Genomic DNA, 144179 nt, shown 5'->3' on the forward strand with positions numbered 1-144179 from the left:
GTTATGTTCGGTATTTGGACTTTATATTTCCCAAAATCTAATTTAGTTTCCAAACCTAAAACTTCCTACTGAACTGGAACAGTTAAGCAATTACTCCAGGCTAAATTAGATTTTTTAACTCTTCTCAATAGAACAAGAATACAAATGATGTCTTAGAAATGTGTGCAGAGTCCAGCAGATACCCTAACATAATTTAAAAATAAAAGGTTTCCAAATTCATTAACATTTGTTTACACATAAAATGGTAAAATAATTTTAATGTTTAAATTAACACATTGCTTAATTTTTTTTTTTTTTTTTTTTTTTTTTTTAATATATTGAGACATTCAGATTTGGGGAAAAAAAACACAACAAACATTGCATTTTGTAACCTTTCTGTTGATTTTTCCAGCTTCTAGCAGAATTGCTTCTTTTCAAATGTTCACCCTATTATTTCAACATCTGTGTGATAACTGATTTAACAGCCAGAGCACCAGCTTCTGAAGTGCCCTGAATGCACAGATTATACAATTTAGGATTGTACTTTTGGGGGAAAACTCACTTAAACAATCGTTTTAAACAGTGGACTCAGCCACGAGAGTGTGAGAAGCCAATAGGACTGATACAAGCTGTTGTTGGTTAACTTGGCTTATTTTGTGCTAAGAGCCTTGTCTACATAGTGTTTTGTTTCATTCTGTCTGACATTTTGACCTGTGTTGATAAAACCAATTTGGAAGCAGATTTTCTGGAATGGAGAAATGAGATACATTAAAGCAAAATGATGTGGGTTGAATTTCCAGGCTGAAATAACCATTCTGTATCCAGCATTCTTTTCTCTGTTGCACTATTGACTGACTACACTAATAAGTCCATGAGTGTATTTGTGTATCTCAACTACATTAGTACCATCTAGACAACTCTTTCTATACCCATTAATCATAATCAAGTGTCATGCTTTGCAATAGCCCAAGGCAAGTTCACATAGTTGAGCTCAAAACATGATTATTCAGCAGATACACCTCATGTTCTGTGTGGCTCATGCTGACATCTTAGATTTTAATGCATCACAGACCTTGAAGAGAGTCCAGGCTCATCTGGAGAGCGCTCTAATGCACTAGCATCAGTAAGGACAAATGAAGGGAAAGGGGACACGGAGCACTGATTTGGCACCACAGCATGGAAGAGAGGTTGAGCTGAGTTATGCCAATGCTAGGAAAGATAAAGTTAACAGCAGATACAACCTTGCCTGAGGCTTGAATGGCATTTTTGGCAGAGATATGACCACTGAACTATATCCTGTAAAAGTCATGCAGCAGTTCTTGCAAATTGTTACATACAGGGGTAGAAAACCCACAGCACCTTTCAAGAATAGACATGCTTTAAGAGTTAATCTAAATTATTCTCATCAGTGTGGGGTCTCTCAGATTTGAGCATGTGTATAAATTTAAAAATCTGCTTTTCTACTGTGTTTGATTTGTCTATATCCAAGAGATATCCTTTGACAGAAACAAACTGCCATAGATGGACATGAAATAATCATCCTTATTAAACATAAGTTAATATGCTGTGTATATATATATATAGGATGAATAGCATATGTGTATTTTTTGAAATAAGATCATGGTAAAGAACAGTTCTGTGGAAATCATGCAGCTTTTTCTCCCAATTATCAGTCCAGCTCCCAGGAGCTGTGATGTTTTCAGACTGGTGCAGGATTCCTGAGTTTTCTTAAAGCTCTTGCAGGTGAGTACAATGCCTGAAGGTCTTGGGCACCACAACTTCTCTAAGTTACCAAGCTATGTAATAAACTGTGTAATAGGAAGGGCCGGCAAGGGCCCGAGAAATTCTGTTTTTAAGAGTCCAGGGGAATTTTTTTTCTACATCAAAATCTGTAAAATCTTTCTGATGGAAATATGTTTACTTCAGGAGTGTGAAAACAGTCCATGGCTAAGCAGTCCTTCCCAGTAACAGGTCATCCAAGTATCCTTTTCTCTACAAAGAGAGTCAGAAATGCTTCAGTTATGAGTATGAGATGCTCCTAATGTACCTTAGAGTCTAAAAAAAACCCCAAGCAGACAAAAAACCTCTAGGTTATTAACGTAAGGATTCAATAGCAATAAACTTTGAGGATGTCAAAAGAGAATAGTCCAACTTACTGAAAGCGAAGTGGAAAGAAATACCTCTTATAAAAAACACAAGACAAATATTCAATCTATAAAACATTATGCAAGATGAGACATAAATGGGTGGCTAGTAAATAAGAATAATTAGTCTCTACACTACATTTCCTGAAACTGTGGCGTTATTTTCCATTGCAGCTTTATAGGCCATCTATAAAAATAAGTCCCTTTTATCATTAATTTAAAAAACCCCAAGCATATCCTTTCAGTTCTAATTTATATTGATTTCCATACAAGAAGAGAACAATATTTTAGCTCATATTTTTTATATAAAATTCATATGGGGTGTCTTATGCTCTCAATACTCAATCTGGTATTTATTATTATCCCCATGCTGACTGGTGAATCTCTTTTTTAGCTGTAAAGGTGGCAATGAAGATTTTCACTCTTAAACTCTGAAGAACTCATTAAGAGCATAACATTTTTGAATTAAAAATTTTGCCATTTGTTACTGAAATTTATTTCAGAAAGAGGTCAGGCTAAAGACTGCAAAAAAAGAAAGAGGAATTTTTTAAATTTCATTTTAAATAATAAATGCACAGCTCTAAGGAAAATCAGGGTATGGAACAAGCTTCTAGAAAGTTTATAGTTACTCAAGATAGACTAACATCTGTGCAAAGGACATCTGTGCAAACTCATCTGTTTGATCTAATCTTAATAGTCTCTTTCTCATACAACAATTATAAAATGTTAAAGACAGTTGACAAGTTCCTCCAGTATTTTTTACTGCAACATGGATTTATTTCTTATTGTTACGGAAAAGAAGGAGATATGGAGAGGACTAAAAATATCTATAGCTGATGGCAGGCATCAAACCTAACAGCCCAGGTTAGTTTTGGGGACTGCCTCCCTGTCCAGTCCCCTGCCCCCTCCAGAATGCCAAATCAAAACAAAACACAAAGCCACAAAAACAAATAAAAAAACAAACCAAAAAAACCCCACCAAAAAACTTGCAAAACAAAAAAAGCCCACCCAAACCAACCACCCCAAAAAACCCCCAAAATCCAAAACTAAACCAGGCCAACAGCAAAACCTCCAACAACTTGAAAGAGACAGAAAGGAAAATGTTCTGCAATGTCCCACTGGAAAGACACGTACTATGATTGCCACAGAAGCATGGGTTTTTTCTGGGGATCCTCTTAATATTTTGTGAATTTTATCGGTCTCCCTACTGGCTGCTCTTGCTCATTATGTGGATGGCATTGATTGAAAAATGCTTTGAGAGGGTGCAGAGATTGCAAATTCTCACGGGATACTAAGCTTTGTGTGTAAATTTTATGTGAACAATTCTTACTGGCTATTTAATCTTACTGGCTGTTTAAATTATTAGCAATTGCTACTGTTATCTACTAAGCTTTATGCGAGTCCAGGGATATGAGGGCATGAGCACTTTTGATATAGGCATGCAACACTGCAACAGGAGACAAAGAGAGGGAGGGTATAGGTTTACAAAATAGAAGTGAAAAGCCTGCTGCAGTATTACAAGTGGTGGGGTACGGAGATGCACATGGAAGGAGGGGAACCTTTGCCTTGCAAAGGTTAACACCACGTTCTTTACACAGATGTCTTACAGATGTAGTCATTAATATTTCCGAAGTACTCTTTAGTCCTTGGCAATCTTGCCCTAAAGATTAGGAATTGTAGGTAAAGAATGCTGATGTTACTTGAGCTCCATTAAAATAAAATGTAAAGGTCTATCTTGACATAAAAATCTATCCTGTAAGTGGGTTAAACAACTCCTTTAAAAGGTACTCTGAAGTGCGTAGACAGGGAATGACAGAATATTCCCAGCTGGAAGAGACCCACAAGGATCATCAAGTCCAGCTCTTAAATGAATGGCCCATATGGGGATTGAACCCTGACCTTGGTGTTATTAGCACCATACCCTAACCAACTGAGCTTATCTCAGGCTTAAGAATTAGCTGAGGTTTTTTACACTAGGAATTTCTCCATTGAGTTTGTTTATTTCTTTCTCTTACTTGTTTCAATATATATAATTCATGACTCGTCATACTTGCATCTTCACCTTTTTACCCTTGTGTTTCTGAGAAACACAGACAGATTAAATTTGGGGGCAACCTTTGGAAGCCAAGGCAGTGACAGCTTCAAGTTTGGTTCCAGCTACAGAGACAAATGAGGTTGTTCAGTGCCTTATACTGCTGAGTTTTCTGTACCTCCAAGGGTGAAGATTCCATATCCCATCTGGACAGCCCATTCCAGTATTTGGCTGGCACCATCATAAAGATTAATTTCTTTATTTTCAAATAGAATTTCCCTTACTGCATCTTTTCTTTGCCTCCAAGTCTTTTACTGTGAACCTCTGAAAAAACTTTTATCAGTGTTTTCTATGAGCATTCATTATGTAGTAAAAGGAAACAAGTAGATATCCCCTTAGCTCATGCTTCTTCAGGCTGACTAAACCCAGTTCTCTCAGATTTCCTGATATGCCATGTGCTCCAACCCCCCTAGCTGAAGCAGTAAATGTGCTGTTGCTTATAAGGATTCATTGTGAGACCCTGTAAAGCCCCATCAAGTTCCCTATGCATTTTTCCAGATCTTCATATGAAACAGTGTCTTTCAAGGCTGGTTGCTTCTTGGTTTTTCTAATTCTGACACGCTGTAGAGTTTGCTTTTATCCAGAGATGTAATGGTGCCTTGCCATTTCTTAGGAAGACCATGGAAGATTTCACTGTAATGTTTGTATATACCTTGAATTATATATGCTATGGTTTACCTATCTTCCAGATCTCCTTTGTGTGTGTCTTTTTTTCTTTTTGTTTATTTGTTTGTTTAAATCTAGCTAGGGGTTTAGCTAGAAAGACATTTTTATTTATGTCTGTGTCCTAGGTGGCCTAGGCCAAAAATATGTATTCCGTATTTTTTCTACATCATCCAGCCTGTTTTACTGTCCCTTAAAGACTCAGGGCCAGAAGCAGAACTGGAGCACTTTACCCTGGTTCACGTGAAGGAGGGGGTGTGGCGTCTCTTTAAAAATAGGGAATGAACATGTGGCAAGCTCTTTTTTCTTTCTGGGCTCCCGAGGGTGTTGCTTTGGGCAGGTCTCCGAGTCACAACTTGAGAAGCTGAGGTGGCACAAGCTCTTCTGTTCTCCCCAGGCTTCGGAGAATTTTGCAATGCCTTCACTGCTGCTGCCACCTGGCATTTGTTGGGGGTGTGAGGAGGAACCCACTTCACCAGTTCCAGCTGCTGCTCACAGCCTCTGCACCACACTGGGAACTTGGACCCTCTCTCTGCAAGTTCCAGCTACTGAGAGGTGTCGGTGCTGCAGCATCTGGGAAGTTTCTTCCAGAGTCCTGGCAGCATCGACTCATTCTGGACAAAAAGTAATTTGTCCATGTTTTTGTTTTGTCCCTGTTCCACATTGGTTGTTGTTTGAGAGAGGAGGGAGTTCTGGAACCTCAGAGGCTCAGTTGCTGTGCTGTTTTCCTTTGTTGTCTCTCTCAGCCACATGGTCCAGAGTACGGGGCTTCTCTGCTATCCTGTGTTTGTCCTCTGGGCCACATAGGCTACTATGTCGGCCACTATCTTTGGAGTAGGGAGGAGACTTCCCTGCCATCTTTTGGCATCTTTTTGTTTTCTTTGTTCCCAGGGGACCATGTGTCTAGTGTTTTTTGCTGTTATCTTGGTTGTTGCTATTTTCTTTTTAGTAAACTGTCATTTTTTTTCAGGTGTATCTTCTCACATCTGTCTGACCTTATTGGTTAAAGGGGAGTGGTTAAAACTAAAAAGCAGGTAACTCATTTTAGAGTCTGCACCCTGTATAATTGTTTTAAACTAAGGCGTCTGCTATTCATCTGCTGCTTTTCTATCACTCCCCCTTTGCTGAGAGTCTTGTGTATAAGCCAGTTTTTGCCATATGAGAACAAAATGTACGTGTTGCAAGAAAAGACATAAAGACACTAGGATGACTAGGAATTCTTTATCTCAGTCTTTTCCGGGGTTGCTGACCATCTTGCTCTAAGCTTAATGTAATATTTTATCCAATATCCCTGCTTAACTGGAGCTATGTGCTTGACCAATGATATGGGACCTATTTTAACACCTAAAATTTCAGACAAATCTTTGATTAATGGAGCTGTAAATAGCAATTTGATCTAAACCAATGTCTTGGACTGCCGTATCCTTCAGCTGTTCCACTGGTTATACCCAGCTTGCCTGATGATCCATTTCCATTGTTTACCTTAAACTTTGTAGTGAATATATCTGAAATATCTTGCTTACTATAAAAGACAATCCTGTGTGAAAGGTTTGTGCATTCAAACCTTTATTTTTTCTAATGTCATTCCCTGATTCAAGGCCAAGGTCCAGTGACCTTGCAGGCTTGGTATTTGTCTGTCCTGACCTTTTTCATTTGCATTTCTGAGGAACATGGGGCTTCACAGTTCTCTTTTCCTAGTCACACATTCCCAATGTCCCCTGGCTAACACCAGGGCTGAGTGTCTCTTTCAAATGGTGTCTTGGGGTGATTTTATGATAATACTGTATTTCCCTATTGTCTGCTTTATGCCTGGAAATGGGTCCCATAGCTTTAAGCTGGGAAGAGGAGAGGGGGGAGAGAAGCCAGGTGAATTCTTCAGTGCTGTTTGTGTTCAAGGACTCACACATGCTCCCCCGCATTCTCCCCACTGCAGAGCCAAGGGAGCACCTTCCTGCTTTTAGCCACCCTGTTGGCTGAGGAAACAAATTTTCCTGTATTGGCATACTGAAATCTTCTGGAACTTCTTCCTCTCCTTCTGGAACTGTTCAGCCTAGCTGTGATCCGAGAACCAGATCGCCGGACCCTGTGGACCGTCAGGGAGGCTGCAGGGATGCCACATCCCAGGTTCAGACTTTGGGAGGGGCCAAGCCAGCTACAGAAAAGAACTCTGAATCCACCAGCTTTCTCCACATGGAGGAGGTTTATTATCTAACATTAGTCATTTGTTTCCTGTGCCTTGCCAGCACTCTGCTTGTTAAATAAATATTTTTTTTCACTTTCATCTAAGAAATTCCTTTCGTATTGGTGGGGGAGGGTGAGCTGAAACCTGTCTTCTGGGGAGGAGACATTCCTTCCAGAGCATTTCCCCCTAAACTTGTCTCAAACCGAGACAAATGGTGTGAAAGTTTGCTCCAGGAAAGATTTTGATCCACAGGATATGACCTGTACTGTTTCCCTTTCCATTTACATCAGAGTTATACAAATCCTTCTGATCAATCACAGAGCTTTCAGTGAATCCATGAGATGAGTGAAATTTAGTTACTTGGTTTTTACCTTTTTTTGAGAACACTATTAATAGATTATAGAACAACCTTATTTCATGGGGCTCAAATTCTACAGGGTCCTTCCTCTAACTCTCTTTATAATGCAGTAACTTTGCATGCTTGCCAAATTTTGTTAAAATCAAGTTCAAGAGCAGAGGAATTTGGGAGTAAGCACCAATAGGAACTGTAGTAAGGGCCTCTTATACCCATAAAAATGTAATTTTAAGGCAGATGGAGAGACTTGGTAAAACATGTTGTGCTACAGATTTCTCTATTGATTTTTTCCCAGTTGCATGAATATCACAGCTAATTCTGTTTAAAATTCTGTATTTACACCCTGGATTTTTTGGTTGGTTGGTTGTTTTTTTATTTTGGTTTGGGTTTTGTTTTTTTTGTTTTTTTTTTTTTTTGTAAAATCCATTGTAAACCTCCTTATTATGACTGTTAAAAGATTGCTTTTAAAATTTTTGTACTAGTCTCTCTTGTATGCTGATTTATATGTTAACACTACATTCTTCAAACGATTATGCTCCTTTGCTTTAAATTCGGTAATTGTCTGAAGAGAATATATAAAATAATACAAGAAACTATGCCACTTAATCAGCAATGATAAAGCCTGCATAAAATAATGACATTAAATCCAAAACACTCTCTTTTTGTGAAGCTTAGATGAGTATCTCCCCAAAGTTGTCTCTTTTCTAGACAGGGGAATTGAGTTACTAAGGAAAATATCCTTTGCTTCAATAGAGTTTCATGCCGTGATGGATGAGCTTTGGCTACTAGACAAACTTCTACCCAGAAACTCACTCACGTCCCCTCCTTCATGGGAAGGAAGAACAAAATAGGAAAAAAAAAGGAAAGAAAATATTTGTGGGTCAAGATAAATACAAGAAATTTCTTGTCATATCTGTTGTGGACAAAACAGACATGAACTTAGGAAAATTAACTTTTTTTTTGCATATAACCACTTAAGTGAGTAAAAAGTTGGTAAAAAAACATAAAAAGCTGGGCATGTGTAGTGGGCCAACAAGGTTTAAATTAGGAGTTCTCATCCATCTGTTAGCTGCAGAAGAAACTTATGCACCTCAAGAAGGTAGCACAATTCACTAGACTAGATGTAGTCTGTCTATTCCCTGAAAGCACAGAGAATATATAAAGATCTGTATGTAGGTGTTTGTGAACAGAAATTGTGGGACACCAAGTAAATTTTTCTGTATTGGAGTTAATATATAGATCAGCATACATGGCTGATGTAAGGTCGAGGTAGAGTGGAGACAAGATTGTGAAAGCCTGGGCTTGAATTCATTTGTACCATTACTAACTGTTGCTAAAATCTGTGGAAGGTCTTACCAAAACCTCCTCATAATCATAAATGCAACAGAGAAAGAGGAAAGCTTTGAATCCTTTCAATTTCGGCAAAACCCAGGATTATGTAAGAAGACAAGCAAGTCTCATCAGAAAAAAAAATTCCCAAACAGAACCCAAATCCCTGTATAGTTGATACATCCCTTTTGGACATGGAATTTCTATCTATCTAACGCCTGTGTGTAAGATGTCTTATTCTGTTGGGCAAAATTCCATTTGAAATGTCTATTGAAATGATAAAAAGTAAATCAGTGACACAAAACTTAATGCATATTTGCATTTCTTATTTTCATCTTACCCAGAGGGTAGGTTTAATGTAAGCAGACAATGCAAACAGAGGTATTCAAATCAGTCTGTATCATAAAGATGTATGGGTTTTCTTAGATATCTCCCCTGGTAAATTCTCTTTCTTGGATCTAATTGGAATTCAACAAACATAAGTCATTATTTTATTTTGAAGAAACAGCTGAAGGGAAAAAAAAGGTCAATAGAGATTTCTGGTCAACAAGAAAATGGGCAATTGTCATACTATTTGATTTTAAATTAAAGCTTTCATCTTTAGAGGATTTGTTGAACCGTAGAAAACACATATGGATTACAGGGAATTAATTTATGGAAAATGCAATGTCTGAAGCCTCTTCATTATTTTTACACATTTTCAGCAGTTTCTATCAGCTGTACTCCTTCTATGTTAGGGTAGGCAGCAATGGCCAGAAGGCTCTGCGGAACACTCATAAATGAAAGCGTTATGACTCAGAAGTAGTAGAAACTACATTGAACCAAACATATTTGGTTTGGGAAATCTGTATTTAATCATCTGCAATTGTCTCTATGTCACTATTGCAACTTTTGTACTGACATCTGCCAATTTCATGGTATTAAGACTTTGATTTCATGATCTATGTATTCTCTTACAACACAGTAAAAGATTATAAGGAAGGCTACAGACGGAACTATTGCATCCTCCATAAGCTTATAACTTTTTGTGAAAGGATCTCAAATAAGGACTTTTAACAATTGCGGTTAGTACTTCTTGTTAGTGGGAAATGCAACAGGAAAATCATCTGTGATAACAAAGTAGGAAGATTAGGTTAGAGGTAGAATACTCACTCAGACAAGCAGACAACTGATTTTTAATGCAGAACAAAGTATATTGTCTTAAGTGTAGAAGAAAAATACTTTAGGCACTCTCTGAAACTTCACTGTTGGTGTGCCACCAAGCTGCAATTTTTTTTGGATGAGATTTAGCCTATACATTAGTGCAAAGAATACAGAAAGCAGTATGAATTGTCTGTTATTTCTAATCTAATAGTTACTTCAGCCTGATTGAAAAAAAAAAAAAAATAGGTCTAGCTGGCTAAAATTAGAAATTAATATTTAAATATTTTATGTATTCTTTTCCCACTCACTTCAATAGAAAAATTATTGTTGATTTCAAGAGGACAAGAATTTTTGCCTTGTAATTTACATACCATATGGAAAAAGCATAGCTAGATAACATTGGGGGGTTTTTTAATTCCTGAAAATCTGAAAACTACAGAAAATAATAGTTGTCTAAGCAAATGATACCAAAATATCATGTTAAGATGAGAATATGAAATATATATTTTCTAAAGTGTGTTTACATACCTGTGTTAAGATAGTCTATAAGGGAAAATTTTAGGGTCATATCTCAAAGTTTCATTGAAACATAGAATATCTGTTCTTAAGGTAATATGCTAATTGCAATTTTATTAAAAGGTCAGTAACTATATTTTCTTTGTCAAATTGACTATTGTTTTTCAAGTAGTCATGGAAAAGAGAATATACTCTTTGTCAGAGATTACATTACTAATATAGTTTTAAAATAATGAAAATCCTTCTGCTGCAATAGACTGATTTAATGAAATAGACTTCCATATCAACATTCATTTTACACCACAAAAGGAAAGAGCTTTTTTTGTGTGTGTTTTCAGAAGATGAAACTCAGTACCACAGGTGCTCTTGATTTAATCCCACTCTTACTTTTTTCAGATGATTAAGTGGAATTCCCCCACGGAAGGTGAGGTCATCCAAGCAACAATTGAAAAACATGTGATGGCCAATTAAATCAGGCTCAAATGTTAAACCATGAATCTCATGGCAAAAGTATAACCACAGTGAGCACTTTGTGATCAAGCCATGTACTGGTATAAATTAGACTCAATAACTCTGCACAGCAAATCAATCTCCAAATAATCAGTTCTGGTTTTCCATGAAAATAAGTAAGTAGATGAAGAACTGGAATTCTGGGGTAATAATTGGTATTAGGATTTGAAAATAAAGATTATATTGAAAGTGTAATAGAATCTTATCTACAAATGCATAAACAGAATTTATTTAATACTTTGATACTGCTAAGATTAAAATATGGGTTTATACAACACTTGATTTTTCATTTCACAAAAAAAGACTTTCTTAAAAAATATGTTGTGAGAAAAAGTAATCCTTATTGTATGCTTGGTTGTTTTTTTCTGTTTTCTTCTCAATTTTTAATATACAGATTCTCTTCTAAAGTTGCTTCCGACCAGAGGCTTACATTGGCAGAAGTTTACATTGGCAATGAGGCCATATTTTGCACAAAAGAAAATCTGACTGAAAACTTCTACTGTGAGAGATTTTGGAGAAAACTATAATCCTCTTCCTAAGCCTGAAGCCTCTTCTCTTTCACAGTTCTGATATGAAAATTCAACCTGCAGTCTCTAAATCATGAGAATTAGGAAAAAAGAAATGGAAAACCTGTAATATCTTTCTTACTAGCAAGAGCAATACCAATGACTGATAGATAAGAGTGTCTTGAGTACTTTGTGTATTTCTGCCTCCTGAAAAAAACAAAATATAACATAATTTCACTTATTAAGAAAAAAAAAATATAGAGACTTATTGAATATTCTACACAATTGTGCAAAAGCAGTCCACCAGGCTAACCACTGTATATTTTTTCACAGCAGATTTTGCATCTGCTCACACATTTTTTCATAAAACAAATAAGGAAAGTAAATATCTGTGCTATTAACCACTTTTATACACTATAGGCAGAACATGCACAGTTTGCTTTACACTAAGGCATTGTCATAAGAAAGCCAGGGTTATGTTGGTTGCTTCCAACTATTTTTAACAGTTGCCTCTGGAGACAAGATGTAGTCCTGTTGTTGTCATGAAAAATTCTGTGCACATGCAGTTCAATATATTGCAACAGGATTGTAATGTACAATTACTCTTGAATCGTTTTGTTCCAAGTGGACATGAATTTGTTGAAGCTGAAGGGAGTCATTACAGTGACATAATGTTCTTCCTGTTAAATATTGTTGTTTGATAGAATCCCATACAGAGGTTTATTCATTCCTTGTAACTGGAGTTCTGTTAGGAGTAAATGATCTTCTGTCTTTGCATATCTAGTAATAAATTATGGTACTTCTTATTGAAGATGGGTAGGGTAATAAAAAATAAGAACGAGTAAAGCATACATCTCAGCAAAGCACAAAACCATATAAATGAAGAAAACAGGTATAAACTGTTGGCAACAATAACACACCACCAAGGGCAAATATTGCTTTTGCTTTTTTTTTTTTTTTTAAGTGGTATTTTACATGTATTTCTCCTTTGACAGTGATATTCAGGAATGGTCTCCTCCAGTCTGATAGGAAAAAAGTTGAACGGTACAGGGTCTCAGGATTGCAATACATGCATGGAAAGTATTTTGGGAATACTTACTAAATTTGGAAATTTTAGAGATGTAGTTCAGGGTTTTCATCTTGTTTCTGATACTTGTTTCAGGTCTTGGTTTTAAGTTTCAGAGGTGGTGATGGATACAGGTCTGTATGAAATGCCAGATTTTAGAATAAGAACTGAAGGATGACAGTAGCCTTTCTTCAAGAACCTGCAGTCTCTTAGGTTAGACACTCAGTGCAGTATCTGAAAAAAGGGTGACAGCAGCAACCATACACTTGGTTTCTTCCATCTCAAAAACCTCAACTATTCACATTCTAGCAAGAGAAGCGGTTCCAAAAACTTGGACCAAACAGAAGGTCATGGAAGGTTATTACCAAATTATTGGCTTTAAAACTGAATTAAATTTATATAATATATTCAACCTCTGACTCAAGTGTCCACACATTTCTGCTACAAAATACTTCAGTAAGAAGTCGAACAATATTATTCTGTGAAATACTCCTCCATAGAACCTAGATGGGCACTGGAGATATGGCTTCAAATCTTTTTGTTAAGGACTTAGAACTGTTGCCTATATCCAAGCCAAATCCTATTGCTAAAAGACTGTGATGGCTACTCAAGCTACTTGACTACTGTTTGTAATACCATGTATAGGTTAGTATTCATTTTCTTGGGAAGGAGATTCCCAGAAGCTGAGTTCCTCCACAGAGGATGCTTTAAGGCAGTTAATCATCTACTAACAGGAATATCCACCAGAACTTTCTAAACAAAAGATAAATTGCCATTCTTTACTTTTAACGGGCACAACTCCTGAAGCATGAAGTAGTCATCCTCACACAAATTAAAGTATTTCAGTGGGCCAATGTGAAGTGATAGAATAAAACTAGAAACTGAAAACAAGAACTCATTTTTATTTACAGCATCGTGTTGAAACATTCTTTGGTTTGACTGTATGCTAATTTAAGATTGATTATAAATATATGTTTACTTCCTAGTTGATAAAACTTCCAAATTAAATCTAAAAACCTTCACAGGATTTTTCTTCTTAGTCTCAGTTTTTAAAATAGTAGATAAACTATTTAAAATCACAGGAAATTCCTATTTATTTCCAAATTAAAATCTGTTCATAAACACAAAACACTGTTTCATTTAAGTGTTTAATTTTAAAAAAAAGGTTACATGATAAATTCAAGAGTGCTTTCACAAGTGTTCCATAAGGCTTTTGTTCCAGTTTGATCTTTAAAGCCATATAACTTTTTAAACTTACTTTGAAATGAGCTATAAATAATAGAATTGTTTAAAATGTGACAAGAGAACTGCTCCTAAATTTACATTTGCAGTTATCTGGGGACCTTCAGATGGTATCTATTCCATCTATCCAAAAAAACCACCCTGTCATTCTTGGCAGGTGTTTGCCTGATATATTAGAAATACGTTTGGTGACGGAGCGTGTGCAATAACCTAACCAGCTTTTTCAATGTTTATCTCTTCACATTGTCAGAACATATTAATATTTTGAAATGTTTCCTACTTTAACATTATCCTACCATCTTTGATACCAATTTCTTTAATTATTAGAACTTTTCCCTGTATCACTGGGAACATTTTCCATATATTTAGAAAAACAGCCTTCTTCAGGTGGTGAAATGTACTAATGTAAGATACTCTGGTTTTCCATTCCGGCATTTTATCATTCATGGAGCATATAATCTTATTTTCCAAAGTGAGATCCATACTTTAAATAGCAATAAAACAAAATATTGTGAATGAGCTATATAAGCATGGGTTTTCCTCATCCGTACATGTTCAGTTTCACTGATATTAGTGGCAGGAACACATGCATATTCAGCAGAAGTAAGTGGGTATAGCCACATTGCCTTCTCTGGAGCTGGACTTGCTCATCACGAGTAGCAGTTTGGCCTATTGTCTTCTAAATAAGAAAATGTTTCTTTTTCCACCATTCTTAATCTTTTAAAAGTGTGCAGTCTTGTTGCAAATAGACAGAATTCTGGTCTCTCAAATAAATATGTTGGCAATGTAAACATTTTGTTCAGCCTTTGTTAAAAAAATTAAAAATTCTAGAGATTTTTTGAAAATAAATAAATATATATCTTTAAACCCTTGGACATTTTGAATGCTGAGTATTCAGGCCTCGCTGTATAACTATCTTCCATGCATAACAGCAGCAGAGCCCGGGCATTTGATCTCACAGGATATTTTCTTTAGGGAATGCTGATTTATACCCTGAGGTTTCTCCATTATTTGCTAATGTATATAAATGGCGATGTCAGATGTAAACATCAGTATCCTTATGAAATATAGATATATTACAGCATTTCAGCATCTAGAAAATTTTGCCAGTCACTGAAAGATACACAAAATATTTCATGTGTCTACTCTGGGACATGACATTTACTCAAAAGAGCAGTGTAATTTGGCATTAAAGTGCATGCAGACATCAAACCATTCCAGTATAAGATCTGTGGGAAAAAGTTCTCTCAGAAATGTGCTTTACAGGACCATCTGAACCTGCACAGTGGGGAGAAGCCCCATAAATGTAACTCCTCTGGCATGGTTTGTGCATAAATGTACTTTTGAGGAAGCATCTTACACAGCTACATGGTTAAAATAATTTTGACTCTTAGGTCTATGAGTCACCTATATGAATGTTCCTGTCATACCCTGAGACAATGACGAAAAATGGAAGAAAAACAGTAGGGTTGGAAGTAATTGGAGAAATAAAATATATGCGTAATTGCTCATTAGCCTTTATTGAAAATTAAAATAGCGATGGCAACTGCTTTGATAACTTTGAATAAAAGTGACCTGACTTTACATTAAATTCTGTCTTAAATCTGTGCTTGTGTGTGCCACAGAATGAATCTCAAACCAAGCAGTGACAAGAATTTCTCCTTGCATATTAGTCCTGCAACCTTGAACTTTAAAGTAGACTGGAAAAAGCAATTTGTAATACTGTATAAATTACACAATTTTACTAGAAACTGCATACTCTGAAACAGATGCTTGTTCAAAAGTTACCTGATTGTTCCCTTCAGAGGATAATTTCAAGATTAATTCTATTCATTTGCTTCAGCAATTCAGCAATGTCTCATCTTCCTATTGTCTGGTCTGTGTTACTTATGATTCCTCTCTGTAATAAAAAGGAACAATTTGTTGCTAGAAGCTTTGTAAGAGAAGGATATCTGCATCTCTTATTCAGCAAATAAAAAATGTTGAGAAAAATAATTGCAGCATCCTGGGAGGTAGCAGTTCTTTAATAGCAGTATTTTAACTTCACTAGAGACCAAGTGAATGTCAAAAATTTCACTTTACTGTCAAATTCAGTTTCCTCATCACTTCTTAAGATCCTAGGAAAATGTCAAGTAAATCCAACACAATTAGAGGTATCCTTGACTGAAAGGCTATTTTCCCTGAAGAAGTTATTAAAAGAACATTTTAGAGGCAGTTTGCTCAGTACATGTGAAGAATTGATAGCTTGTACTACCCCTGTTCTTAAACCAAAGGGGGAAAAAAAAGGAAAGAAAAAAGAAAAAGAAATAATTGCTCTTGGCAAGAAGAACTAGAGGCTGACACTAGCAGAATACAACATGATGTGGATCCAAGAGTGCAACCATGTTGCTTTCATCTCTAACTATATTTAGTTAAATTATTTGCAGCTAGCACATTAAGCCATCGAAGGCATAGATGCTTGCAATTCCACTGCTTAAATATAGTTTTATAATGGAGAAAAATAACAGAGAAAGTATTTTTTAATTCAATTTGCTTTTTAGAAAAGATACTAATACAAAATCTGTGTTTATCTTTTACAATTATTGTGGTGGCAAGGTGTATGTTAGATATATTCTTACATGGTTTCCCTGAAGAATTTTGTGATTTAGGTTGAGGTACGGGTTGTGATTGTGTCCTTGTCCATAGCGGACAAGGGGGGAGTTGGAACTAGATGATCTCTAGGGTCTCCTCCAACCCACACCATTCTGTGATTCTATGTTATGACTTATCATAGCAGCATGAAGCTGTTTTAGCCCAAGATTTAGGTGTTCCAATCTTTCCAATTAATGGAATTCCTCTAAAGGGCATTGGGCAGGTTATTTGATATGCAAAGTAATATCAAATTATGGGCCATCATATTATTGTCAAGGAAAAGATTATACTTTAAGATCTGCTATTTCCAGGGAAAATAGAGAAAACCCAAATCAAAAGAAACTGAACCAAAACATGGGTGCCCCCTCCCCCACCCTGCAACTATGAAGGTATTTTGTAGGCCAAAAGAAGCTTGATAACATATCAAATGGGTTGCATTAACTTCTTGGGAAAAGAACTTTTAAATAATATAGTTTAACTAGTAATAACAATTTTTAACGTCTATAATTGAACATTGCTTAAATTCTATGTAAGCATACATATGTACAACTTTATTTTTGTGACTTTTCCTGTTTAATTCAGGTGGACTATACACAAATTAAGTAAAAGGAGTAAGAGATTCTTTGACCTATATTTGATGAATAAGTAGAAGTAGAGGTAAATTCTAAAAATCTTATATTAGTAATGTAAGTTACATGTTAATACATGAGAAGTCTTTTATGAATATTCCTACATAAAATGCGTTACCCACAGGTAACAAATAATACATTATTATCTTCAATAAGGACCAGAAGTTGAATTATTAACTTATAATATATAAATGCACAAGATAGCTTTTTAAGTATGTTATAAAATACCTTATATCTTTGGTACATTTTCTCCATCTAGTCTGTTTTCATTTCAAACACAAATTTATTTGGTAAAACAAATAAACAACCAACCAGACAAAAAAGGTGGAGATTTTTTTCAGATAAACTGGTACATCTTAATGTACACAACTATGGTCTAAATTAACTGCCAGCACTGTGCTGTGGATTTCTGATTTTTTTTTTTTTGCGGATATATTTTTTTATATATACCATATAAAAAGATGCCTAATCTTTCTTTTTCTCTTATGTCTCAATTTTTTTTTACAATAATCCCTCTCTTAACTGTGTCTCAGAAGAAAAAAAAATAAACTTTATTTTAGCTCACAACCTTGCCTTCCCTAAAACATTTAATCATCTTTGAGAACAATTCTGCAATCATGTTATTTGACAGAAGTCAAGTAGCACTGTCAGTTCCTCAACAGAGAAAAATGATGGTCAGTCTCACATGAGCCATTGAAGCTTTTCAAAGGAGTTTACACTTACAGGTTCAAGCACCTTAAATCAAATGAAGGTATGTGTATGTAAGCAGATGTGCACTCGCTCATATTGTATCTCTCATGGCTCAGACTTTTAGATAATCTTTAGCAGCAATGGAAACCTTCAAAGGAGTCCACAGTCTCATAAGATCGAGACCAGCTCTACATGTATGATGATCATTCTTTCAGGAAAGATCAAACCAGTTGTATTCTTAGTTCACACATTTAAGCCCCACAGAATATATTTTCGTGAATGAATTTCACTTAGGGGGGAGCATCTAAAATATGTCTCCTTTCTTCAAAATGGCTAGACTTCTAATTATGCCTTCTCTTCTCTTCTCTTCTCTTCTCTTCTCTTCTCTTCTCTCTTCTCTTCTCTTCTCTTCTCTTCTCTTCTCTTCTCTTCTCTTCTCCCTCTGTCCTTGTTATTCTAGTATTTTACAGTTAAGAACTCCCTTTCTAACAGACTGAATCAAAGTAACAAACTTTCCAGATCAATTGTTCCATAGTTAAACAATTTCCCTGTAGTTTAATTGTGGTTATTTCCCATGGTAATGAACAAGATAGCCCTAATTTTTTTTTTTTTTTTTTTTTTTTAATTAAGAAGTTGGAGGGGGGAAGTTTGTGCTTGCAATTGATTTTTTTTTAAACCGGTTCCTTTCCAAAAATGAAAACCCATTGAAGAAATGATGATGGAACTTTTTTTAAGTAACAGGAACAATTCTGCTGCCTGGAATTGTTTATGAATGATGTGCTTATTTCCAACTTGGATAAAAAGTCTCCACATAGCACAAGCCTTCATACTGTAGTGATTGCAGAGTCTCAGTGACTTCACAATAGGAATTTGGAGCTTTCAAATGAGAAGTTGCACAACACTAGTTCCAGCATCACGTTTTTACCTCTAAATGTTTTGTTTTATTTGCGAGGTTTATTTTACAGCATATGCTAATAATTGAATTGGGCAATATAGTGTAATGATAAATTCACAGTCTATGTGTTAATGTAGAACTCTGTATTCTGATGCAGGTGCAGAATTCTGCAGTATGGACCAACTACTCTCTTTCAGTCTTCGTAAAAAGTATCTGAAAAAATAGACAAACAAACATGCAAACAAACAAAACTCCCTAGGACTTCTTCACTGTAAAAAAGTGTATAGAAAATATATTTTACAGAACAATTGGAATTCCATTAGATAAAATTATTATTTAACCTCTATTATGTGGGTTTCAGAAGCACCCATATAACTATGAGTTAAATTGGACATTAAGCTAGTAGAAATCAGATCAATTTTATAATTGAATAATTATTTGAAAAGTCTAAGAAAATATTCTTGCCACCTGCCATATCTGAAACTGGTAAATGTACCATGAACTGCTAGTATTTGGAAAATTTCCAAAATTTTTATACATATTACAATATTTTTTTTCGAATTTTGTTCATGTGGAGAATTTTGCAAAAGAGAGTGACATTTGTTTCGATTAACAGATTATGTGTTTATTCCTGTACTTCACCTAAATTAAAATATTGTGATTGTAATTTAATTTTAATGAATTATTGACATTCTGTTAAAGTTGGGAGCTGGAAATGCTAACTGATTTTAAATGAAGCTGAATAAGGGCATTAGTTTATATACAAATTAAATTCAAGCCTTCCCTTCCCTGCCCCCCACCCCCACCTTGGCATGGACTTGTACTTAACAGAAGTAAGACAATCCCTTTAGTTCTTTTGTTCATCTTAAACTCATATCTATTTAACATAAATCTGTTTCAGATTCTATGTTTAATCTTATATGTTAAAATCTATTTCTCTACATATTTCCTGATTTTGCATTTGATACTGAAAAAGCCTGAACCTGAAACTAATCTTGAATATCTGATCCCTATCTTTACAGGAAACCAAAGAACTAAACACAATGTATTTTCACAGAGGTCAGTTTCACATTTTGAATCAAGGTTATGATCCAGAGCCCTTTAAAACACTGATGCCATACAATCTGTTGGAAAACAATTCATTTCAACACCAGGCAATAATATCAAGGAAATTATAAAGAATGATGAAAATAAATCCCAAAGTAAGAAAAGGGTTTTCCTAAACATCCATGGAAAATATAGAATACTGAAAGATTTGCCAGTCTTGTTGGTTTTAGCTGGTCTTGGAGTGGAGACCATTCTGCAGTAGCAATGACTTGCCTTCCTACCTGGTGCAACAGAGTATGTCATGCCATCAAAAGACATTAATTGTTCTATCTAAGATTTTAGGTTATTTTCTGAAGATTTCCTAGAAGCCAGCAAGTTGTCTAGGTTGTCTGACTGCAAATAAATTGGATCGAATGTGGTGAGAATACCATGATGGAGATTACTGAGCTATCCTTTAAACAGTAGCTCCGTTAGGGTAACACCGTACAGCACCATGTACAGATATTAATCTAGGTCCCTAGGAACCAACAGAGGCCCACAGAATTTCCCTCCAAATGTCTACAAAGTCTATTCAATTGATTACATTTCTAATTGTGTTTATTTTTGTACTTAATGGCACTTAGATATTTTGTGCAGCACCTCATATTTGGGCTCAAACTTGATAGTGGATAATCTAAATCCATTAGTGATAATAGCGATCTGATAATAATGTAAAATTTATAATGAAATTGGTATGAAATTATTACTGTAATAGTTCCCTTCCTTTTTGTATGGGTACTGAAGGTTCACAACTAAAACTGTATGCATATTCATTTAATGATCACAGGCTAGGAAAAGTAATCTTTCATTCATAAAATATGCATTGGGCCTTGACCATTTCTCTAATGGTAGCTCGTTATCTATTTGAGGATATTATGATCTTAAAATTGAAATTATAAGAAATTAAAATAAGACAAGACTATTAGAGAAACTGTGACCTAATTTAAGTGAAATTGAACCCAGGATTATTTGTGGAAGGGACTAAATGTAGTGGAATAGACTCTAGAAACCTTGCTATCTCTTTAGGTCAGTTTTACAAGAAACCTCTGACGGGGAATGACTTCAACTTGAACAGAAATCCGTTCCATTCAGGGTTGGGGGTGGGGGAGAGTGGCAGGATGATGTTTGCTTGTTTTAAAATACTGTTATTTCACTAAATATCCATAAAATGTGTAGGTCACAGACTTAAGACCTTTTTACTGATTCCTGGTCAGATAACAAAAAACTGACAAAATCATCCTAATCTGTTTACAGGACCTCTGTTAACCTTGCTAAATTAGGGTTAATTTCCTGCATCCCTATCTATAATACTTTTACAGCTGTTTCTACAGTTTTAATAAATATATAAAAAAATAACATATCCTTTTTGGGACTGGGGCATCCCTAATTTCTCAGTTGTTAAGGAACTGGGCTTCAGTTTGTTTTCTGAAGTAGACAACTGGAAACTTGTTAGACCTTTCTACTGTGTTCTGCTCAACATAGGGAAAAAGTTGGAGATTTTGATATGTAAACCTACCATTAGGTGTAATTTCATGCTTGTGAAAGATCATATGTCTACATAAAAAAGAGACAACAAATCTTCACAAAATATCCAATGTGAAAAAAAACCCCTTGTGAGTAACTACATTCTAACCCGTATTTAAATTTAAATTTAACAAGATGCATATTGCTGACTGTCCTGAAATAAACAAAAACACTAAAAACCTACCATGTGTACAGTTAAAACACCTCAAGTCGTGATAAAACCCCCATAGTTTCCATCTCATTTGGTAGCCATGGAAATTATATGTATTTTGATAGATGGATCACGCTATGTTCTCATGCTGTGTTTTCTTTTTGGGGAGTGATGTTTCTTTTCTTTTTATTTTTTGTTAGTTGATTTTTTTGTTATTGCAGTTGTATATTAAGCCTAATAATGACAGCTAGAGCATCTCTAAAAAGTGCTTATTTTTTACTCATGAAGTGCCTCTTTTCTTTTTACTCATGAAGAGTGTTGTTAACAAGGTCAGAACTAGCAATCTAACAAGGCCATTAGATCTTTTTTTATATATCTCAGAAGAAAGAAGTGCTAAAAGGGAAATTTTTTATCATGGCAGTTAAGTGGGTTCACAAGGACTGTTTCAGAGTATGACTGTCACCTTGAGCTTTTCATTAAAAGAATAACAGAATATTTAAATAAAGCAATGCTGCTTCTTCAAATAAGACTCAAAGATGTTTGCAACACCTATTTGCCTGTTCTTTGTCTCCTGAGGCTCTTAACACAGTGCAGTAATTGTCAAACCAACACACGAGTGCTGTAGCAATAAAGCAAAAGGATGAAAGAAGGACCATCACCTCAAACTCCTGCTAAGGACAGAACTGACTTAGACATCTACATATTTGCAAACAAATACCAAAACTAAAACAATGATAACGCAGCATAATGTTTGATTGCATTTCCCAGGTCTTCTAAAAGTTGATGGCTTCCTTTTGTGACAGCATTAATCTTTGTAAGTGTAAGCTACCTTACACTGGTCCTAAATTTGTGAAATGCATTTGCTACACTGCTGCTTCAAAACCTATGTTATAGACTTCTGGAAAGTCTTCTTCTTACCTGACAGAGCTAAAAAATTAAAAATAATAATAAAAAACCCCAAAAACCTACCACCAATAAGTCATTGACTATATTGTATACAAAAAACATACTATTTGTTCACCACGATGTGAAGTACTCTTCATTTCAATCATCCTTGCCTCTCTTCTCAACTTAGAAAGGTGCAGTTATGATGGTGGCAGTGAGTGATGAAGTACAGTGTATCCGTTGTAATTGCTGGGACACTGTTTGGGTTTCTTTTCGTAGTGTAGGTGTTGGCATCTGCTTGTTGAAGAGATTATGTGTTTATCAGATCATTGTAGTATATACTTCAGAGAAGACACCTCATTTCCTGTTGACTGTATTCAGTAAGGCTATTTTCTCTTGTCAGAATGAAAATCAATGGTCTCATTCAATACTAAAAATCAATTTCTTCCATTTAGATTGCACTGCTTTTATGTGCTTCATTGTGTGTAAACAGGCTTCTCACTCCTCAGTTTATCTTATAATTTATCTAATATTAGGAAGACAAATATCCAAGTTTTGGGAGTTTCCCCTATTTTTTTTTTTTTAAGCTGCTGCATATTTTTAAGGAAGGTAAAATTGCTGGAAACATATAATGTTTCCTTCTGAGGATCATAATTTTAAAATGCTGCTTGGGTACAATTCAAGATTAAGGGTTTGTAATTTACAGAGGAGAAAAAGGCTAGTGCCCAACAAAATACTTCAAAATTGCCTACTTTACCATTACACTATATTTGTTTAAATTGTATTGGAAAAAACTATTTTGAAATGTTCTCTTAATAAATGTTGATATAATGACTACATTCCCATGAAATATTTCAAAAAAATGTGTGATTAGTATATTGCTATGGAAGATGTGAAAATATTTCATGTAGCTTAACTTACCAGTTAAGAAAAAATTACTAAATATATGTAGAAAAAATTGTGAAATATGTGTAATAATACCACTAAGCATATTTAATAGATATAAAACCTGTAAGATTGCCAGTGCTAAGAGACGTTTAATAATTGTGTACAAGAATCACTATTATGCCGTAAGGTTTTAAGATACTCTGTTTCATTTTCCCCTCATCCATTGTATAACCAAAAGGAATAGTAATAGAAATAATGATGAAGCAATGATAATGCAAGCAATATAAAGCTAGTTATAGTATTCCTGGTGTTACAAGAGTCATTTTAATTTCTTTTCTAAAGAGTAAAATTATTTTATATTGGCTGTGTATCTCCAGATTTATTTCAGAACTTGTACAGATCAGGGACAAAACCATATATCCTAAAAGCACATGTAAATTATAATGGCCTGAAACAGTGATTTTTACAAACATAGGGGATTATATTTTGAAGATAGGAATTGGCATTAAATACAGAATGAACTGGATCAAATGGATTTTTATAAATGGGGATGTATTGCTCCAGGAAAGCCTGAACCCAAATTCAATACAGTGCAATCTTTCAAAGTGAAACATTTTACATCCTTACATATGCAAATAGAAGTAGGAGAATGAAACTTGGATTCAGTATTAAAGTAAAAAAATAGTGTCTTTCACAGACTGTAGCAAAGATTTGAGATTTACAGGTCTGACTTAGAGAGTCCTTTGATTTAAGATGTAAAAAGGTGATAAAAACAGAGCAAACAGAGGCAGCTAATAGACATATCACTATGTGGGCATGGAAAAGCATGGAGATGCTGAAGGCAGCATAGGACTGAGCAGTAACAGGGCTGATATGTCATTGGACACAGTCCCCAAGACTGCAGCAAATACAGCAGGCATGGCATAGCTGTGTTGGAGAGAGGACAGGGCTGCCAAGAACGGGGGCTGCAGGGCCACCTGATGTGTCTCACAGAGCTGGGGCTGACAGAGGTGCTGTCCCTGGCTCTGGGACCTGGGTCTGTCAAAAGGGAAAGGAGCTGTGAAAAGGGCAGATGGCACAGCATTGAGGGATATGTAAACAAAATTTACGGCATCTTCTCTGAGCCCATTCAAACAAGAGAGCTCAAAGCTCCAGGAGGGACAAGCAAAGACTGTGTTCACTGGATTGGAAATGGACGCCTCTGTGGTAGCAGAGACAGGGAGAGAAATAGTAGTGTGTTAGGAGGAAATAGTAGTGTGGCAGTGGGTGACTCCCAGCTATGGGAAGGCCTCCATCTGCTGACCTGATTACTGTTAGGTAGGTTTGCTCCTTGCAGGGGATTCAGATCTTGCATGTTGCTTCTCATGACATCAGACTACTGCCCTTGCTACTTTGTCACATGGACACTGCAATGGGTTAACCTTGACTGGCTGCCAGATGCCGACTAAGCTGTTCTCTAAGTTCTTCTCACTAGGACAGGGGAAGAAAATAAGACAAAAAAGGACAGGGAGATTTCTCACAGGCATGACAGATTCAAATCTGGGAAAATAAATTTAATTCATTGTCCATTAAAAATAGAGCAGGGTATGAGAAATGAAACCAAAATTAAAGCTTTCCCCCCCCTCTCCTTATTCCCCGGCTTAACTCTGCTCCTTCATTCCTGACTCTTCTATGTTCATCCCCATGAGCAACACAGAGTATCAGGGAATAAGAGCAACTGCCAGTTCACACCTGCTTCTTCTTCCTCCCCACACACTTCCCCTTCTCCAGAATGTGATCTTTTCCATGGGATACAGTTCTTCATGAACTGCTCCAGTGTGGGTCCTTTCCACCGGGTTCAGTCTTTCAGGATCAGACTGATCTCCTACAGGGTCATAGATCCTGCCAAAAACCCTGCTCATGCAAGTATTCCTCTCCAAAGGCTATAACTCCTGTCAGAAGCAAGCTCCATCACTGGGTCTTTATGGACTGCAGTTTCTGTCAAAGTGTAAGGACTTAAAGAGCACAACGAACTCTCTCAAACACTGTCAAAAAATGAAGTACCCATAAGATAATCCACCACAACAGGAACTTAAGCACATATGGCAAGCAGGAAGGTGTTAATACCAGACCTAAATGAAGGTGAGGATTTGGAATTAGCACACTGAACATAATTCCACTGTGCACACTTGGAAACTTGTGAGAAGTGCAGACAGCAACAACAGGAAGATTCCAGGCCTGGTGAGGCAGGTCTGAGTGACCTCTCTAGACATAAAATTCCCGTGGCAAACTGTGAAGAAGGAAGCAGCTGCTTACACAAATGCGATCCCAAGTTATGGGAACAGCACCTATGCCTCATGGTACCTGGGACTTGTACTGTATAAAAGTGGCACCTCCAGTAGAATACTCTGGGACCCCTACCACCGATCAGACCAGGGTGAAGAACGACCAGCAGGACATGGCAGAAGTTCATGTGGTGGTGATATCTTTTACTTAATATATCTCTCTCTTTTACTCTCTTTCTCTTCCTCCCTGGCCCTTCTTCCTATTTTTTTCTCTCTCTCTCTCTCTCTTCTTCACATTTATTGTTAAATAAAATGGATACTCTTAATTATGATCTTGTTCACACCTTAATTCAGGCAGAGGCCCCCCTTAATAATTGGATCATAACACAAGGCCAATCTACCTCCTCTGGCGTGGACTCCTGTGTGGGCTGCAGGATGGATCTGCTCTGCTGTGATCCTCAGGGCTGCGGGGAGACAGCTTGCCTCACCTTCTTCATGTTGCAGGAGAATCTGCTCTGACACGTAGGGGATCACCTCCTCCTTCTCTGACCCTGGTGTCTGCAAGAATGTTTTTCTGACATTTTTTCACTCCTCTCTCACAGCTGCTGTGGGGGGTTTTGTGGGAGTTTTGTGGGTTTTTTTTGCAACTTCATAAATATGTTACCACAGAGGCAACCACCGGTATCACTGATAATCTCAGCTTTGACCAGCAGCAATTCTATTTTAGAGCTGGTTGGGACTGGCTCTGCCCAACAGCAGGGCAGCCCCTCATCTCTTCTTATAGAGGCTGCCACTGCAGCCCCCCTGCTACCAAAAGGTCAAGTCTTCCTATATTTTGTGTGAACAATCCATTTCAAATCTCATTGTTCTTTCCCTTTCAATGGTTAGAAGTTTCAGCCCCCCCTCAGAAATATTATAAGCTATGTATGGATCCAGATAGTGAAACATGAAGTTTATTCAGTGGATTAACACAGCTCCCAGCTGTGAGGGCTGCTCCATGGGAGGGGTCTTGTGGTGTAACAGAGGAGAAAGAGATAAAGCTGTATGTGGGACCCCAGTGCTGATCTGGGGGCTTGGCCAACTTGCTGCCCCTGATATCCGTAGCCTCACAGGATGGTTTGGGTTGGAGGGGACCTTAAACGTCATTTCATCCTACCCCATGCCATGGACAAGCACACCTTCCACTAGACCAAGCCCTGTTCAACTTAGCCTTGAATAGTTCCAGGGATGAGACAGCCACAACTTCTCTGGGCAACCTGTGCCAGTGACTCACCACCCTCTGATCTGGCAATGTTCCCTCTTGCTCCCTCTTGTCCCATCCCAACATGGCTTGAAGCTTTTCTCCCCACACACTCCCCAGGATGAGTTGCTTTTGGGGTGCCCAGGCAACACCACCTGACAGGTCATGCCAGAGTGGAAGGACCTGCAACTCCCACACTGCACACCTCCATTCCACTCAGGTGAGGGCCACAGAGAGCTGCAGCCGCAGGTAATGCTCCCACTGTGGTGAGACAAACCCTGGCCCATAGAGACAAGGAAAAGCCCTGCCATGAGGCAGGTTTTCAAAGGAAAGGTGTTAGTAACATCTGTGCAGACTTCCCCTATTCCAATCTTCAAGTTGCTGAGAAGGAATTTCTGCTTCATGGTGGTCGACTGGTGATTAAAAAATATAGTTTATTTTTTTCAATGCTTATACTTAGAATTGATGAATTCTCCTCCACACTGGTGGTGATGTTATTGTTTAGTGCACTTTTTGCTGCCAAAAAAATTGTGACAATTAATTTCCTTTATTTTTTTTCTCTCTTAAAAAAGGAAGTATTTTACTGTCCATAGAATTTATATGATCCTAAAAATTACACAGGCATTATAAAAACGGATCAGGCCAAATAAGAGAAAAAGTTACTTTTTATTTCAAAGAAAATGGAAACCAGGGACACCTCCAAATCAACCACCCTTGTCCTTGTGGGGGAATTCACTTGCACAGTGTAAACTGGGTATCATGGTTGACATGGCAAGTGGCGTCCATCTTGGCCACAGCATCCATACAGCTATCAAATCTCTGGTGCCTGGTTTGCACCTGTCTTGCTCCTAAGATGGACCAGGCACAGATGAGCACATTTGGAAAATCAGCATCTTTTATTAACATGCTCACAGCAAACCCACCATGTGTTGCTCCCTCAGGGTGCCTTCTCTGGGGACCTGTCTGGTACTGGCAGTGGGGGGCACTAATCCTCTGGCTATCCCACCATGCAGGACCACAGAAACAGCCCGTGCAGAGCCCAGAGCTCCCACCTGAAGTGGGAGGGCCATTTCTTGCAGAGAGCCCACTGCTTGCTGAGGACTTGGATTTCCAGCTGGGGAGACAAGGGGCTGTGTGGGCAACAGGGGCTGTGCAGGGCAGCAACCTGGCTCTCTGCCCCTGCTGCTGTCACCTGCTTGCTGAAGGCAGAAGAAGCTGCTGCCTTTTCCCCCTTAAGAGCTCCTCTTCCTCAGGACCTCCAGCCAGGGTAGCAGCGGCCAGCATGGTGTCTGTGGGGCCTGCTGGGGCAGGAGATGTGTTGTGCAGGTCACCGACTGCCTCTTCTGCTGTCTCTGTACCCACACTGCTGGGACATCTGGGTGCCTCCTTGGGACCAATATGAGGGTCCTCATCATTCACCATGTCCAAGGGGTTGTCCCAGATGTAGCTGAGGTCATCTTCCCCCTGGGCCAGCTCTTAGATGTTGTAGTCTTTCCATTGGAACAACTCTTTGTCATGTTCATCTTCCCCTTTGAAAAGCTTATTGTCATTGTCTTTATCCCCTTGGGAGAGATCTTGGTCTCTTGCCTTCCCTGTGGGACAGCTCTTTGTCATGGCCAACTTCGCCTTGGAATGGCTCTTTCTCAAAGTTGTCTTATTTAAAATAGCTCTGATTTTATACAGAAAAAAAAAATCCCAAATAGTATACCAGACAGATACTCTTACCAATCAAAAACATTTCTACCATTGAAAGACTCAATTTAAACCTATTACTTAATCCATAATATAGGGCCTTATTAGACCCACAATTCCTCCATCTATATCCTGTTTCTACAGCTCACACTTAACTTGATCAACACTGAGTGTTACAAGTATAATTTTAGACCCTTGTTTCCATGTTTGGGGGGTTTTTGTGGAATTCTTTTTAAGAGAGAATTAAAAAAAAAGAAAAGCACAGCCATTGTTCACTTATTTTGAGAAGACACGAATCTCATTGTCACTTTTGAGAAGGAACAGGCTTGAAACCAGTCAGAAGAATATTTTGTTTTAATCTCTGTTCCATGAGTGCTGTTGAAGTGTTAAATACCCTTCACAATAAATGAGAAAGGAAAATTTCTGTCTCTTTGTCATCAACCCACTCAAGGTACTAGAAAAATTAAGCTAGCCACATTGAGTTTCAGATCAAACCACAGTTACAGGATTTAACAGGTTTTAAGTGAGAATAATTATGACTGCCTTTTAAATTTGTAAACTCTTATCAACATAGTTCTTATCAAGAGATGTTCATTAATCCTGAATATGCCTCTTTGCTTTTTTTACTTCTTCTTCTCCAGCTTCACATTCCTTTTCATCCTTGATAATTCATGGAATCTTTCACTAGTTTCATATTGACTCTTATGTACTTCTTTCAGAATTCAAGGGGCAGTTTTGAATATTTTCCAAAGTTCTTCCAATTTATTTTAGTGCATCTCACTTTGCTCATAGGCTTTTTTAATTCTCTCAGAGTTAATTTCCTGAAATTGAATATACCAGTGTTCTTGTATTATATAGTCCTAGTTATTATTATGCTGTATGAAAATAGCTGGTGGTAAACATTTCCAGGATTCTTTTTAAACTTCAGTCTTTTTTTGTCTGTTGCAAAGAAAGGGCAACTCTTAGTTATATATTTCAACAGATGTCATTCAGTGATATTCAAGACTACAACAGTTTCTTCTTTTGAGTAGAAAAGAATCTATACAGGTCCAAAATATCTCCCTGCTATTTGTCTGTGACAATCTAACAGCTTCTTTTATATTAATTTTCTTTCAGTGAAGTCCCTGGTACAATATGTAATCAGCTTTTGCAATGATATTTCCTTTCATTTCCTTTAGTTTCCATTTTGGTTTCAAAATTGAAGAAGAAGTTATTAAAACAATGGAAATGAGAAAATTATTTAAATTTGTTAGTGTCAGAGATATGGAAAAGAATGTTACAAATTGTTACTATAGAATTTACTGTGTATTTTTTATTGTTTGTACTTGTAAGAGACAAAACAAAATATTCTGTCACTACAATTCAAGTGTTTCTGTCTAAGCTCCTTTGCATATTTAATTTGTGAGGAAAGCACAGTCCTTTCTCCCAAAAAATTCTGGCTTGTAAAACGCATGATAATTTACCTAAGACAGTTGAAAAAAAAAGGAATTTTCATATCTTGGCTGTTTGTAATGCTATTTGGAACAGTTTTCAAATTCTCCATTGATGATGAAATTACTCACAAGATACTATTTAACACCACCTTCCTTCATCAGCCAAATTTACTTTTAATCAAGAGTAGAGTCCTGAAGCATGGAAGTTTCTAGTTATCCATTTTAATGGCAGTTGGAAGAAACTGATGGAGCTTGGATAAAAATAGGCAGATAAAATAGATGGTACACCATGTCTAATTTCCTCCATCCAGCTGGCATTTCACTTTTGACCTAGAGTGATCTGCATTTTCTCTCTACAGTGGCTCAGCTACAATCTACAGATTCCCTAGTGATGAAAAAGTGATCAAGAGTAGGTTTCACATACCCTTTCCAACAGTGACTTCACACTACTTGCTTTCATCTTACAAATTTTCTGCAGGGGTGACAAGTGCTCCCATAGGTCATTCCAAGTCAATCATGTTCTAGATGTGCACAGGCTAAAAACGTGGCCCCTACAGCTGGAAGGGTCAGTTCTAGATTGGTCAGGGCAAGGGCTGCTGAGACTGGGCAGTCAGTCAAATATCCTGCTGCCACTGAGTTTTTGGTCTTTTGATGCAGTGGTAATCTTTGTCAGATATATTCCTATATAATCCTCAACACTAGCTGTGGCATCTAACCCCTTGTTAGCCCTAAGAAAAATAACTAGAATGAGAGAAAGTGAGGAAAGAAGGAAGGGAGAAGGGGAAGGAGGAACAGACAAAGAGAGGAAAGGACACTATGGATAGGAAAACAAAGAGAAAAAAGCTTACTTTTTTAACAATTCATTTAGCTCTATTGATCCACTGAAGATTATAACATGATATGCAACACATAGACAAAATGAGATGGAAAGAATGGAAGTGGAGTGTGGGAGGGTAGTAGCATAGGACTGTCTTCTCCATTGGCCAGGAAGCATTGGAACAAACTGATCGCTTTATGGCTTTTCTTCCTTTCAACAGATGAAGAGGCAGGTTACATGAAGAGGTAGACTACTAGAGATATAGTTTTCCAGAGATTCTTACAAGTGCATAGAGAATTAGAAATCCCCAATTTTGAAATTATTTTTATTTTTGACTTAACAAAGGTATATTTATAGCCTAAATGCTTTTTTCACAATACTTATATATTGCAGAACCTGGGATTTCCAGTTCAGATATGTGGAACAATCTACATGAAAGAACAAACATGCTTTGTTTTAGATTGTATAAGAATACCTAAAGAATATAAAAAGTGTATCTATCTTTGGCTGGTTGTTAATGTTTCTTCAACATTTGAAAATACTCTATATACATAGTTCATAATATTTTCAAAAGAAATAGCCATTTCTGTACAGCAATTCACTCTGTCCTTACAGGAGGTTAAAAATAACATTAGAAAAATTTTTCCTTTTAGATCTATTTTCCTCTCCATTCACTATAAGGAGTGCATTAACTGAAGATTGTCCCAACCTGTCTAAGCCTGCATTTGGTTTTGTTTTTTTTGGGGTTTTTTTGATCTCTGAAAAAATAGCTCTGGTCTTCACAATGCCATTGTATTGCAAACTGGTGATTCTCTGGCATGTCTTTGCTAGGCAGACACATTTGATCATTTATACAGGATGGAAGCACAATGAGCCTCATATTCACAGATCTCTGCCTGACAAAGATAAGCCTATTAGATAGAACTAATGGGGTTGCACAAGTTACCACCATCATCATGATAAGAAATCACCATTTCTATTTGTTTGATCTCTGGTGATTTGTCAGAGATATGAAATTAAGGGCACTTTTATGTATGTCCTCTGTCCAACAGAAAGAACTTGCATTTCTAATTTCATTTTGATGACTCATGATTTTTTTATCCATACATAAATGTGCATAAGCTTGACAGGAAATAGTTATTGCTTGGTTTCTTTCCAGACATGCTGATCATCTTATACAGTACCTTGTAAATCAACTGGAAACTAGAAAGCAATTATTTAAATTAAGAAATATATGTTTAAGTGTCAGAACTACTCAAATAAAACAACAGAAAAGGTAAATTATTCGGTGCTTATTTACAGCTGTTTATATTTATCATTATTTACAATCATCTCTCATAAGCTTGAAAATAAAATATTTTCCTTGTCAACTAGTTTTTCCATTGGATCATTAACATATTATCATTGGAAAAATACATAAAATATTTAAATATCATTAGTTTTCATTCTGCTTGGGTAAAATGGTTGATATAAAGATACAAAAGGAATTTAAATAGTAAAAGTTTGCTTTCTAAAGATGGCCTCTTCTGTCTCCCTCCCATGACCACAGAATGGATAACACTTGTTGCCAATATAAACCATAATTTTCAGAAAAAGATAGACACAAAGCTGCAGACCCACACTGTTTTAGGAAACAGGATAACTAAGTAAAATGACTACCTATGGACATGTTTATGGTGTTCTAGTTGGGTAGGATATTACAGTAACTGTCCATTATACTCTTAACAGCCATAATCTCATAGAGTGCTATTCACCAAATGGTCCTCAGCTCCCATAACAGCACTGGGCAGGGTCCTATGGCTCAGCTCAATTAAAACTACTCTGACAGGGCAACACCATTTTGGCAGACAGCACTATCGCTCTTTCATATAAAAGAGCCCTGGGAACACAATAAGCAATCTCTGCACCATAATGGATGAACTGGAGCTAATGTTCAGTGATGCAGTACAGATTTACTAAGCTAATGCAAGTTGACTGTGCTGTGACATACCATACACAGCTTTCTAGAAAAGATTACACATTTTAATACTATGCTGTCTAGGTGTCAGTTTTGCTGCTTCAGTACTGTAGTGCATGTGAAATAATATATGCAGAGACAAAATGCTAGCTATAAATTACATGTAAAATCGGGTTTGAAATAATAAAAAACCCAACAGAAGGAGGCAACAGTATTTCTCTTGTTTTCTGGTTAGTCTATGAACAGACCCTTTTTAAATTCCTTCCTTATATCTGAAAAAAAAAAAATCTATATCTATATCCATATGTGTACTTACATCATCTCTGCTTATTCCTTCTATAATTCCCTATTTTACATACGTTTATTATATATAGCATATATAGGCAGGTGTATAAATAAACTATTTATTTGTTTGTTGTTTGCTTGTGATTCATTTGTGTCTTCTTTAAAAACTGAACTGGATTTTCATAACACTCATTTATAGCGTCAACCCACGATCACTGTCAACGGTCTTCTTACATAGGAGTGGATTGAGCTAATAAAGATAGATATAATATATTCTGCAAAGATAGATATATATAATCCTGCCTCTTTCTATCTCTTCTAAATAAAAATATAGGTCTGAATAAAAGTATTGTAAACAGAATTCAGTGGTTTCAGCTGTCACCCTTTAGGAACAAAGCTGTCAAACTGGACTCTAAAAGAGGAAAAAGAAAGTCTTGTGATAGAACTCTGTTTTATTTCTTGCAAAATTCACATTTATTGTATGTAGACGCAGTTGTATACAGGTTTGACTATCATGTTTTTTCATCATCATACACACTGTTATTGCTATTGACTGCAAGGGAAATTCTGGAAATATGTGACAACATACACACATGAAAAGTTAGTTTATTTGCCATTTCCAATTTATTTGGGGTCATTTTTATAATTTCATTCAGTAAATTTGATAAAGGTGTCCATATACTTTATATGATCACGTGGGGGTACTGGTGAATGACTAAGTAATCTCATAAACACATCAGAATCAGTAGCAATCAGGATCAATTGCACTTCAGATAAATTACTGCAACATATGAATCAGTCATCTACTAATTCTGACAACTAAATATGTCACTCAGTGTTTTTTAATGGGATTTGAGTAATAACCTAAGTGACTTTTCCAGCTCCCATTAGCGTTTCTGAGGGACTTAGTCCTAGCACAAAGCAATACCTCTAATTACTTATTCACTGCACATCAGAAAGGCAGTGTTGTTATCCAGAGTTCAATAAATCAATACAAACAAACAGATGAGACTGAGCAGACTTTAGAAAATGTTATGAATGAGGTGTTATCTTATGTGGACATAGGTATCTTTAATATGATATCAGGAGAATACAGCAGCTGAGCCAAGATGGTCAAAAAGGAGGCAAGGTTTACTCACAACATTGCTCTGCCTCATTGTCCATCCAGTAGAAATACAAACCCAGCTGCTGACTGGACATAAAGATGCATTTGTACTAACATCTTGTATAATTTCACTGTGGTTTTTGGAGTGAGGTGACAGAGACAGGACTGTCAACGATACCATGAGGAATGGCCTATGCCATGAAGTGGCCTTTTTTCCAGGCACTGGAGCAGGCACTGGACATTCTGTCTGATGTTTTGGCTGAAAATCTGCCAGATGTATTGCAGTGTTTTCACATGTAGTTCCATGAAGAAGGCCTCAAAATCAACATAACTTCCATTCCCAGGTGGAATCCAAGTATCATTTTCCTCTTTTGCAAACACTGAAATCCAAACTGTCATTTGGCATAACAGATATTAGTGTCCAAAATGACACTAATAGGCAGTGGTAATACCATGATGTGTTTGTAAGTATATGCACATATGTGCCAGTACATAACGACAATTCAGAATGTGCTTTATTCTGTGCAAAATAGGTTTGTATGTGAATTTCTGACATCCACTGAGCACTATTTTAAAATATCCTGAAATATTCTAAATCACAACACTTTTATTTTCTTATGTAATTATAAATTTCCACTTGTTTTCCTTATATCAGTAAGAGATCTGTGGGCTACTTTTAAGACAGAAAGAAAGGTAGTTTTCAGCAGTCATATGAAGCCCCCTTGCAATGGCATTAAAAGGCATTCCAAGGTTCCCTCACCAAAAGTGATTTGACTATGTGCCTAAATCAATGTACACATTAATATGAAAAATTACTGTAATATTGAACATGCAAGTGAGAAATTAATGATACACAGTTTTCCTGTTTCAGTGTTTTAAATTTGTTTTAATAACCATGCTGATAGAGGACATAAGGAAAAGCAAAAAAGAAAAAAAATCCACAAAAGTATTCTAAAATATAATATATAAAGCAACAGCAAGAGTAAGGGAGTTTTAATCTTTCTTTGAGGAAAATGGTTTAATGTTAAGTACAGGAGACTACCTTTAGTGCTTAAACTTTACTCTGTACTTTAAAAACTACTGTAAAACCACCTGAGTATGCACTGACTTATCACCCAGCCTTTCCTGCATCTAACTTGTCTTCTTGAGATTACTCATCTGTTAAATATTTGTGAACATCATGAGTACATCTAAAGTGCCATTGAATACTTTGGCAATGCTTAAATTGTTTCCTAAATCCAAAACAAAAATTTTTTTTTCATATCTAAGGGAGGAAAATCCTTTCATTTCAATCAAGTAAGTTACAAGATTGTCATGAACTCGTAGAATTCTAGAATGGTTTGGGTTGTCCAATCCAACCCTTCTCTCTTTTATTTTAAAATAGTTGAGCCTTGTCTTGTCACTACAATCTTTTCCAAAAGGTCCCTCTTTGTCTTATAAGCCCCCTTTATATACTTAGAGGCTGCAGTAAATCTTCCCTGAAGCCTTCCCTTTTCCTGGCTAAACAACCCCAGCTCTCTCAGCCTGTGTTCATAGGAGAGGGGCCACACCTATCTTGAGCTGTGAATGCCAGACCTGGGCACAGCACTCTAGACAGGGTCTCATTAGAGCACAGTAGAGGGAGAGAATCACCTTGCCTTGACCTGCTGGCCATGCTTCTTTTGATGCAACTGAGGATATGGTTGGTTTCGGGATGCTGTCTTGCTGTTTCACATCCAATTTTTCATCCACCATTATCCCCAGGTCCCCTTCCTCAGGGCTGCTCTTTATTCATTCAGCTCCAGTCTGTATTGACATTGGAGACTGATTGCCCTGAAGCAGGCACAGGACCTTGTACTTCACCACATTGAAGTTCATGAGGTTCACAAGGGCCCACCTCTCAAGCCTCTAAAGATCAATTATCACCTGGAAAAAGAAGAAATAGGATGTTTTGAAAGACATATTAAAGCTTTCTGGACACTTTAAATATTTGGGATCTAGAAATTTCATAAAGTTATCTTTTTTAAGGTGTATTTTGTACATAACTTTTATAAAGCAAGTGTTGCATAAAGTGTTTCCTGTTGAATTCTGTAGCTCACAGGCAAGACCAAATGTGTAATCTGGTGATCAGATCTAACCTTTTCCTAAGATATAAAGAAAATTATGAAACCTTTTGTGCCAGCTGTAGCAGGAGAGCAATGGTAAATTAGGGAGATAAGATAAATTAAATCTTCCTGATATAATATTAAGACAGCTGTGCATATACATTGTGTCACTTTACATATAATTGTGTCACTTCAGGTTGGGTATTTTTGGTCTGTGTCTTTTTTGTTTGTTTTTATTAGTAGTATTAGTATTTAAATCTCTGCATTGTTTATTTTTCTTGTTGTGACCAAATATTTTTGATTGCATTTTAATCTATTCTGGCATCAATCAAGTTGTATTTAAGATGAGCAGACAAATCCACGGCACTGCTTAGCTTGCTGTCAGACCTGTAAACCCTGAGAAACCTTAACACATGCATCATTTTCCAGCATGTCTTCCACCATATTGAGAGTCTTAGAGGGATTCACTGTCTCATGAACAGGACACAGAAAATCAGCTGGTATCATAAGGTCAGGGGAGGAAGTGGTTTCTTCCAACCATCTTTGTAATGCTGGTAAATTTATGACAAATTATTTTATTTGGATTTTGGTTGGGCCCTTTTACTTTAAATATATTATATTGACTTGAATTTGTCTTGCCAAATATCGGGAAAAGCCACTCGCATGTGAATACTTCTGGAGCAGCTGGTGATTCAATTTACTGGAAATGAACTGACAAGGTCTTGGCCTTGGCTTTGTAATCTGCAGAGGAATTTTAGAATCTGTTGAATGGAAAAGTGTTTCACTCAGCATCTACAACTAGTGAAATAGTGTCACTACTAGAAACAATAATGCTTTACTTTCCTTGCAGTTATCTGAATCAAAAGTTGAAGTTTCTCAGAACCACCTGTCAAAAACAAAGCTGATATAGAGCTCAGGTAAGACCTAAAAATTACAAGAATCAGAATTTAGATGTAATTCCTAATCCTCTTCAGTGGTAGAATAACAAATCTGTAATATGCTCAACATTTAAAGCAAAGTTGAGATCTATTTTTATATATCTGTATTTCAGTATAAGCAGTAGAACCAATGTACATGTGAAGCACATATCTAAACACCCATTTTAAGAAATGCAAATTAATCAATATAGTTAGCAAAGTTTGGCATACTTTTCCTAAATAGACTCCTATGTTCATTCACCTAAATTATTCTCGATTTCATTGTGATCAGCAGGACTAGAAAGTTCCTCATTCTTGGAACCTATAAACAAACCAGAAAAGCTCATTTTGTTATCAAAAGTCACAGCTCTGACTGCATTAATAGGTCTTAGTGTCCTCAACCTCAAGGTGAGGTATTATCCTGTCAAGATTGGGTAGAATAATACCTTATGCTTCAGCAAGGAGGTAGAAAACTATGCTGAGATGTCTAGTACTGGGTTGAATCAAAGCCTTAGTCTTAAATTGCCAACCAGTTTCACTAGCAAAGAAATAAACATCTCCAGAAATGTATATCATCCTAAAATGATATGGAACGATATGGAATAAATAAATTTCTGGAAATGAAATCACCCTATTCACCAGCTGTGAAATCTGGATCTAGATTTAGGTGCCTAAACACAGACCTGCAATGTCATTTTGAGCCCTGTGGGGCTTATTGCTGATACCCAGGCTGGGCTCTAGGTACCCTAGTTTTTATTGTGTCTTGGATCTGCCAGAACTGTGGAGATAATTAGGATACCCTAAGCTTTTTCAAATGGCTCAAGGACACTTTCTTTTTTCACCAACAAATCAATCCTGACATAATTGTCTATGTAAATCTACAGGTTTCTGGAAAACTAATTTTAAGTCAAATGAATCCTGATTTATATGCACAGAGCATAAATATCCCTTGAAACAGATTAGGAGAATACTTAAAGAAGGTCTTAGGAAAAAGATCAGTACTGAGTATTGATATAAAACAAAAAAAGTCATCATTCTGTCACTGTGTTTCAATAGAAGGATTTTTTTTTTAACTTCATGTCCTTCTGCAAACACACTGAACTGTGGGCTTGCAGTCGCAGATGCCCAATAGAGATTTTCCTCAACTTTTTTGTATTTTATGGCATCAGAATTCATGCCTTTGTCATCTGAATGCTCCAGAGCTGAAGGGAAACACAGGCCTTTCTTGCCTCGCAAGCAGCTCCCATAAACCACACTGCATCTACCTATTATTCAGGAACTGTTGCCATCTATCACCAAGGCCAGCTGTCTGCTCTGGTTCTATGGGATTGGGAAACTGCTTTAGATTTTTGTTATTATCTTTGCCTGAAAAATACAACAGTCAAGAACAAAATTATCCTTGGGTGATTATAAAATGTAAATTAAAATTATTATTGCATCCTAACACATCTTTAAATTTAATGAAAGCAAGCTCTTAATTATAAAGATAGCCTGAAATGAACTGAGTAGCAAGTGGAATCTCTTCCAAATATCACTTAATTATAATTTCACTATAATTTTTTTTGTTGTTATTTTAGATGTAAACTGTGTTTATGACTTGCCTCAAAAATCCCAATTAGGCATTTTATTAGAAATTAGCTTCATATTATCTTTCAAACTAAACTACTCTGAAATTTACTTTTTTTGACATTTAAACAATTTTTTTAAAAGTTCTTTTTTTAATTTTTCATGTTATTTTCTATGTTGAAAGGTTAAATATTGTGGGTTTTGTTCTAGATCTTTCTTTTTCCATTCAAATCCAAAAGGAATAAGCTGTTTTCTTTTCTAATACTCTTTAAAGAGAGAACAAGGACTAGCCTTCACCATGTATTGCAGGCAGCAAGACTCTTAGCCCAGTGCTGCTCCAGTAGTTCAGCATGCTTCTGGCTGTGTCCCCTGGGATAGCAGAACTGTGGATGAACCAGAAAAACTTCACCATGCATTAGGAAAATAAAAGCACTTGTATGTCTTTATCAACATCAAATAAGGCTGCATTTGCCATCACAGCCAAGATTTTAATGCCCTGAAGAGAGTGTTGTTCCTATAAATAAATGTAACTTTATATCAACACAATTCAAGTTTCTCAACTTGAATGTTTAGCCCAGGGCTTGCAGAGGATAAAAGTCTTATGCGACCACATTGCTCTGTGCTTTGAAAATAAAATTCAAGCATTGTTTTAGGTATATGCATTGTTGACCTTTTTCAAAATTCTGACATAATTTCCTACTTCAAGATATAAAGTAGAAAATACTTCAGGTTGTAGAATTTTTAAATCTCTCTACTGATCTGTATTTAAAAGGCAATTAAATTTCATGCCAGCTATATAAAATAATACATGATTCTTTACAATTTTCATGAACAGAAAATCTCATAAACTGCCCGAACAAAATTGCTGCTGAAGAGATGATGCACATGGAGACCTATGGTTGATCCAAATGGGGTGCCAAATTGATGAGGAACCCTTTCTCAAAGGGAGCAGTTGCCAGAATGTGCAATTGGAAGATCATTTCATACTCCAGGGAGTTTATGAAGTACATTATTTAGCTCAGCTAATTTTCTTCACCTCTATGACAAGGAGTCTCATCTGGAGAATAAACATTGTCTGAAAATTTGGATGATATGTTTACTTTTGGCTATCACATAGATTATAACAAAAGTTTACATAAGGGGCTTTGACACAACTGCTACATTTTAGACTACAAAAGTTGGGCAACATGAATTCTACCTGAAGTGATGGGCTGCTGTACTCCAAGCTAACTCTTCTCAAAATTTGAATTCTGCCTCATTCTTCATATATATAAGTGAAATTATATGTACAAGGTCTGGGTGTATCCTTATTCTCCCCTTGCTCTGAGACACCCTAAAGCCTTATGGTACCAATACATCCAAGTTTGGGATAGACTGACTAATATTTTGACTGTACATTTTCATTGGCTTGGAAAACTGGCTAGGAAATCTTCTAAATATATATAATTAGACACTTACATGTAAAACACAGTCTCCTTAAAATTGTTATTTTTATGTTTTTCAATTTAAACCAAAATGGTACAACAGATTGTGCATGGAATAAACAAAATCTTTGGAAACAAGTATAAATTCATTGAAAAAGTAATCCAATTATGAGAGAATCTGTCATTCTGTAAAATCTCCCTCTACAAAAAAAAGAAAAGAAAATCCACAAAGAACAACCTCAAACCTCTCCCCAATAAAAAAAATGACAAGTCTACTTGTTAGGTTTTGTTTTATTTTCCTTGCCATGTCTCATATTCAATATTTTTTCATTAAATGTGAAAAAAGTAAAGTAGTGATGCCTATTAAAAGTTGCAGTTAAGGTTTTTTTCTAACACTTTAAAATAATGCATCCAAGTGTTGGAGAACAGATACTGAGCTGGTATTAGCGGCAACGGTTACACTAATACAGAGTTTACTGGGTTAAGGATCTGATCTAAATCCTGGAAAATTCTAGAAAGTCTAGTCTAGAAAGTTTTACAAAGCCAAGGTAAACATAACATGGATTTGATAAAATGTTGCAAATATAATTGTTCTTCTTTTACTGTATTAGCAAAGTTACATGAATAAATGTGTATTTAATATTCTTTTTTTTATTGTGTGCCTATTCAGGGGTATTTTTGCTGATACAACCTGAATCCAGAATAGCTGAAGCTATGATTTCTTCAAATCTCAAACTTTGTATCATTAAGCTTGCTCAGCACTTTGATGCAAGGCCTCTAGGGAAAGCTCATGAGCTGCAGAGCATGCTATTAATGGCTTTGTGAGCTGGGATCTTCCCACTAAGAAAAGTGCTGGACAAACTGCTAATTATTCTATGGAGAGATGAGGAGGGTTCTCTTTCAAAGAGTATGGATGACTCTGGATCTGGGCTTTGATGGATTATTAACCTTTGTGTCTTTATCAAATTCTGGATGGTTGGTTGTGTGTTTTTTCTTGTTTAATTTTTAAGGGTTTCAGTGCATAAACTTTCTCCTAAATCATTACAGTATACAGCTGCTATATAATTAGATCACAGAGGGACTGTATGTATGGAATTGGATGCGCTCCTGTTATTTTCATTTAAAGATACTAGGCCGTTTCAAAGCATGCATGAAGATGGAATTGGCCCATTTTATTTGTAACATAGAAATAAGCAAAGAAAAGATGATAAAATAGGCAAGGATTCAAAACTCAGAAAAATTTTTCCCGATTAGTAACTCTTCCCACTTTTTAGCTTAGATTCCATGCAATATGTTTATTATTTTCTATTGTTTTTTATTTCAACTTCCTCCATAATCTTTGGGGTTTGTTTCTATTTTCAGAATATTTTTCTTTTACTTCTTACTTGGTATTTAGATTTTGTGCTGTATTATTGCTGATGTCTGCTTTATTCTTATGTCCAATTTGATTTTCTAATTTTTATCCATATATTATATGATAATGCTCTGATACAAAGTATTGATTTATGACTCATTGTTCAGGATAGGGTTGGAAGGGGCCCTGAGCAACCTGTCCTAGTGGGTGGCACCCCTGCCCTCGGTGGTGTGTGTGTGTTTGATGATCTTTTAGTTCCTGTGGTGTTAACCATTAAGAAGAAGGGAGCACCCAAGATTGATACATGCCAAAGGAACAACAGAAGTCAGAGTTCACAAAAACTTACAGTTTTATTAGTAAATTATATGCTTGGCATGGAAATTGGTATAAATTAGTCCTCTATCTTCTGGTATAAACACACGGCGGTGCATTTTGAGAAAGGGATGGGGAAAAGAGAAGAGAGAGATTAGAGAGAGGGAGAGAATAGAGAGGAGAAAAAGAAGAAAGGAAGATCACCAGTCCTGACTCTAACATCGATCCAGTTGATGTGGTGTCCAGGATCTTGGGGGCGGGCAGGCACCTGGGTTTTTTGGGGGCACCTGTTTATAGATAAGTTTTCTTCACCCTGGAGATAAGTATCTCACTTTCTATGCAAATTCGTTATCATGGACATCCCATTCTTCTAGACCTTTCTGGAAAAGGCTATCTTCTAGACTGCTACAGATCCCTTCCAACCCAACAGTTCTTCCAACTTTCAAAAATTCTATGATTCCATGACATTAAGCTGTTATGAAAAACTATTTTCTCACATGTGTAGACAAAGCACCTTTTGTCAAGATGCAAAACCTTTTCACTCATAGTAATTTCAGAAGTATCAGGGTATCTTTCTCTGAGTTATAATATGCATATGCATAGGAGTCTATGCATATTTGACATTGAAGTCTTTCTATAAATCCACCAAGGTACTTACATACCATGGAAAGAATACTAGAATATTAAATTCTGTGTTACTGGTGAAAAAAAACCTGTGTGGGATGGAACTTAATGACTATAGATAACAATTACAAGGAGATGCATACATACACATGTGCACACACACGCATATTTTATATATATAAAATATGTGCATGTAAAGACAGATATAAATATGAAGAATACTTGTCTCAGAGTCAATTGTTCCATGGTCTTCCTACTGCAGTACAATGAAAATAAATCTTGATTAAGGGTTGTAGTTCACAGCCACAGGGCCAGTCTGCAGAAAGAGTAAAAAATGGGCACATATCTACATGTCCAATCTAATGGTGAATTTATGAACTGCAGCATAACCACACCTATCCCTAGGTCCAGAAAATCTTTGTGTTACTACTCAAAGAGAAACAGCTCTTTCATACAAAGTAATAAAAAGAGATGGTATTTCAATACAAGATGGAAAAGAATCAACAGTGAAAATCATAAGCATTTTGAGAATTTGCAACTTATTTCATGATGTGTGTACATAAATGTTTTACTTTAACAAGTAAAAAAAACCTAAGAAATAAAAGCACCTGAAATACCACTTGTAAATTTGATGTCATTTATTTCAAATTGTCTGTCAAATCATTAGCAAAATAATTTCTTTGTAGAAGTGCCAAAAGTACGTATGCCCCAGGTACAAGAAAGAGAGACAGAAATAAAAATAAAATTAATTCAAGCATATAAAAATTAAGAGACGTGTTTATGTTTCTGAGGATATAAAGCTCTGTCAGTGACACACCTTGTCAGCTTATTCCTGTTTGTCAATCAGGATAAAATGTCTGGTTTTTTTCCTTCCATCATTCATCTTTTGTGACAGGTAGCATTGCAAGGAGGGTGGTATATGTGTCTTGTCACTTCACTGAAGCTCTAAATAATATGGTGTTTGCAAGTAAAAAAGAAATTGCCAACATTATTATTTGGATATGCATCACATTAAATATAGGTCAAGGATGCAGACAGCTAGGAACAGCATGAAAAGAATCATTTGTGTTACAGACATAAGCAAGCTTTCTAAGTACTGTAGCTGAAGTAAATTAAAATCTTTTTGGTTGATTAAAGCAGTAAACCACTGTACTTTGGGGCTGGTCGGTTTTTTTTGTTGGTTTGCTTTCAACAGATCTCAAGATAAAAAAAAAAAACTTTCCTAAGTATCTTGGTAAAAAGGGCATCTTAAGCATAAGAATCAGAATTGTGGACATTGCTGCACACTGGACAACTATACTTATGACCTTTACTAGGTGTACACTACTGAGAAGTAACAAAGACAGAATGCAGGTTACATAAACATTGACCCGATTTGATATGGTTTTAATACATATTTATATACACATATAAGGACTAGAACAAATATTTCTGTAATTATGTCCTTATGTTATTACTTTAAGCAGATTCAAGAACCTGCACCAATTCAAGAAATACCTAATATCAAAATATCAATAAATAATTAGTATAAATAATTTTAATAGCATGCTATTGTGAAATTATGTTTATATGTAACCTTACTCACATATGATGGTGGCTGCTATGTTAGTTTTATTACTGATTTAAGCCTGTAATTTGAAATTGTTTATGCAACAGTGGTAATGTTCTTTAGGGTTTGGATTTTGGTGTCGTTTTTTGGTTTGTTTTATTTTCCATTCAGTACCTTTTCAGTTTCTAGCAAACTGTCAGCATCTGCAGTAAATGAGATGGATGTCATCTGGAGAAACTGAAAAATTGTAAGAATGAGAGTACTCCTGCAGGAGAAACATGCATTGTGCAAAAAATACTGATAAAAGAGACTCTAACTAAAATAATTTAGAGAAAGAAACGCTACCTACAAAAATTGCTACTATCTAGTTTATTTATTTAGGAAGTTTGTTTTCTGGCATGTTCATTGTTTTTCTTCAGTATTCCAGCTTTAAAGAAAGAAATTGGTAATTTTTTAAATATATCTTTTGAAATCCCTTTTCATCTCTTCTCCTCTTCCTCAGATAATATTGACTGATTGCATTTATTGTATTCATATTATATTGTAATTTTTAAAAAATCTAGTATCTATACAAATCTCTTTTCAGATGTTTTTGTGTTATTTGAATAAAATCAGAGCACCTTACCAGCGCTGTCGTAAAGTTCATAGTTTGTTGCTCTTTGTCATGTATGTACCATCTTATTTTTCAAATATCTATAACACTCAGGTATTTTCTCAAGACCCTTTACACTTCTATTGTTTCTTGACAATGTTTTCATGCTTTCTGAGAAAGCCTGAATACTAATGTAAATAGCAAACAGTTTTTATAAGGGAAAGAGTAAAATTGTGGCTACAAATGAACTCCCAAATACATTATTCCTATGCAGGATTTAAAATCCCAGAAATCAAACAGTTTGATCATTCAGCAATATTTGCAGCTTCAATTACACCTTTAAGCATTATTTATTTAAAATATGGTCTGGAAGGCATATGAGAGTTTTCATAAGATTAAGACATTATTCTTTCTCTGGTTTATTAAACAAAATACTCTAAGTAGCTGATGTTATTGAAAAAAAATATTTGCAATGGGAACTGCATTAAAAATCCTAGGATTTTGTTCTGTTCCTGAAGATTTTGCTATATCTGTCATTAAGCTGTTTTGAATCAATAACTAGAAGCAGAAAAATCCTGTGATCTCAGATGCTTCCTTATCATGATGTAAATTGCCAGTGATTCATTACACAGCTGGAGTATTCCTTTAAGAAGGAACTATGCATACCGAGAACTCTAAGTACTAGGAAAGTGTTAGAAATATTTCAGAAGTATTCAGAATAATACAATTTATGTTGATTTGTTGGGAAAAAAAATATATAAAAAACTCCCAACACCAAATCCCAACCCCCACAAACCATCATCAGGCAAAGACCAGAAATGAATGGGTTAGTTCATGAGAAGTTCTGAAATACCACAGCTCAGTGCTTGTTGATCCCCCTTTTTGTGGCAAAGTGTGATAAAACAGGCAGCCTTAGATTTTTTAGATTCAGTGCATGCCTTCCACTTTGATTGCCACTTAGAAACAAATGCAAGCTCACTGTAACTTGAAGACTAACACTCAGGATCTGGAGTCAGAATAGCCAAGAATTAATGGATGGCGGAGGCTTCTAGAATGTTCAAACATTTTTTTCATCTGATAAATGTAGATTAATTGAAACATTTTATTTGTAAGGAAGATGTACAAAATATGCAGCCATTTGACCCTTTCAGATGTAGTTATAGAGCTCAGGTTTGTTCACAGGTCTCTCCATTAAAGTGTCACTTTAAAATCATTCAACCAGGGCCCAATTGTGAAAATCTAATCAGGATGTATGGACTCAATTCACCAATACTCACTCTCTACTTCACAAAATCATGTATGGATTGAAGGAGAATGTAAAAAATCTGTCCTGAGAACTGCAACACTCATCAATATTGCCCTAATTAGCTATACGCTCTCCTGTATAACTTTCAAGTATCATTCTTATTTATATCACAAGGAATGCAATCTTGCTGGAGACCATGTTCCTTATTAAGATTAAAATTCTTTATATTTGCATGTCTGAGTTTCCAGTATTGCAATTATCCGCTCAAGGCCAAAATTAAATATTAATTTCAAATTAGTGTTTAAAAGAAATTCTATAAAAATTCAATTATGAGATCTTTAAAAGTTTAGTGTAATTGTATTCTTCAAAAGCAATATTCAGTGAGAATTGCCTTTATTTGACCAAAGATTGTTCCTGAATATCACTGGGGTTGCAACCAGTACCTAACATTTCACTTATACTATTCCTTCTTCCTCACATTCTTCTTCAACACCAGCATTTGGTCCCTCCCAAAGGATCTAGACCTTTGTGAACTTCTTCAGTGTGGGCCTTTCCTTGGGGAGGAATCCTTCAGGAACAGACTAATCCAGTGTAGGTTCTTCAGTGGGCCATATTTCATTCCAGAAAACCTACTTCTGCATGTGGTGCAGATTTTGCCAGGACACTGCTCCAGTGTGGGCTCTCTGTGGGTTGCAGCTTTTTTCAGGGCACATCTACTTACTCTGCTGTGGTGTCTTGCATGGGCTGCAAGGGGAAAATTCCCTCTGACATGGTCCTCAATCGGCTGCAGAGAGACTGCTTCACTACGCTCTTCTCCATGGGCTCTAGGGGAATCTCTGCTCAGGTGCATGGGGGAGGAAGTCCTCTCCTTCTCTGATCTCGGTCTCTGCAGGAACATTTCCCTGACATTTTCTCACTCATCTCTCACAGCTGCTGCATACTGTTTTTACTATTTCTTAATTATGTTATTACAGAGGCACCACCAGCACCACTGATTGTTTCAGCTTTGGGCAACAGTGGGGCTTGGTTGGAACTGGTTTTGTCTGACATGGAGACAGTCCGTGATCTCTTCTCACAAAGGTCACCCCTGCATAGGCCTCTTGTTACATAAACACAATACAATATTTTTAAGGGTTATAAAAAGTATTATTAAAGGTGATAACCAATATCATTAGGATTTTTTGCTAAGTAGAGGCTTAAGCATAGTTTATTCTTACTTTTTACTACTTACTCTTTCTTTCCATGAGAACATATGTCTTTCCCATAATTAATTACTAGCAAATAAGCTGTTCTGTGACACACCATAGCAGCCACTTAAAGTGTGGTTGCTGTTACCAAAATTTCAAATTAATTACATATGGTAGAAACACAGTATATCCAAACTCCTTTGTGATTTCTCATAAATAGTAGTCTTTGCATTAACCAGGTATTTTCTCATGCCATATTACTAATTATGACCCTAAAGTCTTAAACGTGATGAATTTTTATCGGTAGAAAAAAAAAGAAAGTTCATATGAAGCATCAATTTCAGGAGTTATTACCAAATTTATAATCTTTTTTCATCTGAAATGAAAACCTGTCACGAGTGCAAAAAAATGTCCAGATCCAAAATATCTTCATAAAAAAATGACATTCATGCAATTTAACTTAGTAAAATGCTCTGTGACTCACAATAGATTTTACTGTATTAAAATTTTCTGGTCATGTATCATTTTACCACTAAAACAAGATTGAAAATAAATGAATTTGGCAGGTTAATAAAGATTATATTCAAGAAACAGAAAATAGTGCTATCATGCATGCAAAAACCTGTTTTTGAACAAAGACAGGCAGTACTGACAGTTAAAGGCATACAGAAAGAGAAGTTAGTCATCATTAATAATAACCAAAAGAATGGTTTAGAGTTTAATGTTTAGAGTCTAAATGTTTAGAGTTTCAGTTGGTGCTGCAAAGCTTTCTTCAAAGTTACGATTGTTGAAATATTTTTAAATATAGCTTGAAATTAATGGCATCAGGTTTCATAAGTTAAAAGACTGTAGAAAAGCACAAAAGTACAAAACTTTGAAAATAGAATAGTTCTATTTTTGAAAATAGAATAGTCTGTTCCATTCGCCACATAGTATGCTTATTTCCTAATCTTTTAATCCTCAAATTAGCTTCTGCGTATGTGAGATTGGGTCCAAATTTGAGAAAGCCCTGTCACAGACTCAGTAGCCAAGGGTCCTGGCTTAAAAGACAGGTATCTGCCAAGAAAGGCAGGAACCTTCCTGGAATGGAAAAGATAAGCTCCTCCCTCAAAATTATTATAAATTTGAATTTATGGGGCTTTCAGGCAAAGATATGGGAAAAAGAATAATGGTTCTTTACTAGAATATATACATACATATAAACAGACAAACAACAACAACACCACCACCAACAAAAAATCCAGAAAACCCAATAACAGCCTTTTTCTTTCCCGTCAAGCAATTTCCCCTTTGGTGTAGTTACAATCACAACCAGCAGCGGGTGCTGAGGGCTCCTGGTGAGGCAGAGGGGCTGCAGTGACTCCTTTGGGCTGCGCAGGGTGCTGAAGGCTCTGGTGGCTCCTGAGGGAGGCCCAAGGGCATGCTGAGGCTCCCCAGGGGGTAATGGCAGCCTTGAGGAGACAGAAGGTGTGGGTGGGGGGGTTTTGGTTTTCCCCAGCTCTCACACATCCTGTGTGGTGTCCTGGCAATGGCAGCAGCAGCCAAGGCTCTGCTAAGCAGCTGGGAGGTGCTCCATCCGGAGACAAGGAGGAGGTGGGGCCCCAGTTTTCCCCTGAGGTACCCATGCAGATGGTGAGGGTCTTTCCCAGCAAGGATGGGTGCTGAAAAGTCCCAGTCCAATGGCCACTTCCGCAGCCCACCAGTGGTAAGGAGAAACAGCAAGGAAGGCTCAGCAATAGCAGCAAGTCCTCTGGACAAGAGGAAGTCCAGCACCAAAACCCACAACTGTCTGCCCTCCAAGCTGGGCAAAGACCCCAGCTAAGAAACTGCCAAACACCACACTGCTTCCTCCCCCCTTTCCCAGAATCATTCTAACAGTATGCCAAGGCATTGGCTACATCTTTGGTCTCTTAATTAAGACCCATTTGCCATTTCCATGACAGAAAGAAATGTAAAGAAAATGGGAAGAAAATTCCCTTAAGAAACCTAACCCCCAACACCAATTATTTTGCATTCAGAGTCTTTTTCCCAACAGACACTGATATGGTGATTTTTCTGACATGGAAAAGCAGCGACCTTTTAGAAGAAGCAGAGAGAGCCAGGAAAATATATAAAGGTGGAGGAGCCAAAAAACTGGAACTCATACCCTTGTTTTCAAGGGCATGTAGATGCTTCATTAAAATGTGTTTCTTTGGGGAAAAAAGAGGGAAAATTGTAATATTTCAGGCATTTTCACTGACTTTTTTTGTCTGCTGAGAGAAGGAGAGTGCCTAACCTCCCAGCAGGACTCCCCCTGGAAAGGCAGCTACTTTCAGTTACCGGCGAGAAGAAGACAGACCCAGAATCCTCTGGGAGACCCTATGCAGATCCTTTGTAGCCCATTGGCCTTTACCCTCTGACACCCACCCCCTGTATCCCTATAAAGCTAGCCCTCTGCCCCTGTGAGGGCAGAGAGATGCTCGTCCCTGGCTCCACTTCACTGGAGTGCGGACCAATAAAGTTACTTTGTGCGGAGCAGCTACACGGGCCTCTCGTCTCTCTCTCCCTGGTCTGGTCTGGAGGCTGCCCTGCAGAGCTGAGCTGAAATCATGAGCTGACAATCACTAGAGAGCTGACAGTCTCTGCACGGGCACTCCAGCCAGCAGCTGAGGGAAGACACCGGGCTTTGGGAAGACGATCTCTTTCGGGACCATCTCTCCTGACCGGTCACAGCTTCCTTGGTCAGAGCTACTGACCCCACACCAGCTGCGATAGTTAATGACTTGTTTCCTGGGGTCTAAACCTGAAGAAACCTAGATATCTATTGTACTTTCACATCCTCTCATGATCCTTAACCAAAGTCAAACAAACTTTTTCAAAACTTATTCTTGACACATTCTTAAGACCCATGGTTCTATTTAAGCTTCTGGAGTCCTTAGACACCAACAGACGCTCAGACACTTATTCTGAGCTACAGTGGGGCAACAGCTGGAGTATGCCAGCAGACACTGCTAGTCCCTCAGATGGCAATCAGCTAGCACAGTTCTCGATAATGCCTGATGCAAAAGTGAGCCTTTAATATAGCAACATTGCCACTTTAATGTAGCAAATTACACATGCTTCAAAATTTATTTCTCCATGGTTTCAGAATATCGGAAAAAAGAGTAGGATAGGTGTCTGGCTCACATCACAACTTACTGAGGAACATGTAGGTCTGCGTTGCTGCTAACCTATGCATCTTCCTGCCTTCAACTTTGTCACAATATTTCCCTTCTGTTCACACAGATACTGTGTTCACATGGACATTCACCAGGTTGAACAAGAGTTATGGAGACAAAGAAGTTCACTGAGCTGAAAATTTATGTTGTTTATTGCTAATTTCTTTTTGGTGTGTTAGTTTTCAGTTCCCTCTATTCCTTGGTCAAGAACATATGGTTTCATGAGTGCTAATACCACTGCAGGATCAGTAGGTGAAATATGCTTTCACTAGACATAGATGATGTACATTGAATTTGGACTATTATACTTTGTTCCCAAGGGCAGTGTGATGCTTCACAACAACCAGTATAAGCTAATTACAGTAAAATAAACAGGATAGATTTCCTTGTACCCGTGTACATTGCATTTAGTGATATGTGTGGCTTCTGGAAAACAAGAGTTGAAAGCCTTTTACTTGGCAATGTACTCAATTGGTACTGCTGACTTGACAGTGAGCTGTTAATTTTGTCAACAAAGCAGATACTGCAGTGTAAAATGTTGTGTTAATCCAAACCGTCCCTGTGTCTGCACCTCTATAATGAAATTACTTAAGACAATTGCTGCTTGCCAAAAGATCAATCTGGATAACACAAATCTTGTCAAAGAGAGGGAGGACATCATGAAATTTGGGGAATTTTTTTCCCTTCAGTTTCAATCATGTAATCCTATAAGGTAACATCACTTGCTTGATGTAGAGAAACATAATGCCTAATTGGTATTTCATTTATGTTTTCAGATGCAACCAACCTTGTTCTTCTAAAGAGTGATGTGGTGTTGTGTTTCCCACTGATTCATTTATTAAATGCCTTTCACATTGTTCCCCCCCTCACTTTCCCCTGCCCCTAGTCCTGGCTGCTCCCTCGGATCCTCCCTATTGGTTCCTGTACCCCAACTCTGCCCATGTAACGCCCCTGAGCCCCTGACAAAACCCCCCTGTGCCCGAATCACCAGGTCTCTCTGCCTCTGTGGGTCACAGGGACAAGATGTAACCATTAAAGGTCCTCTGAAACCCTTATGGAGGGACCCTTCTCGCCTCCTTTGCTGTCACTGTGTTGTAGAGCTGAGAGCTGCCGGAGCAAGAGTGCGGAGCCGTCCGAAGAGGACTACGAGAGGGCAAAATGGTCACACTGCCCTAAACACTCCGCTGAGCTCCCAGGGAAAGCTGCAGCTTGCTAAACTAAACCTAGCACTACAACAGAGTAAGAACAGAAATTTTAAACAAATCTTTTGATGATATTTTGCTACCACTATCTGTCTTATACTATAAAGACTGAAGTGAGATATATAAAAAAAGGTGCTAAAGTCAGTATAAGTATGCATTTCCATTCACAGTGCAAATGAATTAAGCACTTCCCACCCATCCGAAACTGATTGTTTTTTTCCCTGTCTCCTTCAGTTCTTGCTTCAATACGAACTGTGAAAATGACAAAAATTGCTAGAGCAGTTCCCTACAAACTGTAGTACCTTCTCTCTCAGATTTCATACTGAAACAAATTCAGTCCAGAAGAATTTGATGAGTGTGCCTACCCAATCAAACCCTCTAGATAAAGTACAGTATACATGTAGCTGTATGTCAAAATTGTCACAAAACATCAGGGAGGGTCATACAAATCAACTTTAGTTGTCTGAATGCAGATGTATTATCAAATCTAGTAACCTTGCTTCCCCCAGGGAGCAATAGACACTTCAAGGATTTGTTTCATGTAGCCAAGTTTAAGTATTTAAGGTGAAATGAATCCTGTTTGAAGAACACTTGCTTCTGTTCACTCACTGTTGGAAGAAAAGGGTTAAACACAGAAGAGGAGGAAGGAATAATTTTGCTCAAAGTGACCTTGCAGCTAAAAATGTCAGTGTGGGAAAACTACATTTATTATGCCTAATGTTCATCCTCTACCAGTTCTGAGAAGTAGAAATCCTGTGGAGAGATAGCACACTCTCACACAGACGTGTGGAGCCTTTTATTATAGTGAGGCAGGTAGCGAGCCCCACCTCCGTTGCTGTCCACTAGGATGAACTGTGCCGAACAGAGTCCGTGTCTCCCTGTGTCTCTGCCACCTGGCATTGTTAATAAGGTAACAAAATAAATCTACCCTCTGCTTTTTGGCTGTGGTTTGATGGGTGCCCTTGGTTACCCATATGTGTCAATTCACACACTGACTGCTAAAGGGTATCAAGAGTGGTGGGATCAGATGTAGATGCCAACACGGACACAGTTGAATTCCAGCACTAGATGTCCAGATGGGGCCACCTGCTCCTGTAGGAATCTCTTTACCCCAGAGCCCCTGGTGATACAATATTTAGACAGTTCTTAGGTTCAGATCCATTCTGCCAATGGGTTGTAAAGTGGGCAAAGTAGATAGTATTGCTTTTAAAGGCATAAAAAACAACTGACTGCTAAAGTGAGCTTGAAAGTATGATTTAAGTAGGAACTGCCTTTGGGAGTTACAACAAATTTAAAAAGTTATATACCCAAATTTTTTTTCTTTTTTTTTTTTTTCCTCTCTAATAATGTTCATACAAAGATATGCATTCCCACGGAAACTTTTGAACTTTTTGGGTTTTGTTTAATAAAATGGGTTTTCTACAGTTTCCCATGGGTTCAACTACAGAAAGATATTGCTTTACACCTATCTGATTTTTACAGACAAAACAGTCTTTGCTAAATTTTATCTGTCATAAATTAACAAATACATACTGACATGAATTATACCATTTGGTAAAGGTAAGATCCTTCTAGTGTTTGAGCTTTTGAGAAGCAGATTTCTACTGTGATAAATTCATTGAGAGTTATTAGTAATGTCTAAAATACACTCAGTTCCAGGAAATCTATGCTGCACGTTTTATTCAAATATGAGATATTTTTACTGTCAAGCATTAAACTGATGTCCTAAATACACATTCTAAGGAAAGAATACACATATATTTGTAGAAAAGTGGCAGTCTAATCATAATCACTAAAGCTATAAGCACACTGAAATTAGAATATTTAAATGTTATGAAGAACCATTCAAAATTTATGCTAGAAAATTGCAGATTTGTTTGTTCAAACTGACTCTTGTAAAATAGCAGAGCATCATAAAGAAATTATCATGAAAGATCATATACACAAGAGTACAAAGTAATAATGACATGAATATTTTCACATCAGACCCATGGGGCAAATGCAAATTTCACTCTGATTTAGCGATAATCTTTCCTCCAAATGGAGATAGAAATGTTTTTACCTTTCCCTCTGAGAAACAGTTCTGCAATATTTCCTAAAAAGTGTTTAATTTATAATCCTAAAACAAAGCAAAAGCAAACCAGCCAACATATTGTCTTTTCATACGCTTCATCTGACATGCATTTTTAATGTAAACTGACTTGTGTTTTTTTGTAGTCCTGACACTGATCAGATAAACAAATTTCTCAGTAAAATTACTGTATTTGCAGATACTAAATTTTTATTCTTAAAATTTTAAGTTTTCCCGAACAGTAAGACCTACCTGTTTAGGTATGGATACCTGCCTTGTATTTAAATATTTGCAATATATACCTGCAATATCTTCAGTGTAATAATAACTTATATAGCGATGAACATTCCTCTTGCTCTAAATAAAAGGGGTTTGTATATGGTTCACATAGATCTGCTTTGGTCCTGCTTCCAATGAGGGGGATGAACAAGGGTCTCCAGAGATCCTTACCAATCTAAATTATTTTATGTTTCTATTATTTTATAGAGACAGAGACAAATAATATCTAACACAGAGTTCACTAGACGTTGTGTATATGTGCCTGCGTTTATTTATATGTGTAAACCTAATGAAAATGTGTTCAAGAGTCAAATGACTTGTGGAAATTCAGGATCTTTTTTCTTACAACTTTATTGTAAACTTTGGCTCTTATGAATTCATCATATATTTCCAGAAAAAATTTATATGTCAACAAACCACTTTTATTTAGAGAAACATAGCAATTAGATCCAAACTAAATTTCCTCTCCAGGCTAAACAAACTTCAGCAGTATCTCAGTATCCCCTGTAAGGTATATACTCCAGACGTCAGATATTACATAATCACAGAATGGGTCAGGTTGGGAGGGAATACAATGGGGTCATCTGGTCCAACCTCCCTGCTCAAGCAGGGTCATCCCAGAGCACGTGCCACAGAACTGCATCCAGATGATTCGTGAATATCTCCAGTGAGGGAAACTCCACAACCTCTCTGGGCAGCCTGTTCCAGCACATAGTCACCTGCATGTAAAGAAGCTCTTCCTCGTTTTCAGGTGGAACTTCCTGTGCCTCAGTTTCTGCTCATTGCCTCTTGTGCTCTTGCTCAGCATCACTGAGCAGAGCCTGGCTCCATCCTTTTCACACCCTTCCTTCAGATGCTGATAGACACTGATCATTTCTCCTCAAGATTGAATAGGCCATCTCCCTCAGCCTTTCCTTGTAAGAGAGATGCTCCAGTCATCTGAACATCAATTTGTTGCGCTCCACTGGACCAGCTCCAGGATCTCCATGTCTCTCTTGCACTGAGGAGCCCAGAACCGGACACAGAACTCCAGATGTAGCCTCGCCAGGGCCGAGTAGGAGGATCACCTCCCTTGTCCTGCTGGCAATGCTCTTCCTAATGCAACCCAGGATACCAGTGGCCTTCTTTCCCACAAGGACACAATATCTTTATGGTCCCTCATAGAAAGCTCCACTATTTCAAAATTGCTTGGGGGAAGAAGGGGGCTGGGGAGAGTGGGATGAAGTGGACACAGTAGTCTTGTTGTGGCCTTGTATCCCCCTCAGAGGGGAATAACTGCTTCCCTTGATTTCTTGCCTTTGTTCTGCAGCAAACAGTCCCCATTCTCCACAAGGTAACACCAATAAATGGCATTAAACTTGTCCACCAGGACTACAGGTACACGTGTTAAATGTGATAAAGTTATGAATTCTTCTATTTCCACAGAATGAAATGCAGTCCTAATTATTTAGTTGCATTAAATGAAAAAAAAACATTGTAGGTTTAGGGAAAGTTTAAGAACGTGTCATGATACAATTTACACAAAATGTAAATGCAGTTATTTATTGAAATGACTTGAAGCTAAGAAATTTTTCTTCAGTATAAAAGTTTGAAGATATACAAAAGTAGTGTTTTAATCTTGACCAGCAGTCACGTACCCATACAGCTGCACTCTCACTCTCTGTCCTCAACAGGGCAGGTAAATAAATAAGATGTAAAAACTTATGGAATAAGATGGTGATCCCATACCAGTTACTGTCACAGGTAAAATGTATTTAACATGTAGAAGATTTATCTAATTTATTGCCAATTAAAAGAGAGTTGGATACTACAAAACATAGACAAAAATGTTAAGCCAACATTTTTCCCTCACCCTTTCCCTTAACCTCATTCTTTTATTCCTGGCTCTTCTGCCTTGTCCCCCTAGCAAGGGCACAGAGGCATAAGGAATGGAGGTTGAGGCCAGTTCATTACAACTCCATTTTGATGCTCCTTTCTCTTCACACTTTTTCCCTGCTCCTGCATGAGTTGTCTCTACAAGCAGTAGTACCCAGTTACTCTGGAGTGTGATCCTCCACGAACTGCAGAGTGGATATCTGCTCCACTGTCCTCCTCTCCAGAGGCTCCAGTGCCTGGAGCACCTCCTTCTTCACTGATCTTGGTGTCTCCAGTATTTTCTCTCACACTTTCTTTCCTCACTGTTCTTTCTGCCATGCAGAGGTTTGTCCTTTTATGAAAATTATTTTGACTGCTGTGTTCTGAGTCAGTTGTGGAGCCAGCTGGATCTGGCTGTGTCTGACATGGAGTGGCCCTTGACATCTTTTCAAAGAGTTCATCATGCAGCCTCCTGATACCAAAACCTGGACACACAAACTGAATACTGCAAGCTCTATCAATTTTACAAAAATAATAAAAAACCCCCAAACTAGCAGGATATTATGATTTCTCTGTACAAGCCCACTAACTAATCTTGTAATTTATTAGTGCCACTTGCCTCTGGTCCTTGAGCTCAGTCTTCTCTTAGTGTCTACCTGGGCTGAGAGGGAAATTTTAGCAAAATCTATTATAGCTTTTGTATATTCTCTCCTTCCATTTCATACATCTGTTTTATCCATCTATCTCTTCTGACAAACTGACTCACAGTGACTGATTCAAGGACAAACTGAATCTGTGCAACACTGGGTGCACACAAAGATCTGCTGGTTGATAGAAATACATAACTGAGTTCATGTAATGTTAGATTCATCTCTTTACAGATGGCAACGTGAAGGCACCCAAAAATACTATGACATTCTCACTGCTTCTTTGCTTAGAAGACAATAAATAGAAATAAAAAGAATTTAGAATTTTAAGAAAGAGATTATATTAGCTTTTTTTTAACATATTAACAGGATACATACATCATGCTCAAGCAAAACCTTGGAGTGTAACTTTTAATTCTATTGACTTTTAAATTTGTAAAGCCTGAGGTCTGAACCCTCTCTTTCCTGGCCTAAGGTTTTCAAACATAGAGACATACAAATTAGCAAGGAAGATCCAAATTCTGTTCAGCTCTTTGCAAAATATTGACTAGCATAACACTACTCCATTTCATGGTTCCTTATTAGTTTACTTCTTTCACTAATTCAGATGTAGCTGACCTGCAACAACACAGTTCTCAGTTCCTGTAGTGCTGATCAATCTGTTCATTCACTTTGAATTCACTGTTCAAGCACTTAGAGCTTTCTTAGCTATCCATTCTGTCCTTCTGCTCCTCAGCCTCCTCTTCTTATGGGGTTGAGAATTGCTGACTCTGTGAACGCAGCGGATCACTGACACAGCATCAGATGAAAGGCTGGAAATACAGTCCATGCAAATACAGTTTTCTTTTTAACATACGTTAGGAGTATTTGCTTCCAGCTTGAAGAATGGCTTTGCCAAGTCTTTATTTTCTTGCTTGCAAACAGAAATCTGATCTACAAATGTATGTAAACAGTGTGTTTCACCTCAGCTAGCCACCTAAAAGTTAAATGGCTGCTCAGAGTTCAAAATGTAGCCTCCCTATATAGTTACTCAAGAGAAAGAGCCAACTCCCAGAAGGTAATCCAGCTCATCTTGGTTGTGCGTCTGAGACAAGGACATGAATTTTCTGTGGCAGAATCTATTTCTCTATTGACTGAAAGGGGAGGGAGAAGAGGCCTAGACAAATAGGTTTGACTAGATGCCCATTTTTCAGGCAGCTAGAGCTAGGTGAGACACATTTCATCCAGACTGCCTCTCTCTCCGATGTCAATAGTCCAGTGTTCCTCTATCAGTTGGGTATGCAAAAATAAAAATATCCCTTTAATCATGCAGAAATGCAAAATATCCCAGTTTCACACCACACAATGCCCACACAGGCATTTAGCAGCCATCCAGAAAGTAATTCTCAGCCTCCAGGGTCTGAGAAAACATCTCTCTGGTACAACTCCTTTGCCCAGAACGACGCACACCTCTTCAAACAAATGTAACACAGAAGGAGTTTCTTATCAACTCCTTCTGTCACTTCAGCTCATGACTGACCTGCATTAATAACAACAAAAAAAAAAATCATTAATCTCTTAAATAAAAGATCTATTGATCAGGTTAAGCATACATGTTTAATTACAAGACGGAAAGAGGGGACTAGAAAAAGAACAGAAAATAGGAACGGGATGGGAAACTTAGAATAAATGCTTATCAGTGAGAAGCAAATAACTTTTAAATATTATGCAAGTGCTCTTACAAGTCCAATATGATAGCAAATATAACTTGTTTCTTTGTGAAATGTGCTGTTAAAATATCGATAGGTAAAATGTGTGAGTAGTGTCAAAAAAAAGTGGGACTGATTATACCAAAGTTTTCAGGCTTCCCACTAAAGCATCAGCTTGCTATATTTTGACTAACATAAAATAGTTTTTTGTTGATTTTGTTTACTTGCTTGTTTGGTTTTTTTTAGTTTTTAGTTTTTCAGCCTCTTAGAGTTCAAGGAGTCTCTGGATGAAAATGTTCATTATATGGTTTATTTTTGAGTAGTCCTGGGAAGAGCAGGGACTTGGACTTCATAACGCTTATGTCTCTTACAAGTTGAGATATTCTATGATCTCATTTCTCATAAATCAAATTACATCCTTCCAGTTTCCAGTGGAATAACAAAAATTAGTCTGTACAAGGACTTCTTCCAATAAATCGTGCTAGAAATTAGAAAGAAACTCTGCACACATGTAAAAGGAAGAAAAAGACTAGGAACCTTCCGGGTGTTTTGTGTTTCTCAGACAATAGACTACTTGTGTGATATAATAAAAAAGGACTTGTAATCTTTTAAAGATCCTGTTTGAGGCTGCCTTAGAGACAAATTATGAATTTTATTTATTAAGAAATCAACTGGTGAATATGCTTCGTAAAAACATCAAGAAATGTTTGTAGCTTCAGGGTAGCTGTGAAATATTTGACAATATGGAGGTGCTTATGGAGGTAGTCAATATTTTCACAGCGAAGGAAAAATTGATTATCAATTAATATTACTACAAATATTGCAATCTTATTAATATTGTCCTTTGAACAAAATAGTATAGAAAAAATAGTGTCCCAAGAGTGTGTTAGGATTTTAATGAAGCACAGAGGCCTACAACATCTATCTATGTATGGTTCTGACTGCAGCTCAGTATATAATCTCTCTTAGTTTATTTGCCAGAGCAATCAAAAAGTAGTAACAAGGAATGGTAATTTTTAAATGTCTAGGTCTCACCTTAAATGATATGAGCTTATCTTGGCATATGAGGTATACTTTACCTCAGCAGAAATAAGTTGTGCCTAAATTGATAGCCATTTAAACAATCAAACCATCTTGTAGAAAATGGCTACAGCAGCTTAAATGATTCACTCTTGCATCTAATGCATGTGACACAAACACTGCAAATTAGGCCAGCAACAATCGCTTTTCCTGATGTTGCTTTAATGACTACAAGATGCTGCAGAGAAACAGCCATAAACTATTTCTCAAGTTGCATCCAAAATGTGTTGCTGACAGCAATTTTGAGAGTAAAACATGCTTTACATCTATATGTTCTGCTGGGGGCAGAGAAATATGTAATATTTAGGACTATGCATTACCTGTTCCTAACGCTTGGGAGACCTTTGTTGAACATCCCTATCTTCTTCAGCAAAACCTAGTGAAGCCCTGAGTTTCATAGGGCAGCCAAGCTGCTGAACCTTGTATTCTCTGATACCTGGAAGAAATCCAGCTATGCAATTTGTGGTGCAGAAACAAAACTGGATATATGTGCCAAGGCATGGGGCAGTAAGGAGAGAAGTGTCAGGACAAAAAGGATTGACTGACCCTTAAATCAAATAACAGCCAATTTTCTATTTTTTTTTTTGGCTGTTGGGTGTTATTGTTATAATGAAAAAAATCCAAAATGGCTGTTTTTCAGCTATGGGAATATAACAAAATTCAGTACTCAGTGTGGACACAGAAAAATAAGAGACCAAACCAGCCTCAAGCACCTGAATTATCCTACTCATATTTCTAACCCCAGCTATTCTTTACCTTATGCTCAGTGTTCAAGGGCCTAGTTGATCCTTTCCTTAATTAGCCCAGTCCCTTTATTTGAACTTTGAATTTAATGAATTAATACATTAAATCCTGATGCAATGTAGTTAACTAGTAAGAAACCTGAAAGTAATGAAGTCAGAGATATCCTAAGACCCTTGTTTGATTCCAGGAAGACTTTTTTTAAGACATATTTTTACAACAGATGTTTAATGAGCAAGGAAAATCTAATCCTACTTTCCTATGGAGTTCTTCCTTCACGCTAATCTTTCTGTAGAATTTTGTAAGAGTACATTCACACACATTAATACTCTCCTCAGAAAACACAAACAGAAGCACAAGGTTTTAAAAGACATTTTAAAAGTTGGGATTTTACTCCTTGGAGAGCTTAAGCGATCAATTCCAGATGCAACAGCAAATGAAAACAGATCAAATATGCAAAACATTCCCATTCTTATTTATTCACCTAGTGTGATTTTAAAGGATGCCTCACTAAATCCAAAAGATCTTTGTCAATGAGGATAAATTACTCAAATTTTGTACAAGTTCCACTTTATTCTCTGACATGACATAGAGAAGTTGTACTTACAAGTATTTTGCAGATAATGGAATGGACCCTGGGAGATCTCTAGGCTACTCCTCTGCCAGAAAATGGGCTGCCTCTGGGGTCAGATGAGCCATTCAGGTCTTAGTCCAGCTGAGGAATAAAATCCTCTGTAGGATGGATGCCTCTCAGGACAACATGCTCCACTGCTGGCTGTCCTCAACAGAAGAGGAAATAAAGAGGTCGTCTTTTTTCCTCATAATATCCTGTAAGATAAGGGTAATAATTTGAGAAAAGTTTAAAACAGGAGGAATTGTAAGTAGTTAATTTGGTCCTTAATTGTTTGAGGTAAACTTACTAGTGTCAAGTGTGGGAAAAGAACCGAACTAATACCAGGATTTAAGTTATTTGAGTTCAAGTTACAAAGGAGGAAAATAAAAATCTGAAATAAAGGAAACAAAAAGCAATCTGTCTTCTATAGATATTATTTGTTGCTCCAACACTTAACTATAATTGTGCCCTTTTGGTTTGAAACAGCGGCACAAATGACATGTTAATATTTCCAGCTCCTTTTGGAAGTTGGTACCCTATAGGTGTTCCAGTCCTGTTGCCTTAACGACTACCCCAGAATAATTATTAATGGGGAATAAATAAGAAAATGTTGCTACTGTGACTGTCAATTTAAACATTGACTTTAATTTTAAAAACTAATGAAGTGTTGAAAATTTTTGGAATATTACTTGGAGAGATTTATCCAGTCTTTAAAATATCTTTATTTACAAATATGTCTATGTTTTTAATGACTTAAAGCAGCTATTTAACCTATGGAAATATGGATTATTTTCTCAACAATCAAATACTTATTTATATGCAGATTGGATATCACCTTTTGTGTTTATATTTAAACACTGAGTTGAGATATTAATTTATCTTGATTAGTATAATTTCCTTTACATTATTAGTTCAAAAAAAAAAAAATAGGTGTTATTTTATCATTGACATGTTGTGTGTATGCCATTGTAGTTACATTGAAAACATATTTTAATTATCAGCCTCTGTCTTCAGAGGCAAGGAAAATGCAAAAAACAAAATCTTGCTCTTTTTCTGTGCAAGCCAATAAACATTTTCATGATTGGGCTTCTCTTTATATGACTTCATATGGACAGCATGAGTCATCCTGAGTAGACTGCTCTTCTGCAGCATTTAGTTAAGAGTCATCTTGGGACTCCAGACATTACGGAAAACTTTTGCAGTTTAGATCTTTAATATTACTTGAAACAAATGGAATAGCATTTATTTTCTCAAGAAATTTAATAAATATTTCCACGGTATATTTTAAATAACACATTTTGGACTTTGGGTGCTTTTCTTTCATACACCCTACGGAAAGCAGCCTATTAAAATCCTATAATTCATGTTTTGAGAAATTTTATATTCTCAGTCTTCTTACAGATTAATTAATTGTTCTCATCAACTTTTTCTTTCTGTTTCTATGAACATTGTATAAATATCCAATAGGATATTTATATATCCTATATATAAATATATATAGGATTCCACAGCAAGTGCAAATTGAAGGAGAATAACCTGAATAATGTCTTTCACTTTTTTATGATTTTACTGAGTTGCTCCTAGAATAATATTTATAATGAAAACCTGATAGCTATGATATTATATAATCTAATTCTCTATTTTTAAAAAGCCCTTTTAATGAGCTTGCCAGTCTCCTATTAACTTTGTTTTGATTTTTGTCATCATCAAGAGATGAATAATAGCATTCCTGTGCTATTATTGTGCTGTTTTAGCAGTACTAGTCTGCCAACAAGTATAAAAATACTTTTAATAATTTTCAAGCATTGTTAAACTATTGGGAGTTTTAATAATGATAATTGAATTAAGCACACAGTAATGACAAGTGTTAAATTCTAGAAATGGTGTCCTTATTTGTTTTGTTCTCAAAAGATAATGAGAAGATACTTTCTTCTTCACCATATTCGAACAATTATTACTCCACTGACTTTTTTTTCTATTACATAATGTCTATCCTATCAGAACTAATTGCTTTTGATATGAGGAACAAACAAAGGCAAATAACCTAAGGATGACCTTCACACAGATTTTCCCTAAAGACAAATAATTCTAAAACCTATAAATAATCTTCCATATGCAAGATACTATTGGAAATAAGTGGTCATTCTTACCTTGATTGCTTTCTAGTGACTTACTTTTTATAACACTGCGGCTTTTCTAGGGAAATATATCTGCAAAAAATGTAGTAGTAAATTTTAGTAGTAAGTCTAGTAACAGATTTCACTCATGGAAATCATCAGTGTTCCCTCAAAAATTTCTAGGATTTCTTTTAATAATTAAAAGAGGTAAATAGTGATGTATTTTTCTACTAGTACTGCAACAATCTTTGCATACATTCATACTAGCAATATTTAAAAGTTATGTAACTACTTTATTAGTTGAGATATTTTTTACTATATTTTCTGATACTTAAAGAAAAACAGAATTTTAAAAAATAGATTAATTGTAAAAGATAGCAATCTAATAAAATGTTCAATTTACATCATCAATATACAACACTAGGTTTATTAAAATTGCATGACTAGAAATTCAGCAAGACAAGACATAGATAATGGTATTTTAAAATTGTCCAACTTTCTTATTGAAACTAAATGAAAAAAGAGAAATAATACATATTTAATTACACCCTGAGCCTGCTAAAGCTTATGTATGTTTCTAACTTAGTCGCAGTAGTTACATTCTCTTCAATATCACTATTGTTAGCGAAACATTAAACAGATGTATAGGTTTTGGCAGGGTGAAAGTTTACAAACTGGCTTCCTTGAGATAGTGAGTCCTACTTTTTCTTCTGAAATGATGTAAAAAAGGGCTTGTAACTATTAGGAGTACTTTTTTTTTTTTTTTTTCCCATAAATTGGATGAGATTTAGCAATGGAATGAAGAAAGGAGAAGTTAACAGCCTTGGGAAATATGATGAGCAGAAGGCAAAGAGCAAAGTGATTAAATGAAGATCATAACAAGTGCTATACTCTCACAGGCACAATAACGTAACAACAGTTGGATCTTATATTCCTTGTGTGGTAGCCATCTGACTATGAGTAAATTTCCTTTTGTTGTAATATCTCCTTCCAATCTACAGGAAGCAATTATTAATGATTCTGGAGACAAGTGTTTCTGTTGGGAGAAGTTTCTGTGTGTATATAGGAGAAATCTGGTGGGAACTGCTATTGAAGGAGTTATCTAACTTGAGAGAAAAGCAGCCGGGGATTCCCTTTATAGCCAAAGGAAGGATGTACTTATTTTTCATGATTTGCATTAAAGAGCCCAGCCTAATTTCTCTCCTGATATAAGTGGTTCTGTTCAGCATCTAACACTGTGTAGAACATGTGCAACAGAAAGATGGGGGAAAAAAATTTGTCATGGTTTGACACAGCTAAGCATCAAGCACACGAAATCTGTTATTTTCATAAGGGAAAATAAGAAAATATTGAGGAAAACTAGAAAGCTGCGAGGCAAAACAGGTTCAAACTTAAATGGTAGTGGTACAAAGAAAGAGTTTTATTACTAATAGAATTAAAAGCAAAAAGAAATAACAAGAAATTAAAGCAAACTCCCTCCCCCCCCTCAAGCACTTTCCTCCCTTTACCCAACTTGCACAAAGGATAACAGAACATGGGATGTTAGTGTTGCAGTTCTTGAAAAGTCTCTCTTATGCTTAAGGAAAAAAGGATTTTCTTCAGCTGCACATGGTTCCCAAACTGCCACCAACAGCAGACCCACCCAGAAAGAAACAATCTGCTGTGGTGTAAAACATCTCTTCCCATGAAAAAAAATCTCACAGTTCCTTCACACCGCAAAACATGAGCCATCACATGGGGCTATTAATCTTTTTAAGGATGAGTTATTTTGGCCTGAACACAAAGGCTTTCTTTGCCATAAGTCTCTAAAAGCCTCTCACTGCTTCTATATAGCCTGGAATAGGCACTCTTCACAATTTCACGGGCCACACGTGAATTTGCCATCCCCCCATGTACTTCAAATGGATTAAAGAGACAAACAGTTTGTGATACTACAGTTTCTTACAATGGCATGCAAGAAGTTTTTTAAGCTACGCACGAGAATCGCGGCACCGCCCTCTTTTCTCCCGTCGCCATGCTCAGCTCCATCCCACAGGACTCACTTCTCTTTCTCTCTGACTCTGAAGCCACCATGTTGAAGAGTGTTCTTGTTCAGGCTTTACAGTGGAGAAACCCTGTCTCCCTTTGTGCTGCTGGCTGCATGGTGTCTTCTTCAGTTTGGCATGAAGTGTGCTGGCTGCAGACAGGAGGCTACACCAGCTCTAGCTGGCTCGGAGAGGAGAGGAGAGGAGAGGAGAGGAGAGGAGAGGAGAGGAGAGGAGAGGGACCTGCTGGTCCCAGGAAGCCGCACCAGATGGGTTTAGCTGCGTGGCAGTCCATGGCTGGGTTTAGCTGCATGGCAGTCCATGGCTGGTTTGAGCTGTGTGGCAGTCCATGGCTGGGTTTAGCTGCCTGCGGCTCTGGGACAGTTCCCCCCCCCAGTGGCCCAGGGTCTGTGCCGCAGTGTTGGGAAAGGGGGGGACAGGGGCCCTGGCCCGGCCTGGCAGGGCCCGGAGGCTCGGAGGCCCCCCCCCACCTTCTGGCAGGCAAGCTGGAACGAAATTCTTGCCTTTCTGGGGGGTTTAAATATGTAAATTGTGAGAAACATCATTAGTCTAAAAGACTGTCCATCAACTTAGGTTCAACCCACTACAGAGATTATCATAGTATTGTTGAAGATAAACAAGTCTGAAGGACACTGAATGACCACAGCTACTTCCTAACTGCAGGAGATTCTGATTTTGAAACTTTTTTTGTCTATTCAAAGTAATAACTTGGTCTGGCCTAAGTGTTTGACTGAATGGGAGCCAATGTGCATATTATAAAGTGACAATATTGTAAGAAAATCACCTTTAACTTGAAGTGGTATTAACTGCTGCCTAGGTGTAACTTTTTCTTTACTCCTTGATCAGCTCTTAATGCACGTGAGTACTGCTCACCTTCGTACATGGGCTGTCATTCTGAGAGGATTTTAGCCTTTCGAAGCTACTGAAAGTGTAAGCAAAACCAGGTAATTGCTCAATTGGCTGGTTTAGAAAGAGAATCTACTGTCTTGGGGTGACCTTATGATGTGTATCCCATATCGCTGCCCTATGCCCAGGATTTAATTTTGTGCCTTTCTATGTCTTTAAACTGAGCCTGAGAGGGGGAAGGAAAACCTGAGCAAAACTTCTTCAAAGCAGTTTGCAGGTTGTTCAAAGTCACACAGAGATAGAGACTTTTTTTTCAGCTGCATCAGGAGAGCGAGAGTGGAGGGAAGCACACGGCTTGCTGCTTTCCAGCCACTTTTAGGCCAGTTTTTCAGCTTCTATTTCTCTGGAGAGAGACTGAGAGTTAAACTTTTTTCTGGAATTTCGGATTTTTTTTTTTTCCCTTTTCTGCTGGACTGTTTCAATACCAAAACACATCAGGAGGACTTTCCACCGAGTACAGAGGGCCTGGCCCTGGGCCAAGTCTCAGCTCCGAGGAGACCAAAGGGAGGACTCTAACACTTTTTCCAGGTTTTTGTCCCCAGCAAGAGATTTTATTATTTGGCATTATTATCCTTTTCCTGTGTGTTTGTTAAATAAATAGTTCTATCTCTTTCCTTCGAGGAAAAAGTTTCTTTTTTCCCGAACCTGGTGGGGGAGGGGTGGTTATAGCCTGCCTTCTCTCAGAGGATATATTTCTAAATTTGGCCAAACTGGCACACCTACAGAGCATGAGATAATTTGGGCAGAAAGGAGACCAGTGGCTATCAAAAACTTTTCTTCTCTTTGTTCTGGCTACTTTCTATTAAATCTAAGGCTAGAAAATACTTTTACTATGGTTTAATAGGTACGGTCTACCTATAAAGAGTCTATTAGCTTTCAGGACATCTCTGTTAGATCAGTGTTACACCTAGGTATTAGGATGACTCTTAAAAGACCTCCAGTGAATAACTAGTGAAAATCACTCTAAACCAGTGTCTAAAGTATGTTGCATGAAAGTCTTATTTGTGAACTATTTCTCTATGATGCTTTAAAATGCTAAAGCGTATGATTTCCTTTTAAATCTTGTCATCCTAATGTTTAAATAAAATAACAGCTCCTGGTGACCAGTAATTATTTTGAAAATAATAACTTAGGCAAAATAATTATTTAAAATTAATCAAAAATTAATTACTCTAACAAAAGGTGTGTACACATAAAAACATATAGGTACATACAGTACATAAATTACTCTTTAGTTTTCATAACTGCAATAAAATGACTGAGATTATAACCCTGCTTTATCCTGCAGTCTCAAAATCCAAGAGAATAGTAAAAACATTTCCATTTTATACACCACTGATTTAAGGACAGCTACATCCTGGCAGGCTTTTTCCATGCAGCTCGGAAAAATGTAGGGAAAGGTTCTTCTACAACAGTTTGGAAAACAGGCACCAGAAGAGTGGTGGCAGTGATGTGTCCTTGGCTTCCCTGGGCAACTGTTTCTTCTCTGGTCTGTGTTAGTCCCTGGCACTTTTCTCCTGCAGTTGCCCTTAACAGCACAGTTTTCCAAGTCTTTGGCACAGAGACAACTAGAAAGTTATGGCATTAATTTACTGTGTCCTGACACCCACAACGGTGACATCTGTCTAAAGATGGCCCAAGAGAAATGGTCTTCTGAATTTCTATGTTTGATAAATATGGTGTGCCTATGTGAAAATAAGAAGTTTGGGCACCTGAAGGCAATTTAGTTCTTCACTGATATTAAAACCAAAACCAGACAACATTATATATGCCTTAGAAAATGTTTCACATCCTTTGTGTGCTTGCACATGATAACAGTTTATCCTACCTGCTGAATAGTTGCAAAGCTCTGAGTCTCGTAATGGCCATAAAGAGAGAAATGCATAATTTGTACAATTTATGTTAGCCAAATGAAGAATAATCGGATTGGTCTCATTTTGATAACCCCTATCTATTGCCTTCAACATTATCAAGACTTTCTTTTTTATAGGGTCTCTTTATTCTCACTTCTTACATTATTTTAAAAACATTGTGGACTTGTGGGGAATTTGTTCTTATTTCAATAGTGAAGCTGCTTTTTTGGACCACAAAGACTTAAACATTAACTTTTCATTATTAAGGCCCAACCTAGCAATTAAGTTTTATAATTTGAAAGCAGAAACCATAGGTTTCTTCTCTTATAGTAGCAATTAGGGAGGCATCTGTCAGTTGTTTCACAAATACTCTTCTACCCTGGGTTTAAAGATGGGAAGTCTAAATATGCCTAAAAAAAATAGCTTATCAAATTTGAAACTTTTAATTCTTTCTTCATAAATTTCCATGGAGTTTTTTTATATAAAAAACTTTTTAATAAGTGGATTTTTAAAAAAATTAAAATTCCTCTAATAGAAAGTTTTTTATCATTAGACTAAAAACTGTCCTGGAAAAAATATTTTTTCTTTTGCAAATGTCACCTTTGGAAAACGTTTTCATTTACCTAAATAAAATATAGACAAAAATAAATCTTAACTATCATACAAGATTTAGTCTTTTGATAATAAGACCTCTGTATTTTTTTTCCCCCCCAATTATTCAAAGATCTTTGTCCAAAAATAATGTCCCTGAAACAGCATGGGAGTTTGCCTGCAAGCTGGGAAGTAAAGCCTTCATGTGATAAAATCAAATGGCTAAAAATCCCAGCTTTTTTGTTTCCTTTGTTGTCAGCATATTTGGTCTCATACTAAAACTCATATTAAAATTATTTATTTGAAAAAGTAGTATGCTAAAAGAATATATCCGCAATAACATCAAGCAAAATATGTCATTGTTAAAAAAACCTGCTGATCTTATACTAATTGCCACTTTCTTCAAAACATTAGTTTTGACCAGTAGAAACAGCTATTTGTCTTATTCAACAGAAATATTGAGTTCAGCACAGGAAAAGTCCTCAAGGTACTGTTGACAAATGAAGCATTATGCAAAATTTTTTCTCCCCAACTTTACATTTAGTCTTTTGGGGGTTTCTTGTTTTGCCTTTTTTTTTTTCCCCCTCTCAAAAATGTGGTGGATTTCAACACACTGAAAATCAGATAGTCCACAAAAGGCCCTGCAATAATGTTGAGATGGTGATTTTTGTATGGAATAAGAGAAGCATACATATGCTTCATACATATGACAGCATACAACAGCAGCAGAAGCTTAGGAATAAAATATTACCATAAGCCACTACTGAGAGTACAGTCTCAGCTACAGGAAAGTGATTCTTGGCAGGGCAGGATTGATCAGATGTGTGGATATGTGTGCAGATGAATGCACATGCATGAGAGCTGTAATAGAAATCTTTGGACAGAAATCACTGTGCAGCTATAAAAAAATCCCATCCTGATGACTATTTCCTGGTTATGTATGGCTGGAAAGTGTGATGCTGGTGTTGTTTTCCCACCTAAACTCCACCTTGGCAAATAGTGATGGAACCTCTAAAAGACTCCGAGACTGTCAAACACACCCCTTTTCATCCTGCTGTACAACACCAAGCATTTAACAACATTCCTAGTGCTCTCTCACAGTACAATGAACACAGGATTTCACTTATGCTATTTAGATGCTTAAAAGAAATAAGATTGTTACAGTATTACACAGCAAACTATAAAATCTGAATCTGATCTAAATAGTGATTGGATCAGACTGATTTAATTATTAGTCTTGTGGCCGGAGTTATAGATACACTAATTAAAACTGTATTTTCCTACTTACAGCCTGTGTTTCCTCCTTGAACCAGAGGTCACTCTTAATGTCTTGAAGAGCAGCCAGATTGGAAAATCTGTGCAATTACCCTTATAAAAGAGGAGGGAAACATTTAATAGCTCACAAGATAAATGCATCAATAAGCATTACCAAAAGCCACCTAGAAAAGAATGACAAGCTTTGAGTTAAAATCTGATCAGACTTAGTATAGCAAGAGAAGAATAGATATTACTCACAGAAGTGGAAATAAATGGGAAAAAATTTTGCTCAAATGAAGCTGCTAGCATCTGATCTGAGGATCTGAGCTAGACCACAGCCCATAAGATCATCTGGAAATTTTTTGTTGTAGATGCTTCAAGAGATTTGAAAAGCATAGAAGCCGGAGCATGGATATGCTGCTTAAAAAGCAAAATTGAATTAATTAGACAGGATGGAAGACTACCTCTTGACATAGGAAAACCTGTATTCTAAAACACAATTTCAAAATACTTACCATTATAATTTTTATTCCTCTTTTTTACTTTATTAAAAATAGATGAAAAATAGAGTGGACAGCTTGTATTCATTCTGCAATATCTTATTATAGCAGACATGAAGACTGAAGAAACTGAATGCAGATAGATAGCATGATTGGTGAAAGAAGGATAACGCATCATATCAAAACACAGTGCATTCTAAAGGCTTCTTTTCAAATCATTCTGAAGTATCTCCAGTATAAATTTTACTATGTATACCTTAATTTCAAGAAGTGAACTCTGCATTTAAGAAAAAAAAAAAAAAAAACCAGAAATATTTTTTAGGGAAATGTAACTGTTTTCTTGTCTTTTGTCTGATCTTCAAGAACTGATTTATATATTTGTAAGTTGTTGGGTTTTTTGGTTTTTGTGGGTTTTTTTTCAGAAAAGAACAGGAAAAGCCAAATAAATCTCTGTCCAGTAAGTTAAAATAAGCTACTTCAATATAAACTAGTTCTATTTCTTGGAGACTAATGCAAACATCGTGCATTAGTTATCTCCTGAGTCATTAATGGCTTAGGACCCTTAAATATAAAGTAAATGAGGATTTAAAACTGAAGGTGCCTTTGGTGATCAATAATATAAAGAACACTAAAAATAGCTATTGAAATGAAGAATCCATTCTTAACCCTAAAGAATAACAAATGTATCACCAGAGAAAACAACAAAAAACATGCTTCCAAATTATTTTATAGGCAGGCTAAATCCTGAGAACCATTGACTGCATTCTGACATTTTAAATAGCTCTAGTTGCAAAGTATGGAGCTTTATTTATTTACCTACTGTATCAAATCAGCTCTGTCAAAGACATAAAAATCTGAGCATAGTTTGCTAACTAGTATTCAATAAATCAGACAAATAAAGCCAATCATAGGAAAAAGGTATGAAATACCTCTTCTAAAAACTTTGAGGAGCAATTTTTAATTCCTTCCCCTAAAATCAAGAATATCTAATAGCATATCTGTTTAGATGTAATTTAAAAAGTAGTTTTCACAAAAGTGTAGTCTTATGTAAAGTTTTTCAGTTTTCTTCTGAATAGTTTCACAATGAATGCAGAAAACAAAAATGGTCAAGATTTATGAAAAGTATTCATATCTTTTAGTTCTGAAAATATTCTACTCATTTTTACTTATACACATATGTATATTCTGGTTTTGTACAGGAGACAACCTGTTTTGCAAATTCACATGCAGCATTACTTTACAAATGCTAACTAATCTGAAAAGAAATAGATATTTGTAGTCAATTAGGACTGGAAAAAATAAAATAAATCTTAACTGTGGCTTTTAGGATTAATCCATTCATGTAGAATTCTTACATGCAATCTAGCTTTCAAAATTTTTATACACTTTTCAACAGTGTCAGAATTTTTTTCCCTTTTTATTTTAATCCTAATATCGTGATCACTTCATATTAACACAGCAAAGCTCATACATAAGCAATTATTATGGAAGACTTAATACAGTCTTCATTGATACACAAACAAGCTTTAATAATAACACAAATTATCATGGCTGTATGCTGCCAAACTACTAGATATGTCTCTATATATTCTAGTCTACAATAAATATATAATAGGTCATTCTTCTTCCACCACTAACGTGTTTTATATCACAGAATATTTACCAACTGTCTTGCACATAGGCAGCTATTGCCAGGTATCTAACTTGCCTCTCTGTAGGGATGCAGATTTTTACTTGAGCGCAAGGAACAGATGATATGTTGTACATTGTCATAGCTTGTCAGAAGTTACTCTATTTGTCATGCCCCATTGCAGAAAGTAGTTCACACATTTTTATCCATTATTAAAAGGCACCTGAAATACCCAGAGCTGTCTGAAAGGACAATCAAACTCACTCAGGGGACATTGATGTCTGAAATGGCAGAACACCAAATGTTTAACTTGAATAAAAGAACATATTAAGGTGGAATAATCTAGCCCATATGCTTTCTTCTTTTCTCAGGAAAGAGAAGTTATTGAGAAACAGACACCAGCACAGAGCATTCGCTCTGCTGAACCAATGAATTTGAAATTTTCATAGGACGAAGATGCAAATTCAAGTGTGAGCCAGCTGTATAGGTAAGCACACTCTGTTGAATGCTCAAGAGTCATACAACCTCTCAGAGGGATGTTTATATCTGACATTATAACATTGCCAACTCTAATGAAGATATTCACCTGAATCACAGAGATGGAAGCAGCCCCTTTCCAGTTCTGCTGTTCCTGATGTAGCTAAACACACTTTTTTGTCATTGTTACACATATGAAACTGTCTTCTGCATGTTCTCAAGTGTCTCTGAATATGACACTGAGCATAAACACAGCTATTGGTGCAACTCAGCACAACAGTGCACATCTATCATTTCAGAACTATGCCAAGTTAAAAAACAAACCATACAACAGCATCTGTTCTTGATTCAAAAGAGCTGAGCTAAAATAAAAATATTTTCATCTATACTAAACCTGGTCTTATAAATTTATGTCAGATTATGACGTTTGAAAAGCTTAATTTAAAAGATCTTCAGTGAGTTTCTTCGTGTAATCACATTTCTGACCTGCTCTGTAGAGTTCTCATCTTACATCACAAAGCTGGAATTATGCTGTCACTTACTGGTTTTACACCAGAGGAGTCAATTTTTCATTTGGTAATGTAATCTTACAGTCTGACAAAAACATTGGAAAAGGCATGATGTGTATACGGCTCTTGAGAGAATCAGAACTGGTGGAAAAACAGATACTTTGCATACTTGTCTGAGTGGGAAACTCACTCTCAAGTGTCATTCATAGTCACTGGAATTTTTTTAACTGACTTCTCATGGAGCCACATCAGGCCCAGGAAGGTACCTGCAGATCATCTTATGCTATATGTATAGCTGTACCATGAATAAGACATAATTTTCAGCTGTGGCCAAAGAGGTTCCCATCCTGTTTCCAAAAGGAAAACAGGTGCATTGATGCACTCCTAAAGTGCTGTCCTCCAGCCATCAGTGGAGGCTTGTATTCAGACTTAACTTAATCTCATTTACATGGCTTCACCATAAGGGCAGATCACCAACTATATAGGGTTTTATTTAGATACACTACACTCAAGTATACTATCTCTTTGAAAAAGTGATTATGAAAAGTCCAGAGCCATTAAGTCACTATATGCTTACTGTTAGTGTTAGATTAGAAAAAAAAAAAAAATCTACAGCAATATTCAGTTGTTCTAATGGAGATTTAATAAGGATCAGGATCCTTACCCATGGAAAGAAATGAGGAAACGTGGGTTGCAAAGTGTGTAATGACCATCTTTTGACTTTTCCTGTATCTTTGGAAAGTTTTCTTTAAAAGCAATGTTTTGCAGTGTTACCAAACTTCTACTAGGTTAGATCAAACAATAAAAACACACAAACTTTATATGTATTAAAGCTAAGGGCAGATATCACAAAAGTAGTTTCACTGTCTTAAATCTGGTAGGGTGATACTTGTATTTTTTATATCATTTCAGTCTATACTGAACCTCATTCTAGTTTTCCAGCTGAACCATCTTTGATAATTTTGTAAGGATCTTGGCCCAACTGTAGCCAGCAAGCACACAAAATTCATTTACATGTTTCTCTCTTCTCTCTCAGGTATTTTGATATGTAGTGCAATTATGTACATAGTATGTGTAGTTTGAAAGACAACAGTATTTCTTAAATAGAATAAGAAACACAGTAAAAAATAAACAAGAGAAGTTCATATTAATATCAAGTTTGTATTTTACCTTGGAGATAATTCTTTAACTGTAACTTCTGGATAAAAACAATTTAAACTTTTGAATTACCTGACTCTCATAAATAGAAAGAATAAATAAAGAGGAGAAAAGATTAAAAATAAAAGTAGGCAATATAGAGTGCAAGCCTAAAACAATAATTTCAATGACAGAAGACATTATTAAACTTAAGAAAAATCAGGAGAATTTTCATATAAAGTTCAAAGATTAACAAAATCTATTTATTCAAATACAAGAGTACTCCAAAACCTAACACTTTTAAAAATGCTGTTAATTAAAAAAACAAACAAACAAACAAAAAAAAACCCTTAATCCTTTTCTTTTTACTAATATTTATATCTATCTTCATTCCAGCAGGCCCTTTTTATCTCACATTTTGGAAAGCAAATAAATCTTGTTGAATGACTTATTGAATGACAGATATTTTCTGTCAAAAAGATTGTATGCAAAGAAAAAATTTTGGAAAGGGGTGTTAAAGATTTTTCTGAAGTTAATCTAAATTCAGTTATTAGAAGAAATTTTTTTTTTTGAAAGAATGAAATTTAGTGAGCAAAACCCAGATCTTTCTTGGGAAAGAAAATAATAATGACTAAGCATGTTGGCTTAATCATGAATACAGAAATTTCTGGTTATAATTTGTACTGAGTTTCTTACTCAGAAGCATTAAATATGTTATCATTAGTTGTTTATGAAGGAAAAGGATGTGAAATTGGTAATCTGTAGCAGTCATTCTTCAAATTTTATGGGGAAAGAGACTACAAGTCAATTGCCATGGAGTACCTATAGTGGGACATCCTGTCCCTACTTTTCCAGTCTGCATGTATTCGCTGTCACAAGCACTGCTTCCGTCTAAACAGTCTATGACTTCTGATGGATTTTAAACCTGTAAAGTGATAATTTTGTACTCAGGAAAGCATAGTGTTACAAAAATTTTCTATTTGAAGGAGGATTTATATATAAAAGGTTCTTTTATTGGATATATATAGATTCAGAGCATATAAAAAGAGGGTGTTCTGGCAGTTGGGTAAAAGCAAGTAGATTAAAAAAAATCAAATTTGGTATAAAATCCTGTAAGTTCTCAATTGTGGAGTACAGTAGCAGCATATAAATTGTGCAAGCAGCATGTGAAATTTAGGTAATATTTAAGTCAGTGTTTTTCAGCTATAGAACGTTTTGTAGCTTTTCTGAAACACTGCTGTTACCCTTTCCTATATTGCCACCTCTTAAACTGTAAAAAATATTTTAGTCATCTCATTCCTTATACCCTGGGGGAGATATATTTTATAGCATTTGATGGAAAAAATTTAAATCACCCTGTTTTCTTGCATCACAAAATTCCGTATGGACTAGCCTTTTTAGTGTTGTTTGATATGCTGCAAAACTCACCAGTTAGAAAAATAAAACCCAAAGTATTTCATAAAGGAATAGGAATACAGCATTTATAAACAGGAAGATGAAAACAGATGACTATTTGGCCTCTGAGCAAATAAGATTCATAGTATTAAGCTGCTTGATGCTCACAGCATTTTAGAAAATTAGAATAATTATGATCTAATGTAAAGGTACTTTTGTTGTTCATGAAAGGAATAATGTCCAGGTAGCACTGATACAGCAAATTAAGTGGTGGGTCACAGAAAACTGAATGTAGGTTGGAAGATAACAATCTTTCATGTAGAGTAAGATCAGACAAAAGGAAACACAATTTTCTAAATACCTGAGTAAATATTTAAGCATCTAAAAGATACCACAAAAAGAAGGATTTAAACTAAAAGAAGACAGTACATTAATAAATTTCTAACAAACAAGGAATATTAAACTAATGCAAAATAACTGTAGGCTAATATGGGAATAAACACAGAAATTATCACCAGGAAGCTAAAGTTTTAAGTTTGAAGGAGCTTCTACTAAGTGTTGGGTAGTTACAAATTTTAATTAAAGTACATATGCAGAATCATAAATGAATATAAGACAAAACAGTGTTTCACCGGTTCCCGTGCAAAGACTGTTAACGTATATATTTCTAAAACCCATCATTTTTAGAAGTTTTATAATTAAGCATTTTGATTTTTATCCGGCATTGACTAGAGGGGATTTACTGAAAAGTCATAGAAAAGAATTCCCCCTTGTTTATTCTCTTTTTAAGAGGCCAATAAGGTAAAAAAAGTTGAGTTGATAAAGTCTGATTTACTTCAAGGTGATGTGTCTTTGTCAGGAACATATTAAACCTCTTTAACATTTACAGGATGCTGAAGCACTGTTGAGTCATGTTCTATTAATTCATAAATTTGTTATAATGAAAGTAAAACTGTCTGAATAAATGAAAATAATTTAATGGGAGATCAAAATAGCATTGAGATATCTTAAGAAGACACATTTAACAGCAATAAAAAGTTTTAAAAAAATGTCCTATAATTAAATAGTGAATGCTTTTAAAAGCACATTACTTTTAACCTGCCTGGGGTTAAAAAATTATGTGAAAGCAATTTTAAAAAAAAGGTATATGGATTAGCTATTGTATCATTAAGCAAAGCTACATTCTATTCCACAGCCGGTAAACCTGATTTTAGTTTAGGTAAAAGACCAAAGAATAGAAAGCACAGAAAATAATTTACATTAGAAAGAGTTTATGTGAATTAATCCTCCCTCTGTGTATACACATAAATGAGAGAAGAAAATTGAGAAAAATATATTCGTTTAACAAGATATTGATTATTCTACATAAGGCATTTCAAGGAGAGAACAGTTATCCCCTCATGATAACGTGTTTGTTGTTTCTTTGCAGCTTTCCAGGTATACAGGCACTCATCACTGACATTTCTGAGATTAGCAGCAAATGTTTTTCATATTAAAAAGTCAGTTTGATTCTCACAAGGCAACATTTGTAGATTCTGGGAGGTGCAACAAAGTATTTCCAAGACCAAATCCAGAAAATTAGAAGCAACAAGACTATGCAATATCATCCTTTTCTACCAAGACACAGGAGGTATTCATGCTGGATCTGGTCACAGGTGTTAAGGGGAAAAAAAAGGTGATGAAATAATCAACTAATTGTGACTTCTCCAAAAAAAGCCCTCCATGGCTGAGATTTTGTTATTTCTTCATCATTTGTCATGATGCTTTGTTTAACTGCCCGGGAATCATTCTTGACCAAATACTTAATATTATGTCACTAGACAAAATTTTGCTGTTCTGTTTCATACATAATAAAATAGAAATGTTAACAGGGATAGTAACTAAAGATATGGTGATAAATCTTATGATCAGTTCAGGGAAAATATTTGTTATCAGAGGCAAGCACAAAAGGAGGTGAAGATTGCAAATATGAAATTGGTTAAAACGACAACAGCTGTTTGTAAAATCCAAGGTTGAGTCCTTCACCCAGTCCTTTTGGATTGAATAAAAACCTCAAAATTGAATTAAGTAATTATTAGCTTTAAATAGCCTTTTTTTTTTTAATGAGACTATATAAAATTCAAATAGTTCAAAAGAGAGATATATTTATAGAAAAAGAAAATCAAACACCCACCGAGCTAGATTTCATGGTAAGTTATTTAAATAATGGAAAATCAGGTGATATTTACCTTCTGGCTAAGCTGGATTCATTATTTAGCAAGTATAGCAGCTGAGCAACTGGCTAATATACTTTTTTCTATTTTTCAGGCTTTCAGTATTTTTACCTGATTACACTGATGTATTCTTAACAAAGTTATCAGTTATTGACTCCTAGCACAAAGTGTGAATGAAAATTAAAGTGGTCAGTAGAGCAGTTTCCAAATTGGTTTTAAAGACCACACTATTAGGTCTGTTACTTAGAGCAAAGATTTGTTTTGATAGGGAATTGTCCATCCATGCCTTCGGAAAAAAAAAAAGGAAAGAAAAAGTCAAAACTAGATGTTCACTTTGAAAAGTGTGCCATTGGTTACTAGTTTCACTTGAAGTTTTCTTGCAGGAGTTTTTGTTTCTTTGTTTTTCTTTAGTTAATTTCAGGTTTATTTAGAGACATTTCTATCCTTTTCTGTTCTGTATACTTTTTAACTTAATGTAGGGTCTTTTCCTTTGATGCAATACCTGCACATAGTTTTCAGGGTTCCAAAGAAAGCAGCGGTCTCAAAAAACAGCAGCAGAGTGTTTCCCCTGGTTAAGGTACAAATATATGATCTGCCCTGCTGTGATAAATCTAAGGTAAAGGCAAGGGTAGGTAGTGGTGGGCTGGTTTTGGCTTGGATACAACAAATTTTCTTCCAAGTAGCTCTATGGTCTGTGTTTTAGATAGTGTTGGAAACAGTGTTGATGACACAGGGATGCTTTAGCTTTTACTAACCAGTGTTTACATGGAGCCAAGTCCATTTCTGCTTCTCACCCCAGCCCACCAGCACAGGCTGGGGGTGCACAGTGAATTTGTGGGGGGACACAACTGAGACAGGTGACCCCAACTGTTCAGAGGGATATCCCACACCATACGGCCTCAAGCTCAGCACATAACGCTGGGGGAAGAAGGAGGAAGGAGGCGACATTCGGAGTGATGTCTGTCTTCCTAAGTCACCACCATTACGCGTGATTTTTATTTTAACCCACAAGTTTTCTCACTTTTACCCTTCTTATGATCTGCCCAGTCGCAGTGGGGGAGGGGGAGTGAGCAGCTCTGTGAGGCTTAGTTGTTGACTGCAGTCAAACCATAACAGGTGGTTGTCAATATCCAGTGATTTGTATCTGGACTTGACTTCTACCATTTTATTCAACTTTGGTAAAAGGCAAACAGTAATTGTACTTACTATCTTCTTAAGGAAAAAGAGATAGGAAGGTATCCAAGAAAGAAGTGTAGGCATTGTGATGTTCAGGTCTACAATTCCTTCCATCAATATTTTAGTTTGGCATAAAATTGTAAAATTTCTTGTCCTTTACTTACTGAAGGAAAGTAAAGGGACATCATTATTCACAGTAATGGGCATAAATAAGCTTGCTAAACTGAAAGAGGAAAGCATTTTTCTGAAATTCTGCTTTCACCATTCACTTAAATAAGCTAAATTTCCCTTGTTTCTGGTCTTCATCAAAGAATAGGGCTTCATTATAGTGTAATGGAGCAGGTATGCACATCTAGTTCATTAAATATGAAAGATAGTTTGAGACTGTTTTCCTTGTTAGTCATCTGAGAAGTCATAAGTGAGAATGTGAATATCAGTCTAAATTTGTTAAAGTATGAATTTGAACTGTAATGGTTTAAGCCCTCATAAATAGAATTCAGAAGAAAATATTTCCTGATGCTCCAGCATCCTATGTGAGCTTTTTAACTGCTGGTGAAGTAAAATTTGTTTAAGGATGCACTAGAACAGACTGGGATCTTTCACGCTGTCACTTACAAAATCTGAGATGGCAGGCTGTAATTAATAGATAAAGGCAAGGAAGAAATGACTTCTGAACATCTCCCTGCTGAACTGATTCACCTTTACTAAGTGATAATACAATCAAGGGTGAAAAGTTCTGGTACAAGACAGAACACACATAAATGTTTCCCAAGCCAAGAGAAACAAATGATTAACATAGATGAGTCATGAGTATGACTGCAAGAATGGCAGGACAGCCTGAGATGGAGGTCAGAGAAAGGAGGGAAGACCTCAGTGGTATAAACAAGGTATTGTTCCAGCCTGATTCACTGCGAAGAGCTTGCCTTAAGTGGAAGCTTAATGCAATAAAATTTGGATTTTCATAACCATAAAAACCATGCTACAGTTTTAGTAACCATAGTAACAATATCCAAAAGCACATAAAACCTGAAAAATTTAATTCTAGCATTTGTTTGCAAATTAACTGAACTCACATGAACCTGTTTGCAGTCTGATTGAACATAATGTTACTCTGGTTGAGATGCAAGTTTCATGATAGGTGAACTTTGAATAGCAAGCTTCCTAGTGACAGATACTGAAAAAGATAAAAAGGGTTATTTTTATGTGCAGATAGAATTTGGGCTATGAAGCAGAGAAAACAGAACAGGCAAAATAAGTCCAGTTCATTTATTCAATGCTTTTATTGGCCACTGGATTATATGGCTTTCACCTTTGAAAATATCTTCTAGAATCATTCTAGCCCTGCAATATCTATGGATTTCTGAGAACAGATGGTTTTCCTCAGACCTGTCCCCCAAATATTCATTTCGCATTTACAGAGTGAGCCACATTCATCAGACTGACAACCTCATAGAAACTCTGTACTTGTCTTTGGTTTGATTTTTATTTTGTTTATTTGTTTATGTTTGGTTTCTGGGTTTTAGGTTTGTTTTTGTAGTTGTGGTTTATTTTTTGGTTTATTTTTTTTTGCTTGCTTGTAGTGCTTCTATCCATTTTTTAATTTATTATTATTTTCTTAGTACAATAATGAAATAAGTATCATCAGATAATTTAAAAAATACAGTAGAAAGCTCTAGCTGAATTTGCCACATTTTCCATAAATGTACTTAAACACATGAGAAGGTAATCTGATCTTGGCGTTTAAAGCATGAGAAAGACGAGACAAATTTAAGTAAGATATGCTTCCTTCAAAGGAAGCAGATAGATAAAACAGACATAGTGTTCTTCTAATCCTATAAGGGACGATAGGCATTCTTATCTGAGATCGTGCTGACTGCCAATGACTTTAGCACACAAGTCCTTGTGGCAGAAAAGCAAGTTTGCCATTTCTCAGTATCCTGCTTCAAGGATAAGTCTTACTTTTTAAAAATTTTCTTTCTTTCTTTCTTGAATGACATTTAATCTCTTCGTTTGCTCTATATTTATATCTATATATCTATATGTCTATGTATCTATATATCTACATCATTCTATAATACTTGTATTATTATATACATAATATATAATATATATGTACATATACAGTATTGTATATTAATTTTTAAAAGATCATTACTGTAATGGAAATAAAAAATACTTCAAAGCTCAATACAAAACAGTACTTAGTAGACATTTCAGAGACAGAGCATAATAATCGTGAAAAGTATTTGCAAGGGAAATGAAGGAAAGAGATTTTTCTGGCATTTGTAAGTTTGGAATTAGTCCCTAATATAGTGTCAATGCTGTGAGATCTTTTTAGGTCCTCCTAAAAAGGAGGTCTCCTCTACAATAGAAACAGGAGAATTTACAATTACAGGATACTTAGTATCGATTACAAAAAAATCACTAAACCTCGCTTCTTGATAATTATCCAGGGAAAAAAGTAGAAGCAACAAGAAAAGGAAAGTACAGTGATCCCCATTCTATTCATATCTTTATTAGTATTAGCAAAAGTTAAAAAAAAAAAATAGGAGGGGAGGAGAAAAAAACAACACAGTACTAAAAATACATTTTGTCAACTTCTCTGCCATAACGATCACATTTATGTAAACCATTACCAGCAATAGATTTTAACCCATTTGGCCAATGCAGGAACACTTACATGATGGTTTTGAATTGTGGCTTTACAGAAGAGAGTGCAAGTTTCTCTCCATTTCCGGGAAGGCTGGGTTCGTAAGGCCACAAAAACATTGGTAGAAAAAGGTACCCCTGGAGGTCACCAGGTTGAGCCTTTTTCCTGAAATGGGATTGTTTGACCAGATATCTTACAGTGTGCTAGAGGGGTAAAGTGTAGTCAGAAAAAGGTGTGAGTGATTTCATTAGTGTGTATGAATGTGTAAATTTTAGACACACATACTGTATACAAATTGTCCGCATGCTACTGGTAGGAATTATCAGATTATCATCCAAAACTTCCAGATTCATTTTACAGTCTTCTTTCATATTTAAAAAAAAAATCTTATTTTACTCTGTTTTGGAATAAAAAAGCAAATCTAAAATATTTATGATGGTCATTTCCTGTAACTGAAATATAAGTGAATTATTTCCATTGATGATTGCTAGTGGCAAACAAATATTTGGAAGCAGTTTTTCAAAAGAACTTTAACATTTACCATCACTGAAAATCTGTCACAGTTCCAAAGTTGCTAAATTAGGAGAATGAATTAAAAAAACAATTTTAATGGAAAATTTTTACATAAAAAGTCATTGAAACAAACATGTAAAAAGAACTAATGATATGTATCGTCTTTGTGAACTGCACTCAAGTTTAGCTCAAAGTTTCAGCTTTTATTCATGATCTGTTGTTTTAAGTTGTATATCAGGAGAGCCTAAGACTCTCTATTCTTGTCCGTTTTCTCTCTTTCATCATGTGCGTTTGTTTGCATAATATAGAAGAGCAGCAGGGCAGAGTAATTACGGCAATCAGTCTCTGAACACATTAATCTGCTCTAAACTGCAGGGAGTAAATGATGCAGAAAGAAATCCAGCAGAGAAATATTTCTTTTGTTTGTGGCAAGTCTCATACCAGGTTTAAATCATGCAAGGGCAACTTGTAATTTATTTCATGGTTGCCTAGGCATCAGCAATTAAAATACCTGGTAAAAAATGTTTGATTTGAAGAGGCTTATAAAGTCTCTAGTTTATATAAGCTAATGAACATGCTATTGTAAACAATAACAAATACTCTTCTTTGTTTACTCACAGGGAGAATAATTCTTGTTAGTAACTATATTCTTCCAATAGACTATAGCTAAAAGTTTCCAATAGAAATTAAGATTTTTATTTCTTCTCTCATTTCATTCCTTTAATTCTTGTTCTTATTTTGAGTCTTACTATAATTTCTTCTAGGTACTCCCCATAAAAAATTTCAAAGGACAGAGTAAAGCTAAATTCATTTGGGAAAAAAAATAACCAAAACCCACCCACACAGAGATGAAATAATGAACCACTGTCAGATCCAACTGATGGAATTTCACTGAGTTTTCTGCGAAAAGAATATGTGGTGAGGTTTTATTTATTTATTTATTTTCTTCTCTTAATTTTATTTATTTGAATTTATTTTCATTAAGCCTCCAAAAAGAGACTGAGGAGGGAGGAAAAAAGTTTTATATCAGAGTTAAAGATATAAAAAGTTCCATGAAATTTTTCATTTCATACCAAACCATATGCCTTTGCAATCTCCCTAGCTCTCTCATTCGATAACAAAGAAACAGCAACATTTTGTGCAATGTTTAACTCTGTATTCTTAAAATATCTTCCCTGTCTTTAGATTTTCAGAGAAGAGGTAGTCCCATTACTGTAAGTGATTTTTTTTCTTAATTTTTCTAGAAAAAGGATAACGTTTTCTTTACCTATTCAAGTCATAACCCAACAGAGCCTTGGGTACAGGATTTTGGTGAGTCAGTGCTGATATTCTGAGCATGGATTGAAAAAGGACATATTTTGTATCTACCTTGGGAGAAAGCAACACTCCCTGTTTCCACCATTGAGGCAAATAACCGTGTTTCTAAAAAAGAAGTAGACCACTGAGTGAAAAAATATAGTGGAGTAAAAGAACATTTATATTAACATTGCTTTATTGTCCTTTGAATGTGTCCTGTGTTTTCTAGCTATTTCTTAAATCTGAAAATACTCACACTGAGTTAGTTATACATACAACTCATGTACAGACTTATAGGACTTCCATTAAATGATTTATAATAAGTAGCTTAAAGAAGGTTGAATGCTGTGTGTTCTCTCCAAATAAATCTGAAATTTCATGCTTACTTTATTCTAATTCATGTTTTATTAGGGATTTTTTTCTGAGTGCTAAGCACTTATGTAAAGTATTTTCATGTTTATCGTTGTTTTGGAACAATCAAATTACTTCACCCTCCCTCCCAAAGTAAATTGAAACAAACAGAATAGGCAACATGCTCTTTGGCAGATGAGAAGTTTGACATGACCACACAATGTGCACCTGTAGACCAGAAAGCCAACCATATCCTATGATGATTAAAAAGGAGTGTGACCAGAGGGATGAGGGAGTTAATTCTGCCCCTCACTTTGGCAAGACCCACCTGGAGTACTGCATTCAGCTTTGGGTGCCCCAACATAAGAAGACCATGGGTCCAGAGAAGGGCAACAGTGATCAAAGAAGCACCTTTCCTCTGCAGACAGGCAGAGTGGGTTTTCTTCTACCTGGAGAAGAGAAGGCTCCAGGGAGACCTTATAGCAGCCTAGTACCTAAAGAGGGGTTACAAAAAAGCTAAAAAGGAGATTTTTACAAGAGCATATAGTGATAGCACAAGCATAACAGCTTTATAATGAAAGAGGACAGTTTTAGATAAGACGTTTGTCCTGGTTTCATCCAGGACAAAGTTAATTTTTTGCAGTAGATGAAGGGGTGTGGCTATGGGCATGTCTAAGAGGTTATTTGAAACCAGGTTTTGTCATTGCTGGGGTGGGGGAAAGGACTTTCTCTGGCTTCCAAGAAGGATATCACTTTCCAGTGGAGCAACCATGGCAGACTGAGCAGTGGAGTGGGGTGCTGCTGGCTGGGATCACGCCACATTGTGTCAGGTTCAGTGAGCATTTTGTATGTAAAATCAGTCTCACTTTATACACTCTTGTTATTAATATTGTTGCTGTTACTGTTCGTTTTCTCGTTTCATTGCTGTTTCCAGTAAATTGTTCTTGTCTCAATCCGTGATTTTCACCTTTTGTGTCTCCGGTTCTCAACTCCATCCCTGGAGCAGGAAGACAGAGAGAAGGCAGGGGAACATGTGATGAGTGTCTGTTTTGGGAGAGTGTCAGTGAGGGCACTGAACTGGGGAGTACCACTCCTAAAACATGACAGCTGTAATTGGCACTGTGTTGTGGCACCAAGGGTAGAGATAACAACAGATTTGCCCAGAGCGGTTTGGAAATAAATTTGATCTAAGCATTTGTTATTAGATACAGAGCCTCAAGTTACAGTGTTGCTTGATCTGTTCATGTGGGTGTGGTACCTAACCCCCTATATGTTTCTGTATATCCACTATGTGCCCATCACAGTACTCTTTTTCAGGGCTCACTTTTCAGGTGCCTGAAGAGAGAGGGATCAGGATTGCTTTGTTGATGTAATTTTATGGCATGATAACATAAAGGGCAATGAGGGTCATCTAGAATGTGTGTTCAGCGTTGCTCTCCTGCCTTGGCCTTGAGTGCTACCTCTGGGAATTCAGTAATAATTGTACCCAGCCTGTGCAGGAAACAGGGGAAGATGATTTTCCTCAACCTTTCACCTTTTTTTCCTCCTTCAGGCCTGTCACAACAGCGTTTGAGACTTTTGAATTCCCTTTGGATGTTAAGGAAAGCATGTTCTTGTCTCTAAGTCTGCCAGGTCTCCTCAGTGCAGTCTACATCATGTATAGAATCAAGAAAGAGATCTCTAGGGAGACTAATTGGAGATCTCCTCTAAGGGTGAATGGGCTTGAGTGGCATGGAATGTAAGAACATGGGCAAATTTTTGGTGGACTTCCTTCCCACAATGGCTTGGAAGTTCACCCCTGAACAACTACAGGACCCTCTTAAAGTGACAAAATATGTGAAGAAAAAATGCTGTGGCAGTTCCTGAGTGTGACGTTGAGCAACATGCTGGGCCCTGGATATTTATCAGATGCTGCTCCTTACTAGGAAGGACACTCAGGGGAGGGAAAGGAAAGAAGAAGAAATCCTTTGAAGAGCAACTGAGGGAGTTGTTTACCCTGGAGAAAAGGAGGCTCAGGGGAGGCCTTTTCACTTTACAACTACCTGAAAGGTAGTTGTAGCCAGGTGGGGCTTGGCCTCTTCTCCCAGGCAACCAGCAACAGGACAAGAGGACATAGTCTCAAAATGTGCAAGGGAAGGTTCAGGATAGATATTAGAAGGAAATTCTTCACAAAAAGGGGGATTAAAAATTGGAATGGACTGCTCAGGGAAGTGGTGGAGTCACCATCCCTTGAGGTGTTTATGAAGACTGGTTCTGGCATTTAGCACTGTGTTCTAGTTGACATGATGATGTTCAAAGGTTGAACTTAATGATCTCAGAGCTCTGGAAATCTTAAACAAAAGTAGAATTTTGATCAAACTGTATAACAATGTTTAAATGTTAGCCTGTGCTAGTCTATGGCCTTAAGATCAGGAATGTTACATCATTTTATCCTGAAAGTAGTAACAGGCTGTTTACTGAACAAAAATAATTGAATCTCAAGCACAAACATTTCAAGAGTGCATTAAACCATCTGTTTGCCATCTCTGAGGAGGTATTAAATAAGATTCTACGTTTCCCACACAGAGCAGCTGCTGGCAACAACCAAACATACCACAGTGTTTTACAGCTTTTTGGATGGTTTGGGAAATGGCATCACAAGCTTAAAATATACTTGCTAAAATATTAAGAGCTGAACATGTTGTGAAAACTGACTTTTTACAATTTACCTGAGAGGAACTTAAATATTCTCAGTAGTTATGTAGGGACATAGAATGTTCATAAATATCTATAGATATTTTTCTCATGGAATTAAAATAATAATAATAATAAAAATTAAGATAATTGACTCATATTTTACTTGTATAACACATAGTGATACTCCTACAGTTTTTGCAGAGCTCTCCTAAGTGTTGAAAATCAGTGTTCTGATTTTTGGCTGTGCAGAAATGTACAAAGTTTAAAATTGGGATCTATGAAAGGACAAGTAGCACCCTGAAGCCTATGTCTCCTTTTATGAAGTATTTTTGTTGGAACCTGAATATATCTTGTAGCAATGGCTTGCTATTCTCATCACTTTTGGATTTGTACTTTCAACTGTGAGGACATATTGGATGGATTTCTCTCTGTTTTTCCCCTCCTGGTTTCATGGGATAGAGTTAATTTTCTTCCTCGTAGCTGGTTCAGTGCTGGATTTAGGATGACAATAATGTTGATTACACACTGATGTTTTAGTTGTTGCTGAGTTAGTGATGCTTACCTTAAGTCAAGGACTTTTTAGTGTATTATGCTCTGCTAGTGCAGAGCTGCACAAGAAGCCAGAAAGGGCCCAAGCCAGGACAGCTGACCCAAACTGGCCAAAAGGATATTCCATAACATAGAATGCCATGCTCAGTATATTAACTGGGGGAAGCTGTTCAGAAGGGGCTGTTTGATGCTCAGGGACAGACTGGGCATCAGTCAGCGTGGTGAGCAATTGATTTGGGCATAACATGTCTGTCTCGGCTTTTATTCCTCTCCCTTTTTGTTGTCTCTTTTTTCATTACTATTATTCTTAATTATTGTTATTGTTTATTATTTATTATTATTATTGATATTGATATTGTTATTGTTTGTTATTAATATGGTCATTATTATCTTATAATTTTAATTAATTTCAATTAATAAACTGTTCTTATCTCAACCCATGGGCTTTACCCTTTTTTGATTGTCCTCCCAATGCTGTGGCAGGGTGGTAAGCAAGTAGCTGTGTGGTATTTAGTTGCTGGCTGGGGTTAAACCATGATAACCCCCTGAAAAAAAAGCAAGGTGGACCTGTGTAAAGCTACAAAAAGCAATTACAACTTGAAAGGAAATGTCAGAATCAATTAGCAATTGAAGAAAGTGAACAGACCTCTGACTTAAGAAGAAGGAAGGGATCTCAGAGAAGGGGCCTTTGCAATCTTTGAGAAAAGAAAGAAAAACAAAAGCTGAGTTCTAAAGATTTTAAATATGTGTGTGCTGGCAGCACAGTGACCTTTAGACTGGACTTTACAGGTATAAGCTTTAAGGTACTGCACTTACAGCTTTCCACTGTATAGGAGACTCCTATTCACATTTTGAAAAATGGGAATGTAGTCTCTCATAGGCAAATTAAATATAGCTTGCAACAAAATGGCCACTGGAAACTGGACTAGCCAGGGAAGAATTACAATTTCCATCCTATTTCCCAAAGGAACAGACAGAAAAAAGTATTTCAGCTGCAAATCAAAGAACAAAGGTTTCTACTTTGTGGTTTCAGTCATAAGAAGCTGCCCACAACATTATATTCTTCAAGTTCAGATACACTGGAGGTTTTATTCTTTGTTCTTCTTGGCTTTTCCCCATAAGTAAAAATCCACTAAAGCACACAATGCCTTCTTATTTTCTAACACCTTTTAGAAGAAAAAATTCTAATGTTTACAGTAACTATAATACAACATCATAAATGAAAAAAGCAAAATAAAAGAACCAAATAAACAAAGCAGGGGCATTTTCTGTTTAGAATCATGATTTCTTTGCATAACTGGGAGAACACATGAAGTATTTTAATCCATAGTTGTGCTTAGTGAAACTAGCTTGTTGTGGCTGAAAGCAGCTATTTATCTATGCCTAATGGAACAGGAATCAGGTTTAGAGAGAAATGGCCTAACAAAATATTTCACAGGGATGGGAAACAATGCTAAGACCTTCAGACTAGGTTGCTGCAGTGTATTTCATTATTCCCACCATTTAAATATTTTGGGAGTAAAGGTAGAAGACTAGGCAGTGCTATGTCTTTGTTTCTTTCTTTAATCAGCAAAAACGATTGCAGAAAAAAAAAGTCACCCTAATACAGATGCAGATATAATCTCTGACATTAAAAGCTGCTAATAATAACAGGGGTCCTAAATAGGAATTCCTGTTGAGATATTAGTTCCTTTCTAGGATACAAAATCAAATGCCACAACAGCTTACTAATTAAGACTTGCTATTTGCATCTATTGATCTGTACTGCAGTGTTCATGTTTGTATTTGCTTCAGAGTTTAGTAGGAACTTTTACATTTTAAAAAGATTTATCTCTGCATTTATGATCCTATTTCAGGACTGAAGAGTGCTTGAAAAGAGTATTCAAAGCAGAGGTTGTGTCAGACAAAGTGACATTTGTGATAACTGCATCTGCTACACTTTCAACTTCAGTTCCAAAAATTCACTGGTAGTTCACCTGTTTTCTATGAGAAAAGTACTGTAGTGCCATAAAACACCTTGATCTAATAGGTTTTCATTTCCATATGTATCTGTCTTTACAAATCAGGCTCATATTTCAGCTTTGCTGGGTGCGAATGGCTGAGAGAGGATTTTAAAAAGGGGTGGAGTTAACGGATTTAAGGAATATTGGCTTTATCCTCTAACCACTTTCAGATCTGGATAAATGATGGAGTTATTCTGGTACTCTGGGCACCAGGCTGCAGTGATCAGCAGAACAGAGATGGTTTGTCCTCTTGCTGTACAAGAGGAAAAGCCAGGCTGGCTGCTGCCAAGGAAAGACAATTATGTGTGTGGACTGAAGGAAAAACAGTAACAGCAAATTTTCTTTTCCAGGGCTCCTCTTCTGGTAATCTCTTTTGTTATTTATAGTGCTGAGAAACCTGAAACAGCTCTACAAGACTTGAGTTCTCCCTGCTAAACCACTACCTGAAAATGATGTTGTTGGGATGGTAAAGACAGAATATTGCTTTATTTCTCCTACAGGATTCATCACGTCACATGCCATTTTTATGGCATACATTTATTTTACATTTACACGGTGCATAGTTGTTAAATTACCAACATTTTACTTCTGTATGACCATCACAATAACCAGTCTCATGTAGATTCACATAACAGTTGAAAATAAAGCAAAAGCCAATGTTCTAGCCTGCAGTCCAACTCAGTGAATTGCTTAAACTTAGACATGAAATTTATTCGATTTAGTGAGCAGATCCCATTTTTGGCGAGTAATCACAAAGGCTTGGTGCCAGTTCGTTATTTCTATCATTCAGTCATAAAAACTGATATATGCTATTAATATGCTATTCACAGATACTGAATGCCAGAAATAATCCTGGTGTTAAATCAGACTTCTTGCATTATTCATGATGTTCTCTGTAATATTATTTTTGCAACTCAGAGAGAAACAAGCAGTATTGCTACTTTGGGAAATAAGTCACATGAAACTGTATTTGTCTTTCATGGCCATCTGAAGAAATTGAAAGCTTTGATTTAATTAAAGGCACATATCTATGTCACTGCAATGTTAAGGCTAAATTTCATATCAAGAATTCAATTAAAATGGCCAAAAAATTATGCCAAAGCCTTTATTTAAGATCTTCCCTTAAGGTTTCTTATCCTTAAAGCAAGGTTAACAAATCTATGCCATGAAGCAAATATATTAAAATGTCATCTGACTCAGTGGTAGTTGCTTGTGTAGTGTGATTAAAAATCTACAGTTGACAACAAAAAAGGGAGCAACAGGGCTGGCATGAAACCCAATCTTTGACTCTTCAGTCTAAATGATCTTGCAACACCAGTGATTTCTACCTAAATCTAGAGTGTTATTTCTTATATTCCCCTGGCCAGCAGAACCACACTGCGTCTGTTGCTATGTCCCATAACTTGAGTTTTGTCTTCACAAAAGACCATCTTTCTAAAACATAAGTTGGAAAAATCATTAGGTTTCTCAGTGGAACTGCTAATGTAGTATTTAAGACCTGTATTGCTACTATTAGTAACATTTTTAAGGAAAGCATTTTTTATCATTACAGTTTTTTTGTTTACCTCACTGTTAGTGCTATCAAAATAAATTTATATATATCGCTCTCTGTGCATGACTGAGAAGACTGTGTTTTAGAATCTAATTACTTTTAACTCAAAGCATCAAGGAGGTTTCATTTTGGAAAGCCTTATTATTTGTTTGTCTTTTCCTCCAGAAAGTCTGCATTCATTAAGCAGGAAAAAAAGTTAATAACGGAAAGGCATTGGTGCAGAAAAGTGAAAAAAGTGTTTCTTGGAAGGAGTTCTCATGCTCTGAAAAAGCTTCCTGTTTCATTATTTTACCCTCCCTCCTGTTTTTAAATCATTGCAAGGACAATGTTATTTGTGGTGTTATCAAATGCCTCCTGCCAGGCTGACTGTGATGTATTTCCTAACCTTTACTTTGGCTTTGACTGGGTGATCCCAGCCACTGTGTCAGGGGAATGGATCTTCTGCAGCAAAATTAAATTCTGTCGTACCCAGTTGTTTGGGTCCACATTGTTACAAACTAACCAAAAAGTTTATGCATTTCTAATAGAAGTTACGAGAGAGTGAAATTCATGGAATCAAAGGAAATTTAAAATATAAAAAGAGTAGGGATATGTTGTTTTTTCCCATCACAGCTGTTGACTTGTTCCAGCATACTCCTAACATAACCTTTGCAGTCATAGGTTCTAATCTATTTCTCTATTTTCTTTTGTGACATTCACTGTGTAATGTCATCAGATAGCGTTTCTGGATATTTGAAAAGCTGAGAAATAGGCCAATGTGAAAAATGTAAGATAAAGATGGTCAGATGCTTATTGTGTAAGTTCTGTGTGATTGCAGCAGGATAATTTAACAGTGCCTCATCTAGCTGCAAATGAACCACACTAGATGTTCAAAGTCATCATCAGCATTGAGATAAGGAAAAAAGGAAAAGGTAAAATAATATAACTATATTGCATAAACACTCTTGAACTACATTTTCACTGTAACTTATTATTTATAACATCTTCAAAACCAGGAAAAGTCTAAACCAGAATATCACAAAATATAGGCTGGAATTAAAAACATTAGAAAAAAAAAATAGGGGAGTTGATAACTTAATTTAGAAGATTCTCTACCTGACTTTCAAAGGAAAGGCATCTCACAAAAGCTCTTTTAGTAACAGTACATTTAGCAACAAAGTGCTCCTGAATACTGATTTCCTTTCAGACAGAATGAAGTCAAGAGTTATCTGAAAACCAGTGAAAAGTCTTTTATTTCTTTGTGATTAGTGTTTTGCAACATTTATGTTTCTTTTTACATAGAAGTTTAGCAACAATTAATTTCAAAGGAGCAGATGTAAGTTACAACTACTGCCAGTTACTGTTCATGCCAAAAATCGCTTTATTCAATGCCTGATGTGAGCGTGGCCATGCTTGCTAGTGCCTGTACTGTATGCCATAGTAAGGCGCAAGTGCCTGCTGGAGTTGACCCAACCACATTTTTACCCTTTGGAGGCTTCAGTGTCTGTTTGGAGTCAGACAACTGTGTTGACAATGTGCTCCAGCTATCTCATTCTTGCTAGTGATTTCTAAAAAAATACTTCCACTTGCCTCTACACATATTCAGCAGACAATTGGTAGTGGTCATGTCACTGCTACACTGACTTCCAGAGACACATTTGCAAAAACTTATCAGGAAGATAAGTTTCAGGACCGTCTACATTTTCTGCAAGGAAATAAAGCTGAATACAGAATGTTTAACATTGATATGAGGAATATCTGTGTTTACTCTCAGAGAAGTTTGAGCAGAAAGACAAGCAACTGGAATGGTGTCAGGAAGAAGCAATACTGTGTGTGTGGAGTACAGGGAAGTTAGTCAGATGCTACTGGGATAATTGGCAACTGAAGTCCAAATTTCCAAGTATGTATTTGGATAGCAAAGTAAAACACTGTTGTGTGAAAAACTTGTTCCTCTCTGTGTTGGCCTATGTTTGGTACATATTGCATTAAGAAACTTCAATAAAAGTCAGAAAAACTGACTCATTTAGATGAGAGTTTGGAATGCCCTTCCTGCCACTGTCAGACCTCATTTTACTCCCCTGTCCTTTGGGATGACTGAGGCCTAAACCTGGATTTATCAACAAGGATCTTTCAGCCTTTGGGCTCTGGCAGGACATATTTTAAGGCTGCTACCAACCACAGACAGTGGTGGTTTTCTAAAAAGATCCCATGTAATCTTTTGTAACGAAGAAAGATTTTAAAATGTGTCTTATGCACTTGATGCAGTAAGAAAAATAAGTACATGCAGCTTTTTAAAATTCAAGTGGCCCTGGAGTATCTCCTGTCTGATGGCAGCACACTGCTTAAAAACCAAGACAATAAATTCATGAATACAAATGTGCAGCCAGGTCAAGATTTTGCAAAACTCAAAGATACAAAATAAATCTTTATTTTGAAAGGCTGGAAGATGTGCTCTCTGAAATGAAGATATTTTTCTTCTTTTCCCAAGTATTACCTTTTACAGGAGGATGCTGCAGGAGGAAAATTTCATCATTAAAAGGTGTTATGATGTCTTGGAGAAGTGTGTGAAATCTTAGGGCTGCAGGGAAGTCTGCAAATGGCTGCAAGCAAGGGAGCAGGAGGCACAGGAGGAACAGGCACCTCTATTGCGACAGGCAGTTCACCCGTTACCATCACCGAGCACTTTTTTCAACCAAACATTGAAATCCCAGTCATTTGCACCAACAGGTAAATAGCATGAAATATCTGAAATTAAAACTCATATGTGAAGTCAGGACAGCAACAACATGACATGGATAAAGGTAAAACTTCAGCTGTGTTCAAGAAACCTGAAAACAGTGGTCTTTGGGGACATGGGATTGCTCCTTCCAGGCCCACTGGAGCCAGAGTTGCTCAATGCTCAAGCCAAGGGGTTTTCTCACCCTCCAGGCCCATACAGCCAGGATGCTGAGATTCTCTCTCCCTAGGTCCCAGCAGCAGTAAGACTGAATGCATATCACCACTCTAAACACACTCACTAACTGCAGACAAGGCTGGAAGCACAAACCAACACAGCAATTCCTTTGCTGACATTTTAGACAGGGCTGGAGACCAACATCCATGCAAAATGGCTGGGACAGGGACTGCTGGCTCCATGCTGGGCTGAAACAGAGCCCTGTGCTCTCTCCAGGGTGGGAGGGAGCCCCTGTGGGGCTTATCAGGGTAAGTCAGGCCTAGTGGTGCTCTCAGGGCCATGACAAGTACAAGTGAAAAAACACATTCCTCTGAACTGTTACATAAAAGTTTGAGGGGTATTTGTCTTTTTACCAGAAAGGTAGATAATATCAGGAATAATTAGTTCTCTCAACTAAATAGGGTAACCATAAATGCTCACAATAAGACCTACAATACAGTAAGCCATCTTTTAAAATGTGCATGCATCACTAAGTTTTATGCTCAACAGACATTTTTCAATACAGATATGAAGAGAACATCTATATTACAGCACACACTGTAAGAAAATGAGTATTCTTGAATCTGCTACAAAAACTGTGACTCTAATAGCACTCATTTGACATTAAATTTGACATTAGATCCACTCTTGGGCTAATAAAGGCATTTCCAGTATTAAAGAAACGAATTCAACACTACAGATTTCTGCTTGCTCATTACAGTAATTTATTCATAAAGTTTTCAGTTGTTGCTGGGAGATTCTGATGGAGAGCTGTACTCAGGACAGACATTTCTAGGAGCATTTCCAAACTGGTTTCTAGCTTACCTCTGGCTTTTTCCCTTGGTGTCCCTGTTAAGCTTCTTCAAGGAGTCAAAATCTGCAAACGTGAACCTAGTCAAATATTTTCCAAAATGAATCAGTGACGGGTGGGAATAAAAATTTTTAACTCTTCACATTTCTGTGTTTTCAGTTTCAGCATTTCTCTGGCTGTCATATAGTTTGTAAGACAGGCTGAGGGGAAATGATGTAGAATAAACAAAAAACCTGAAATTAAAATAAGCAGTAAAGACAGTGTTTATCAGTAATTTGAAAATATTTTTAAAACTGTTCACACTTTCTGTCTGGAAATACCAGATAGAAGAGAATTTGAGCAGCTATTTTCAAATAATCACATACAGTAAAATAATATTTAGACTCTGTTGCAAAGTTTACATAAGGTAACCATGACCAGCAAGACAATAAGTGTGACTTTAAAAGCAAAACGGAAAAGTGACACTGCAATAACTTAGATCATCTAACAGGAATATTTCTAGGTCATCTGCCTCTGTGTCTTCCATTCCCACGCCTAACTGGTCACATGGCCACTATCTCCCAACATTTCACCCAAAAAGTTGCCATTGCTGCTCAGCAATTGCATCTACCAGGATGACAGCAGGTCTCCTTAGTCAGATTTTTCAGGAGACTGGTTTTGGCACCCTGCTGACCATGAATCATGCAAGCGTATTCTTCTTCTTTGTGTACTATTGCTTGGGGATACACTGACAACCCAGCTATATACCTATGTGTTCATTATCTGTACTCTCAGAGTAAGGTGCTTAAACATTTGGAATGACAAACCTAGTGTAACTATACATTAAAATAATTTTTGGTTCCTGAACAAAGTGTGAATCACCTTCTAATGTGTCATAGTTTTTTTAAAGAGCGTTAAACCACCTCTCATTCTTTTTATCTCTTATATTATCTCCTTTACTTCTTTTTTAGTCTTGATAACTTCTATAACAGATTTCTATTCTTCTTCTTAAAATTACACTGGAATTGCCATTATGGAATGCTGTTTAGACAATTTTTCCAGTATTCTGCTTCCTGGACATCAAGCAACAATTTGATCTATTCAGTTCTTTCTTTACCCTGAAAGATTGTTCTTGAAAGATAGATTCTTCATGAGCTCAAGTTCTCATTAAATACTTTAAATTTACACCTAAAACCCAAGAATAAAATTTGGAGCTTTTTGAAACATAGTAAATCCCTTTTGAATCTTTCAATATTAACCTTGAATTATTAGAATCCGTACAAAAATTATATTACTGAAATGAATCTTACTTTGTAATGGGGTTCAGTACTTTTAAATATTCCACAAAGGAAACCTTAGGAGGAAAAAAAAAAATTATCTTCCTAAACAAATATTCAGAAGAGCTAACTTGGCATTCCTAAATGCAGAACTAATAGGCTTACTCTTACAAAAACTCCTACAATTAAGGAATTAATCAGCAATATATTAGTCTTGATTAAAGCAAGTGACTTCTAAACTCAGTGAAGTCTTTCAGACTATTCTAACTTAATTCATCTTGACACTATGCTACTTTAGGCTGGTTTTTTTTCCTTCGAGGAGTATATCAGATTAGTAGACATTAAATCACTCTTTGCTGTTACCCCTTTCATTTCCTACCAGCATCCAGGCTTCTTCACCTCCAGTATTTTTCCTCTTGTTAATTTAAGAGGAATTCCTACCGTATAGATTAAAAATAAAGATTTAAAATTGCCAATTAGTCTGATCAACATCCTTGACATTTAAATATATATGTAAAGTTATTTTGCTTCACTTGAAGCTGAGATTTGTGTACTTGCTACAAAATTAACTTTGTGTGTCTGATGTCTCACCTGAAGAAGTCTGCTTCAGCTGAGTGTGTAAATTAAGTGGAATGGACTATAGCCTAGCAGTTAACTTTTGCTGGTGGTGTTTTTATCTCTGACACACCTAAGTAAGTTAAATTTGGAAAAAAACCCTTCTTTCCATTCTATTTAAATGTCTAAAAATGGCTTTCTCAGAAGACCATGAGCAGGTGATAAAATTGCATTACCTATAAAGTTGTTCTTGTTGTTAGTATTATTATTATTAAAGCTTCTCTAAACACAAGAATCCAGTCTTGTCATTTTTTAACTGTCTGCTGAAAAGCACTTTGAGAATACGGAGAGGAAGGTAAAAACTTGATGGATTACAGTATTAGGTCAGTAATCAAGATAGACAATCATCTTCTGATAAAGTGCCAAAAAAGAAGCATTTGATAAACAGGCAGAAAAAATAATGGGAACAAACACTGCATGTCCTGTCTATAAAACACAAAAAATCGGATAGAGGATGAAACAGATGCTTAAATTCCAGAGCACAGTTTAAAAATCCTAGCAGCATTGCTAGAGAAATAAAGGATTAAATTAAATGAAGAAAATTGGGGTTTTTTTAATCCCAACTTTACAGCATTATCAAATGCCACAACTTCAGAAGACGAGCAGCAGGAATCAGCAAAAGACAAACACTAAGTAAACTTGGGGGAGTATATGTTTTTGTGAATCCTCTGAGATCTTTTTAACTATGGAATAACTTAGAGAATCTAAGTTTTTGTGAATACTAGTGCTGTTAAGCATTTGGGAGTTAATAACTGTATTCGGTTTGCATGGCTAAGATTTGGTAACAGGGGAGCTACAGGGGTGACTTTTCTTAGAAGCTGTCAGAAGCTTCCTCCGTGTCTGGCAGAACCAATCCTTGGCAATGCGACAGACTCTGAGGACTGCTCCCCGTGCAAGAATGACCAATATTGCAGCAGTTTGAGGGGTGCTGTTGCCTCACATTGGAGGACTCACGTTGCATCAGGTCACAGAGAGCTGTTGCTCATGAGATGGACTCATGTTGGAGAAGTCCATGGAGAACTGTCTCCCGTGGGAGGGACCTCACGATGCAGCAGGGGAACAACTCCTCTCCCTGAGCAGCAGGAGAAATAACGTGTGATGAACTGACCATAATCCCCGTTCCCTATTTCACTGTGCCTCTGGGGGAGAAGGTGGAGCTGAGAAGGAGGGAGGGGCAAGGGGAAGGTGTTTTTAAGAGCTTATTTTCAGTCTCATTATCCTGCTCTGATTTTGTTAGTAATAAATTCAATTAATATCTAGACTGTTTTGCCCATGACAGTATTTGGTGAGATCTGTCCCCGTCCTTAACTCATGAACCCTTCGTTATATTTTGTCTCCCCTGTCCAGCTGTGGAGAGGAATGATAGAATGGTTTTGGTGGGTGCCTGGCATGCAGCCAGCATCAGCCCACTACAATAACTTTATTCAGCATTGTGGGGCTGCCATGTCATCATTCATTCCAAATGGTAGGCACCTATTTTATTTATGGACTTGTACAGCAGACCTTTTACATTCTAAAAAGAGTCCATTGTTAAACAGTGTACGATTCATTGAAGATTTGCAGTCAATGTTTCTCCAAATAGCTTTAAAGCATATGAATAATTTTCAGTCTTTTTTGGATGTGAATTATTTTACTGTATTTACATATAAAATACTCAAAATAGCAATGGTGTATCCTCAACAATGATATTTGAAATATGTTTTTGGATGCCTGCCACTGGTGCCAATTTTAAGAAAATGCATACATTGATTAGTTCCCATGATAATAGCATCTACAAATTGATTTAAACAGCGATGAGTGGCAGACTGCCTTTTTCTTAAATTGGCTCCAATGGTTATATGAACAGATCCTGTTGCTAGAAAGGCAAAGGCAGATGTTATTTTTTAACTAAAACAAGCAAAGCATCACTTTTCTGTGCAGCACTTGTTAAATCCCTATAAGCTTTCAGCAGAGCTAAAATAAGCTGTATTGTTTTAAAAATTTATCAATATGTATTGTAAAAAAATGACTTTCTAAACTTCTTTGTCTTTAAAGAAGAATAATTAAATGATGCTTTTTAATCCTGAGTATCATATATGTTTTTATTTTAAAAAAAGAGAGAATTATTAAATTTCCTTACTTTTAAAGCAAGAATGTATAAATATAAATAATTTTAGAATAATAAATATGCTATTTAATTTTTTTACAGTATTAAGTTATTAATGTTAAACAATTACATTTTCCCCTAAACAATTTTAGTTCCAGAAATATTTGAGCATTTCTAAAAGACAAGGGATCTATTTTCATCTCTCTCTGTATACATGTATTGCTTCTGGTATTGTATTGCTATAAAAATGCAGCATACACATGCTTAACTTTTTAAATCATATAATATAGAGTACCTCTGGTTTTGGGGTTTTTTTTGTGATCCAACTTAACATTTGTCATCAAAAATTTGCTTCTTAAATTTATTTTCACTATGTTGTAAGCTGTAGTCTTTGCAGTATAGGGTATAAAATACAAAAACTCTAGATTCTGAGGCAAACCAGTATCTCCTTAATAGCTGTAGTTCCCTCTGCTCCATGTAATCTGCTTTCCCTTATGGTAAATTAGCATCAGAACAACATTGATGGCATGCCTGACCTGTTGTTATATTAGGTAGTTCAGTCACTACTTCAGGCAGTGTAAAATACCACTGCTGTTCTACCTGTATATCCCATGAAATATTGTAATGAATACAGTTTTTTAAAGTTTTCATTGATTTTTGGAAAGTTCTTAAAACCAAGAATACAGCCACTAGATAAAGCTTTGTCATAAAGACGTATTTCTAATGGCTGTTACATAAATTACTGTTGAACACAGTATTTGTCTTTAAAAAAACTTTTGAAATACACTGTAGAAGTATGTAAATCCAAACTAATGGAAAGAGTAGCACAGAAAAAAGCAACAATAGTTTAAAAATTCATATCTTAAGTAGTAGTTTTCTGCTAGAACACTAACTCAATCCTATTGCACCTGATTTCTGGTCAGTAGTGAAGAATTATGCGATATAAAAGAAAAGGAACATTCTTCTAAAAGTTGAAATAAAATGAAAGAAAAGTGACTGATGAAGGACAGGGACACCAGGTGCCTTCTCACAAGAATTCAGCTCAGCCATCGCTGCTATTTTGGTGACACTATACAGGAATCTCCTCAAATCTTGGCTTTAAACAAAAACCAGAAAATTTACTGGTTTCCTCAAATGCAGATAATCCACACAAGCATTTGTGTGGTATAACCTTATATGTTTAGAACACATCACATTCTCCACCTGGACTGGTCTCTGATGCCATGATATGGAAAAATTGAGATCTGTTTCTTTCTTGAGAATATTCATTGTATTAACATTGAAATCCCTCATCTGAATCATTATAATTTTATCATTAAAACTGCAAGTGTGTCTGGTTTTTTTCCTCATATATTCTTTTAAGGTGGACCTTGGAGGGTCCAGAAAATGCTGATAAGGAAAACCAGATTATGACAGAAAAGTAATTTTTCTTACAGAGCCATTTACAGTCTAACACATTTAAATACATATATCTGTCAAACATGGAATACAGCAATTTATACCACCTAGACAGATAGGATCACAATGCATAGAGATAGGAATTCTCTCTATCTAGGGTGTAGGGCCAATGTCTTATCTACTGATCTGAATAGCACCAATATCATTCCAGCAGATCTATCAGCATGTGCTGGCTGGGTTTTTTCCCCTACCATCTGCAGCATATGCAAACACATTGCAAGGAAATTACAGCTCTCCCACTGAGGTCATTTTCCTTTGTTCCTACTGCTTGCTTAGAAGTACATAACCTATCACCAGGTAGCATAATAAAAAGTATCTAAGTATAAATAATAAATATAGTAATAATAATATAATAAAAAGTATTTTGGGCAACTGTCACCAAATCAATGAGCTGGTTTAAATACTAATTATTAACTGGATCAATGAAGACTCCAACACTATAAATATGATAATTGCTAAACAGACACAGATCCGTGCTACTCTACAGACAAAATTCAGTGATGCTTTCTTCCTGGAAAGAGATTATAAATGGTTTTAATTTTTATTCTATTTTTTTACTTTGCTACTTTCCTGATGAATATTGGTGCATTTTTCTACAAAATAATACCATGATTCAGCATAAATAGCAAGTTCTACACCCATAACAAATTCAATAAATGAATAAAACTGATCCTTGAGCATAAGGGTTAGTCTGACTCTAGGTTGTGGCACTTGCCTTCATGTGTGTAGAAATGTGCAAGAGCAGTCTAGAGATTTTTGCATGCTTACTATGGGAATAGTAAAAGGAGCCCAAAAGGAACTGTGAAGTTTCTAACACAGTAGTTTTTACCACAAAGCCAATCCTCCATCTAGCTTCTTAGCACAGATGTATTTCTTGTGTATACATTCAGACCGTCTTTAGTCATGAACATTTGTAGGTGCTGAAAGACTTTTGTTTACCGAAGAACTGTCAGTGAATGCAGTTAGCTTGATGGCTAACACCCTTTCAGTGTATCTTCAGTATCTAGACCTTCCCAGTGTGTGGAGATGCCATTCTACCCTTAGAATGACCAGTGTTTTTACCTCCTTTTTAGAATTTTCATTCTTTAAATATGCTGTTCTCTGAGAGACAGAACTTATTCCCTTCTCATTTTCTAGCACATCCTCTGGAATGCTAGCACTGGCCTAAGGTGGAAAAGTGCCTGAAGCAGGGCTATTCAGTCTGTTATTTTGCATGTTTCTCATAGGAGTAATTGGAATAAAGAGGCTTCTTACACATTCTTGCAAACACAATCTTTATTATTATTTTTCTGTATCACTTACCAGTTCTACTTGCACTTCAAAACAAGTAAGGGCATAAATATAAAATGGCTCTAATAGTAATAACATTGCCTGCAGCTGCCAGGAACAGTTTGTACCAAGGAAACACTGGGCATATGTTGATATGACAGCCATTGGCAGGGCTTGGTTGCATATGCTGCATTGTCAAAACACCTTTTTAACTATCTCAGAGGGATTATTCTATTTTCCTTTTCATTTTGAAATAAAATACAGAAAAAATAAAGAGTTTCTGGAAAGTTTCAAATAGGTGTTCTTATCCAGGAACCACAATGAATTATGCCTTTTTTTTTTTTCCCCTGAAGGTTTAGTATCCTATTCCTATTTCCATGAGATCTGACTTAACTTCTTTCAGGGTAATATGCATACGGTCATAATTATATAATAATTTTTTCATAACTATAGATTGATAGTCTGCATATCTAAAGTAACTATGATTGGGTGTTCTAGAAATTTTAATACTGTTCATTCCTTAGAGGTGAACAGAAGAACACGTAATGCTTTCTTTCATATGATAAAGACTTAGACAAATCATATGCATATGTGCTCGTGAGCTTTTGTATTTGTGTATATATATATATACAAGCATGAACTCATTGAATATCTTTAACTATCACCTTTCCAAATACTAGTGAAACTGAAAAACACTCACTAGATTTCCCCAGAAAGGCATTTTCCCATTCATCCTTGAAGTAAAACAAAAGAAGCAAACCAAAACATAAAATGCAGACCCAGTCTTGAAAACATTTTCTTTTTCCAAAACTCTTGAAAAAGGGATGAGTTTAGCAACCTATCCAAATGAAAAAGGAATGGGTCCAAATCCATTAGAGTCAGAGAGATTCTTTCCATTAACTAAAATAGGTTTGAGATGAGGCTCATGGCACATGTTTTTTAGTGATTTGTACTAAAAATGTGAAAGGAACGACAACAACATATTAAAATTACATCCTGAAAGTGTGCTTTTGTGCTATACTAAAAATAGACGCTAGATCATCTTTAAAAAGAGAGCTCATCAAGGTTTTTGAATAACCAGAGTAATAGCTGTCCAGATGCCATAATGAGATTTATGTAAAATATTGCATGGGTAGAAATTATAATTGCTTTTTTCGTTGTTGTTGTTGTTGCTGTTGTCACAGAACAGAAAATTTCATTTTTCAATTTCTAGCCATGTGAAGTTCAGTTAAGAGGCAGAGATTACCTTTTAACTCCAGCTTATCACTACCTATATAGCAAATGCATGTATAAGAAATGTATACACATCTGGTAGCAAAATTTCCAAGCCTTAGCCTAAAAACATACGATAGAAAATATTTCTGTGATAATTACTATGAAATTTGATGTTTATGAATACTAACTGCTTTTCAGTTTTAGACTTTGTATTTGAGACAAATGATATTATCTCTCAATATCAATTACAAAAAAAAAATCACCTGAAAGATAATAGTTCAATTACAATGAATGCTCTTGACAGCTGTTTGAAGAAAAGTGCCTAACTATGCTGAACTTATAGTGAGATAATTCACGGTATGAAAAGAAAAAATAGCAGCTTCACTTCAGCCTTATCGCAGTCTCAGTCTCTTCAGCCTTACCCCGGCTTCCAGTTTACATTTGGAAATTGCAGATTGCGCTACTTGATAGTTCAGAGGACTAGAACACCTCTTCTACGGAAAAAGGCTGAGTGAGTTGGGGCTGTTCTGCCTGGAGGGGAGAAGGCCCCAGGGAGAACTTGGTGCAGCCTTTCAATACTTAAAGGGATCTTATAAGAAAGACTGAGAGAGACCTGTAGTGACAGAACAAGGGGTAATGGTTTAAAATTGATATATTTAGATTAAATAGAACAGGAGAAATCCTTTACTCTGACAGTGATTGTGATGGGTTGACCTTGGCTATTGCCAGGTGTCCACCAATCTGCTCTATCACTTCCCCTCCTCTGATGGAGAGGGCAAAGAAAGCTGTAACTGTGTTTACAAGCCTGAAGGCAAGAAAGGGGGAGTGGACGGGAGGGAGAGAAGGGGAGAGGGCAATACAAGGTAAGCCACTTCTTGTTAAAAAGCTTAGATCAACAGTAGAGAAATTGGAATGCAAAGCAACAGATTTGCACAAAGATAGATTAAAAAGGCTAAATCACTGCTTACAAAGAAGCTGAACTTATACCTCAAAAGTTCTAAACCTGTTTACCTTTTAAATGTGTACATTTCTTTTTCTTCATTTCTGATGTTAAAATATTGCCTAGTGTAATATCACTTCTGCCGCACAGGAAACCCACAAGGAACAAAGATTTCTGTTAAGAATCCATAGATTAATCAGAATAAAAGGTAGAAAGGTTAGAACTTTTTAAGGCAGAGAATACCATGGTAGGGCTGGAGTATACCCTCACAATCTCCCATTGCTAAAGCTTTTCTTTTCAGAACTGTAGTAAGTATATGTCACTGCTATCTACACAAGTAATTTCCTATTTAACATGGAAGAGCAAATGAGATGTTGAAATAAGTAATTGCATTCCAACTTTTTTCTTGTGTATTACCAGTAGAATTAGGAACTGTTTTCCATGCATGCAATCAAACTCTGCACTGATTAATATTGATAACTGCTAACATATGAATATAAATATATTAATATATTAACATGTTACATATTAATATATGTAAAATTCAATGTGGATATTGACTATATATATGCATATGGACTTAATATCAAAGGCTTTGAATATAGAAGACATTATTTAGTATCTGATAAACATAACCTTCTTCCTGATGGTACCACATGAGAAAGACAGAGTGAAACAGAGAAAAAGAAAATGAGGAGATGACAGAAAGAGAGAAAAAAGGATGTGAGGACATGAAGGCAGAAGGAAGAGAGGGAGGGAGGGAGGGAAGAAAAGGAAAGCTTTTCTGCAGGCCTTCTCTGAATGGGGTTATATAGAGGACAGTTAAAAAAACCCCTATTTGTCAGTGTCTTTTCCTTAGTGGTGGGGCATTTTCTGACACAATTCCAACATTTGCAGTGTGTAGCCCATCAGGTCACAGGGATGGGGGATAGGGTGAAGGGAGGGAAAGAGACTATTACAGATCACTGAAGGGTTTTGTAACTATTAGATTTATGAATTTAGATAAATTGTACTATTCACAAGTGCTAAAGCCACAATGCCATTATAATCACTATCAGAAAATCTGTTGTTGAAACCTTCATTAGCATAAACATTTATAACTACGATGTTATATATGTTGCAAACACAATTTTAAAAACTCAAAACTTAAAAAAGGCAGTTCGTTTAATGTCATTATTTCTGTTAATATTTTGGTAACCATATTGTAGCAATCCTCCACAGTCCAGATTATGTTGCAGTCCACTCAGGGAAGTTGAATATTAGATTCCTGACTTCCATTTCTCTACTTCATAATGTTGCTATATCTTGATACAGAAAAGCTTTATCTAAAGTCCAAATAATATATATATAGAGAGAGAAAATAAATATTATTCTAAGAGATTTAATGAAGTTATCAATGAAATTCAATCTATGAACATATTTGCAAATTAGATGAAGGTCCTCAGAAAGACTGCTCAAAATTGAAGTGTTAGACCTCTATTTTTCTCTGGACAGTACCTTAAAATACTTTTTGTCAATCCTTACCATGCAGTGTACATTTGTTACGGACAAATATATACACTCAGGTCAAATGCAGAAAAGATCATTCTAGGAAAAAAAAAAATTATTTATGGAGCAAAAGGCTATGTGCAATAGTTTATTAAAGTAAGTCTAGTTCACTTTTAAAATTTAATAAAGAAGTAGATTTCAGGACACAGTGAAGTTTGCAGTTCTCATAAATGTGCTTCAAAAATTAACCAGTGGGGAACACCTAAATTGAATCCAATAAAAAGCATTTGAAATTACATTTTCGGAGTGCTCAGCAACAAATTCTTTTTAATTGTTTATATTGACCTTGCTTTTCCAATTAAAAAAAAAATCCTCTTTATATGTGTAATGTTTCCCTGAATAGAAAAGACTTAATTAGGCTTCATTTGCCCAAATAGGAATCATGAGCAGATTATAATTTGCATCACAGAACCATGGAGTATCATTAAGGTTACATTTGGTATGGTAGTTATAAGAAATTGTATTGAACAAATATCTTCAGCCTAAGGTCAAACATTATAATGAAAACATAAATCCTTATCTGAAAACGTAATTGTGGGTTTCTTTCCCTGGATGTTACTCTCCACTATAGAAAGGCTGCAAAGATAGAAGTAGGTCCATGCATATGTGACTGATATTTAAATCTATTACAATACAAGTATTTTGAGGAAATTTTCATGGCTTATTATACTGAATTGCTAAAAGTCTTCTCAGTCAGTCTTGGTGGGTCCTAGGCTTAAGGAAAAGAAAATAATTTATTGCGAGTAAAAGCTAACATGAAATCCATTTCTCCTTTTGTAGCTGTCACTATTCTTGTTTTACTTTGTTTACCACTGTCAGATAAAAATCTTTTAAGCAGCATGAAAACATTTTTGATAAACACTATACAGAGAAAATGCTCTCTTTCTAATTATACTACATATGCTTAAAATAGTCATCCTAATTATTTGTTAATTGGAAACAGAGTTTGTTACAGCAGGGATTACTGTAACACGCATATATCAAACCAGGGTCCCGTGGAAAAGAAGTATATATGGACAGATTCGTGATAGATGTTTCAGAGGTGTTTATTTCTCCAGCTGCATGGCCGGGGCTCTGCCGAGGAACTGAGGCAATCACGGGACCCGAGGGTCCTTCTGCCCGCGCAGGGGAACACCAAACAACCAATGGGGAACGAGGCTGACCAGGGGCAGGGAAACCCCGTGCCTCCCCTCAGGGCCCCTCTCCCAGGGCTACATGGCAGGGAGGGAGACCCCAACAAGAGTTCATAGACAAGCAATTTTGTTACTATACTTCTTTCTTCATCAGTTTTTTAACTTCTGTAGGAGAGAGGGAAGGGCAAAATATGTAGCACTGCCAAATATTTCTTCAAACACCAATGTTGTACCAACAAAGATAACTGATAAGTGACTTGGCCTGAAAAAGTGCTCACCTTTCTTTCATCTTCAGAACTGAATAGAAAATGTTTTCATGGTAGACAGAATGAAATATCAGTGTAGGAATCATGAAAGAATACTAAAAAAAGTGCTGATGCAGGAAGTCAGCTACAACAAGGTATATTACCTCTTCACACCCTCATGTTTACTTTGAAGTAAAAAAAATTAAAAATTAAAACCCTAGTTTCCTGTGGATAAAGTTTCTCTCTGGTGATCCACACTGTAAATAGAAATAAAAGGGACCTCTATTCATCCTTTCTGGATCTGTACCCAAAACAATCACTTTTTCACTACTGGCAACTTACACTTAGCAAGTAGAGAAGAGAAGGAGATTGTAATGAGATTTTGAGGAGTTGGTCTCCAGAATCTTTTGCCCTTCACCTGTCAGTCCTAAGAATTGGAAGTTACAGCAAAGCAAAATTGCTTGAGTAATGAGACCTGGTTTTCCATTACTATTGCAAGCATTTGAGCTCCACTTGGAAAATACCTGAATATATATATTCAACTCGCTCAAAGTTTTGACCAGCAAAACACTGCCTATTCAATATGTGAGTATGCATTCAGCAGAAGCTGAAAAATAAATGACAAATCTTGGTTGCAGTTGCACCATGCTGATTTAATGTAAAGTGTGATAGCTTCAGGTATGTTGTTTTCAATAATATGAATTCAATTCCATAGAAAAACATTGTATTTATTCATAGCAGAATAGCAGATGCAGCTGTATTGGGTTAGCTTGAATGGATATGTGTTGTCTGGAAATATGCGTTGGATTGGCAAGTACTTCTGACTGAAAAATCTGGAGCTGAGAAATAAGTGTATTGATGTAAATGAAAATGTATTGATTCAGCAAAAAGTTACTGGCTTCTATAAATATATGTTTGGAAACAAAACCTATTTTTATAGAAAAATAAAATTCTGTTATTTGGATACAGATATTGATTTAAGAGGCAATTGGCAATATATCTGATTCAGCAAATGGGCCTTGATTTCTGTGTCTATTGCATGTATTTCCCTGAAATTGTACTGTGTTAAAAAATTGTACTGTGTCAAACAAACACAAATCCAATTCAAGTGTTTCCAGTCTGAAAAGCGTTGTAACAACCCCATGTAGTTGAATGCTGTCAGTATGTACTAAATTGTGAGGATTTGAGTAGTCTTTATTTTTAGTTGTCTTTATTTACATTTCTGAGACATCAATTTCAATAATGGATGAGCTGCCCTATTAACAGCTCTGATTTCTTATTGATACACATCATTCCCAGCTACATCTTTGATTGAATTAGCTCCGTAAGCCAAGTTCTAAATACTTATTCTTCCAAACTTTTGTTCATATAGAAGCATTGCTGTCTTCTGTTTCAAACTTGTTTCTAATTTTTTTTTATAAGATACAGAATTCTATTTGCCTGTTTCCTAGTGGGAGATTCATCTTTTACTATGGAATTAACTCCTAAGAAAATACGATAATCATAATAAATAATATCCTACTCCTTCCTAAACCAATTATATTTGTGATTCCATGAGTTTTCTATGAGTTCCAATGCAAAAAAATGAAAACAAAACCAAAACCAAAACAAAACCAAACCAAACAGTCAAAACAACAACAAAAAAAACCCCTCAATATACCATAAAAAAATTTATGTCAAGTAAAACCTTTCATTAAAATATTTAGATTTGTTAAATTTTAAAATATTCGATAAATTTTAAATTTATTTTTCAAATTCTATCACATTTAGTATCTGTTTGATGCCCCATTGCAAAACCAGTCTTTACAACCTCCAGTTTCCTAGATTGATAGCTTTGAACTCCAAAACTATGCTGCTTCATGTCTTACCTCCTGATTTCTGTGTGTACTCAGTTGTTGATACCTTATTTCACCCCTATGTCTTCTTTCTTTCCTTTCTGCTGTTTCTTTGTCTTTCTGCAATCTTCCTATTAGTCATTTCATAAACACTCTTAAAGCCAGAGAGGCAACCCTCTCCCCTTCCTTGCATTGAATTGACTCAGCTCTTGGACTTGAGTTCTGACAAGAATAAATTGGAGCACTCAGTTACATGATATTTCAGTTCTCTATGCTTAGACATTCCTGCCACCAAATATAACAGAGTGTAGTATCAGTATAGTGAGCTTTGGGAATGGATTTTATACAATTAACCTACAGAAAAGGTGGATTTTACATGCTTACCTAAGGAACAGCAGAAGAAGTTTACAAGCATCCAAAACACCGCCCAATAGCCTGAGAAGCTGAATAGTAGACCCAGAAAGTAACATCGGTAGTACTTAGACTATGTTCTAGTGGCACTAGGACAATCATGCGTTAGTCCTGTTTCTGGCAGATGAAAGAGTCCTCAATTTACTGACCACTAACTGGTGTTCAAGGTCAGAAATGCAAACTGAGCTTGAAAAAGAAAAAAAAAATTAAAATAAAAATATTTCAGAACATATTTGTATAATTAAAAGGTGTTGTATTAGGGAATTTTGAAGAAAGTTAAGGCAGAAACTACACTGCATTCCTTTTGAAGATTTGCTTGGACTGTCATCAAGCACAATTCTCAAGAATGGACTAGAATGGTAATCACAGAATTGAAAACTGGTGGAAGAAGAGTGGTCAGAACTATTAATTCCCTACACTGGTCTCTATATGTCAGATTAAAGGGAAGGAGGGGAAGGGAAGCAGTATTTTGATAGCATGATAACTTGACTGAGAATTTTTTTTGCACATAAAAATAGCAAAAAGATAAAAAAGGGAATACAAAATAATAGCACATGAATTTGAAATAAAATTCACATGAGAAATACCATCTGCACATTCTATCTGTTAAAAGTACAAATGACATGCTGAGCTTGTTTTGATAGCTCAATGTAAAAACAGTGTTTATGAAGACATAGAGGAAAACAAATTATTGAAGACCAGGGACCACTTACATTTACGTGTGTAACTAAATATAATTGAAATAAAGATGAAAGTTAAATTAAAATAATTATAGTAATGATGAAAAAATATTATGAAATACATAATTACATGCTCACCCGTACACATATCAAACAGCTGGTCAAAACATCAGCTAGCGTAGATTGTTTGTTCAGTTAATGTAAATATTTAAACAAGAAAAAATAAGATATTGGCAAGAGAGCAAGAGGTGAAGATGGGAAATTATTTTCCCTAACCATCAAACAGAGCTATAGTATAAATAGTTTCAAGCACTTCTGAAACCTTTGAAATAGCTGTGTTATTCTTCTTTTAAAGAAAGCAAGAAAATGCCTTGCTGATGTTAAACAGTTCAGATGACAAAACCAAGTTATTCTGATTGTGATAAGAGACTTCAAAGTAAGTCTGTAGAGGCTTCTTTTGTTCCCTTTCTCCCAAAGACTACTTATATGAAGTAGAGAAGTTCTGGTGGGAATGACTGAAATTTCATTACTTCCTCCTCAAAAAAGAAATAGGCCTCACTATAACCAAGATGGCTGAATTTGGGTATGACTTCTGACTGAGGCAGGTATTCAGTTCTGGATTTGACCTGAATTTATTCAGCACAGGGCTACTGGTTCTGCTGAAACTGACATCATTTTACCAATTAAAATTATGTTCAATCCAGTATGTTCCCACAAAAAAATGTACTTCAGGGAAACTACCATTTTCTGTCAGTATGTTTGTAACAAAATAGTTTCCAAAAAATTCTGATGAAAATAATAAAAATCCCGTAACAATATCCTCTGGCTAATTAATACAAAGTCAATTTCTTGAGAGTGCCTTGAGTGTGTCCATCCTACCAGGTCATATGTCTTTCCTTTATTAGAGTTTTACTTCTGTGGGTTCTTGAAAACGCAATAGCATGGAGTTTAAATTTTTTGTATATGTTTTTTAAGACGGCTTACAAAGTTTAGGGTACAGTGTTTGAAAACCTGAACAGATTTTACTCCAACAAAATGAAAATGTCTTGGGATGATTTTATGATAATACTTTATTCCCCTATCATCTGCTTTTTGCCCAGAAATGGGTCCTGTAGCTTTAAGCTGAGTCCAGGAGAGGGGGGAGAGAAGCCGAGGGAAGTTCCTCTGCGAGGTGTGAGCTCACCTCCCCCATGTTGCTTGGCTCTGCTTGCAGCAGGAGAGAGTACATTCCTATTTTTAGCTAGCTTCTTTTTTGTTAGCTGAGGCAAGAAGTTTTTCCTGGTCCTGTAACAACATTTCTCCGGTGATTTCTGTGGCTTCTCCTGGGACTGGTCGGCTGTGATCTCAGAACCAGATCATCGGACACCGTGGGGACACCGCATCCCAGCCCTGGACCTCAGGAGAAGTCAAGCTACAGAAAGGACTCTAAATCCACCAGCTTTCTCCACATTGAGGAGGTTTAATACCTTAACAGTTATTCATTTTTTCACGTGCCCTGTGGGCACTCTGCTTGTTAAATAAACAGGATTTTTTCACTTTCATCCAAGAAATTCCTTTCATATCGGTGGGGGAGGGAGTGCGAAAACCTGCCTTCTTTAGGGAAGATGATCATTCCAGAGTGTTTTCCTCCTAAACTTGTCTCAAACTGAGACAGAGGGAAGATCTGAAGAAAGAAAACTCAACTCAAACTCTACGCTTTGAATCATACATAATGTGCTGCATATATGGATTTACATCTCTGATCTTAAGTTTTCCACCTGAAAAGTTTTGTCTTGATTCACAGAGAAAGCTGAAAAAACCCAAAACCTTAGCAAAATAAGAGCAACTCCTTGCAAGGACCTATGGCCTTTGTTTGATTTCAAAAGGGAGATACATATTTCCATATGCAAGGAAAAAATGTGGACCATATATGTCCATAGAAAATGTATTGTTTTTATTTGTTTATTTATTTAAAAGCATAATCTTTGACAAATTCATTCTGCATTAATTAAGATGTAACAGGACAGCTTATATCACTGGCTGTTCATAAATTTTTAAGAAGGGTTTTTTTGGGGAAGTTGGGGGTGTTTTGGTGTTACATAGAATAAAATATCAATAAGGACATGTTTTACTGAAATAACAGGGGTTTTTTAGGTTCACAAAGAAAATCTCCTGTTATATTTTTGGAGAACATGCAAGACAGTTATTTTTTAAAGAGAGAAATTAGGGTCTATATGGGTACATAAGGATAATAGTAGTAATAACTAATGGATACAAATAAAATAATAGCAACAGAAGCACAAAGGGAACAGTGATATGACAGCAGCTGAGTATTAAAGTAATAAGTCACAGCACTCCAGTTTCCTGAGCTCTGGAGAGAAACTTGAAGGCTTGCCACAGTCTCATAATTAACCCTCGTGTCATACCTGATGAAGATGCAAAATTTCACTCCTGGGAGAAATAAGCCAATGGAAGTGATGTTGAACATCCTCCCAGGGCCCTAAATGACATTCAAAAGACCAGGCGATTGAGCCTGTTTTGAGGGTCTGTTGGCATGGAAATTTTTGTCATTGCATAGCCATTCTTTGCACTAATTACTTTTGAGATCGTATTTTACTAGGAAGTCTTGCCGATTCTCAGTCACAGATAATATGTGGCACATTTTCTTCACTGTAATAAATATGTGGTCCAGCAACTAGTGAGCAATCTGTGGAATGGAAATAAGAAAAGTATTTCATTTGGGGGAGACTTTTCATTTGTTTTGTGTGAATTTTGCAACTGTCAATGAGTCAGCAAATCTAAAGAGATTGAAATTCACTGTTCTAAATCCATATTTCAGGAAATTAGTGACTTGTGGTAAAAGGAAGTGTAATAAAATACACAAATTGTGGGGTTTTTTTGATGAAAAGACCAGTCTTCTGATAAAAAGATCATGTCTCCCAGTATTTGTCTCTGTTCCTAAGTGACATTGCTTTGATTGCATCAGTTCTTGCTCTTTCCACAGTGCACATTGCTGGTAAAGCACATTCCTACACACAAAGGGCTTATAAGCTGAACTGCAATATCTTTATGCAGTTAAAACTACATTCCTATAAGAATGCAATACTGTAGAAAACTTGTGTTAAAGTAATAATATTTCAGGTTTCCAAAGCAGTTTCAACATAAAAGCTGATGACAGCAACAAGAACAACAAAAAAATCGGATTCAAATGTCAGTAGAAAATAAAATTGGGGAAGAAAATTGGGCACGCAATGCAGTGAATTTAAAAAAAAAAAAGGAACAAAAGACCACACTGAAAATAAGTACAATCTGGGGTTTTCGTAAAAGCAGGGTAAGAGTTCAACATAGGCTTTATAATTTTTTTAATAACCAAGCTTCATTCCATTGTATTTTGGATTGGGCAGGTAATGATCTGTATTTTTACTTCTTCATTTTTTTCTTTCCACATTCCTTCTTCCCTAGGTGCACTACTCCTAGTTATAAAACTGAAAACTAAACAATAAATAGATACAGATATAGATATAGATGTACATATAGATGATATAGATTTAGATCCCCATAGATGCAAATATATATATATATAAGAACTCAACATTTTCTGTAATCTAATCTAGTGTTCAGTCTGTTCGGTGAGCAGGCTGAAATGTTCATAATGCAGCTGCCCTGGAAGCTTGTTCCTCCTGCATTCTTTGTCTGGAAGACACCTGTTCAGCAGTTATATGGCCAGCAGTACATTAGCAACATTGCCTGCTGGATTGCAGGTGTTTGAATCTATGAGAAGGTCATTACATTACCGTTTCTCTCCATCTGGCCCTAAGAAAGCTAAGTGTATATGGGCCACTGAGATTGCTCACTTCAGAGGATATCTCTCTGTCCATTTATCATCAAAGAGCATATGTCACACTTCCTGAATTTCTAAGATGCTAGCCATTATTAATTTCTAGTTGTGAGGCTTATTAAAAGTACTGCTCCAAGTGGATTTACTCCTTAGTCTGCATACACACTAACAAAATACCTCGAAATTCCTGTATGTGCACTCTCTGCCTAATTTTATTGTTACTTAGAGAAAAATTCTTCTTTGCAGAAAGATGGTTTGGACCTGGATTTTTACATTGCCTGCTGATGTCAGACCAACAGCAGAAAGCTTGGTAGCAAGTATTTCAGTGTAGAGACAATGACACTGACCTACTAAATGCGAAAGAGTAGAGATATTTCTACATACCATGCTTTGTTGAATTCACTTGTGATCACATATCAATCAGAAGGTAAAACCAGAGGAGGTGTGTTTTAACTTTGCCATACCACATTAGTGTAACATTATTTCTATAAATTCATTGAAAGATAAACATTAAGAAGGAAGGAAAACTTTTTCAGGTTTTCACAGCTTTCTCACTGGAAATATGCTGGCAATTCGCCGCTGGCTAATACAGCTATGAGTCTGAAAACTTTTTATTTTGCTTACAACTGCCCAAGTACCTCTCACTGTTTCTATGCAAATCCAGACATGCAGCTAAGTAGATAGCTATAGCTATGCCCTGTGTGTATGGAATGGATAAAATTTACCATGAGACGTTGAATGGCCCAATTCTACAAATAAGTTATGGGATTTAATGAAATATGTTGGCTGAAAATCAGATTAATATATTGACCTTTTAGATAGAAAGAAATTGGAGCAACTTGTAAAGATATAGAGGGGTTTTTATTAAGAATTGGTGTATTTATGGATATTGCTGTATGATATATTTGGCTACAGCAGGCAGGAAAAAAACACATGATCCAGAACATCCTCTGCAGTCCTATCTTCCTACTAAGTCAATCAACAAAGGAGAATCTTTTCACTGGGATGCTGATCTCAAAGGGAAATATTTGGCCTGCAAGTCCCAGTTTTCTGTTCTCACTGGCTTCAAAGAACCACAGAGTTGTTGATGTTCAAAAGGACCTCTGGATGTCACCCTGTCAGACTCTAGTGCTCAAACAGGCAATGTAGAGCAGACTACCCAGACACATTTTCAGACAGCTTTTGAAAACTTCTGAAGATGGAGACTGCAGCCTCTAAGCAATCTTCAGCATCACAGTAAAAGAGTGTTTGCTTATGTTCAAAAGGAACCTCCATATTTCCTCTTCAGCATATTGCCCCCTAAGAGTACTGCCAAAGATGCTAGTGATAAAAAATAAGTAACAGAAATGAAACTGGGGAACCTTCATGCAGACTACTCATCCTTCATAAAACTACTAGTAAAACATCTCTCCTTCTTCCTTTATAGATCTCTATGAAAGTGATTTTACAAGTATACACACAAAATTAGAACTTATTTTCTTGGATATAATTATTAAAATAAAAATATAACTATGGAAAAAAGCCCCTATTGTTCTCTTGCTTCCTGAAGAGGGGAAATGATGATGTAGGTGTTGACCTCTTCTCCCTGGGATTCAATGACAGCATAAATAGGAATAGCTCAAAGATGCACCAGGGAAGGCTTGGAGTGGACATTAGGAAACATTTGTTTCCTGAGAGGGTGGTCAAAACCTTCATCAGTCTTGCTAGAGAGGTGGCCAATGCTGCAAGACTGTCAGTGTTTGAGAGGCGTTTGGACAATGCCCCTCAGAACATGCTTTAACTTTTGATCAGCCCTGCATTGGTCAGGAAGTTGGACTGGATGATCATTGTAGGCCCCTTCCAACAGAAATATTCTGTTCTGTTCTGTTCCATTCTATTCTATTCTATTCTATTTTTCCCTTAGCTTTTTTTCTCTTTTAAAAGTCTTCTTTTTTCTTCTTTATTTACTTAATATTTTATTTGTGTGGTGTTTTTTGTTGTTGTTGTTTGGGTTTTGTTGGTTTTGGGGGGCTTTTCAAATCCTGGTTTGGTTTTGGTTGGTTTTTTTTTATTTGGTTGTAGGTTTTTTTCTTTTTCTCTTTTTTTTTTTTTTTTTAAACTTAATTTACTGCTGTTTTAGTGCTAGAATAGTATTAAGTTGCTCTGCAGAACAATTCAGGTTTTTCAAAATCAGTTGTGCTAAATAAAATGTAAGATCATTGTCACTAGATGCAACGATGGATTATTGTCTCTTTTATGGTCTGGGTAGGTAATTACATCATTTAGTTTTTAAGTAAGGGAAATAAATCCAGATAATTTTTTTTAACAGTTTTCTGTTATGCTTTTGGGACATACTCAAGATCATATGCTAGACTCATCCTGTCTAGTTTATGTGAAAGATGCAATTTGTTACATTGGTTTTGGTATTATATTTTTAAAAAATATTTGTTTTCTTTGAAGAAATTCAGAATAATAATACATGTTAACAGGGTTGCAAAAATTTGTAGAAGACAAAATGTTTAATTCCAGGAGGAACCACTTTACAAGAAACTAGTAGTTTTGAGAAATGGATTAGAAACACAAAAGTGACGAAAACAGAAGTTCAGTTCTTTATTTGCTGAGGTGCTGTCGCGGGTTCGGTTTGTAACCGGGCAGAAACACCAATTTAGTGTAGTGGTTTGGTCCAAAATACTCATTACTGTTTATCTGCTGTGAGATAAGAATTAGGAGAAATGCAAAGCAGGCACCAAACTTGAAAGAATATAAAGAAGTTTATTAACAGACCTAAAAGAGGGAAAAAAAATTATACCACCTTCAGAACTCTCCTCCTCCCCCCACCTTCCTCCCTTCTCCCACTGACAATGTGAAAAGACAACCCTTAAGATGTTCAGTCTGTTTACCACTTCCATAATAACCTTGTTCAGTCCATTTAGAAAGAGAAGTCTCTTCTTGCTCATGCTATGAAAACATTATCACAACGAGACAGCCGCCCACTTCCAAATATCGTTCAGTCCATTTAGGAAGAGGAGTCTCTCTGCCTGCGTGTGAGTCCTTTCCCCCGACTTGCAGCTTTTCCCGCAACTGCTTTCGAGGGTCCACTCCTGAAGTTTTTTGGGGTACAGTTTTAAGGTTGAGCCATTCAGAAACAAAAACAGAGGCCCTTCTCCTTCCCTGGGAGCAAAGGGTCTTCATCATCTTCATCATTAGGACTATCTCTGGGAGCATCTCTAGGAACTGAGGTTTTCTCCTTTCCCATTTGGGCAAAAGTCCTCATCTGGTTCATCTCTAGGGACTGAGGTTTTCTCCTTTCCCGTTTGGAGCAAAAGTCCTCATCTGGTTCATCTCTAGGGACTGAGGTTTTCTCCTTTCCTGTTTGGAGCAAAAGTCCTCATCGCTTCCATCTCTCCCTGTCCAAACTTCTCATGAAATTACAGCTGCGTCAGCATCTGCCTATCTCAGCGCAGGTGCTTTTGCTCATGAGTTGAACACTCCACCCCCCAGATCTTCATGGAATTACAACAGGATACTCTGATATATCATAGCTTCACAACAGAATTTCAGCTTTAAGCATCTCCTCTCTCTCTTCCCTCAGGTTTTCAGCTCTTCGCAGCAATAAAAGGGTTAATCTCACCTCGGCCTTGCAGCTTTGCAGCTGGAATGTTGAATCTTTCTTATCACAGTGGAGAGGGGGGAGAGCCGAGCCGCTCCGGCTGCCCACGGCAAGGCAGTGGGGGGGGTTCCACAGCTGGAACAGGTCCATCGGCTCCAGGATGGCCGTGGCCCGGCCCGGCCTGGCCCAAGCAGGGCCTGGCCGGGCCCGCTGGCCCCCACTCGGGGCCCGCAGCCACCTGTGCCAGTGCCGGAAACGAGAGAGAGCTTGGAGGGGGAGTTTGTCTGTTCTTAAGTGTGGATAAGAGAGGTGATCACAACTTTAAGTGGCTTAGAGAATTGTCCATATTCAAACTGGCCAGCTGATAGGTTCTGTCAGTTCCCAGAGGAAACTGTAAGCACCCCTTAGCAAGGACGTCCCTTCTGGGACTATGCTTGCTAACCTATGACAGGTGCTTACCTTTTCTCAACAAAATAATATCACCCTCTTCACAGTAACCCTAAAGAACAAATCCTAAAAATGTAATGGAACTAAAGAATGAATAGAAAGGTTGTCCTTTTATTATACTGTGAGCAAGTCTTTCCTTGATGTACTTTTCCCTTTCTGTGTATTTGCTTTGTACTCACCTGCCTGTACTGCTGAAAACTCTGGCTACATCTTGGAAAGATGCAGATAGGCATGAAACAGTCAAAGGTATGAAACAGTCAAAGAAAAAAGAAATACAAGGAAAAAGAGAATGTTTGATAGAAATAGAAGAGATCTGATGTGATGGGAATTATTGCAAGATCAGTTTGGTATTTGTGTAACATGATTTAGTGCAGTCAATACAAAAGCCACTTTGGGAAGTAGTGGAACAGTGACAAATGGTGACAAATATGAATAAAATTTCCTTTACACAGCAAGGCAACCTGGTATCAAAAGACATAGGCTTAGAGTTTATAGGATTTTAGCACTATAAAAGACGGGTGAACAAAACTGCCACTTTTTCTAGTGTGTGTTCATTATTTTTATCTTGTTTTTTGATTGAATTTAAGAGACATAAATAAGAGAATCTTTAGCTAAACCATTTGCCATACTGATGAGGTTCAATTATTGAAAGCTTAGATTAGGTTCTGATAGTACTTAACTGTCAGCATTTTGACACATGAACTGATTAAATTTACAGTGCCTAGTTGTTGGGGAAGATGAAACAGGAAAGTCTTATAAATATGATTGGCTGACAAAAGATTTTGGGAATATGAAAACTACAGGCGACATTGAAATGAAAGCCACCTTTGAAATACCAAGTCTTAGTTACTGAACAAATGGAAAACAATGGTATGGCCAACTGAAGGTAATCCCCTCTTGATTGAACAATACCCTCTGCTTGCAGGCAGGTCCAAGGGTCAGAGCAGACCCTACTAGCTCAGCAGAAGGGGTCCAAAGAGTAGTTTTTAGAAGTTAAGATGTAACACTCTATGGTAATATAAGAACTCTTATAGGCTGTATGTAAATGCTATAGGATTTGTATCTTGTATTAGATTGGTTAGTGACAATTAGAATATTCAGTACAGAAAATGATTTATTGTATTGTAACCAAGACTTCACTATTCCTCTCTTCCACTCTTACTCACAGTCTTACTACACTCTCACTCTCTCTCTTACTCTTACACACTCTTACTCTCTCTTCACACACACTTCTTCACTCTCATTCCTCTCGCTCTCTCTCTCTCTTACCCGCTTACTCTCTTGCTCTCTTGGGCCTGCTCAGAGCTGCCAGCTGCAGCTCTAAGCAGTGCCCCTGTACCCACGCCCTTTGCAATAAACCGCATGTTCCAAGATCTGACTTCAGAGATCTCTCGTCACCGTCTCGTCTACGCCCGGTCCAGACTGAACCCCAAAGTTCCTACACCTAGTTCTTTCAGTATTTTCAGTTTCATAATATGCAATGGATTAAAAGCTGCATATTACACAACAGGAAACTAAGTAATTTATTAATAATATTTTAAATTATTTAAAATTATTACTTAAACATTTTTTAAATTTCAGTATTTTTTTTGTGTTACTTTTTATAACATAATCTAAATGTTGAAGTATAAAAATAATTTACAATTCAAAGTTTCATTTCTCAAAAAGTTCAGACATAGTAAAGAACATTTCTATTTTAAACTAGCAGCTGAATTTAAGACAGTTAACTTTAAAGTGCTCAAGTCTTATTATAAAAAGATATGTATGAGATTATAATTTAACATGGCAATGACTTCTCCTTTTTTGCATATTAAAAAAATCTTATATAAATCCACTGTAGCTTTTCTAAGTGCAGTGATTGCAGAAAATTTCAGGAAATATAGAATATATGGGAATTTTGAAATTGCTGGAATGAGGGAAAAAGAAACTTTTCAACAGAAGGAGAAAAGAAAACTAGTTTTCTCAAAAAGATGATTACTTTTTAGAAAATTTTAAAAGTATCAATGAAGAGTATCTAAAGTAGAATCAATTGACATATCTTGCTTAGGTTTGAACATGTTTCATACAGGATTCAACTAACAGAGAAAAAGGGTGAGAAGCAAAGCATTTTCATTAAAAGCACTCAGAAAAACAGTAATAAAGAATCAGTTTGCATAATGTAAAAACAAACAAGCACATTTTTTTATGTTTCAAGAAAACTACTGATTTAGAGATTTTTGTTTAGTTGACTCTTCCAGAGATAGGTCATGAATCAATTTTGACCAAATAAACCTCTGAATAGAGGTATCCAGAACTTTCAAGTCTAGGCAGGGGAAAATATTCAGTTGCAAAATTTGGTAAAACAGTGGTTTTATGAGTATATTGCATAAAGCTTCTAATGTTCAGGCAAAATACTAAAGGAATGAAAAAATCATCTGCATGTTATGCCTCAGTTTTCCTTTTATAACTTTTATGTCAAATTGTAGCGTATGAACTCTATGTAGATGGAATTTCTGTATGAAGTGACTTCCAATTTTAGTATATTTTTATGAAGTTGCAGGTTCTACCTGTTCAGATGAAAGAAGCAATTCAGGCATGAGAAAGCTCAGAGGTGAATTTACACTTCAGTTCCTACTCCAGCCTCATTTGCTTGCCTGAACAACCAGGGCAGACAGATAGAACAGTAGGAGGGTGGCAGAGTCCGAGTGGGGAGAGGTGGTGACACGGAAGAGCCAAGGGGAACAGGATCTGTGTCTTATCAGGGAGGTCTTTAGAGGGCTTAAAACACAGAAAGGAATATCTTTTTCTCATCTTAAACAAAATTAGAGGGTCTGTGTTTATTTTAACAAATAATGCAAAGACATGATCGTTCTTAGTACATTAAAATATGGTCTGTGATGCATCAGTATTTGTAATGCCTACACTTCTAAAAGTATAAAATAAAACAAACTTCTTAGCCTCTATATGTAAACCCAAATACCTATTTCTTTTAATACCTTTCAGTCCTACTAAATTCAGTAAACAACTCTGTAAATGAAACATAAGATTAGAAAGTGATCAATTTACAATTGATAAAGGAGTTATGAGAATCTGTTTGCCTAAGGCATGGGTAGAGTGCAGCTCCACCGGAGAATTTCCTCTTCAGAGTCTCTAATACTTCTTCATCTTTCTACTTCATCTCTCAGCTCTGCCACTAGGCCAAGCAGCTCATCAACCTCATCGCTCCTCACACAGCTGTTTTCTCTGCTGCCCTCTGCCGCTACGCAGGTAAGGCATCACAAAAAAATTACACTTGCAAATTGCATTGAAAAAAGGATGGCCATTCATCTGAAAATTTACTGGGATAGTTTTATACTACTATTGTAGCCTCCTCAGTCCTTCATTGTCATTTTTCACAAGAAATGTCATAGTCTTGTATCTATGACAGCCACAATATTAAAGATACCTAATGCTTGCCAATATAGAGAAATATGAAGCCACTTCATTGTCCTTTTTGTTCTCAATGATTATTGACATCCAATATGGCACCAAGATTTCAAACTGGAAATTTTTAAGGGATAAATTATCTCTATCTCATGAAAAGTTTCTATCTAAGTTTTGCAGAATTGCAAAATATCAGATACACTAATTTTGTGCCTGTAGTTTGTGCAATATGAGTTGTTGGGTTTTAAGGCTGGTGGTTAAGACAGAACTCTGGTCACTGCTCTCAGGCTGTGCCCATGCCATCTCAAACCAACATTTTTAATGGGTCAAACTCTGGGCAAAAACACATCTCCTTATCAAAGAGCAGAAGAAGATTTGTGACCTACGGATAGAGCTCTGGCCCAAGTTCCTTGGATGTGTCCAGGCAACCACAGCTTGCTCACTGCATGCACTTTAAACTAATAATTTCTAATCCCAGAATCTACAGCTGTAATGGGACATAACTGATATCATTACCATGTTCTGCATTTTGTGTTCATCTTTCCAGCAGTTAATAGAAAGCTCTGTGTAAATATTATTATTTAAAATTCTTTTGGATAGAAAGAAAGTTGACCACAAGAGGAATCAGCCAACTTTGACTTTTTCCATGGAAAAGAATTTCTAAGACTCAAATTCCAACTGCAAAAATAAGGGATCAAAAAAGAATTTCAATGAAGAAAACTATCAACCCTGTCAGTGCTGGTGTTGGATTTGGTGTAAGATCTTTCTCAGAAAAATCTGCTATACCCTCACCTTTGCCAGGTTTGGCTACACAAAGATGCTTCTCAGGTTCAAAGTAAGAATTGTTTTAGTGCACAATCCAGGCTTTTCTAAGGCCAGATCCACTGGGAACAAACAATAAAAACTGCCTTACAAGTTCAGGGAATGAGCTCATGAAGTAAAGTTTTTAGAATTAATAATTATATGACATACTTTTAATGAAACCTCGGAAGAGTTTTCAACCAAATAAGTATATAAGGCTAGAGTTACCTAATTTTTTATCAGGCCATGAGAAACAGAAAACTGTTAGTGCTTTGACCACGTATGCTACTAGGCAGGTAAAACTACCCGATCATTTGGTCTATTCACATGCTCCCTGGCTCATCTAGTGCATAGTATGAACTGCATTAAATGAGTTAATTAATTTTTTTCTGATAAGTGAAACTTCCACTTACTGAAGATGTGCACCATATCATTGGAAGATGTGAAGTGGGAAGCCAGTGTAGAGAAATGGACAGAAGAAAAGGAATGTATAGCTTAACGGAGTTAATATTTGTCTTTTACCTGTATTCATTCTGAGATTTGATAAAAAGGTTCCTTTTTAATGTAAGTCACTTTAATACAGATAATTGCAGAAGACATCAGCTAGATTTTGCTTTCAAAACCACTGATTAGAATTAAGTAACAAATAGAATACATCTCACAAGAGACTTCAAGACTGTCAATTTTTTTCATGCAGATTAGGAGTGAAATTTCAGTATACCAATTTACGCAAAGAAATGTCGAAGAGGATTTGAGCTGTAGCAAAATGTGTGGCTTTCTCGATTTATTTTTTCATAAATATGTTGATTCTGAAAATTATACAAAGGTTGCTGTAACAGAAAGCTTTCAGAAACTTTCAAAATAATAGCTGAAGCCCATTGCAGTTGTCATGTCCAACTGTTTGGTAAAAGAGGCAATGAATTCTAGAAAAATAGGTAGAAAAGGACAAAACTGTGTGCATAACAGCTTGATTTCATCTACTAAATTAAATAATTAAAAATAAAGAAAGAAAAATGAAGGGGGAATGGGGAGTGGTTGTTTGAAAAGAAATATATTTATCAACTCACTTGGGATCATGGGAGAGATTGAAAAGCAAATTACGCTGTTTCAGTTGTCTGATTTGAAAAATGAAGGAATCTCATGTATTCCTGTTGCGAAGATAAAAATCTGATATCCACTTTGGATGAATAAGGCTTATTTAATGGATTTCTTATTTTTTTGTTACACAGTGCAATGTCTGGATGGCATGCTATGATTTATGATGACATGCCTTGAAATACCCATGGGTATATTTTATCATGAGGATATATATTTTTAAATATAATTGCTTTTAAATATTTTCAAATCCTTTTCATTTTCCTAATTTCTGTCCGTTCTACAGGTTCCATTAAATTACCCTCATTCATGCTGAATTTCTTGTGCATGCTCAGGTTTTACATGTGGAGTTTTATGCACTCAGCTAATACTGAGAATTAAAATTATTGTGTATTATGCATAGTTTTGACTCCAAAACTTTGCAAGCATGCATGTTGTTTAATAAAGTCTTATAATATGTGAGTGTACTATTCTATTACACCACAGCAGACACTTTGTTAATTGGTTTCATTTAAGTACAAATCTTTACTGTTAATGTTTAATAATATATAATTTATTAATGAAATTTGAGACATGATTAAACAAAAAGCCAAAGCCTTAGTCTTTTTTACATGAAAAGTTCACAAAATTCAATTAGACTTTATTTCTGAAGAATATTTTGCAGAGGTTTTGATGCCTGTACTAATCCATTATTCCTTCTGTCTTTGTTTTTCTTCAGCTGTAAATTATGTAAATTGTAGATATGTCTGTCTAATCTAGTGGTCTTCTGTGATGGAGTGACTGCATCAGTGAACAGCCACAGATGGGATCTACCTGGATATCTGGAAAGGTTTTGATATGGTCCCCACAATGTTCTTGCTGCTAAATTTAAGAGATGGGGGTTTGACAAATGGACTGTTAGATGGATAAGAAAATAGCTGGATGGCCACATCTGAAGAATTATAGTCAACAGTTCAGTGTTTAAGTGAAAATCAGTAATGAGTACTTACCCAAGGTAAGGTCTGTACTAGGACCAAGACTATTGAATATTTTCATTGATGGCATAGGCAGGGAACTGAGTTCACCCTCAGCAGCTTTGCAGATCACACCATACTGAGCGGCACAGTAAATTTGCTAGAGGGAAGGGATGCCATCCAGAGGGAGCTTGAAAAGCTTAAGGGAATGGGGCCAAGTGCAAGGTTTTGAGCCTGAGTTGGGTTCAATTCCCAATACTGAGACAGACTAAGGAATGAATGAATTTAGAGTGGCCCAGCAGAGAAAGACTTGAGGATATTGATGAGTGAAAAATTAGACAGGAGCTGTCAGTATGTGTTTGCAGCTCAGAAAGCCAATTGCATCCTAGTGTTCATCAAAGCAAGTCCAGGGAAGTGATTCCCCTCCTCTACTCTGCTGTCACGACATCCCACCTAGACTATTGCATCCAGGTCCCAGGGCATGAAAGACATGGATCTTTTCAGACAGGTCCAGAGGAGGGCCATGAAAATAGTCAAAGGACTGAAACACTTGTCCTATGAAGAAAGGCTGAGAGAGTTGGGGTTGCTCAGTCTGGAGAAGAGAAAGTTCTGAGAGTTTGAGCCTTTCAGTGCTCAAAGGGGCTAATAAGACAGGAGAGGACTGGGGGCTTGTAGTAACACGGCAAGCAAGGGTTAATAATGGTTTTAAGCTGAAATTGGTTAGGTTTAGATTGGAAGAAAAGAAAGACATTTTCATAATGAGGGTGGTGAGACAGGAGTAGGTTGAAGGTGTGGATGACATTTTTGCAATGGTTCAAGGTCAACATGGACAGAGCTTTGAGCAACCTGATCTTGTGAAAGACATCCCAGCCCATGGTGGGGTCTTGGACTCGCTGATATTTGAAGGTCCCTTCCCACTCAGTTCTATGATTCTATATCCTACTAGCTGTTCCACAGTGACTGGTTGAATACTAGACAAAGAAAGCTTGAAATTAAACCAAACATTTGTTTCTTTCTCTGCAGTCGTTACTCTTACTGTTATGAGACTCCACCCTGGGTCTTGTCGGTCATTTCAGTTCACTTTTCTTTCGACTTTTTGCTGTAAAAAATACCTCTTTCATTTATTAATGAATGAAAATTTAAATTTTTCATTTCAGGAATGAAAAAATGCCTCAATAACATTTATTAATGTTTTGCTAGTCTAGGTGCTGAAATCCCAAACCTTAACTCCTTCAGAAAAGATTTTTTTCTTCCATTTCTTTGTGGAATCTGTGGTAGAATTATGAAGTGATATTTGCCAGGAACTTGTACTGTAGATAGGTTTAAATTTTCACTTTTTCTGAGGATGCAATATTACTTCATAATTGCTCTTATAATTACTCAGAAAATCTCCCTGATTACTTTAAATACTACTAAATGTGTTACATACTTGAAATTGCTTGTCTCCTTAGTGAATTAGGACATTTAACTGACAATCATAAATACAGCTCAAAGGCACTAAGTCCCTCAACCTCCAAACAGCATCTGTGACCTGCACATACCTTAAATATGAACTATAATAATGAACAAGTACCTTTATTTGAAGTCAGACCTAGGGGAATTTGCACAAAATTTTCAAGACTAACATTCAGTTCAGATGTAGTTTGTATCTATTTGGCATCTGAATTAGCTTATCTTTGGAGGTCTCTTCCAACCCAAACTATTCTAAGATTCTATGATTCTGTTCAGGAAGAAATTCATAACAGTATATTTAATGTCTACTTTAGACTTTAAATTTTAGTGGGCTAGAAATTTGCCTTACCTGGGAATTATAAGCTTTCATATACTCAGTAAAGATGAAATTCCACCACAACTTAGTGTGTTTCAGAGCTGCTTCTCCACTGGAGCATATAGACTTTTCTGCCTCAGTTATCTGTTAAGATTTCTCAGAGCAAGGCTGCTAAAATGAAGCAGGTGAATCTTTCACCCGTGCAAATGAATGAGTCCATTTCAGACTCCAGGAAAGTAAAAAAAAAAAAAAAAAACCAACCAAAAAACCTACCTCACAATAACTTTTGAAGGTATAAAGTCTGTCTTACAGATAGATTACACGCATATTCGGAAACTGAGAGTTTCCATTCAAAAAGGTAAGATAAAATCTCTGCTGGGCATTTGTGTTGGAGGGTTTTCTTTAAGAAAAGAAGAGAGGAAGATAAATCTGCCCAAAAGCAATCTAAAAAATGCATGGTGCACAAGTCATCAATGGTTTATTTTTAGTATCACTCAGGATAAAACTATTCATACTAGTATATCTACTAGTATCTTTTCAATGCAGGAAACAGATTTCATAGACCAGAGCTGGAGATTCTTAACCAAAGAAAAATATGGATTATATATATTTTTTTTTAAGTTAATTATGAAGAGATTATATTGAAAATTAAGATGGTGTATTAGTACCTAAATAGATGGCTGGAAAAAATCTTATTTTTAATAATATTTCTCACAAACTATGCCCAAAGGGTCCATGTATTGTGGGTGTTTATACAAGGGATAGGCAAGTTGTCTCTTCTACTCTGGACATGTCATTGATGGATTTCTATAAACACATTTTTTTCATTTCCGTTCCATGACTCCTGAGCCCTTTTTTCTCCTACACAGTGCAAAAGTAATCAACGGAATGATGCAGAGAGACTTTTTTTTTTTTTCTAAGAGCAACTTCTTTCAGCCTTTGTGGTAAGAAAGACATGGAAATTGCTCAGAGATGTAACTTCTGTTTTTCTTTTAACATTTGTCTTAAAAAAAAATAAAGAGCTCTAAGAAAGATTTTCTGATTATATGTTTCTAGTATACTCCCAGATGAAAAATATTGCTTTAAGATCATAAAATTTTGTATTGTTCTTTAGCAAACAAAGGTAAGATAAACATATCTTTGCTCAAAAAGCTAAAATACAAGCAGTGCATATCCTTGAAAATTTTCCAGAAAGGCATAGCTTTCAGACTGCTAAGGATTCTATCACTGGGCTTGGTAATTGGTATCTCCACACTGATCTGAAATGAACAGCTTCAACTGGAAAGAAACTTGAGTGTTTGCAGGGAAAAAAAAAAGCATATAGGCTTATTGATAAATTATTCTATTATATATGTGTACAGACATATATTTACATATAGCCTAGTCATTCTTAGGATACAGTTACTGTAGTAAGCCTGAATGAGAACTCACATACTGCATCACAGGATATAGTTCTTATATATGTGGTAGATAACAGACAATACTAGATCTGATAGCAAATCTCTCATAAAGACTGGCGCTGATCAGAACTTGGAGCAGGTCATGCTACTCATAATGAAAACATAGAAATCAGACTGGAAACTGTTAAAAAGAAAGTTTCATGTGGGAATTCTATGCTCCATAGAATATGTGAATAAGTACAGTTGCAAAAGTTTCCTTTTAAAAATAAAACATATGAGAAATTAATTTAAAATAATTTTTTAAATTTGCAGAATTGATTTTTAAACTCAGTGAATTTCTCTATGTAAATACCTGAGAGTTTATTTTTCTTTATGAAAACTGTCTTGAGGTGTGATCTTGAAGTACTCAGAATTTATCTTTACACAAAGCACCCTCATAAATAGGATTATCTGACATACTGAAAGTTCATACTGTAGTTTTCTTCAAGTGTCCATATTTTTAATCTAGACATTTTTTCCACACTGATGCATCTGAACTCACAGAAATATGCAGAAATCTGTAATTGTGTAATGTTATTACTGGCATGCACTGAGTAGTTCATTATATTACAACTCAACCTTTTTAATTATGTCATGAAATAAATATCATTCTACTATGTTATTAAACAAATTACCAAAATCTGCCCACTCACTAAATAAATCAGGCAATATAATTGAACATAAATAGCTCCTGGTACCAATGTAATCTGTTGAGATAGCAAAAATGTTCTTTTCATTTCTCTCACCAAGTAGATAGCTCTGGCAAGTCAGGAAAGGCTTCAGAACTTTTTTTACTTTTCTTTGGAAACGGATACCATGTCTTTCAATTATCTGAACAGGGAAAAGATCATCAATGTTGGCATTCAATAAAAAAATCAAATAAATTCTTAGTAAATCCTGGTAAAGTGAAAGTTACTTTCAATAAAATTTAACTCCTAATTAATTTATATATGTATTGGGTTTGAAAGTGCAATTTAGATTTTAAAAAAATTATCAAAAGAAAGTTCATGTTTCATAAAAATTAAACATAAAGTTGTCTTGAAGAGCCTCTTAACTGAAACTTTTTGTTAAAGTATGAAACTACAAAATCAGAATTTTGCTGTATTTCTAGACAAAAATAAGGTTTGCAAGAGAGGCAGAGATCACTCTAGAGCTATTATTCTTCTGCGAAGAGAATCAGAGGAAGATCGAACGAAAACCTTTGCATGATTCTGAGATTCAACTGTAAAGACCTAAAATCTGAACAGCCTAACGTTATGACAGCTTCTGACACTCACAAATAATATAGAAAAAAGATTTTTCCCAACTCTGATCACACATATTTTATTGGCAGTTTGGTGTGATTTCTCTTATCTCTGTTACAAAGTGATATTGATCAGAATCAGTAACAGGGAGGGAGCTCTAGAAAAACCTCTGGCACACATGGAAAAAAAGAGTAATTTTTAAAAGTTTATATTCAATCTTACTCAGTTTTTTCTTCCTTCTTCCGTTTCCTCATACAATTATAGTGATATCTGACTATAAACAAAGCTGTCCTAATACAATGCACTGGGAAAAAGTCCCAGATGCATGAGATTTAAGTTTTCATTTACTTCTACTTCTCTGAATTTAAAATAATGCTTAAAATACTGGTGCAATTTGAAACAGTAAACTTTTCCATAACTACATATGGCTGAGGTTTCTCCAAACGTATAAATAACATTTCTGTGCAGACTGTCAATATTTCATTAATTTTCCAGGTTTGCCATACTAACCTGACATGTTCATGTCATTAAGAATTTGTACTGTTAGGTTTCATGTTTCTACCAACACAGAACGGTTCTAGACAGGGTCTCAGAAAATGTGATGAAACATGTTATAATAAAACAAAAAGGTCATCTAAGACAGGAGGACTTGGGTGTTTTTGCTCTTTCATGGGGCAGTCTCTCCTCCTTTCCCAGCAAATTCATACTAGTACGCTCAAGGGAATCCTATGTATCTTTTCATCTGTTCTCCTACAGAATGAATGGCAAGGTCATAGTCTTGTGTGCTTACTGGCTCTACTTAGTGTAAAATGATGATGATTTATAGAAAAGAAGGGAAATGGAAGAGGAAAGGGAAGAGGAAAGGGAAGAGGAAAGGGCAGAGGCTATTTGAAATATGTTACAGTCCTCATGTAAGTGTATATATAGATATATAATTTTGGAGAAGATCAAAGTGGATTTTATCTAAAGTTCCACTTGCCTTCGTTATTTGGTCTACTGCTTATTACTATTAATCTCTACAAGATTTGTAGACGCCAGAAGCTGCTGGTCTAGCCATTATTTTTGTTTCTCCCTGAACTCCATTGTGCTGGTAGAGAGAAAATTTAAGTCAGAGATTCATGCAGAACAGCTCTGTTTAATAGTTTCATATTTTGCGCTGTAATTATGGTTCTCTCATTGCAGATACAGCCATAAGAGACAAAAGTTGGTGCAAGTTGAATAATTTTGGAAGGTTTGCATACAGATATTTATTTGTTGCAGGTAAAATGTTCGCAAGGTACATACAGTGATGGATGCAAAGAAGATAAATTTCAGTTAAGAAATCAAGAGGGAAAAAGTGACAAGAAGTGGTCACATAGCAGCTTTCACATTATGCATCAAATGTCATTTTCTCACTAAGAACTACAATTTTATCTAATTGCTTGCCTTGATATTTGCTTAGTAATAAATGGACTTCTTTTTTGCAATGTTAAACGCATACAGAAACACCCAGGCATTTTAAATACACAAGAAAGATTTGTCCTCTTTTACTGTGCATTACCAGTTCCCTCTAGACACTGTTACCTACTGTCAACACCTTAGTATAGCTGCAGTCCTGCCATCATACTGCTACAAGCCAATAACAGTCTCTGCTCTGTTAAACCTCTCACTTCTGGCAGCTGTATTCTTTCGTCATATTTCTCTTCCTCAACTATCTGCTTGATGCAAAAGGAAAAAATGCCCCATCATTCAGTATGAGAAAGACATGGACATAATGAAGTGAATCCAATGAAAAGACACAAAGATGCATAAAGGACTGGACCATCTGACATATGAGCAGAGGCTGAGAGAGCTGAGAGATTTCAACTCAGAGACGTGAAAGTTGAGGGGGATCTTGTTTGTGTGCATAAACACTTGATGGGGAAAGTGAAGAAGATTTCACATAGACTAGAGCTACCTGCCCTAGCTGACCCTCCTGTGAGCAGGAGGTTGGACAAAACATTCTCCAGATGGGCCTTCCAGCCTCAAACATTTTGGTGATTGTTTACATAGATTAATAATAAAAAGTTTATTGGCATTACATATGATCACAATAAAAGGCTTAGCAATTTTAAAACTAGTAGAGAGGAAAACTTCTTCTAGTATTTGCAAAAAAAGACATTTTTTTCTAAGTGCTAAAGTACTTACGTTAAAATTTAGTAGAGGTAGGGGATTTTCTTAGAGAACATAAATTGACCTTAATTTTGAAATATGTCCCTTCAGGACTGTTCCAGCTAAGTGCATAGTCACAAATTGTAGGAAATTTAGGTACTTATTATAATGAAATAGAGGCTGAGTATGTCTCCATCTTTGGAAAAATACCAATAAGGATTCTGAAAAAGAGAAAACATTAAGTCTCCTCATACCTTTTACAGAGTGTAAAATCTGTATTCTTATCTAGTTTCTTTCAATACATACCTTGAAGAATATCTTTTCACAAACACAGAGTGGGCATCTTCCCTTGTCTGTGTCTAGGATACTTCCCCATACATCTACTCTTACAAAAATAAAATTATTTTTCCGTATGAAATTGTTATCTTGTAGTTTTCAAACAGACAGAAAGACAAAATCTGTCTTTGTTTCTCTTAAACCCTTTGATTCTACCCTTTCAAGAACATTCCTTCAAGGGTTATTGTTGTTGTAATTCAGTGAAAATACCTCTCATCCACGAACAATAACTTCTGCTCTTCCAGCTTCCATTTATCTGTGAACAATACCTATTTCTCAAACTTTTCAATGTATTGAATGACTGTGCAAGCCCAACCACTACCCTCAGCCAAGATCTCTAAGGAGTCTGAAATGACATGACACCAAGTAGCTAAGAAGTAGAGATAATGTGCTTTCTCATGTTTGTGTATAAATCAGCAAGGCTAAATAGCTGTTAGTTGCCACACAGAGCAATAGGTAATAAGGTAACTGCTAATCTTAGTAATGACTGAATCCTTGAATCCAGCTAGAAATCTGTCAACACAGTCATGTCTTGCATAATATAGTTGCTAAAAGAATTTTCTTCTTGACATGAAGTTTTATTAGCCATTTGAAAGTGATTAATTATATCTAAAATTTTGTCACTTTAAACAATAAATGAATTTTCTGATGCAGTATGTCTGTGGCCCTAATTTGATGGGTCAATGTGGAGAATTTCTGCTCCTCTTCCAGAGTTGCTGTCTCTGCCTTTCAATCTGAAACTACGTTATGAAAAAAAGTTCTTGTACTATGAGGAGAGGAGACCAATTTCAGTTTAAGATCACCTTGATGAGGCTTCTATGTTGTCATCAACTTTGATTTAATCTCTAAAATAAATGTCTTTAGAAAATTTTCTTACAAAGAAAAAGTATTTAAAATCTTCCTCACCCAGGCTAATATCATGCTGAGTAATTAGACTACATTTCTATGCAACTATACCAGTCTTCTCTTTTAGAAACCTTTCCCAGATTCACAAAAATATTCACATTTCAAATACTTACTTGACTTTCTAAAGTTTTCCAGAAAAGTTATGATGTTACTATCTTTGTCTTGAAATTTCTTAGGTGCACCTTTGTCCATGTTTATAATTTAGCATTTATTGAGGAGAAGAAAATTACCTTTTAAGATTTGCAATGATTGATGATGTTAATGTATCAGAAAACACTTCCACAATAAAAGCTGAGGTAATTGCTTAAAAAACCCCCACATTTAAAATGAGGGAATAAATAGGAAACATCATTTTTAATGCACAGTGATTCCCATACAGCATGTAATTAACAGATTAACAGTGATAAAAGCTAGAGACAAGGCCAATGAGCACTACAGTGTGTTACTGAATGAGCTTAAGATAGTGGTCCCATATTGTGACCCACAAAATATGCAAACTTTACTTACAGCCACAGAAACAACAACAACCAAAAGAAAAAAAAATCTTTTCAGTAAGGATGAGAAAATATGATCTTATATGATCTGGCTCACAATATATTACCTATTGGTATTTGCTTCTTTTGAGTTGTGAAAATATGCGAACCATTGACATACCATGTTGTTTAACAAAATTTGCTCACATGCAGTAAAATTTTGTTTTGCAGCCAAGCAAACATGCCCTAGCAAATCTTGCTAACAGCCAGAATGGTTTTCAATTACATTTAAGTAGAGCAAGTCTGAGGACAAACAAAACAATTACCTAAGTAAGCAGGTGATGCTGCTTACAGGGAAAGGACACTGACACAATTCATGTATTACTGCAAGCCAAGCATTTTTCAGGAAAGAGTTGTGTCTTACTCTAAGTTGTAATACCTCCTCTGCATGAAGAGCAGGTTAATTTTTTTTTCTGTATTGTAGTTTTCTATAAATTTTAAAGGTCATAAAGTGATAGCTTTAATCTGAATTGTGTATGATAAATGTAGCATTACTATCTGAGAAGTAGCCTGAGCTCAAAAACTTGAAAGTATACTCTACTGTTTTTTTTCACATTCCAGTTATGGTTCCCCAAATTTTAATAAGATATAACAATTATAATTCCTATAGATTAGATAGGCATTATCTCATTACAATTAGGATCTTTTATTTTAAGGAGTTATAACATGCATAATTATAATAATAATTTCATACTCAAATGACACCTTAAAGCACTTTAAAATCATGTTTTATGTTCCAATACACATAGTTTCTCTTCATCATAAATTCTTATCTATGTATGTATTATTTGTTCTTCATATTAATTTCCATATTTATTTATAACCTTACAATAAAAGATTAATTATATAGTTTGAATCATTTTAAATATGTCTAAGAATAATTTCCTCCTTCCTGTTTTCTTATACTTTTTGCTTGCATTGTATTTCATGCTCCTGAAAAGGGATTGCACTGTATTAAGTGAAGGAGTAAGCCCTATATCAGCTTAAGCAGCTTAAGCTGAATGTGATTATTTTGTTGGAAATATCTGTGATATTCGTGGATATCCAAGCTTTCTGGGTGAAAATGTTCTTGTAAAGAATACTTTGAATCACATCTCTGCACAGCATTCTGCACGCCATTCAGCAAACCCACCAAAATCTGGTTTCATTTTCCATGGTAGTGGAATCTCTTCCCTACAGTGTCAATTTTCCAGTTATTTAAGCACTGGTCTCCCTGTAGCATCAGATGCAACTGACCAATGAGAAATAGTTGGTGTTCATTTTAAGGCTGTATATTTACACTTATCTGGCAATCAAGATGCTATTCCAAGTAACTGTTTTTAAACTGGAAACATGTATGCCAAATGAACAAAGAAAATCACGGGGTTCAGAGAGACTGAAAAGATTGAAAATTAATATCCCTTCTAAACTTGGAAGAAAATAAATATCCCATACACAACTCAGGTAATATTTTTTCACTTTGTACTTACTGTTTCTTCTTTTTTTATGGTAATGCCCTACACAAGGGTATATAACACCTCCAGCCATCATGAATTTGTCAACAACAAACTGTGTCAAACCAATCTAATATCCTCTCATGACATAGGAACAGCCTTGTGGCAAGAGACAAAAAAGATGTCATGTCTTGACTGGTGCATTTTTTGATACTGTCTCATATGACATTCTCTTAATGAAGTTCAGAAAACATCATCTGGTGGAAAGCAGTTTTAACATTTAAAAATACTTCCAAAAAGATAATAGCACCACTGTTTCACTGGGACAAAGGATGTCTAAACTGAAAGCCTATATCTGCAGCCCGAGAATATCAAGGTTGACCTGATAATGGAGATAATAGCTTATATATTAAATTTTCAGATGTAGAAAACTGGAAAAGATTGCCAGGGCGTTGGAGGAATAAGAATTTAGAGGACTCCTAATGAAGGACAAAGGTTGGAAAAATATATATTTTTATATATATATATTATATATATATATATTTATATTTATTATATATATATATATATTTATAAGATATGCCAAAGAGTAAGTGTAGGAAAGAACTGCATCTCAATTTAAAAAAATACATATGTTAAGTGAGTAATGTAAGCGTATAACAGACCTACAAATCAAAATCTGATGAATATATGCAAAATAACAGTTAGCATTTTTTTTAATTGGGGGGGGAAAGGAAGAAAAGGGAAAGGTAAATAGCCTACCACTCCTGTCCATTTCTGCTGAGAGATCAGCTTCATTAGGCAGGTGAACTAGATTCCATAAGGATAACCTGAAAGCCCATTAAAAATTATACTAACATTATGTCCATGCACCTCCACATGCTGTATGATGTAATATTGATAAAGCAATAAATAAGTGTTAGGGTTACATATTACTATAAAATAATCAAGAAACCCTTCATCTATCTATTTTGAAATTCTCTAACATCTAATTTTAAAAGATTCTGACTTTAAAAAAAAATAGAAATGATAAATTGTGTTAGTTACACTTTTTTCAACAGGCTTCAATGTAAATCTGTACACTGAGGCAAAAACAGGTCCAATAAGCAAGCTGGGTAAATAGACCAGTCACCATCTCTATGGTTTTAGGGTCATCATGGATAAGCCTTCAAAGTGAAGGTACTCTTTATCCTATGCCCTCTTCAGTACAATTTTCTAGAAAGTTCCATGTTCTCCTGTTCCCACAGGCCGTTCACATTCTGCCTCTGCACATGCAATACCTGCAACCACTATGATGAGATACAACCACAGGGTATCACAAGGAGCATAGGTATGATATAACATCAATTACTGTATAAAATGCATAGTCTCTGACACCTGAACTTGTGAAAAGAAAATGGTCTTAGCCCCCACTCCTAAAAATAGATTCAAGCTTCTTAAAAAAGGGCTTCAAAGGCCTTTGGAAGGACACATAGGACCACAGAGTGCAGTTCTATTAAACAAAATATGATAAAACAAATTTGATTGCAGACAAGTATGGATAAAGTTCTATGCAGAATTCATTCCCCAGGTTGTATGTTTTCCAGGTACAGGCTAAGAGGAAAGGAAAATCAATAAAAGGACTAAGAAAAAGGGAAAGTTCATGCAGGGAAAAGGAAGTTGTCTTCTTCTGGTTTTAATCTGCCTATGAAAATAGATTCTGGGAAAAAAGGGAAAGTTCATGCAGGGAAAAGGAAGTTGTCTTCTTCTGGTTTTAATCTGCCTATGAAAATAGATTCTGGGAAAAGGACTATATTGTTATATTACAAGCTCTTTAGGTATCACTGTCAAAAGTTGGTTAAATTAAGCAATACAAAAGAAGAAAAAAGTCCTGAAAAAACAAGTACACACTTAGCTTAAAAACTTGATTTATGTATATGTACAAGAATAATTATTTCATCTATGAAAAATTCAAAACAAAAATAGCTTCTTTCTCTGGTAGCTAATATAACTTAAGTAATTGACTCCCTCTGCATGCATAACAGCAGACCAGTTCTGGAGCATCAATTAAATTGATTCATGAATAGAAAAAAGGATGTTGTTATGCTTTCCTCATCTTAAAAAAATCCGCCATAATTCTCAGAAGAAGAAGGAAGACAAAAATAAAACAGTAGGAAATTAAAACGCTAACGTGCTTGTCATTGGTAACATCTAGTGTCAGCCTTGCTAAATCTGCAAGCAGTAGATCTGAGACATAAATATTCTAGTTCCTGGTAAAGTAAAATGAAAAATACCATTATGAATGATGTACTCGTGCATTTTTCTAACATAATGTGTTTTATATGGTTTCTAGAGTCCTCACCCAAGATAGCATTTCTTCAATGGGATGCAAAATAACTGAGTCATAAACTCAAAAATTTAAAAGCTGGACATTTCTCAAAAGGTGCAGAAATGAGATTGATTTATCAAAACACTTCAAGATAACTGTGCCAAAAGCAATACAGTCTTTTAAATACTTTGTTAATGCACTCATGGACATATGCACAAAATATCAATCCTCTGGTTAAAAATCCACACCCTGTGATTTAGCATAGTCAACATGGTGTAGAAACTTGCTGTCACAGAAAAGATTTATTCAAGGAAGACAAAAAAACCAGGTGAAATAGGTTTAGTCAAATAAAACTGGTTAAATAATGGCTTTCTGACTTGTTTACAGTCTGCTGAAGAACCATTTCCCTCTTTACCAAAGATTTATGTGAGATATAATGTAAGGAGATGTAATTGTGAGTATTGCAAATTCTGGAGTTACGTATTTTATTTATTTTTTTGACTTTCTAGAAGAGACAGACCAAATGTTTGGTCCTTCCCTGTACTATGGGCTTGGAGCGCAGAAAGCTGATTTTATCCTGCATCAAAAGAGATGTGGGCAGCAAGCCAAGGAGGTGATTATCTCACTCTATTCTACTCCTGAGAGACTCCAGCTGGAGTACTGTGTTTGCCTCTGGAGTCCCCAAAGTAAGAAGGATGGGGACCTGCTGGAGTGAGTCCAGAGAAGGGCCATAAAGATGATCAGAGGGCTGGAGCGCCTCTTCTATGAAAGAAGCTTCTTCTCTTCAGGCTGAGAAAGTTGGGATTGTTCAGACAGGAGAAAAGAAGTCTTTAGGAAGAACTTACAGCAACTTCCAGCTAAAGAGGCCTGAAAGAAAGCTGGAGAGGGACTTCTTACAAGGGCATGTAGTGATGGTCAAGGGGTATTAGCTTTAAACTGAGAGTAGGTGTGGATATTAAGGAGGGACTTTTTACTGTGAGGGTGACAAGCCACTGGAACAAATTTCCCAGAGAAGCTGTGGATGACACATTGTTGGAGGTGCTCAAGGTCAGTTTGGGTGGGTCTTTGAGCAACCTGATCTAGTAAAAGGTATCTCTGCCCATGGCAAGGGTTTGGACTAGCTGGTATTTGATGGTCCCTTCCAAATCAAACCATTTTATGATTCTAAGTTTCTATGGCTCTGTGAATATATGCATTTAGGACCTTTCTCGTCCATTTCCTATATATTACCAATAGAGTAATTATTTCCTAGAGGTTATTGCCTTCAAGAGTTTCATGTTGTTGGACCAAGATTTTAGTTCGTTTTTTCTGGTAAAGCAACAACTCTAGCCTTCCAGTCAGGAATTCTGGAAACAATGAACAAAGCAATTTAGAAAACTGAATTTCAGGAGAGCACCTATGTCTCATCTCTTCTCTCTTCTTTTCTCTTCTCTTCTCTTCTCTTCTCTTCTCTTCTCTTCTCTCTTCTCTCATCTCTTCCTATCTCATCTCATCTCATCTCATCTCATCTCATCTCATCTCATTTCTCTTCTCTAACATTTGGTCTCTCCAGGAATTGGAAGATTGCCTCATTTGTTCTGTTTTCTCTGAAATAACTGCAGTGCTGCAAAACTTAGCACTGCTTCTCAGCTTCATGTTTAGAAACCACAAGGATCACTTAATCCTTGAGATTAAAAAACAATAATCTGCTGCTTTCAGGAACTCAAATTCATAATTTCTTTTGTTTCATTGTCTTCCCTATAGTGGAATAGATACATTCATTAGTAAAATATGTATTTTAGAAAGCTGGTGATTAAAACATAACCTGTTGACTAGTTAGATTAGTGACATGAAGTTTGGAAAAGTGTTTCTTCCATGGCTAGGACCAGCCTAAATTTAAATAATTTAATAATTTATCTAAAAGTGTAAGTTAATTTAATAAAACTAAAGTTAGGAGATATTCAATAGAAAAATGAGAAAAATAGAAAATAAAAAAAAAACTCCAAGTAATCACCACTTTGGAAATTTTTTTTTGTCAGCAGGATTAAAGTATTTTGTACATTAACATTTTTTAAAACAGGATCTTCACACATTGGAGAGGGAAGAAGGGAAGTATCAGCTTTTCTAATTTATCTTTGATTCACCTCAGAGACCAGGTGCAATTGAAAATTTTATTATGTGAAACAGTTATTTGTCTCTCTGGGCTCAAATATCCTTTTCTGTAACCAGCCACATACCATGAATTGCCTGAATTTAAATAAAACATTAGAAGAATGGGTCAGCACAGTTGCCACTTCCAAGCCTTAAATGCTCTTGATCTGAATCATTCTTTCATGAAAGCTTATTTCCCCTCTCTGTTTCTTGGGGTATCATGTCACTAATTTACGTATCTTTGCTTGTCCTGACATTCACTGTTCTCATATCTCCGTGTAGCCCATCAGTTCTTGGCAGTTACTTTATGATGTTTGTGATCCCAGAGTATCATCAACACTAAACCCAGAATTTAATCAAGCAGCAAATTTACAGTCTGGATCAGGTTAAGCAGATTAGGTGCCTGCTCCAAAATAACAACGTGAGGGGTTGCCACAGACAAACAAGACCAAATACAGTTCCTGCCAGTGAGTTTTCATTCAGGTTCTCAAACAGTAAAAGCTTACTAAACAGCACTTCTCTATTTATATTTTGTAATGGGAATTTTAAGAAAATGTCCAATGTGTATTATATGGGCTAAAGTACATTTTGGCTTTGTCTTCATAATCTAGGGTCAAACTGTGCAATGTAATTAGAGTGCAGTATTAGTTTAAAAGTGAATTCAGGGGAGATGACTGAAGGATGTGAAATCTTTTATGAGAAGGTTTGATACATTAATTTGGCATCATTACAATCAAAGTATACAGCACATGGTGGGTTTGTGGTAAAGGCATGATAGCGTAATGGGGACAAGGGCTTGGAGGAAGTTGTCGGCATCAATAAGTGATACAATGCTGTAAGCAAAATTGGGGGCAGGGGTTGCATGCCAGGAAAAGAAGAGTTTTGTGAGGCAAATTCTGCCATGGACATCCTAGAATCATTTACCATCTGTGAAGCTATGCCTGCTGCTCACTTGCTGCAGGGTGGGGCCAATGCTTTTGAACCTGTGTAGTTGTACAAGAATGAGGTGGTGTTGCACAGCAACACATGGATTGGGTGTTTGTTATAACACTGATGTATTGCATCTTTTACAAAGGGCAGCGTTTGTGGTGATTCAAATCTCTGAAACAGAGTTGTCATTCACTGTGGTTGGTGATAGCAGCAGTCTCCATTACGTGTTGACGCAAAAGAATCACTGACTAAATGACAAGACTTGCTGAACTGCTGCTCTGGTGAGTTCTTTTAACCAGCTGGCCCATATCAACTGTGACCACTCCAGTTTATGCATTATCTGTTGATGTTTATGTTTATCTTAAACTATTTGCAAACCACATCCCAAATACTTCATACCCTAATTAATGTATCTTAAATACTGCCACAGACTGTCCTATGTGTCCATTCCTGACTATTTACATATATTTAATCTGCGCAGTTTATTCAATTCTCAAATCAGAAGTCCCTGGGACAGCCAGTTTCTTCCCCCAGCATTCAAAGAACATCTATTAATCAGTCTATTCAGAGCAGGGACTGCCCAGAGGGAATCTTCAGGGTTGACTGAAAGTCCCACCTTGAGAATTCATAACACTAACTCACACACTTTTCTGTGGAGACAGTTAGTACCTCAGTAAACCACATATCTCAAGTCACTTTATTGTCTCAAAGAAGTTTTAGACCACCTAAGGAATGATGACTAAAGGTGATAGGTATGCATGCAAAGACACCCCTGATCCCTTGCTACCCCATGATCACAGCCACGTAGAAAACTTGAATTCTGTGTTGGTATTAGAAATATGACATCAAATATGTAGAGATTTTGTTAAAAAAGGGCATGAGAAATGAGAGAACAGGCTTTCCGGGGGGGTATCTCTTGCCTTTGCCCATAGCCTGTTCCATGCAATAATTCCCTTGCACATTGCCCCTGACTACTTCCTACTCCACCAGCCAGTCATTGTTCTCTATGTTATGTTACTTTAGCTGACCAATGCTCTAACCCAGCTGAGCTCGCATGGCTCTCTCATCTAAAACTCCTTGTTATTTACACACCATGAAATATTGCCTAAAAGACTAGGAGGACATTACTAAGAATTATATTGTGCTGCTCCACTGTGGACCACACTGGCACTGGTGCCTAAGGCACTATTTTTAAATTCACCAGAATATAAAATCTATTTTGTGAGCTGTGCAAACATTCCTACAGCTGGATACCAAAGATTTTTCAGTAGATTATTACAGACTCATAGTTTTCTATAACCTATAGGAGAGCTAGTCAAGACCTGTCTAAAACTATGATCATTTTCCTGAAGATAACTTATTGTCAAATAATAATTAATTAAATCAGTAGCATCACTACAGCTAGATGGAACAATCTCCAAATTTTGGTCCCATTTCACATGTGTGTAGTTTACCCTAGAATACCTTTAATGGTACAGCTTGAACTCATGCAAATCTCTGAAGCTGGCTTTTAAATTGTTTCAAGGGATCTCGCTTCAAATCATCTGACTTTAAACTATCTGATCTTGGGGAATAGAATACAGGTCCTTGTTAAATAGGAGATATTTGTTAGAGATATTTGTTGACATAATTTGACTTTTCGTGTGTCTCATGAACATCTATTTTTGATCTTATTTAGACTCCCTTTTAACTTACTAGGGAGAAATGTTACCCTACATAATTCAGAGGTTCAGATTTAGACATCTGCCATGAGATAAAATTAACTAATTTTAAAGTGTGATTTTACTTCCTTGGCTAAAAAAAAACAAAGTTACAATTCTGAGGTAAACAGATACAAGACAGATATTTAAAGGTCACTCGAATGAAAACAGTTTACCATCAAAACCCAATTAATGCAGATCGAGGTGGGTATTCCTGTACTTTTGTTTAAAAAGCCACAAACACTAGAAACTTGCTATTCAGCAGCATTTAGAAGAAAAAAACCCCAAGCCCTAGAAAAAACAATTTTTCAAAATTAAATTACTTTTGGAAGGAATTTTCATACCTAAAGGGCCTACTTTTATTAACTTTATGATATAATATGCTCATAGAAACATTATTCTCTGTAAAAAGAGTATAATGAAGAAGAAGATATTTCATTCTGTGATGTTTACAGTAAAAACAATAATAAAAAGGAAACCACAAAACCCAACAGATATTGTGATGAAATACGAATCCTTCTGTTTTAAGTAATCAGGATACTATTTCCAAAGTATGATAAACTAATTTTGTAGGCAACAAATAAAAGGCTACATATCAGTGAGAATTATTCTTGGACCAAATTTCATTTTGCAACCCTGGACCATTTTACCCAGAGGGTTATTTGAAGGAAAAACGAGGGAAAAGATTGTAAAATGTTAAAAGAATATTATTTCCTTTTCCCTCACCAGACTGTATAAGTCAGTTTAATATAAAAATCTGTCATCTATTGTTCTGACAAAAAAAAAAGTTACTAGAAAAATTTTATCCTACAAGGTGAAAATTTGGAAAAGCAGATTTAGAAAGGTGGGAAATAGGACCAATTCATCATGAAGCTTGGTATTTAATTCATAAGAAAGAGGAAAAATTTCTGCTATGCATAAAAGTTTCGTGAACAGCTCTGCACAGTACTCAAAAATTTTTAGATTTTTAGGTTCTTGAAAGGCTTTTTACCAGTGTCATGAGCCTAAGAATCAAGTTTTACAGACTTTCTGTTTATCCTCGTTCCTGCTTAAGTATACTTTCAGAGAAAACTATCTGGAAACTGATGTGGTAATAAGAAGAGTAATTTCTTCATTTTCCCCTCTGATCATTTTCTATGAGCCAGGTTAGGACTGCATAAAAACTTGAAAGGAATATCACAAGCCAGAAGAGCAGAGCTGAGTGCAAGAAGCCAGAAGGCTGCAGAGTGATGTGATAAGAAAGGTGTTGGCGTGTGGGTGACTCTGCTGTTCTTCAGTGTACATTTGGGGCCTTGGATGCTTCAGTCTCCTACTTGGAAATATTTAGTCACCAACACAGAGACTCACAACAGTCAGTGTTGAGCGCTATGTCAGAAAAACAGCCAAGAGAAAATTCCAAAGATTATTGTGCCTGAGAATCTTTCTATTCTGTATATTCACTCTCTGCACTTACCTCTTCAGATCTATCACAATGTACCTCTGTTAAAGTAGAACAGGACCTGGAATGACTTTATCCAGACCTTTTTTGTTGTTGTATTTTGTTTTTCTTTCCTTGAAATCTAAGCCAACTGAAGCTGGAGACGCTGGTATTGCCTTTTGAATGGCGTTTTCAGGCAGAAAACCTTTGGATAAACAGGAAAGCAAAGTTCATTCTTCTCCTAAGACATTTCTGCTACCTGCTGGAGGGGTCCCCGAGTGACCAGATTTCAAACTATAAAAAGATTCATCCTAGGACCACTTAGGAAAAAAACCAAAAAAACACAAAAAAACCCACCAACTAAATAAAGAAGAAATGTAGGAAAAAAACCTGAAAAAAAACCCAACAAAAAACCAACCCTCAAACAAACTAAAAAACTCCACCATCCCCCAACTAAAAATGAACAAAACTCACAAAAGCCCTATATTCATTTCAGGCAGTGGAAATATTTTATTCTCTGGCTTTCTGCTGGACAGAATATCCAGACCTGGTAAGAGCAACTAAGTTATAAAAGGAGTTTGAACTTTTGTGTTTAAATAACTGGAAGTACCGCTGTTGCACCATTTGAGTGGTTTTGATTTATTACTCCAAAGGTTCTAAATCACCCTCTGTCTTACAGTTCCAAGTTGTGAACCTTGATTCCATTTCAGAAAACATTTAGGAAACACCATTCTTTACTGGGTCTGGCCCAGAGGCCAGTAAACTTTGTTATACTGATTTCTTTTGCTCTTCCTGTTCCTTTTTTTTTTTTTTTTTTTTTTCAAATGAGAACATTTGGTAAAAAGAAGGATATAAGGCTTGGCACTTGGCAAAAGCAAACAAAAAAGAGAAAGAAAGAAAGAACAGTGGTTTAAAAATATATTAAATAAATGGGAAGAAACTCTATTTTGTTTTTTATTATGGATATTTACTTTGTGGTAACCTGCATGAAAGTAAGTCCCTAATGCACTGAAATCTTTATGAACTGAAATGTCAGCACTCATTCATTTATTGTGCTGTTGAAAAGATTTCTTCATTTATACTTAAAGGACAATTCTTCACCAATTATTTATGCCTAATACACAATACATACAGTAATAATAATAATAATAATAATAAAGCTTAACATTTTTCTCTCCTTGTCACTCTCCTTGTCAATAAAATAATGTAATGGCAAAAAAACCAAAATCAAGATATTACACATAATTTTGGCCTTTCTGTCAGGTCTAGTAGTAGAATCCAGCTAACATTAATATGGCCACAGATTATGACCATTCAGAAAATGGTTTGTTCAATATTTCTAGAAAGTATTTATTTTTGGAAAGGCCATGTTTTAATACAGATCCAGAAATGTGTAATTCTCTGTGCTACTTTAAATTGTGCTAAAGGGTATTTCAAAATAGTAGGAAAGAATAGAAAAAAGACCCAGATCTCAGTGTTTGATAGGAGCAAGTTGGTTAATTTTGCTTCTAAAATGTAAAATGATTAACTGCAGCTCCTTTGTAATATTGCATTGTGTATTTCAATTTTTTTGTCATTGTACAGATAAAACAAGAACTTCTTAGCAAAGAAATAAAACTAAGATGAGAGATGATAGTTTTAACTTTATAGTATTGAATTTGAATGGGTTTTTTTAATTTGAATCAATTTTGAGTCAGTATTTTGAATCTTAGTTTTTCACTTTTAATGAAGGCAGGTAAAAATTTGCCCAAAGACGGTTTTCAGATTTCATAAAACAGATTTCTGCTCCATTGCCAGATAGAAATACTTCACTAAAGTTTACTGTGGTGGTATATTAGGTGGCATATTTGCTATTTAATTTTAGTGGAGAATCAAGAAAACTATTTTCCCCTCACAAAAAATGTCATATCTACTGAGACAGTCTGAAGTACAAAATAAGAAGAACTAAAGATCACTGTGAATAACTTATTTGTCCAAAATCAGGGGTAAGATTAAATTAGGAGAAAGTAGAAATTTGTCTGACCACCTTCAAAAAAGGAAATTCTTCTAATTGTTTTTAAAAATTTAATCTCTACTATACACAGGAGTCTCTTTTAACTCTGCCTCTTCAGTCTATCTTACCTTTCCTTTTAGTTTTTCTTTAGTGTTCCATTCAGAATATTTTGCTGCATTTCTGACAGAAAGAGACAGTAGTGTGAAACGGAAAGAGGTTGTTTTCCTTGGAATCATTCAACTTATGGTAATAATTTCAAACATATATTCTTTAAACTATTGCATTAAACAATAGAATTAACAGGAGTGTTAGGTAACTTATTTGAAATAGAAAGGGCAGAGTAGAGAAAAAGAGTAATTTGATACAAAATACCACCAAGTCGCATTCAGAAAAAATTGAACCGTGGCTTTTTTTTCCTACTAGTTTTAGTATGAGTTGCCTCTAAAACATATAATGGAAAATACTGACACTGAGCATTTCCAGTACCCAATATATCCTTGAGACACTATTGAATATGAAGACAATATTTTAGCTTATTCTGAGAACAGAAAAATTTTACTCTTTTGAGGAGTAGTTCAGATCCACAAAATAGGACTTTAGATCTTTTTTAGTTTGGACAAGAATTAGATCAATGAAAAGCTCTTGAGAAAAGTTTAAAGCAAGCAGTCTTAACTTTCCCAGGCGTTGTTAATACAGTCTTTGTTAACTCAACATAGCTTAACACTGTTGAGCTAATATAAGATTGGACCCTATGGCTTATGGGAAACTTCTGTAATCAGCAACAGAGCAGGTGCTCGCTCCTTCCTTCCTTCCTTCCTTCCTTCCTTCCTTCCTTCCTTCCTTCCTTCCTTCCATCTCATGAAGAAAAAGTGGGAAATCTGTTATCTACCAGCTGTCCAAAAGGCTTTGAGTGGCAGAAAACTTTAATATGTCCTGTCAGAGGATCACTACTGATTTATTTTGCAAATGTAAGAGAAATAATAAATAAAAAATCAAACTGAGTGCAAGCTGGGAGGGTGGTAAAGGGATGTAGGTTTGTAACATAACTGTGGCAGACCTCTAGATAGATCTTGTGCTCTTACAATGAGAGAAAATATACTGCCTCCTTGTTAGTTAGGGTAGCTAGGGCAGGATAGAGTCTATTTAATATTAGTCTAAAACCTAGATGTAAAATAAAACACTTAGAAAAATAATCCATATTAATAAAATTTCTAAATCATTGATTGAAATGGAAAAGGGTAACTGTCTTTCAGAACCTCTAATATTTTTCTCTCCTAGCCTGAACAGTTGCCTCAGTAGAGATGGAAATAAAAGTCCAATTTACCACCTAAGTTGAGCAGTCCAGTTCCTGTCTTGAGTCTGTTAGGTTTTTAATAAATAAAGACTTTTGATAATATAGCTATTACTGAGAACCATAAGTCAATTAATTCTCCATAGCAGTAGAGGAATTCCTTCTCTATGAAAATACCGATCTGCATTGCACTGAGCTGGGCAGATGTTCTTAGAGTTATAAAACATGGTGGGATGTAAGGATTTATATACATTACAAAAGCTAAGAAAATTGGAAGGTAGACTTCCATTAAGAAGACTATACAAGGAGTAAGGCAAAATAAGAATCAAAATCAACAATGATTTTACCCAACTCCTTCATAGCAGTTTGTTTCTGCAAACTGAAATATTAGATAGCATTGTTCACCTCTAAATTGTCTTCTGTGGAAACTAAAGCATGCTGTCATCATGCCATATGCTTCCAGCAGAGGTGGTGGTGGTAAACTGCAGCTGTAGTCTTCAGCTTCTCTAGTTTTGTGTTAAAAATATCAAAGCTAAACCAGGCTGTTATTTTTGTCTTCACCTCATTTTCTTCCATGCCCAT

The sequence above is a fragment of the Corvus kubaryi genome, unplaced genomic scaffold (genome assembly GCF_017639235.1).
Source record: "Corvus kubaryi isolate FWS band 111438036 unplaced genomic scaffold, C.kubaryi_AGA036_p1.0 133, whole genome shotgun sequence".
In the NCBI taxonomy this organism is placed as follows: domain Eukaryota; kingdom Metazoa; phylum Chordata; class Aves; order Passeriformes; family Corvidae; genus Corvus; species Corvus kubaryi.